Consider the following 109,625-nt stretch of genomic DNA (forward strand, 5'->3'; position numbering starts at 1 on the left):
GAATCCGCGTCCCCTGCATCGGCAGGCGGACTCCCAACCACTGCGCCACCAGGGAAGCCCGATGTCAAGAGATTCTTAAGTCTCACAGGGATATCACTTCTTCTAGAAGCCCTCATACACAAGGTTAGGTATCCCTCCTCTGTGCCCCCAAATCACCTGTCCTCCAAGCCAATAGGATCTGGCATGTAGTGGTATAACATAAATCACTGTTGGACTGGAGTAGAAATAGCACATGTTGCTCCCACATTGATGGGCGGCAGGATGACCCCTCCATAAATGATGCTGCCATGAAGAAACAGCCTTCATCTGTGAGGCTCCAGTGCTCCACCCCCCAGCCTGCAGGTGACTGACAAATCCTGTGCTTTAGATTCTCAGATTCCCCCAGAGTCATTTCCACAAGATGAGTCATTGCCCTCTTCAGTCGTAGTCCAAATCCTTCTCCAGGATTTGAATTTAGTTGATATAAATCAGAGCTGGATCCTCAGTAGGTTAAATACTACCACCAATAGTAATAATTATTATTATTACAGCTAATACTTGTTGAGCTCTCTTTATGGTCCAAACTTTGTGTTAAGCATTGTTTACATAGTATCACAATCTTTCCAACACTACTTTGTGGATAGTTAATTGTTATTTTCCCCAACTTCACTGACAGGAAACTGAGGCAAAGAGAGGTTAGACTTGCTATTTCAGATAAAACAGTCTGGCTCCATGCAGTCCTATTCTCATTCTCTGTCTCTGTCTTTGTCTCTGTCTCTCTCTCTCTCCTGCTCCTTTCTTCCACCTCCCCCCCTTACTACCTCTTCTGACTTTACTGAGATATATTTTGCATATCATACAATTCACCCATTTCAAGTGGACAATCAATGATTTTTAGTAAATTTACCATGTTGCGGAAGCATCACCATAAAGCACAAAGCAGGTAGAACATTTCTATCATCCCCAAAATATCCCTCATATTCACCGTTAGTCCCCATCTCCCATACCCCACACTGCCCCAGGCAACCATCAATCTTTCTCTCTATATAGATTTGCCTTTACTAGACATTTCATATAAATGGCATCAACACACTATATACCATACAATATATTGTCTCTTGTGTCTAGCTTCTTCTATTTAATATGATGATTTTCAGGTTTGTCCATGTCACAACTTGTGTCAGTAGTTTGTGCCTCCTTTTCTGCTTTCTGTGGTATATTTTATTGTATGGACATACCACATTGTGTCTATCCATTGATGGACATTTAGGTTGCTTCCAATCTCTGGCTATTGTGAATAAAATTGTTAAGAACAATTGTGTGCAAATCTTTCTGTGGACAAATCTTTTCATTTCTCTTGGGGAAATACCTAGGAGTGGAATTCGTGGATTGTATGGCAAGTATATGTTAAAACTTTTAAGAAACGGCCAAATTATTTTCCAAAGTGGCAGCACTATTTTACAATCCCAGTAGCATATATGAGGACTCCCATTTCTGACATCCTCACCAATATTTGTTGTCTTTTTTTTTTTGTATAACCATTCAAGTGGGTATAAAATGGTATCTCATTGTGGTTTTAATTTGCATTTCTCTGATGACTAATGGCATTGGCCATGTTGTCATGTGCTTATTTGTCACTGGTGTATCTTTTTTGGTAAAATTTCTATTCAAATATTTTGTCCATTTTTAAAATGAGTTTTTTGCCTTATTAATGAGGTGTATGAGTGTATATTCTCAATACAAATTCTTTATCAGATAATACGATTTGCAAATATTGTCTCCCAGTCTACTGTTTGTCTTTTCATTTTCTTTATGCTATATTTTTAAGTGCAAACATTTTAAATTTTGATGGGGTGAGGTCCAATGTATGTTTTTGTTCTTACATAGACTGTGTCTTGTAAGAAATCTTTGCCTAACCTGAGGTCTTGAAGATTTTCTCCAATTTTTTTGTTTTCTAAAAGTTTAATTGTTTTAGCTCTGACATTTAAGTCTATGATCCATTTTGAGTTCATTTTTATGTATGGTATAAGGTAAACGTCTAAGTTCATCTTTTTTTTTTTTTTTTTGCTGCGTTGGGTCTTCGTTGCTGTGCGCAGGCTTTTTCTAGTTGTGGTGAGTGGAGGCTACTCTTCATTGCATTGCATGGGCTTCTCATTGCGGTGGCTTCTCTTGTTGCAGAGCACGGGCTCTAGGCACACGGGCTTCAATAGTTGCAGCACTCGGGTCCTAGAGCGCACGGGTTTCAGCTGTGGCACACGGGCTTAGCTGCTCCGCAGCACGTAGCATCTTCCTGGACCAGGGGTTGAACCTGTGTCCCCTGTATTGGCAGGTGGATTCTTAACCACTGTGCCACTAGGGAAGCCCTAAGTTCATCTTTTTTCCATGTGGATATCCAGTTGTCCCAGCACCATTTGTTAGAAAGGCTATCCTTTCTCCAATGAATTGCCTTAGCACCCTTGTCAAAAATCAATGGAACATAAATATAAAAAATTATTTCTGGACTCTCAATTATGTTCCATTGATCTTTATGTCTATCCTTCTACCAATATCACACTCTGTTGACTGTAGCTTTATAGAGTAAGTTTTGAAATTGGGAAATGAAAGTCCTCCAACTTTGCTCTTTTATTAAAATTGTTTTGGCTATTCTAAGTCTTTTGTATTTCCATACAAATTTCAGAGGCAGTTTATCAGTTTCTGCAAAAAAATCCTATCCGGCCCTGTGCTCTTAAAAGGATATTTTCAGGCCACCAACCTTGCCACCCACAACTCCTCAAGGCTGAGAACGCTGACTCCAGGAAATCACATAATCTAATCACTCCACCAAAATGTCTTCACTTGTCTCCAAAAAGCTCACTCATTCATCAGAAACAAATACAATCAAAATAAAATATGATAAACACACTCTCTTGCTATAGAAAACATCCCTTGGTGAAGCTTCTAACCCATTCCTCAATCCCCAGATAACTTTAGGTTACTAATCTCTTAGAGCACATAATGGAAGTACCACTAGGCAAAGACCACGTGAATCTCTTTTAAGGGTCAATGACTGCTAAGAGCACAAACCTTTTCTGCAGAATGTATTGCTCATGACACACACCTGAATCTGCAAAGGTTTTTTTTGGCAGTGATTTAGATGTTTGATGATAATAATAACTAACAGTTATGAAGCACCCTCTAGGTGCCAGACTTTATGTACTTAACTCATTTAATCCCCACAACGACTCTCTCAGGTAGGTACCATTTTTATACCATGTACAGATGAGGAAACTGAGGCACAGAGATTTTAAGTCAACTTACTCAAGTTCACACAACTAGGAAACTAGGCAGAGATGGGATACAGACCCAGGAAGTCTGGCATCAGAGCCTGAACTCCTAACTTCTACACTAGAGCTGTTGATAATAGAGACAAGAAAATATAAAGCCAGACTTTCCAGAACCGAGACTCGTTTTATTCATTTGTTCCTTCTCATGAGGGCCTACTATGTGGCAGGCCTTTTTGAGACACTGGTGACATAGGTTGAACTGTGATATTTCCCTTAAAGAAACAAACCAGAAAATGAATGAGTCCATATGGTGTGGTGAGTGACACATGTGGTAATGCAAGCACAGGTAAGGACACCTAAATTAGCTTACTAAGGGAGTGGGAGAGGGTTTCCTAGAAGAGGCGATGATAGTATAAGCTTTCAGGGATGAAAGAGTGAGGCAAACTAAAGAAAAAAAAATGCAGGAGCAAAGACTTGCATGAGAGAGCATGGCGCCTGGGGGAAATTTGCATAGTTTCAGAGAGTTGGGCGAGTTTACCATGTGGTAGAAAACAAGACTGGAACAATGATCATGAGCTTTATATAATTTAGTGGTTACAGAAGAGCATTAAAATATGTGCTCCTCATCGCAAAATAACAAATACAGCAAAGATAGATGAAATGATGTGTAGAACAGAAACCCGAGGGCCATGAAACTAAAGCTTTGGTCTATGCTTAAGATATGTAGACTGAATATGCATTAGGAAAAAAATCCAGCCATTGCATGTACTCGATGACTTCCCATCATCCTGTACAGAAAGAGCCTCTTCCCTAGAGAAAATAAGATTGACTAGGACATCTTTAGAGGTGATTGCCCAGAACACAGCAATTCCTCATTCTCAGGGAACTTCCCTCCCACTACCACCCCCTCCTCTTTTATGGAGACAGGTCCCCCAAAGCCCTGTATATACTATAATGTTTCCCATCTCCTCTGACCACTGTTGGATGGACCAGGGATGGGCACCTGCACTGTGCTGAGCCAGTCAGATGCCAAATTTTCCTGTAATTTAACTTTAGAATTGAAAGACTGCTAGTTAATCTTGCAGAACCCTGGAACTGTAACTGGTGGCCGTGGTTGGGGGGGGGGTTACATTCACATTATGGACTGGAGATGGAGAGAACACTGGTCTGGCAAAGAGTAAGAGGAATGAAACAATGAAACTTTAGCAGGCTGAGGGTGTCTGTTTCTAATGGCCTTCCAATTCCTGTTTGTCTAGACCCAGGTGTCCTACCCTTGGGTTTCATGAAATACCCAATCCTTTTAACAAATTGCCCTCCTTTTAGTTTACTCTAGCTAAGATAGTTTCTGCTCCTCACTGATAAAGAATCTTGATTTTATTAATGATTTAAAACCCAAGAGATAAAAAACCCAAAGGTTTTTGCTCTGGATCTATTAGATGAGAAATAAAGATAAGAATGACAGTTTACCTCTTATTAGAAATATTGAAAGTCAGAAGACAATGGAATAATCTCTTTAAAAACTAGGGAAAAAATTGTCAACCTAAAATTATATACCCAGTGAAAATACTAATCAAAATTTAAAGTAAAATAAAAACATTTTAGTCCTAAAATCCTGAAATGCCAATACTGCCTGCACCTAACACCATGAGGGCAAGCCTGACCGTCCAGTTCAATTTTAGGTAGGTAGGACTCCAGTCTCCCAACAGTGAAAAAAGTGGATCTCATAAGCTGGTTGTTAGCCAAGTCATTCTAATCTACCTAGACAAATATATATATATATATATATATATGTGTGTGTGTGTGTGTGTGTGTGTGTGTGTGTGTGTGTGTGTGTGTGTGTGTGTGTGTGTGTATACACATATATATATAATTTGTTCAAGAAAATAGTTTCATCAAACCCAATCAAAGTGTTAGGTGGAGAATTTTAAACAGGCTCAAAGCTAATGACCTAATTATTCACCTTTTAGAATAAAAAACTTCATAAGGAAACAGAGGTAATGAAGAAAATTAATCTTCCTGAGGCTCCTTCTCTCCTGAATTCTGTGGCAGCTTTTCTAGGCCCCATTCTACACCCCAATTCCATACTCCTCTCCCCCTGTCCCCATAACATACTAATACCAACACAAAACTTTCTACTTCATCCAGTATTTCTCCCAATCCTTTAAAATTTGTGTATTGTTGATAACTATCATTAGTACTAATCTGAATGTATATAAAACTTGATTTTTTTCACTGCACTTCTATTTTTGACATTCTTTTATTAATAGTCAAACGTGCATACAAAGCACGTTCAAGTATCTCATTTGATTCTCCCAACCACCTGTGTAACAAATAAGCAGGTAGAGAAACCAAGACTCAGTTTTGCCCAAGGTAGCCTGGCCAGTAGAATGTGGAGATTGGGGACTAGGTCCTTAAGCCCATTTCCTGAGCTTGTGTCACCACAATACACAGTACATTGTGATCTTATAAGTCCCACTGTGGGTGCTAAAGACTGCCTTTAACATAACAACTCAGGAAAGATGTATTCAGAATCCTTGTGTCTTTAAAAACGTCACTGAGCACCTAATTACTGTCAGCCCTCCATATCTATGGGTTCTGCATCTGTGGACACTGAGGGCCAATAGGGACTTGAGCGTCCCAGAGTTTGGCATCCTGTGGGGGTTACCGGGGGGAGGGGTGGCTAGAACACGCCCCCACACAGATACAGAGGTGTGACTGTATAGGTAAGCTTGTGATAGTAAGAGTGAAATTTTTAGAAATAAAACAGGGTGCTGGTTTTTGAGATTACATACTAATCTGTTTGCTTTCACTAAAAAGTTCCACCAAAAAAATAGGGCAAACCAATAGCAAAATAAAGAGAATTTAACATATAACACTGACGTACCAGCCCCTGGATTAAAATTGCCACCATCCACCCAAGGCTGATAAGACCACCCTTCTAAGGGGAGGCTAATGGGAACCTTTATCCCATTCTGCAGTCATTGCTTCCTTATCTGTCTTGCTGACTTGAGTTTCCTGATCTCATTTCATATTCACAAAGGAGAATGAAAAACTAGAAATGACAAAGTAGAATGACCAAACAGATATTATCTCCATTTTACATCCTAGGAAACTGAGGCTCAAACTCAAGAAGTTACATAGTCACATGGTTTTTGGTTACATAGCTACATAGTTACAAAGTTACATAGTTTTTTGGTGGAGCCAGGATTTAAACCAATTAATTACAAATGCTCACTTCATTATACAGCACTGTTTCCAGCCCACAATAAAGCATAGTTAGTCCCATTACATTTCCGCTCACTGTGAGCTGGGTACTGGAATTCAATTAATTTGGCTTTATGTTGCTAAGTTATAGGAACATAATTTTATACCATTATTAAATAAATGTCTCTATAATTCTTTGCAAACATAAGGCTGCCTACATGGACATCCTAGAAACATATCAAGTTCTATTTTTTTTTTTTTTTTTTTCTTTTTGCGGTATGCGGGCCTCTCACTGTTGTGGCCTCTCCCGTTGCGGAGCACAGGCTCCGGACGCGCAGGCCCAGCGGCCATGGCTCACGGGCCCAGCCGCTCCGCGGCATATGGGATCCTCCCAGACCGGGGCACGAACCCGTATCCCCTGCATCGGCAGGCGGACTCTCAACCACTGCGCCACCAGGGAGGCCCTCAAGTTCTATTTTCAGTTCATCAATGTAACTGCTTCAATATTTTTCCCAATTAATGAAAATTAAACTTTTTCCCAATGAAAAACATTTCCCAATTTTCCCTATTAATGAAAACTTTAAATAAAGTCAAACAATCAAAATATGGAAATATAGGATGTCTTTACACAGCATGGAATAATTTGAGTATTTTGTATTTTTCATAGAAGAATTTACATGAATTCCTTATATTTATGAAACACTTTAACTTCATTCTTCACTGCTCCTTTGAGGTTATAACTACCTAGAGAACGAGATTGGGCAGACTATTCCACTTTACTGTTGAAACCAACAGGCATGGAGAAGACAAGTGATGTATTTAGTATTTTTGAGGTTTGGGGCGGAACTAAAGCAGAAATCATACCCATTTACTCATCTGCTGGCTGTCACTGGCTGCCTTTAACAAATTATTAACCTTTTATCTTGGAGAATCCCACTCCCACAGCCCCCAGCACAAGACACTTGATGATCAATTTTTGAGCCTGTTTTCTTGCTATAATTTATTTTTCTTTAATGTGTTACTTCCTCTTATATATTGCTATATATTGGCTCAGACAGTCTGAAATACTTACTTCTGAGGAACTGGGGAACTACTGGTTCATTTCATCCAGTATTATTACAGTGTGGAAATATGTTCCAGTTTTGCTTTACACACCATGAAAGTTGACTTAAAAATAAAAAATAAAAAGATTCAAGGATATCTTAGATTGTGTCCAAGATAGAACATAGAGAATCTGATAATTTAATAAATGCAGTTGGATAATAATAAAGAAACCTGAAAATGTGAGAGAAAGTCAAGATCAGAGAGTATATTTTGGAGGATTTTTCACCACCTTAATTTTTCTTGAAAGCACAAATGAAATCCAGAGTGTCCAGATAATTTCAATACATGAAGTAGAGAACAGGGTTCACATGTCTAGGGCATCAAGAATCAAGATGGAACAAACCTACACACCTTCGACAAGTATTTCCTGTGAGGTCCTATCCTTCTCACAGACTCAATATTACAAGCCAGACATCAATCTGTCACAGTCTGTCAGTGTTCAAAAATGTACATGAAAAGGAGCTAATGTAATGGACTATTACTTGGGAGATAGTGACATCTTCTGGTGGTTTATAGACTAAATTTTTTTTATGCCAGACATTTTTTACCCCAGAAGCCAGCCACTGTTTTATGTTTTTATTTTATTTTTCAGGATCTTTGTTCCCTGGCCACGGATTGAACCCGAACCCTGGCAGTGAAATCAGAGTCCTAACCACTGGACTGCCAGGGGATCCACCAGCCACTGTTTTAAAGTAGGTTTATTAAACTCACACGTGTGTATTCTTAAATTTCTGAAATGTTCAATGAAGCATAAATTACTTAAAAAATAACAATATTCCTCACTCATTTTATTCCTTGTGTTGGTGTCATCCCTGGCTTACTCAGCCAACATTAATTCCACTTTTCCTGGTCATCAAGTCACTTGACCAGACTTTCCTTAATTCAAGCAATTTTCATGTAATCTCAGAATTCAAAAGGACCTTGGGAGTTATCTACCCTAATCCTCTCCCCAGTGTGTCCAGCTTAATTTGGGAAAATGTAATTCCTAACTAATCATTTGATAGCATCAAAAACAATTTTTAAAAGTCTCCCTGCAAGGTTAAGCTCAGGGCCCATCTCCTCTAAAGAAGTCTTCCCCACTCCCCTAGCCTAGGTTGGCCGTCCCTCCTATGTTAAGATTTATCACAGCATATACCACACTGTCCTGTAATTGTCAGCTTACTCAGCTACCTTTTATAACCACAGTGCAAATTCCTTAATGACATGGCCTACATCTCATTACTATTTGTGTCCCAAGAATCTCATAGCCTATAACCTATTTTTGGCTTGTTTTTTGAAGAATAAAGGTATTCAAATAATGCTAGGTGAGGCATCTGCTCTTCATTCAAGTGGATATTATTTTAGAGGCCTATGTCCATCATAAGCAAGGTGAGGATATCTATCGAGTACTTACAGTATGCCAGGAGCCTTGTCAGGTGCTTCACACACGTTTACTTTATTTAATCCTAATGAGTCTGTAAGACGTGATCCTCATTTTATAGCTGAGAAAACTTATCCTGGTCAGTTGGTGAAAGAGACAAGATTTAAACTCATTCATTCCATATACTTATTTACACTTTACCTTGTTCCACAATGAGAATTTCTAAGAACATAACACAGAACTTTTTTTTTTTTTTTTTTTTTTTTTTTTTTTTTCTTTTTGCGGTATGCGGGCCTCTCACTGTTGTGGCCTCTCCCGTTGCGGAGCACAGGCTCCGGACGCGCAGGCCCAGAGGCCATGGCTCACGGGCCCAGCCGCTCCGCGGCATATGGGATCCTCCCAGACCGGGGCACGAACCCGTATCCCCTGCATCGGCAGGCGGACTCTCAACCACTGCGCCACCAGGGAGGCCCACAACTTTTTTTTTAATGGAAATCAGAGCAAAGGAGAAATAAGAATTTTAAAAATCAGATAAAGCCAGAAGTACTGAACAATGCATACTATTGACGTCCTATATATTTGCTACAGGTGGACTGCAAATTTGCCTGAACCTCCAAGCTGTTAATATGTGATTTGTTCCATTATTCAGACTTTAAAAGATAAGGGCAAACTAGTTGCTTAGAAGCACATTTACTCCTGATCTGAAACCTGAAGTTTCTCCTGTGGGTCCTCAAAGAAACTATTTTATGTTAGAGTGAACCAGTGTCACCCTTGGCATGAATATGTTTCATAATACAGCCCAAAGCTAAGTGCAGTAACAGAAATTGATGTGTGGCCAAAACAATGCAACCCAGGCACAAAGGTCTCCACAGTGTGTTTAATTTCATTTAGAATTTCTAAAGAAATGGATGGATTACTCAATTTTTGGCCTCCTCCATAAAACTTTCTCAAAAATGAGATTTTGAATGTTGGGCAATAGAGAGTTAAATGTTGTTCTTTGACAAGTATCTGGGTACAGATATCATTGCTGATTAGAGGCAGGTCTGTATGATCACTGGAGCTGGGGATAAAGATGACATTCCCTTCTGACACTGGAGCAGTCTAAGGAGGATACCACTCACTGAGAGGCCTTTCCATCTCTCCACAAAAGTGATCTTAATAGCACCCACTGTTAGAGAAAGATTTTCTTAAAAACTATTTTGGATCTGTTCCAACTGAACAAATGTGTAAAGAAACCCATCCCACCTCCATACAGCATAAATGCTATAATTTTAGCCTGAAATTTCAAAAAAAATATGCCCCACACCAAACCCCAACTTTATCTGGCTCCAAAGTCCATGCACTCTATGCTCCTAATGCGCCCGTGGACAAGCCCCATATCTGACTTTTGTTTGATCACTGCATTTAGAAAGACTGGCAGGGACTCGGAAGGGAACTGCATGAATGCTGATTCCTACATGCAAACTCTGGACATTAGAGTCTCATTCTCATATGAAAGCCAAACACTGGGTTTCCTAGCAACCTAGGCCACCACAAAAAGAACATATATCCAAGATACAGGAAAAAAAAAAGATGAAAATTGGAACTGCTCAAATAGGTATAGAGTAGCTAAATCATATTTCCACTCAAGGCACATTTCAAAAGAACTTTTAGAAAGGAAAGTTTTAATATAGGCTATATATACACAATTCCCTATAGCTTTTGTTAGCAGCACATATATCCATCCTATGGCCCCATTTATTTTTTTTTGGACAACTTTTTATTTTTATTTTTATTTTTTTTTATTTTATTTTTTTTTTGCGGTATGCGGGCCTCTCACTGTTGTGGCCTCTCCCGTTGCGGAGCACAGGCTCCGGATGCGCAGGCTCAGCGGCCATGGCTCACGGGCCCAGCCGCTCCGCGGCATATGGGATCCTCCCGGACCGGGGCACGAACCCGTATCCCCTGCATCGGCAGGCGGACTCTCAACCACTGCGCCACCAGGGAGGCCCACAACTTTTTATTTTTTACTGAAGTAAAATTGGTTTATAACATATCAGTTTCAGGTGTAAAACTTAATAATTCAATTATTGTATGCACTAAAAAATAATTACAATAATAAGCCTAGTTAATATGTCACATTACAATTGACCACCTTCACCCATTTTGCCCAACTACCTCAATCCACTTCCCCTCTGATAACCACCAATCTGTTCTCTGTGAGTTTTGTTTTCTTTTTTCCTTTGTTTTTTAGGTTCCACATAAAAGTGAAATCATACTTGCATTTGTCTTTGTCTGACTTATTTCATATTGGTCCCATTTTTAAATGGCTTAATAGACTGAGGAGTCTTATCAGTGAAGGTAAGGTTAGGAGACAAAACCAGACATTTGAACAGGGAAATTTTAATGAAGTAATTGTCAACTAGTAGAAGTTACTAGTCCTTTTATGCCTTTAAAAGGCATAAAAAAGGACTCTAAGGAGTTCAGAAGTAGCAGTTGCAAAAAAAAAAAAAAAGAAAAGAAAAGTCAGCTACTACCTCTAGGCTAGGAGAAAGTAAAAAGAAAATTAAGGAACTAAAGACTAGGAGAGGCTCTCTTCCCCACTCCAACCCCTCAAGCTGAGCGCCTTCTTCGGCAAAGGCGTGGTTTCCACAGGTACATTCAGCCACCAGTGGTGAAGACATTTGTCAGAGGGCCAGAGTGGGAGACAGCTGCTTGAGGGAGTGGCCGAAAACAGCCCACTGGAGCTGCTCCCAAGTGGGAGAGTGTGACTGAGGCACAGCTGGGGTCCTGTGCTGGGGCTGCCGGGCTCCTGCAGTGAATAAAAATGGAGAACCAGAATCCAGAAGTGACTTCTTGCTGCTATTGCTTTGCAGTGCCACTTCAGGACCCTCTACCGACGAAGCCTAACATACTGCCAAGCTGGCAAGGGAGATGCGTTTACAGGATCCAGCTCGAGTATCACAAAGCAGGGCAGAGAAGGATGGATTTGGAGCTGGGAGACAATAAACTGATAACTGCCAGAGTTCACTCTTTCGGCGTCTGACCTTCCATATATACCTACATATCTAACACAGGAGCTACTGGCCACACGTGGCTATCAAGTACTCAAAATGTGACTAGCCTGAATTGATATGTCCTAAGTGTAAAATATACACTGGATCTCAAGACTAAGTACAAAAAAGAACGTAAAATATATCATTAAATTTTGTATCAAATCATGTTGAAAAGATATTTTGGCTCTATTAAGTTAAACAAAATATATTATTACAATTAATTTCATCCATTTTTACTTTTTAGTGTGGTTACTAGGAAATTTTAAATTACATATGTGTTCTGCACTCCAGGTAGTTAAGTCCTCTCTGAGTGGCTAGAGCAAGTTGGCTGCTTTGGATAGAAGTTTCTAATATCTAACAAGCTCCATTTTGGTGAAATGGCTTTTTCCACTATGCCACCCCCTCCTCACGGTTATATGCTTTAATTCTACTACATGTCTGGGTACTGCAAGCACTGCTAACCTGGCTCCCCCAACCATCTTATCTACAATTCAGAGAAGCAGCCCAGAGGCTGATTTCGACCATGAACATTTCTGTTCTATCATCTCCCTCTTCCTCTTCAATGCCGATTTTTCCAATGTAAATTTATTTATGGTACCAAATAAGTACTGAACACATAATACTTACTATATTAAACCATTTTGACAAAAGCAACTCCAGAATTCATACAATAAAGGATATAATGGTAGAAAGCATGGGACTGCAGATCAGAAAAAAAAAAAAAATCTAGCTTCTATTCCTGGCTCTAACTTTCTTGGGTTAGGGCATGTAAATCTCTGACCCTCTGTTTCTACATCCGCATGGTATTGAATTATTTCAGTTTTACTCAAACTATATCATGAAATCTTGTTAGGGATTGTAACCAGTTTTTTTTTTCTTTTTTTTAATTAGTAGGATATAATAAAAAAAAGAGTACACTATATGTATCAAAGATTTTCTGAAACTTTTGTTTCAGGTATAAATTTCATATACTGGGTTTGTAATGTAAGATATATTTCTTACTGAGTGTCACAGTTATAGCTTGAAAACCAGCAACATAAATAAGCTCTTAAAATCCTATATAGGGCTTCCCTGGTGGCTCAGTGGTTGAGAGTCCACCTGCCGATGCAGGGGACGCGGGTTCGTGCCCTGGTTCGGGAAGATCCCACATGCCGCAGAGCAGCTGGGCCCGTGAGCCATGGCCGCTGAGCCTGCGCGTCCGGAGCCTGTGCTCTGCAACGGGAGAGGCCACAACAGTGAGAGGCCCGCGTACCGCAAAAAAAAAAAAAAAAAATCCTATATAGTTTGAATTCTTAAAGATTTGTTTTGTTCTAAAATTATTTCAAGACCAGTAAATAACAAAGCATGGAATCACAACTTAATGTGGAAAGTTTCATCAAAGCCGAAATTTATTTGGTGCATACTCTGTGCTTGCTATCAAGTACTTTCACATATACCTTTTCCTTTAATATGTAAAAGCAACCATGTGAGCTATTTTACAGGTTAAAAAACAATAACAAAAACCTATTTCCTTAACTTATTCAAGTGAAAAGAGGGTTATAAGCGTTCCAAAATAAAAACAAAACAAAACAAACAAACCCCAGCCAAGTACATAGTCTATTTCCATTTCTTTTTATGCATCCTCTAAATATATCACACACTTTAGCATTAGGAGAATAAAGAACCAATTCAAATAAAAGGGCATCTTTCTTGTAATTTTTGTCTACAGGTGCTTTTTAACCTACCAACTTTCTACTCTAAGCACAAGGGACTTAAAATGCCATCAATATCTACAATAATTTTAAGGTGATCTATCTAGTACTTTGAAAATTTTGTTCACATAGAAATACAAGTCTAAAAATAGCACTATTTTTTAGAGGCAGTTTCACAACAGAAAAAGGCAATGGTAACAGTTCGAGTGATAGAAATGATTTAAACAAAGTACCTTCAAGAAAGTAAGAAAAAAGTGTAGAAAATCTTCTAAAAATGTAGCATCGTTACCTCAATGAGTGAACAAATTTCAAGATGTGAAAATTACCTAAGAATCACATATATTCTTTCAAATAATCTATTTTTATATTTAGAAGTTCAAATTATATAAACTGTTCTATTAAGTTTTCCTTCTAATTAGGAGTTCAACACTGACAAAGTTATTTTACAAAATAAAAAGCAATTTCCTAATGAACTGTGACTACTGAATTGTTACGAAGAAAAATTCTTCAATGTTAAGCAGTTTTATTCCTTATGTAAACTTTTCTCAAGATAGATATTGTATTACGAACGAGACAACAAATAATCAGGTTCATGTATGAATGTATTTGCCAGAAACATCTGCTCTTCGTACTGCTTTTCATTTCTTGGAAAAGTTTCTTTAGCATTCCTATCAGTCCTTCTCCTAAAACCATGTAACAAAATACAGCTCATACAGATACCAGATGTTAAGCTGACTTTTTATTTTTTAACATACCCTCTTACTGAATGCTGCCAGCAATATTATCAACTTACATTTTATAATCAAGTACTGTATGTTCAGTGTGTGTATACGTATTTTTTCAATGAATAAATGTAGTGTCAGCACACTAAACTTCATATGACTTATTTTAAATGATTGCTGGTTTCAGATAATTAAAAACCACAAACTCTATGGCTGCAATTATAATACATTTATAGTTCTCTGAAAGATCAGTTTAAAGTTATAACATAATGATGGAATATAAGTTAACGAAATACAAATGACATCTATAGCATACGATTCCATGGTTGACTAATTAGCAAATCAAAGAAAAATATCAGAGAAAGGCCTTGAAAAAGAAAGCATGTTTCCTGTTAGAATGTATTCTTTCTTTCCTAAAAATGGCTAATTATGGACATAAAAATGTTCCAACAAAGGGTCCTGAAATTCCTAGAGAAGATTTAAACTTCAGATGCAGTAACTGACGAAGTCAGACGTTATCATAACGTATCAAGCTGAAAATTAATCTGTTAGTAGCCAGAAGATACAAGTGCTCATTTTTAGAGAAGTAAAGTTTATTACATTTGAAACAATACAGCAGAAATCTCAAAAGTATACTCATTAAATATAGTTTAATTCTTACAAATCTCCTTTTGAAAATGCAATTCATATGTACTGCAACCTCAGAAGTTTGAATTCAAAATGAAATATGGGGGCAGTAGTCAGGGAAAGCACATCAGAGGGCTTTTGTCAAAGATCTGCACAGATCAGTACATACCTCTTCTGTCTGTGATGCAGTAGGAAAAAAAGTGATTCTAAACATATCCAAGTAAATGCAGAAAAAGACATTACTATTTGAGGCAGACCATGCTAAAATATAATTTACAATGATTAGTTTGCATTTATGATAGTTAATAATGCCTTAGTTTGAACCAATGAAATCAAGGTTTAGTTAAATTCTGCAGTATTTGCTCAGTCTTTTGCACTAAACATTAGTTCATCTGAGAAGTAATAAGATTGGAAAAGCAAATGATCCGATCCTTTTCATTAGGCTTATCATTTTCTCACTCAGTCACACTAAATGCAAACAAATCAATACAGCATCAAGATTTTTCACATAGTAAAAATGAAGACTAATGACTTGTGAAGGCAGACTGTGTACCATGTAGTATTTAACAGATGAAACTTGCAATTACCATCAACTCATTTTTTTAAATAACACCAAGATTTACAAGCCAAAATAAACATTTGATTTAAAAATTCTGCTATTCAAGATACTCAGGTGTCTTTTTTTCTCATTGAGATTGATATGGGTTGGGTCTTTTAAAAACCTGAAGAGGAGTTGGTAAGAGGAAAAAAATCCTCAAGGCTTTAAAAACCTCAGCTGTTAAAGAGTCCATACAACTACTATGCTGGCATGACAACAGGTTTTTTTTCTGTCACAAGACCATTCACTTTCCCACAGAAGTACTTCCCCCAAGCCAATTATATAGATGTAAATCAGCTTACCCATGATTAAAACTGAAGTGATCCTTCAAAAACAGGAGCATGACACCTCACCCAAAAAGATCTTTTAAGTCACTGCTAGCTGAACTGCTACTGGTCATAGTAGGTGGTGGCTGTGCAAAGTTCTGCGGGTTAAAGAAAGGATTAGTCTGCACACCGAAGGCAGGCTGTCCTATCATGCGCATCTGTGCTCCCATTACCGAACTGCCCACACCTGGAGACCCTTGAGCAGGCACAAACTGATTGAGCCACTGATTTGGTTTCTGTTGTGATAGCTGGTTCATGCTAACTTTGGGTTTCTGAGGGCCAAAGAGATTATTAAGAGCAGACATATCTGTGGGTCTTTGCTGAGTCAGCTTCGTACCAGCAGGAGGAACACTCACAGCACTGAAGTTTGGCAAAGTGGAAGGTGTTCCCAATGTCATCTTGGCCACTCCAGGTGTACTTGGACTGCTGAAGAAGTTCTGGTTTGTATTAACTGGCATGTTGAATCCTGAAGTCTGAAAGCCCATGTTGGCATTTAGGCCGTTTGTTAAATTTCTCTTTGTATTATCAGTTGGTGTAGAAAACATCATACCAAGGCCCGTGGAAGGAACAGAAGTGAAGGTACTTGAAGCAGAAATTTTAGGGGTACTAACAGAAAGACTGGTTAAAGATGACATATTATCCATCAATGTGTCTGTCAGGTCCTTAGTCTGAAAAATATGAGGAAATTACTTTATCTCCAAGAATTCCAAATTACTTAAAAATTAGTAAACATTTGATAAATTTTATTATAAAGGACAAGTTAAAATTAAGCTCAATAGTCTACACTAAGACAGCAAACCACAGCTCACAGGCCAAATCCAGCCTGCCACATATTTTTGTAAGGCTTTTTAAGGATGAACATTTGCAGTCAATCTGATGACAGGGAATACAACTCTGAACTCCAATTAAATGAAATGCTGTCTCCACCACTGCACCTCCACCAAAAAACAGAATTGCATTTTTCTCATTAGATCTGTATTACAGACAAGGATACTCTATTATTTTTGTATTTTGAATTTCATCAAAACTTTGTGGAAATTTATTTTCTCTATTTTAAGTACCTACAAAATACTTTATTTTTGCCTCTTGGCCCACAAAGATTTCTCCCAGAGGAAGAAATTTAATGATTAAGAGGCAACAACAACAACAACAAAATAATTTAAAGAAAGCTTTTAAGATAAAGTAATTTCTGAAATCAGTAATAGTGTAAACTTTCTATCAGCAGAGACCTTAATCACTGCTCTAACACCAGCACGTAGAACACTGCCTGGACCATAGCAGGAAATAAATACTGGTCAGGACATATAGGTAAGTATTCCTAGATCAAGTCACAAACATGACTATGACAAAAAAGCTAAAAATTGAAAATTATTTTGCTCAAAAATACATAAAAGCATGAATATAATATTCCTGGTCATTTCAAAGTGAGCAGCGTTGAATTAGTACCATAGACCTAATATTTTTTAAGAACCCTCCCATTAATCTAGCTTCCTCTTTGTTGGTAACAAGCACTATTACAAAACATTATATATTAGGCAGGCTATTGAGGAGTTGTTGGAAAATTCTTGATGCCCATACTTCTTAGAAATTACACATTAAAGTATTTTCTGAAATACATTTTTATAAAACACTAGTAGGTAGACTAAGTTCTATACTACCTTACTCCTTAAGAGTAGTATGCCTTATATATGGAATTTTAAAAAGTGGTACTGATGAACCTATTGGCAGGGCAGGAATAAAGATGCAGACGTAAAGAACAGACTTGCAGGGGCGGGGAGCTGGGATGAAGTGAGAGAGTAGCACTGATGTATACACACTACCAAATGTAAAATGGATGGCTACTGGGAAGCTGCTGCATAGCACAGGGAGATCAGCTCAGTGCTTTGTGACAACCTAGAGGGAGGGGATAGGGAGGGTGGGAGGGAGGCTCAAGAGGGAGGGGATATGGGGATATATGTATATGTATAACTGATTCACTTTGTTGTACAGCAGAAACTAACACAACATTGTAAAGCATTTATACTCCAATAAAGATGTGAAAAAAAAAGTGTAGTATGCTTGAATTATGCAAAAGAAATGAATTCTGACCTGCTTGACTGGAGCAACAGGTGTGTGCACCTGGGGTTTAAGAGGTTGCTGGCTTTTCAACTTCTGTGCCTGCTCCTGTTCTTTTGCCAATTTTTGTTTTTCTTCAAGTGTAAGTGATGCCTGAAAACAAAACAAAACCAAAAAAATCAACTGACAACTTTCATAATTCCATTTGTAAAACAGAAGATTTCTTTTCGGTATGTCTGACAATACCAAGTAGTTTACAAACTACTCCTGTATTGGTGATTGCCACAGCGTAAGTTATACTTTGAATTATGATAAGATTTAACTTTAGGTAGAAACTCACAGGATCCATGCTAAACTATTTCCAGTATGAAAATAATAACAAAATTATTATTTTAAAACCATTCATTAGAATCACCTTTTCCCAGACAATGAGAATATGATTAGGTGATATCATTTTTATAAAATTAGGAGATTCTAGCTCACTGTAAAAATATTTTAGAAACTCATCAAAAAGCTAAGTAAAAAGGAAACAACTTTTTTTTTTTTTTTTTTTTGCGGTACGCGGGCCTCTCACTGTTGTGGCCTCTCCCGTTGCGGAGCGCAGGCTCCGGATGCGCAGGCTCAGCAGCCATGGCTCACGGGCCCAGCCGCTCCGTGGCATGTGGGATCTTCCCAGACCGGGGCACGAACCCGTATCCCCTGCATCGGCAGGCGGACTCTCAACCACTGCGCCACCAGGGAAGCCCAACAACTTTTTTTTTAACGTGAACAATTTCTTTCACTGCTAATGTCTGCATCAAATTCAACATCTGTCTTTTTCTTATATCAACTTTGCCAACCTATAAGCTCGCAGTATGTACTCTTAGTTAATTTTGTAAACCACAATGTCTAGTAGTTCCTTGGCTCCACACATACAGGTACTCATATCTGTTGAATAAACAGAAGAAAACTGCCCTCAGCAGAAATTCAAAACTGACGTATTTTTTATATCGGATGCTAACCAACATTTCAATTGGAAAGTATCATTTTAAAGTTTGTTATTCAAAATCAGAATCAGAGAAGAGACACTGTAGAATTTATCAAGGGATGTGACCGGCAAAGTACAGTAGAAAGGACAAAGAAGTCAGGCAACCTAGAAATGTTACCAACATGGGAGACTGAATAATAAAGAAAGTTAAAAATCTTAAGCACGTTTATTCTCAACATGAGTCAGGTCATGCATGACCCACTGATAACTTTTAAATTTCATAAAGATAATTAAAGAATGTTTCTTATTAAGCTAAATAGTATTTCCCAACAAAAATCTGTGGTTTTAGAAGTTATATAATATAAATACGAGTACTAAAAGAACAGTAAAAACACTTACTCTTTTATGTTTATTCAGTAACCCATCCTCTTTATTTTCTGATTCACCACCAGTTAGAAGGTCTGCTCCAATGTTGTTAAAGACTTTGTCAATATGCTGAAATACAAAATGTCAACCAGCTGAATGACACGCAAGATTGTGATTTTACTGCTTAAAGATCAGAGGCCCCCGAAATGGAGCACACTATCATGCATTTTTTTTCAAAAATTATAACAATCTAAAAGCTTCTTACCTGAGACCCAACATGTGTAACTTTTGTCTCCTCAGAAGCATTCATTTGATTTCCTATATCCAAAGATCTGTAAGAGAGAGCTGAGTTATGACAAAGCAATAAAAAGAAATGTATGTTTTAAAAATACTTGTACTAAAAAGAGTTCATCCACATGGAATTTACTACAATCTAAACAAACTGCAACTTCATTCTTTAAGGAGAGTCATAATCTTTTTCGTTATTTACTACTTAATTAATGTCTACTTGCCCCCAAAACGAACATTTGTACACATGTCTTTTTTTTTAAAGCTCAGCATTTAAGATTTACTGGAGAAGTTAGTGTCATAAAATCAGGCAAGCATGGTTCTTACCATAGGAGAGTTTACAGCTCACTGAGAGACAAGATATGATACGGGAACTTAATGTGATTAAGTTCAGAATCTGTGATTCTTTTTTTTTTTTTTTTGAAATTTTTAATCTTTTTTTATTGTAGTAAAATGTACCATTTTAACTATTCTTTTTTTTTTTTGCTTTATAACAAATTTAATCAGTTATACATATACATATGTTCCCATATCCCCTCCCTTTTGCGTCTCCCTCCCACCCTCCCTATCCCACCCCTCCAGGCAGTCACAAAGCACGGAGCTGATCTCCCTGTGCTATGCGGCTGCTTCCCACTATCTATCTACCTTACGTTTGGTAGTGTATATATGTCCATGCCGCTCTTTCACTTTGTCACAGCTTACCCTTCCCCCTCCCCATATCCTCAAGTCCATTCTCTAGTAGGTCTGTGTCTTTATTCCTGTCTTACCCCTATGTTCTTCATGACATCTTTTTTTCTTAAATTCCATATATATGTGTCAGCATACAGTATTTGTCTTTCTCTTTCTGACTTACTTCACTCTGTATGACAGACTCTAGGTCCATCCACCTCATTACAAATAGCTCAATTTCATTTCTTTTTATGGCTGAGTAATATTCCATTGTATATATGTGCCACATCTTCTTTACCCATTCATCCCAGAATCTGTGATTCTAACAATAAATGCTATAATCACTGAATAAGTGATGTGGACAAGATCTATGTCTTGAAAAACAGGTAAGATATAGACAGGAAGGAGAAAAAGAGAAGGTTCATCTACACCTCAAGTATAAATAATAGAAAATTCCTCTCTGTTGTAATTTTTAAAGATCATTTTCCAGAGTTCCTAAGTTAATATAGTCAATCCATTAAACATAATAAATATATACATCACAGAATACTTAGTGCATACAAAGGGCTATTTCACATCATTCTATACCCTGTGTATTTATTTCCATAAAGCCTTCATCTTACACTGGAGCAGAACCTAAAAAGTTTCTTTTGGGGGACTTGGCTCATGATTGATATCAATTTTACTGATTTTCAGATGTCTTTGACTCAGGATTAAACTTTAACAGGCATCCTAAAATCATGTTTTGCCTCTGGAGCAAAGAATATAGTGGAGATTTGATCATAAAAACTGGCATTTTCCACTGAATAATTTTTACCCTTCCCCTCTTCCTTTGAATACTAATATTTTGCAAATAATTTAGAAAATCCTCCCTAAAAACAAACAAAAAAAGAGGTACAAGCTGTGGTACTACATATGGAATGAATTCTCTACAAATGTTTCTGGGGTTAGAGAAAAAAGAAGGAGAAATCAAAACACCAGGATTTCACAGATTTGAAAAATATTTTTAAGTGGTGCTCTTGGCAATCAGCACCCTGAGTTTACAATGCCAGTAGCTAATGCGACAAGAGATTTTCTTAGAAACAGAATTTTCTTTATGTAGAGAAAATGCTAGGGTTACATCCTATTATGCTTCTGTATTTCAGAAATGACATCAGATTTTCAACAACATTCTATTTAAACTCAGTTCAACTTAATATGTTGGAAAATTTTTATATGCTTTACATAGAGTCAAATTGAAATCCTTCAATTTTTCTAGTCCGTATTCTAGAAAATCAACCATGACATAACTTTAATGTCATTCCTGGACCATGTGCAATTCATATGCAACCTACTTACTTCTGCTGTTCTTGCATTATATGAAGTTGCTCCAGTTTAGTCTTATGTTCAGACTCCAATCTATTAAGCATCTCTTTTATGACGGAAATGAAGGAATTGAACTGGTGTAATAAGAAATTGATATGGTTATAATGTTTCAAGTTAGCCACAACGGTAATCTAATAAAATAATTCAACAAGTTATTCATAGTATTCTCTATTTTTATCAGAATATGACCCACTCATAGCACTGATGACATAAGAATAGTATATTTTAGCTCAATATATCATAGCAAGCTTTTACAGTATCTCTGTATGGTGGTGATATAGTTGATGAGACTTTTAAGTTCCAGAAAACATGTTCTCAATAAGTTTTACACCCTGAGTTGCCAAACAGCTATTATTCAGCAGTCTTATATAAATTCAACTCCAGTAGTTATTACATATTGATTTTTCTAGACTAATCCAAAAATGACTATCTAAATTTGTGCATATCTGAAAACAATCTGCTTAATAATGCATAAAAAATTACTCTTTATTCAGATCATTATAAAAATGACGTTTGGGGCTTCCCTAGTGTCGCAGTGGTTGAGAGTCCGCCTGCCAATGCAGGGGACACATCGGTTCGTGCCCTGGTCCAGGAAGATCCCACATGCCGTGAGGGAGCTGGGCCCGTGAGCCATGGCCGCAGAGCCTGCGCGTCCGGAGCCTATGCTCTGCAACGGGAGAGGCCACAACAGTGAGAGGCCCGCGTACCGCAAAAAAAAGAAAAAAAAGAAGAAAAAAATGACGTTTGGCTAAAATAAGCCTGTTTTCTAAAAAGTTAGTAGAAATATTAAATATACATAATCTAACTTCCAAATAATTAAAATTCATAAAGTATATCTAATTTAAAGTTAAACATAGTTTAAGCTTTGGTTAAACTTTAAATAATTTTTAATTAATTAATTTGTTTGTTTTTGGCTGCATTGGGTCTTCGTTGCTGCACACGGGCTTTCTCTAGTTGCGGTGAGCAGGGCCTACTCTTCATTGCAGTGCACAGTCCTCTCATTGTGGTGGCTTCTCTTGTTGCGGAGCACGGGCTCTAGGTGCGCAGGCTTTGGTAGTTGTGGCTCGCGGGCTCTAGAGCGCAGGCTCAGTAGTTGTGGCTCACGGGCTTAGTTGCTCCCCGGCATGTGGGATCTTCCCAGGCCAGGGCTCAAACTTGTGTCCCCTGCATTTGGCAGGTGGATTCTTAACCACTGCACCACCAGGGAAGTCCCTAGTTAAATAATTTTTATGGTACTTTAGGATCATCATAAACAAGTTATTTTAATAATACCACATATTACAGGAAGACTCTAGAAACTGCTTTCTTCCCCTCCCCAAATCTTACAACTACGTCTTTGGGCTGGGTGCTTATAAATACACTATTTTATTAATCCTCACAACTCTTCAAAGTAAATTTATTAATATTTCTATTTTATAAATGAGGGAACTCAGGCTCAGCAAGAGAGAAAGCAACTTACTCAGAAATACTAAATAACTTATATGGCAGAATTAGAATTCATACTAAGTCTGTCTCCAAAGCTTGTACTCTTTTCTACTACATTATGCTGTCTCTCAACCATGCTCTATCATCCATTTATCCTCTGTCTGACCATAAGAGTAACAAAAGGCATATTTCCTTAGCTGTTTACCATGACTGACTCTTTGCTGATTAGTTTTTTTAACTTTTTAACAAAATATAACATACACAGAGAAGTATACATATAAGTGCACATCTCAAAAAATTCACAAACTGAATTTAACCAGTAGCCAGAAAAAGAACAGAACATTGGCAGTACCCCAGAAGCTTCCTCGTGCCCCCTTCTAGTCATTTCCTACCCTCCCTCGCCATATGACAAAACACTATTCTGACTTCTAGCAGTGTAGTTTTAACTGTCTTTGTGTTTCATATAAATGGAATCATTCAGTAGATTCTCTTCTGTGTCTGGCTTCATTTGCTCAACATAATGTTTGTGAGATTCATCTATATTGTTGCGGCATTAACATAGTAGGCCTGCACTGCTATCCCTGGAAAAGCCTGCTTGCAAGTTTGGCCCTTGGCTGGTGTCCAGAAACTCAGATTTTGGGAGGTTCCCACCATTAACTGATAATAGTGGCTCACTGTGCCTAACTGGAATTTGAGTACCAGGCAGGGGGTGCTACTTGATCAGCCAGCCCCCAATAAAAATTCCAGGCACCGAGTCTCCAATGAGCTTCTCTGGCTGGCAATATTTCAGACACACTGTCACAAGTCATTACCCAGGAAATTAAGCACATTCTGTGTGACTCCACCAAAAGATGACTCTGGAAGCTTGAGCCTGGTTTCCCCCAGACTTTGCCCCATGAACCTTCTCCCTTCACTGATTGTGCTTTATATTCTTTCACCATAACAAATCATAGCTGTGAGTACAACCATTGGCTGAGGCCTGAGTCCTCCTGGTGAATCACTGAATCTGGGGGTGGACATAGGAACCGTCCCCCAACACAAGTTGTGATTGTGTTTGGATCGCTGCATGGTATTTGCTCTTTTTTAATCAAATGCTAAAAATGTATTTTCCTAAGTTACTTTATCTTTTTCACATAATGTATAATATACTTAGATTATTTTAAATCAGAACTGACAGAAGAGGGCAGTCTTGAATTAGGAACCCTGTCCATGAAATGAATAGGAAAGCAGACCACATCCATGCTAACTATTGTAAAATACCAGATGATATGAATCTAAATATTTCTGCTGATGAAAATAGGTCCCCCCAAAAAATCAACCATAAAGCTGAAGAAAACTAACACACTTCAAATGTAATTATATATCCTAAAATAAGCATTTGAGAATATTTTAGAACACCCTAAATCATATATATGAGAACTAAGAACAGAAATGACCAAAAGTTGAAGACTATCTTAGGCATGTTATCATTCTATTTTTCCCCAATATTCATCCTCCCTTTTTGCCAATCCTAATTTCAACCCTGCCATCCAAGATATGAAGAAATTATCAAGACAAAAACTGAAACCTAAGGACACAAACCTTCAGGGGCTTACCCCACCACTTCAAATGAAATTTTGGATCTGATTAATTTTACAAATTTCTCTAATTTGAAAACTCCATTCACTCAGCACTCTCCCCTATGCCAAAAGCTCTCTTGCTTAACTCTCAGCTTTCTGCTTCCTTCATTGCTCTAATTCACTTTTAGTCCTGAATTCCAAACCTTGCCAGCCTATCCATTTCCGACACTCTCAGTTAAACAGTAACCCTTCCCCATCTTTTCCATTATACATCATTAAACATTAGTTTTATGGTGAGCAAAATGCCTTGTCATTACTCTGTACCTCAAATTTTCTCTCAATTCAATAAAAATTTTTGTTTCTGGCACTGTACTAAGTACTGGGGATGTAATGAAGAATAAGCTATAACAACCAGCCTTCTGGGAAAGTCAGACACACAAGTATATAGCTATGACAACTACAGTGATAGAGGTATGCAGAGGTAATTCTATAATAACCTTTGAGTACATAGTCCCTTTGCTCAAACATTTACCACATCTTGAAAGTTCAAATACCTAAATGAGATGAGCATTTAAAGTCTGCCTATTGTAGGGCTTTCACTCTCGTGGCCCAGGTTCAGTCTCTGGTGGGGGAACTGAGATCCTGCAAGCTGCATGGCATGGCCAAAATAAAATAAAATAAAATAAAATAAAATGAAAGTCTACCTATTCTAGTCTCAATTTATCTTAATATCATCACTCCCTGATTATATTATAAGTATCTCTCAAACTGTATTATTCATTCCCTGTGGCAGATAGACTCTAAAATGGTCCCAATTACCTCCTCATTCTGCTACTCTGTCTTTGTGTAATCCCCTACCTTCAAACATGGGCAGGACCTGTGACTTGCTTGTAACCAACAGAATATGGCAAGGGTAATGGGATGGCATTTCCTTGACTACATTCTTAGAGACTATAACTTCCATCTTTCTAGCAGACTCTTTCTGGCTTTGATGAAACCAGATGATGCCGTGTTGGAGGCCCATGAAACAAGAAATTCAGAGGCAACCAGCTAACAGAAAGCAACAAAGTGAGGCCTTCGGTTCAAGAGTCTGAAAGGAATTTAATCCTGCCAATGACCATTGAGTGAGCTTAGAAACAGATCCTCCCCCAGCTGAGCATTCAGATGAGACCTCAGTCTTTGACTGCAGCATTGTAAGGAACTCTGAGCAGAGCATCATGCCCTGGCTTGGCTGACCCACAGAAACTGTGAGATAATAAATCTATGTTGTTTTAAACCTGCAAGTTGTGGTGATTTGTGAGGTAGCAATAAATAATGAATACACAGCCCAGACATATTTTTTTCCCTTTGTTCATGTCAATTTCACAGTCCCAAATTTGAAGTAGTCCCCAATCCTACACATCTTTCAAAATTCTGCTCATTTACTATCTCCCAATTAGGCCTCCAATAATCCATCCTTCCAACTCACATACTGCTTACTTTGAACCCACAAACTTTCTTCATTCATCTCTTTGGCATATTTTTCCTTGTTTTACCAATTTATATGTAATATATTTATACATTCAATGCCAAGAAAACAGTAAGCTGAATAAATTGAATAAAGCACAAAACTACTCCTACCTGATTGAGATTAAGATTGTTTTCAATACTCAGGGGAATCAGATGAGGCAATACTTTTCCAGCCAACTGCTCTTTGGTGATTCCCAACTTCTTATGAGTAAAAGTACATTTGTAAATACCTGACAGAAAAGAGTAAGACAAATGTTATAATTCAGTACCACAAATCAATAGAAATCAGAAAAACTGTGTATCTATATTAAATCTCTTGATAATCAGTATAGTTACAAATTTTTCCTTATCAATGCTTAGAAGAAGGATGCTCTTATATATGAATCAGAATGATTTCAGTGTTACTGTCAGTTTAGATTTAACATACCATGACACATTTATCCTGTATTCTTTTGGTTTTAAGAACACATTTAATGATAGTATAAAATTAAAAGTCTATCAGAACTAGATACCGTTCTTACAGTGCAGCAGTAAGGCTACAGAATGTCTCTCTATTCTGAAGACATCTAAATATATATTTCAGACATCTCATTCAAACTTGAGACATCTATTTAAAGTGTCTAAGTATAGGTCCTATACCTTTATTCACTTCTTTAACGAATCAGACTCAACATCTCTGAACTTTAATAATTTAAGTCAACTCCACACAGTCCTTCCCTGTACACAGTCCTTCCCTGTTGTCTTACCTATTTACTCAACTTTCAGGACCCTGCTTGATACACCTATTGCACAAAGCCTTCATTTGGTAAACTGAGCACGTTTGCTCCTCATTCTCTGAATGCTTTTGTGTTATAAGTGTTTTGTATAGAATCCAAAGCTTTAGAACACACCATCTCCTGTTATTCTGCTGTTAATGCACACTTCACTTACATACTCAAAGAATAACTTTGAGGGCCCATTAAATGCTTATTTGCAGGGCACTATGCTCATTACTTTCCCTTCAGTTGGTCTCACTGATTCTCACAGAACTCCTAAAATGATATTATTTTTATCCTCATTTGATAGATGAAGAAACTTTTCAAAGTCACTCCAGGAACTGGCATAGCCAGGACTGGGGTTAGGGCTCTTTCCACTACGTCAAACTCCTTCTTAAGAAGACTAATTTCTTTGAGCTCAAAAGTTTCATACCATATCACAAAAGTTCTACGTCTACAGAGGTCCACAACAGATTACTTACTGACCATTTCTACAAATATTTACTGAGGGCTTTCTATAAATCAGGCACTACAGTAGGTAATAAAGATACATGGCTGAATAACATAGTTTTTCTTCAAAACTAACAAAGAACTTCAAGTTTAGTAACTTGTTAATGTTTCTGTGATTCCACAGCTAGGTCTATCTCTATTAGTGCAGCAGACCCTGAACATTTTCAGATTGGGCTTTAACTATTTATAGGCAATTTCAGAGTTTTTTTTACAGAGTGATTTATAATTATGCTGATAGAATAGAATGTGCTGTAAGGCCAATAATGCTTCATCGGCACATCACTTAGCAGTGAGAAATATTTGTACAGACTTAAACATATCTAAATTAAAAACCAGTTCTACCAGTTATCAGCTGTATAACCTTCAATAACTTACCTCACCCATCTGAGCCTCAGTTTCCTTACCGTAAAACAGAAATAACAGTACCTATCTCATTGGATTTTGAAGAGGACAAAATAAGGTAATGCAGAGAAAAGACTCAGCACAGTGCCTCTTACAAATCAGGTACCAAATAAACAACAGGTATTACTATTAAGACTGGTATCATTTTTGTGTATGGTGTTAGGGAGTGATCTAAACTCATACTTTAACATGTACCTGTCCAGTTTTCCCAGCACCACTTATTGAAGAGGCTCAGACCTACTAGAGAATGGACTTGAGGATATGGGGAGGGGGAAGGGTAAGCTGTGACAAAGCGAGAGAGAGGCATGGACATATATACACTACCAAACGTAAGGTAGATAGCTAGTGGGAAGCAGCCGCATAGCATAGGGAGATCAGCTCGGTGCTTTGTGACCACCTGGAGGGGTGGGATAGGGAAGGTGGGAGGGAGGGAGAAGCAAGAGGGAAGAGATATGGGAACATATGTGTGTGTATAACTGATTCACTATGTTATAAAGCAGAAGCTAACACACCATTGTGAAGCAATTATACTCCAATAAAGATGTAAAAAAAAAAAAGACTGGTATCAGCATTTCACATAGTTTTGTTTGCCTCTCTTATTTAGTACCATTTTATAGAGAAAACTACATGCTATCATGATATATGTGAAGCCAGGATTCCCAAATATCTTACTCCTTTATAAATGTCAAGTCCTACCACTTTTGCTAAAATTAACACAAAGAAAAGTTGTATCATGGCATTTACCCCATCATTCTTCAGTTACTGAATGCTATATACATGAAAAGAGTACAAAATGGTTTTATAGATTGAAAAGTTTACTTGCATAACTGTAAGACAATAAAGTAGCATCAAATGACATTAAGTTTTCAGCTACCTAAAATTCCCATGAGGACCGCAGGTTCCTTGGATGGAATTTGTTGTAAGAACGGCAGAATATCATCAAGTACAAACCACTTATCCAAGTATTCCAAAATCTTTCCTAAGCACACTAATGAATTTACACGTACCTATTAAAAGAGGTAAACTGAATTAGTCATTTAAAGTCTTTGCAATCTAGACCAAAATATTTTAAGTATGAGTATAATCTTCATATAGGTATATGTTAAAACCTCAAGAATAAAAGTAGGTTTAAAAGCTCTCGTCCTTTATCAATATAGAAAATTCACATATTTATAAATTCTCCTGACTTGTTTCAGAAAGAACCTTTGATTGCTTTGCCAGGATACTAGGTAGCTAAAGGTAAGGAATGATTTTAATTTTATATCTTTTTAAATAAAGTAATTAGGATTTGAAAAGCTTTATTACATGTTTGTTTGCTAAGAATATTTCCTTGGGGTCATTTGAATTATAAAAAAGGACTTGGGCTTCCCTGGTGGCGCAGTGGTTGAGAGTCCGCCTGCCGATGCAGGGGACAAGGGTTCGTGCCCCGTCCAGGAGGATCCCACATGCCGCGGAGCGGCTGGGCCCTGTGAGCCATGGCCGCTGAGCTTGCGCGTCTGGAGCCTCTGCTCTGCAGAGGCCACAACTGTGAGAGGCCCGCGTACCGCAAAAAAAAAAAAAAAAAAAAAGGACTAAATTTTCCCACCAAGTGATTTAATTTTACTGGGCTTCCAGTATTTTTCTCTAATTCAGGTTCAAGTCATTCTTAAACTAAATGTTTTAACAACATGTGAAAAGTATATTTGTCCTACATAAAGTTTTGTATTTCTAAATATATCTTTAATACAGTTACTAAAACCTGATATTTAGGAGCTCTTTTATCACAATTCTATCAATTGTGATATCTATATTCTCTTGACTATTTTGATAAATATTTCACACCCGACTTTTTTAGCTAGAATTTGTTAAGATAGAATACTTTTAGTCAGGATCATAATATCAATAAAACTATATATATATATATATATTTTTTTTAAGTAAACTAAGAAAAGCAGAAAACAATTAGTTGGTAAAAAAAACAAAAAACACCACATTTCTGCAAGAAAGATGGAAAAAAAAAACTGTGGCTTAAAGCAGAAAAGGGTTAAGAAAAAAATTACTCAAATTTTCTACTGAAGCACTCAAAGTTAGGGGATGGGAGTAATGTCAGGGATGGAATACTGTAAAATTATATATCAGGGAAAACTACGTATTGCTCACTTTCATAGTACTATATATAGTCTACTTATAGCCATGACAAAATATATGAACAAACTATAAAAAGGTTATTAAACAATAAGAAAATTATTTAAGCCAATGAGGCGTGAAAGAAAAACAAAAATTAATATGCGATTACTTACAGCAAGGGAAGACGTTTGTAGACATGCATTTTTAATTCTTGGTATCAAGGCATTTTTCATGGATGGGTACTCTATAAGATTTGCAAAGGTTGGAATGATGTTTAGACAGAGTTCCTATTAAGAAAATAAATCGGATCAATCTTAGAGAAAGGCTCTCTCACATACTAAAAAATATTTTGCATTTGCATGGCTAATTTGTCACATAGCTTGAAATAAACTTTTATGTATGGTATATCATTTGATCTTTTCAACAACTGTTTGAAAGAAAAATACTTATTATCAATTTTGAATTTTACAGATGAGGAAACAGGCTCAGAAGACCTTGCTCAAATTCATGCTAGGTCATATAACTAGCATATATACCAAAATTCCCTGATCGCATTCCCAGTTTCTTTCCCTGATAACACAATTAATTCTTCATTCATTTTTAGAAATAGGAACATCTAAAAAAAAAGTAACATCTAAGTTTTGCTACCTTTCACAACAAGGGAAAAATCAAGAACAAAGTCACGTAAAACTATTCCTCTTAAATAAGGAATTTCTTAGCTGTTACATATATCCATATGATGGATATAATACAAACATTTTAAAATATATTTTCAAAGACTGTTTAACAATATCAAGGATAAAATGCAATAAGATACTATCATATAATCCCATTTTTAAAATCTGTCTACAGGCTTAGGGAAAAAAACTGGAAGGATATATCTGGGAATATTAACTGTGGGCATCTCTGACAGGGGATTTTAATTTCCTTTATATTTTTTTTTTTTTTTTCTTTTTGCGGTATGCGGGCCTCTCACTGTTGTGGCCTCTCCCGTTGCGGAGCACAGGCTCCGGATGCGCAGGCCCAGCGGCCATGGCTCACGGGCCCAGCCGCTCCGCGGCATATGGGATCCTCCCGGACCGGGGCACGAACCCGTATCCCCTGCATCGGCAGGCGGACTCTCAACCACTGCGCCACCAGGGAGGCCCTCCTTTATATTTTTAACTATTTCTAAATTCTGAAACTAAAGCCAATATAAATGACAGAAACAGGAAAAGTTATTTAAAACATTCTTGTTAACTTAATGCCATGCCATAGTGTAAATGACTGGAACTGGGAACTTCAAGGATAACAGAAGAAAGGGGGGATGATGGAGGATTAAATGAGATAAAAAAAAAGAACAGGAAATGGCTTGAGAAATAACTGGCTGAAGAACCTAATCTCAGATACCTTATAAGGCAGAATGATCCTTGTAGGAAAGCAAAAAAGAGATTACTGAAGAAAATGGGGGTATAAATGTATATCAGGGAAGGAGTTATTGACGATATTTGGTAAACTTAAAGACATTCATTTATGGTTAGCAGATAGAAATGAATCATCCACTAAAAATCTGTTATCAGTATACTGGCAAGTATTTTATTTGCTTTAACTTATCCCCAGACTTCCAAAAGGCAGATAGAAAGAAAAGAGTTAATATTAATATCTATTCAGAAGTATAATAATTAAGTAGGTGATATAACTTGAGGATAATAAATACAAACTACATTTAAGGGACTATTTTCCACAGATGGTAGAGAATGAGCAAGGATGAGCAGTCAGTGAGATACTGTGCTCCTGTTACCAGAGGGGAACAGGGAAGTTCAGCCCTTAATTGATATCAGAGTGACAGAGAGAGAGAGACTGATGCACACATGCACTACGCCATATAATCCAGCAGTAGGTTACAGAGAGGGAAATCTTAAATTATGTCTAAATCGCTTGGCTAGAGGAGGGGAGAACCATAGGAGGAGACAGAGTAAAGAAACTAAGAACAGGAGATTGAAAAAAACAAAACAGAACAAAAGGAAGTACAATTAGCATATTCTCAGGAACTTCTGCCTATTATTTTCTACTTTCTCTATAACTGGTGGTGGGGAGGGGAGAATGAAAACATATTCTACGTTTATTTAAAGATAAATAATTTAAAAAACTGGTTCTCATATAAATTTCTATTAATGCCTCTAATGACCCTAACTTTTGTTAACGACCTTCTACTTTTCCAAATGCTTTTCTAAACTCTCTTTAGCCTCTTAAATAGTTCTAATCAAACTTCAATTTAAAAATACCATTCCAAAAATGAATCTCAGAAGTTACCTCCTAGTCTTCTAACTTGCATGAAGCTTGAGGAAAAGATTTTTGTTTCTTGCTCTTGCTCTCTCTCCCAAAGCTTAGATAGGCTTTATCAGACCCTTACCAAGCAATGTTGATACTAGTTAATTGGACTGGTGACTAAACACATATTGAATGATATCAGAAATGCTAGTTTCTAAAACTTGGCAAAGTGCACAACTCAATTTGAATTATGTATTAACTATTTTAATAAAATACTTGCTGGTAACTTATTGGCCAAACTAACCCCCTTAGGATCACTTGATCCTCCCTCTCCTCCCTAATTTCACTGAATATAAAACCAGGTTGACTACACAGGGCCTCTGGGAATGTTTCAAGAAGCTATAATTCACAATTCCTTTGGAAAGCACTTAAAAGTAATAGTAAGTACCTTCCCCAAACATTCCACGTCATTTGGACAAAGGCAGCAAGAGATGACGTTATAAGGAAAATTTTTAACATCAACTTCACAACTTGGAATAAAAGAAAACTTAGATAAGGACTGAAATGAGTCAAACAAGTGACCTTATATGTGTGGTATTAGGTTCACATTTAAAAAAAAAAAAAAAAGCTTTGGTCAATAACTTATAAAAAGTAAAATTCTGGGCTTCCCTGGTGGCGCAGTGGTTGAGAGTCCACCTGCCGATGCAGGGGACACGGATTCGTGCCCCGGTCCAGGAAGATCCCACATGCCACGGAGCGGCTGGGCCCGTGAGCCATGGCCGCTGGGCCTGCGCATCCGGAGCCTGTGCTCCGCAACGGAAGAGGCCACAGCGGTGAGAGGCCCGCATGCCACAAAAAAAAAAGAAAGTAAAATTCTTTGCTTTTCTTTACTAGAATCTTTGCACTGGTGAAGAGACCATAAACTTTTAAATATGACACCTTTTATGCAGTGAGATGTTCTTAACATAAGTATTTATTTTCCAAAGTGAGGAAAAAAAGCTCAAACTAAATTATACTTTTAATAGCAATCCAAAAATTTTTTTCCAGATAACCCAACCAATATTTTAGTAGCAAAATTACAGAACTAAAAGTTTGGCAAAGTATGTGATGTTTGGGCTTCCCTGGTGGCGCAGTGGTTGAGAATCCGCCTGCCAATGCAGGGGACACGGGTTCGAGCCCTGGTCCGGGAAGATCCCGCATGCCACGGAGCAACTAAGCCCATGAGCCATAACTACTGAGCCTGCGCTCTAGAGCCCGTGAGCCACAACTGCTGAGCCCACGAGCCACAACTACTGAAGCCCACGCGCCTAGAGCCCGTGCTCTGCAACAAGAGAAGCCACCACAATGAGAAGCCACCACAATGAGAAGCCCGCGCACTGAAGCGAAGAGTAGCCCCTGCTCACCACAACTAGAGAAAAGCCCGCATACAGCAACGAAGACCCAACACAGCCAAAAATAAAATAAATAAATTTTAAAAAAAAGTATGTGATGTTTTAACAGCACTTTTGTAACACAAAAGCCTGACTATAAATGCATTAGGGATGGTCACACTAAATTACTATCTGCTTTTCTACCTACCTGCTATACAAATTAACTTCAATGCAAAAGGAACAACATTTCTGAATAGAAGACTGAGTTATCAAACATGAAAGAAAATTATAAGTATGAGAAGTACCTACTTAACACTTTCATAAGAAAAAGGCACATACATCTTTGTCATTTTCATTCATATATTAATTACTCATTTAGGAAGAAGGTATACAGCAATCCAAACTACAACAAATCAAACCTTCTATAATAGTACATTACTGATAAGCAACACATCATTTTACTTTATTTTTTTATTTTTATTTTTGCGATATGTGGGCCTCTCACTGTTGCGGCCTCTCCCGTTGCGGAGCACACGCTCTGGACGCGCAGGCTCAGCGGCCATGGCTCACGGGCCCAGCCGCTCCGCGGCATGTGGGATCTTCCCGGACTGGGGCACGAACCCGTGTTCCCTGCATCAGCAGGCAGATTCTCAACCACTGCGCCACCAGGGAAGCCCTCATTTTACTTTATTAATACAGGTATTCATCAATTGATTCTTCAAATTAGTTAGGAGTGAACACACTAGTAGTAGTATACGTCATGCAATTCAATGGATTAATATATACTATTGAGCTTTATATTAAAAAAATTATGACAAACTTAAAATGTACTTTACTTCTTTCTTTTGCTTTAAGAATCAAAATCATCATTAAAGGAAAAAAAATTGAATATTATACCTGGATCTGAATGGAAGGAGCCTCTAGGGCTCTGTAAACCATTGGCAAGACACTGTTCTTTATCTCATCAGGAGGAGTTTTGGTTAGTAGCAAATCCATTTTTTGGAGGAAAATTAACAAAATCTGTGTAGAGAAGGCGAACAATGTATTGAAGTCTAGAATCTTTATGACACTTTATACATGCCAAAATTTAAAGTAGCTTCAAAAGAATAAGTTATGTATTTTGACACTCACCATGTTGCTAGCCTGAAGGCATGGAAGACAAAAACATATAAATCAAGTCGCTTATGTTTCTAGAAGCACTATATTTAACATCTGCTCTCAGTTTAAACATTTAAATAAAGACTAATTTCCTAACTCTCACATATCTTCAGTAATACATCACTCACCCACAAGTACCAACTATCTGCAAAGCTCCCAGGTAAAAAAATAAAAGCCTGAGGGCAGCAAAGTCAGATGTCCCAAAGAAGTAAATTCTATCACTAGGCTTCTATAAAGTTCAAGAGAAGAAAAGGTACAGAAATGAAAAGGACTGTCAGGAAAAATTCTAGAAACATTTTCAATTGTCCCTGATCATTTGTTTGCCACCACATACGTAAGTAATAAGGAACAAACTATCCCTTCTATCCATGCAGAATACTTAGTTTTGTCAAGGCTCAGTTAAAATTTTTCAGAAGGGATTTTTAGCTAGACTACTACTACTACTACTACTACTACTACGAAGGGAAAAAAAATACAAAGAATTAAGACAAATAAAAGCTCAGATGATAGGTTCCTTAGGATCCTATCTGATGCATAGCTTAGTGAACATGGGACTCCACTCCTTTCCCTCCTGACACCTTGACCATGTTTGGAGAACTCTGCTTCGAAGCCTACAGCTCTCTCACCTGCCCTTTCCTTAAGCAGGGGAACTCCTGTCTTACTACCACAGACTTCCTTCTGTTCCCCTCCCTTCAATGGAAGGACCACAAACAGTCTGTCATAAAACCATTAAATCAGGTAATCAATGGTTTACCAATAAGCTCTTGCCATGTAGTAGCAGAAACTTAACAATATTTACCATGTGCCAGAAAATTTCATTTAATTTCAACAACCCTTTTCACATTTCAGAAATGAGCAAAATAGAAACTTTAAGAGAGTAATGATTTGTCCAAGGAGATGAAGAAGGCGAGATTCTAACCCAGGTATGTGACCTTACTGCTCTCTTAAATCCAAGTCTACCTTGAATCTGGCAAATAAATATTTTAATAGGGTCTATATCAGAGACTAATTAAATTTTCCCTTAACAATACACACACACACATATTATTTCCATGGTGCTGGAAGCATTTCTCCTCTTCTGGTGAAACTATTTATTAGCAATAAAATAAAGAGAAACAACTTGCATAAACCATCTACAAATTAAAGACTCTTAATAACAAAACAAAAAAACAGAAATACTTAAAAGTGCAGGAGAAAAATAAATATTTATTTTCCTAAACCTGTAACTTTCAATAAGGCAATGGGAACAATATAACACATGCAAAATCTCATTACAATTTGTTTTCTGAGACAGTAACTTGTGGAGAGCTACAGACATTTATTTGCAAAGTTCAATTATAATTTTAGGAATGGTTCACTTCAAACATATGCAAAATAGCTTCTGACTAATGGAAAAGAAAGTCTCTCACACTTACCTCAATTTTGAAAAAGTCAAATATCCTTTCCTTTTCTTTTCAATGATAGTTATCATTGACTAAGACCACTGAATAAACAGGAAAAAAATATCTACATACATACCTGGATTGGCTCCTGCTGTTTAAAGACAGGGCCAAGTTCAGGTAGAATTAACTTGACATATTCTTCTTTGGTACATTCTTCAGCAATGAGTAGAACATTGGGCAAAACAAAAGGTACCATGTCAGGGTTTACAAATTCTGAAGTCAAACAAGGCAAAATTCTCTGCACAATGACACGCTGAAAGGCAAAAAATGTTTTCATAAAACTAATCTTTATATCAGGTCTTTAGTATTAACATTGAAGTTAAGAGTCTAAAATCTCCAATTCCTTTGGGTAAGGTTACTATATAATTTATAGTTGAAACTGGGACACTTTTGAGAGTAAAATAAGGTGCTATTGCTAATTATGCCAGGACAAAAGACATAACTTGGGAACATCATAGATAAAGGGGGACATATGATTACCCTTCCTTTAGGAAATCTTCCCCAATTAGTCTTCACTAATATAGTTCTCCTCTTAATTTCTTCATTACTTATGATTCATACCACACATTGTTAATTGTTGTTTCATGCACATTAACCCTATCTACACTTACTGTAAAGCCCTTGAAAGCAAGGACAATATTTTGTTCCCCATTTATTCTCCACAGCATCTAAGTAAAGGGCTAGACAAACAGTGCATAACCAATGAATATCTGATAGATTAAACACTGGAGATATTTCTGCAAAGGAATTACTAGTTTTCCAGCCAGTGGCTTCTTTAGCAATCACTAATATTTTTAGACCATATTATCCTCACGATTTAATAAGCCAGAAAGGGAGAGTAAAAGAATTGGAGAGACTAGTATCAATACAGCAGTATAACTGCTAGTGAGGCAGTGATTTCCACAATGACAGTTTACGGACTTCTCTTCTGATGTTTAATGTCCAAGTGCTGCCTTTGCATAGGTGGTATCCTTCCAATTTTTTACCCTATTTAATAATTTTTGGACCACACAAAAAAGGTCCACTAAACTTTTGTGACTTCAGTCTGTAGCCTTTTATAGTCATTTATGTACCCCTGGCAAAAGTTACATTTTTTTTTTGGAAGGGTTATTATAGTAAGTCAAAGTAAATTTTAAATTCTATACTCCTGACTATAATAACAAACTGATCAACAACAAACCTTGGGCAGTTTTGACAGAACCTTTGGCAGTCCTTTGAAAAACTGTGATTTCTGAAGGTTATCTCTTTGGAATAAGGTATCAAAATACTGCAGTGTTACTGCACCAACATCATCAAAGAAGGGAATCTAAAAACAGAGAAACAGAATTATTCTGATAAGTATTAAAGTATTTCTCATATCTGAAACTGACACATTATGATGAAAAAATATTCAGAAACATTTAGCGAAATGCTAAAGACCACTTAATAAAAATTCTAATTATAAAGAATAAGAAAGTAATAAATTATTTTTCTTTTCAAGGTCAGTTTTTCAGAATCAGTACCTGTGAGTTAGCTGCACAGTAACATTTTCTTTACATAACTAGTAAAATATTAAAAGATTAAGTAAAATATCTTGAGGGCATAAACAGTACCATTCATTAAAATCCATTGGTTATATGAGTGAATTTGAGGGCTATGAATTCTTGGGGTGTCTAGAACTTCTGCATGCCTAACTGTAACTATTAGGTCTCTTTATGTGAAATCTTAAACTTCATATCAGAGCACTTACCTGCATAAATTGTTTAACTCTTTAAGATTAAAAGAAGATGAATATTTAATACATTCAAGAATACAGATGTTATCTGGGGACTATATCTGATTAAATCTTCAGATGCATTTAATCAACTTTAACTCATTTTTTGTCCCTCCATCTAAGGCAGGAATTCACATGCACTCACCTTTGTCATTTGATCTGCATCTGGTCTTACAGTTGGAGTTACGTTTAACAGTAGTTTTACATGCTCACGGACTTCCTCAGGTATATTTGTAAGTGAACTAGATCCTAAACGACTCAGCTTCAAAAGAGTAATAATGTTAAATATGAATATAAAACATTCAAAAGATACACATTTATACTGTCAATAGTCCATTTAAGAAAACTTTTTGAGGGACTCCCCTGGTGGTGCAGTGGTTAAGAATCTGCCTACCAATGCAGGGGACACGGGTTCAAGCCCTGGTCCAGAAAGATCTCACATGCCACAGAGCAACTAAGCCCGTGCACCACAACTACTGAGCCTGCGCTCTAGAGCCCACGAGCCACAACTACTGAGCCCGAGTGCCACAACTACTGAAGCCCATGCACCTAGAGCCCGAGCTCTGCAACAAGAGAAGCCACCACAATGAGAAGCCCATGCACCACAACAAAGAGTAGCCCCCGCTCACTGCAACTAGAGAAAACCCACGCGCAGCAACGAAGACCCAATGCAGCCAAAAATAAATAACAAATAAATAAATAAAAAAGAAAACTTTTTGAAATTTACTAAAAAATATATTTTTAGATTGAACAAATGGCTAATTCTACTGTTGCAAGATAATTAAAACACATCTTTAATACCTGAAATTGTCTCTATTCCTAAAACAAAACACCCAGTATTTTAGACCATATTTCAATTTTCACTCTAGTAAATAAATGCCATGATTAAAGTTGTAGTAACAAATATTACCTAAGAATTACTTTTGTTAAGTTGACTTTATGAAAACTTAAAATATGAGACACTCATCTCAGTTTAGAGAATTTTCTGAACATATTTTGGAAAAAACTAAACACTTAATACATTTTTAATGCAAGCAAATGTTTAAAGGCAAATACCTGATCCAACTGTCTACTGAAACTCTTGTAAATATCTTGCTTGTTAACTTCAAATACAGCTTTCCCTTTATTAAATACAGCATACATGACAGTTCCTAAAGAGTACATATCACTGGCTGTTTCACAGCTCACAGAAAGTATGTATTCAGGAGCTAAATATTCAGGATTTGGAAGACACAATGATGGTAAATTTGGGTCCCATTCTTTACATGGAAACTTAGGCTATAAAAAAACAGAAAAAGGATTACATAGATTAAATAGTTAAATTAAAGCAAACCACTGTTAAGTAGTAACAATTTAGTTTTAAATTCATACTCAGTCATGCAAGTAAAAATGTCACCATCACTTTCAATTCTAAATTTCCCCAAATCCCAAAACTAGAAAGTGCATGAAACAAGTTAAGAGATAAGAATAAGAACTCTTATAACTTTGAGATTATTGGCGCTCTCTCCCAGCAGACAAATTATCACTACACTATACAATACATTATGAATATGGAAAGGTCTGGCCTATGTTTTCTGATACACAGGCTTCGAATTTATGAGTTCAAATAGATTATTGTTTGAAACCTTGTTCTTTCACCAACTAGCTATGTGATTTAGTTAACAGGTTCAAAGGGATATTGTAAGATAAACAAATGGATGGAAAACAGAGCCAGCACAGTGCCTGACACATAGTATGTACTCAACCAATACTAATTCTTTCTGCTTCCCTTAAAAATGTTTACTTAAATTAGAAATATATTTTAGGTCAAAGCATGGTCGTTAAAGGTAACAATTACATTGTAAAAATTTGAAATATTGCAGTGTTTTCCCAAGTATAAATAGGCAGGTTTCATAATCACTAAGTAACAGGTGCTTTTTAACCAGAAAGACTGGGTTTAAATCCTAGCTCTACCACTTACCACTTGCCTAAACTTAGGCAAATTATTTTATTCTATGAGTCTAGCTTACTCATCTGTATTATTCCCATACCTCACTGAGTCGTTGTGAGGATAATAAGTAAATACACAAAAAGTGTTCAGAAAAGCGCTTCAATAAACGTTACCCATTATTATCACTGCTATTGTTATCATGCTCTCTAACGAAGATTCTGTGATCCAATAAGCTGGGGAAACACTGCTAGAGATTCACAATGTTTGTTTGTGTATCTGACACTCTGAGGGAAAAAAATCTACTTAACCCAATAGTGCTCAAATTTGCTTAACTCTAGTACTTTCTTCTCAAGTAACATTACTGAGGAATTAATGAGCTAAATATTCATAGGTACAATGAACACTAGAAATTTTCTATAAAGCTATACATTTAAACATACCATTGTACCACATAGCCTGTTTCTACACATTTATCAGGCTTATAAATTCTCTAATCTATTCCAGATGCAATCACAAATTTCCAGAGCTTTAAAAAATGAGAAGAATAAAACCTTCATTACCTCTTGTTCAGAAGGATTGGTCGATGATATACAAAAATCAAAGCCCATTATTTTCCAGGCTCCACTTTTATTCAAAATTATATTTTCAGGTGTAACATTTCCATGAACCATTTTCACACTGCTATGCAAAAATGACAATCCTTCAGAAACCTGTAAATGGAAATAAAAGACATTTTTAATAAAAACTCCTTTCAATTACAATAAATGTCTTATAATAATCAAATTTGCTGCTTCTCCCAATAAAAATTTTTTACACATCAGGTAACAATTAAATTTCATAAATGCAAAAGTGTAGATATTCTCAGTTGCCAGAGCATTCTAAGCATTCGCAAGAAAAACCCAATTGTAAAAACAGAGGACAACTATTTATTAAGTTCCTTTCTATATGCATAAAAGCAAAAGAAAAGACACTAATAAAAGCAGTTTGCTACCCAAATTTATTCAGTTCCTGAGTTTGAAAAGTGAGAGAATCTTTGGTTTCTTAAAGACAGTAAATATCAAGAAATACCTTTGTCAATTTGATTCTAATTCTTAATATTTTTATATACTTATACTTCATATTGAAATTAAGTTTTTCTGTATAGCACTGTGCTCAGTTTTCAAACATTAACTGATGTTCACTCATTCTCACACTGGATTAATATTTGGTAATTTTATATTTGTGCCTGAGATTACCATAGAATTTGTTAAAAGTGAAAACTGGATTTGAAAGGGCCAACCGTACCAAGTATGCCAGTTCCTCAAAAACTTAAAAATAGAATTACCATAGAATCCAGCAATTCCACTTCTGGGTATATCCCAAGAAGAACTGAAAGCAGGGTCCTGAAGAGATATTTGTTCACCCATGTTCATAGCAGTATTACGATAAGCAAGAGGTGAAAGCAACCCAAGTGTCCATCAATGAATGAATGAATAAACATAATGTGGTAAATACATACAACAGAATATTATTCAGCCTTCAAATAGGAAAGAAATTCTGACACACGCTACCACATGGATGAACCTAAAGGATATTATGCTAACTGAAATAAACCAGTCACAAAAAGAAAAATACTGCATGATTCCACTTATATGAGTAGTCAAATTAATAGAGACAGAAAGTAGAATGATGGTTGCCAGGGGCTGGAAGGCATGAGAGGTGGGGTGTGGGGAGTTATTGTTTAATGGGTACAGCTTAAATTTTGCAAGAGTTCTGGAGATGGATGGAAGTGATGGTTGCACAAGAATGTGAATGTACTTAAACTGTACACTTAAAAATGGCTAAGATGGCAAATTTTATGTTATGTGTATTTTACCAAAATTAGAAAATATATACTGTTAAGAGAATAAGATAAGCCACAGACTAAGAGAGAATATTTTTAAGTCGTGTATCTGACAAAGAACTTGTGTCCACAATATATAAAGAAATCTCAAAACTCAATAACAGAAAACAAACAACCCATTTAAACAATAAGCAAAAGATCTGAACAGACATGTCAACAAAAAAGACACTCAGATGGCAAGGAAGCATATAAAAAGGTGTTCAACATCATTATTCATTAAGGAAATGCAAATTAAAACTCCAGTGAGATACCACTGCACACATATTAGAATGGCTACAATTGAGGGAATTCCCTGGCGGTCCAGTGGTTAGGACTCCATGCTTTCACTGCCGAGGGCCTGGGTTCAATCCCTGGTCAGGGAACTAAGATCCCACGAAAAAAAAGAATGGTTACAATTGAAAGGGCCAACCATACCAAATTTTGCAAAGATGTGAAAAAAATGTAACTTTTATACACTGCAATGGGAATGTAAAATGGTACTATCATTTGGAAAACAGTTTTTCAGTTTCCTAAAAAATGAAATATACACATACCATTTGATCCAGCCATTCCACTCCTAGGTAATTAACCAAGAGAAATGAAAGCATATGTCCATACAAAAACTTATATATGAATGTTCATAGCAGCTCTATTTGCAATAGCCCAAAATTGGAAACAACCCAAATGACCATCAACAGGTGAATGGATGAGCAAACTATGATATACTACTCAGTAATAAAAGAAGTATTGATATGCACAACTATATGAGTGAATACCAAAATAATCAGATTGATTGAAAGAAGCCAGGCCAGAAAAAGAGTACATACTGTATGATTTCATTTACAAAATTCTAAAAATACAAACTGATTTAGTGACAGAAAGTAGTCAGTGGCTTCCTGGGGTGAGAGACAGAAGACAGCAAGGAGCAGGAGGGGAGGACCACAATGGGTATGAGGAAACTTTGGAAGGTCCATATGTAAATTGTTTTGATTGTAGTGACGGTTCCACCTACAAACTTAAAAAACTGTATATTTTATTTTATTTATTTATTTATTATTTTTTTTTTTTTTGCTGTACGCGGGCCTCTCACTGCTGTGGCCTCTCCCGTTGTGGAGCACAGGCTCCGGACACACAGGCTCCGCGGCCATGGCTCGCGGGCCCAGCCGCTCCGCGGCATGTGGGATCTTCCGGGATAGGGGCACGAACCCGTGTCCCCTGCATCGGCAGGCGGACTCTCAACCACTGCGCCACCAGGGAAGCCCTGTATATTTTAAACATGTGAAGTTTATTGTATGCCAATTAATTATACCTTAACAATACTGTTAAAAATAATGAATAAAATGATCTCTGGCCCCCCAAAACAAAGAATTTACTGTATAAATTCACTCTATAAAGCCGAAGATATTTTGGTAAGCAGGGGAAGGAAAATCAGAAAAAGTGGAGGGACTTACGGATGCACTGTGAAGGTTTAAAATTGAAAAACATTAAAAAGGAACCACCACATCCACCAGTCAACAAGTGCTGTTCTCCAAAGGTTACTAACGTTATGTTTCATACATTAAAAAGATAATTTAAGCCTAACAATAAACTGTAGAAAAATTCTAGAACATAGAAATAATTTTTAAATGACTGAAAAGATCTAAAGGTTTACATAAAGCAGTTTATACAGCTAAATTTGAAATGGCTAAAAACAATTCTGAAGGAAAATATTCCATCCACATGATGAATAAAAATACATACCTGAAGCAAACCATATTTAGTTTCTACATCATAAAGTTTATAATCCTTAATGTCTGGAGATACAGGGGAAGGTAGATTTTCCCAGTTACCCAGAACATTGGCTAAGCTGGCAAAAACTGGTTCCGTACAAAATGCCAAGCAATCCCTGTTTTAAAAAAGAAAAATATTAGTGGTCTTATTTAACTATCAAAAAGAAGATGGACAATTTTAGATTTATTTTCAGCATTCATATAACACACTTAGGCCAACAAAGCAAAGTCAGGAAGCTTTGTATATGAATTACGCTGGATAAATCATTTAGTCTTTTAAGTGTTATGACAGCTGTGATACATTTTTTAAATTTAAAAAGTCAGGAAATAAACGTTATATCAACTGTGATTTTGAATGATTGATATTCTTTATGGAAAACCAATGAATTAATTTAACATACTGTTACATTATACCGATAACATTACCCTTATTTCTAAGGCTCTAAATCTCAGAATATGCTCAAAGGAACCTGTAGATTTCCCACAGACACCTCTGGAGCAATGAGTCAGGAAGAGGGACAGGGCATAGCTCCAGCTCCCACAGGACAGTTACGTTTTTTTTTCACTGCTAAGAGCAAACACCTGGGTGAGGGAGGGGTCCTGAGTTACGTCCCTTGGGACCTTTGTGAGCTGTTGGAACCCTGGGAGGGCACATCATTTTTGCATCTCTAGGACTGTCTTTTGCTCCTGGAAACAATGTGAAAACCCTTTTGTTCTTGCTTTGGGAAACATGGCATCCTGTGGTGTCTTCTAGGGCAGGGGTCCCCAACCCTCAGGCCGTAGTGGTCCGCCGCCTGTTAGGAACCAGGCCGCACAGCAGGCGGTGAGCAGCGGGCCAGGGAGTGAAGCTTCATCTGCTGATCCCCATCGCTCACATTACCTCCTGAACCATCCCCCACCCCCGTCCATGGAAAAACTGTCTTCCACGAAACCAGTCCCTGGTGCCAAAAAGGTTGGGGACCACTGTCCTAGGGTACTTTGCAAGCCCTGATGTCCACTTGTCCTACACAGCACATTGCCAGGACAGGCATGCCATGTGTGTGCTTGGTGCGGGGGGCGGGGGGTATTCCTGTTTCTGGGTGGGTGAGTAGGAGTGACCGTGGAGCCCATGTGCAGAGGATCAGCAGGGCTCCCCCAGGTTGCTGAGGGGCAGGACATGCCAGGAGATGTGACATCCTGGCCAGAGCACGGCCACATGGACACACCTGGAGCTAGGGGAGCTCCCTGGCAGGAGGTCCATGTGGAAGATCTCAGGACCGGGCAGCCAGGTCCAGATGCCAGTGGGAGTGACTAGCCTGATGACTACTTCAATCTCAGAGCACCTTTGCTTTTATCTATTTTATGTATCATTTTTAAAGGTGTCACAAGTTTCCAATTTTTAAAATTATTGTTTGATTTTTTTTTTTCGGCTGTGCCGCACGGCTTGCAGGATCTTAGTTCCCCAACCAGGGATCGAGCCGGGGCCCTCAGCATTAGAAACATTCAATAAGGCTTCAATAAGCCTTATAGAGTAATGACCAAGAGCTCAAGCTCTGAAGACAAATACCCAACTTCAAGTCCCAGCATCTCTATTCCTTGTTGGTGACTTTGGACACTTTGAGCCTCACTTTGCCCATTTGTAAACTCGTGATAAAAGACCACCTTGAAAGGTTACTGTAAAGATCAAATGAGCAAATGCATACAAAATACATAGCATGTTGACTAAAATGTAAGCTCAATAAATGTTTACAATTGCTATTGTAATTACCAACTGTCTGAGGTTCAAGTCCTAACATTTTGGACTTTGGCTTAGGCTCTGGCAATGAAGAACTACAAGGCAGTGCAGTAACAAAGCTATACCAAGCCTCTACACCTGGACAGTAACTGTTTAATGGCAAATATGCCTTTTGCTGTTCTGTCAGTAATACTTGAGTTACTTTTCTTTCACTTTGAACCCATTTTTCAAATGAAGCATATGCAGAAGTTCAATATGTATGAGCGGTAAAGACAGAGCTGCTTAGGTTGAAGAAGAAAGTTACACTGTCCTCCCTGCTCAGTTATCAATAAAGATGATGATCTTGATCTTGTTCTTGACTCCCACACTAAGCTCGTTAACACAGTGGACACAGACTTTCATTTGCTGAACTGCACTGGAGGAAAACTGCTCAAAACCCCCTTAGTCTTCTCTACAGTTTCCAATGATTCCCAGGACTCGTTTATTTTAGCAACTCTTATTTTTTTCCTTTTCTGTCTTGTCCCCAAAATCATCCTTGGTCATATCAATATTCATAAGATTATTCTTCAAGCTTGAAGGCCTTATTATCTTTCATGAATATTTATTTCCATCATCATTACAAACAGTTACACACCAGAAGGGCTAAATCCTCTCTCAAGGACCACCTCCCCCAACCACAGCTGTTTACTAGCCATTCATCTCCTACCCTTTTACTACCACCACCTAACCTAGCTTCCCAGTATCTTTATTCAACAAATGTGAAGTATTCAGTTCTGACTACACTTTATTCCTGTCTTTCTCCCTACTACCTCAACAATAAACTATTGCCCTTACTACCCTTTACTGGGCAAACCCTTATTAACCCTGTAGGTGCCATCACAGGTTTCTTTTACTCTCTTGCTTATGTCGTAAGCTGAAGGAAAAAATAGAAAACCCAAGTCTCTGTAGACTCATAGCCTAAAGATACATAGTATACTTTATTTAACCTTGCTCTTTTTATTTTTCAAGAACATACCTTCATAGCCCTCTTATATTAACTCCTCATTCCATTAACTCCTTATTCCTTTACCTACCACTCATCTATTATCCACGTTCTATCTTGAAAAAGTAAAGTTCATCGAACATGAATGATCTCATTTCCCTACACTTTACTTCAGTATATTAGTGATTTGCAACTATCCTCCTGAAATTTCCTTTGAGTTCCTCCTATGGGACTTTATTCACATAATGATGTCTTCTCTGCTGGGTTCCTTTCTAGCTTCCAAACTGCCATCCTACTGAAATTACTGAGTATCACTAACAACCTCTCACTAGTCAAATGCAATGGATTCTTCTCAGTCCTTATTTCCTTTTTATTCGGTGGTCCCCAGTGTTAAGAGAGTCCTTTCTTCCCTCCTTTGGCTTCCATAACATGTTGCCAATTTTTCTCCTGTCATACGACGTGATCCTTCCAATTTCTCTTGCTGGCTCTTCTTTCCCCTCTACACTTCAAGTTCTGTCCTCACTACTCTGCTCTTTTGACTCATGCTCTTGAAATTCATTTTTTTTCGTGGTTTTAATTACTGCCTATATTTTACTCACCCCCATATACATCACCACCTCTGAACTTTCACCTGGATTACTTTTCTTTTTACTTATTTATTAAAAAAATTTTTTTTGATGTAGACCACTTTTAAAGTCTTTATTGAATTTGCTACAATATTGCTTCTGTTTTGTTTTGTTTTTTTGGCCCTGAGGCATGTGGGATCTTAGCTCCCCAACCAGGGTTTGAACCCGCACCCCCAGCACTGGAAGGCAAAGTCTTAACCACTGGACTGCCAGGGAAGTCCCTGGATTATTTTCTATAGCACATTCTTTTGGATGATTCCAGTGTCACCTCCACATTACTAAGTCATTAAAAACCAGAGGTTATTTTTTTCCTTCCCTAAAGGGTTCCTATTTCTATCAGTGCTACTGCAATTTTTACAACCTATCAATGAAAATGCCTTAAAGTAATCTTTGAATTATCTCTCTTCATGAACGCCAATAAAGCCCCAGTCCTATAATATTTAAATCACTATAAAAGAAGCTGAAGGGACAGAGAAAGATATAAAACACTGGCCTTTCTCCCTTCAAGAGACTTAAAATGTAATGATGAAATACAAGTTAGGGACTTCCCTGGTGGCACAGTGGTTAAAAATCCACCTGCCAATGCAAGAGACACAGGTTCGATCCCTGCTCCGGGAAGATCCCACATGCAGCGGAACAACAAAGTCCGTGCGCCACAACTACTGAGCTTGTGCTCTAGAGCCCGCGAGCCACAACTACTGAGCCCACGTGCCACAACTACTGAAGCCCACGCACCCAGAGCCAGTGCTCCGCAACAAGAGAAGCCGCCGCAATGAGAAGGCTGCACACCGCAACGAAGAGTAGCCCCCGCTTGCCGCAACTAGAGAAAGCCCACATGCAGCAACGAAGACCCAGCGCAGCCAAAAATAAGTTAATTAATTAATTAATTTTTAAAAAAATCCTACTTTATCCTCAGTCGGCTAAATATTGAGTTACCATATGATCCAGCAAGTTGGCTCCTAGGTTGTACACCCAAGGGAAATGAAAACACATGTCCACACAAAAACTTGTACACAAATGTTCACAGCAGCAGTATTCATAAAAAGCAAAAAGGAGAAACAACTCAAATGCCCATCAACTGATGAACAGGTAAACAAAATATGCTGTATTCATACAATGGAATATTAAAAAAAAAAGAAAAAGAAATACAAGTTAAAATAACAAAGGTGGGTAGGTTCTGATAGGTGACACTGTAACTACTGATAGAAAACACTCTAGAGGAAATAGCACAAACAAGCATGGAGTCAGGAAAGCTCAGGACAAGTGTGACCAACAAAACTTAGTCCACTTTGAGATAGAGGGTTCATAATAGTGAGTGTTATGTAAGAAGACAACAACTATAGTCTTCTTCTGGGTTTATTTACACAAAGAAGGGCAGTAAAATATTATCATGATAAGAGACATAAAATAAGTATATTTCTGGGTAGGCACAGCATAGGCTCAGGAATCAGGGTGCCATAACTATGTGGCTTATGTAGTAGCAGCTCCAATCCTCAGTTCTTCTATATAGTTGCTGAGAATTAATGAGTTAAACAAATATAAAAAATTTAGTACAGTTTTTCACATGGTAAATATTAGATTTTTTTCTTTTAGGTTTTAAGAAAAGATCTTGTGCCTTTAGGGGAAGTGAGTAAGTGACAGTGGGTTACTGAAGATTCTAAAGTAAGAACTATGTAGAAATCCAAAATATAAAATAGATAAAAGCCAAACTGTCCTGGTTGAAGGGAGATGGGAAGCCTGGGCCCCTGCCAGCTAGGTTCCTCCCACTGCCTCTTCTTTCCCTATCCTTAAAATCCTAGGGTTCACAGAATGCATTGGCAAACCATTTGGTTAAGATCTGATTTAAAAGAGGGGAATACAGTCTGTAAGTAGGAAGGAAGGAATAAATTAGGGGTTATGAGTAATGTGGAAAAGATTTATATAGCTGGGTATCTAAAGGAGTTATTAATTAAAAGCACCAAGGCTTGAGGATCCAGTTAAGATTACACAACATAAATTCTGTTTTCTTGTCATTCTCAGCAACAGTTCCCAAGTTCACCTTGAGAAAAAGAGATAGTAGAGTAACTGAGGACTATGGACTGATATACTGGACATAGTAAAAGGTTAAACGTCTAGAACAGTACTACCTGGAATACACATAAAAATAGCCTCTGAATATTGAATCAATGAAAAGGGGGCAATGAATTCTAGCAAATTAACAAGAAAAATTACTTTCAGGCAGCGACTGTATTCTATACTTCTCTCGCATCTTCCATTTGGACTGCTGTAGTCTTGAACATAGAGTAAACAAATACAGACTCATGGCAAATGTGAAGAAAACTTTTATTAATGTTTCAAAAAGAGACATATACATAGAATATGCAAATAAATTTCAAAGAAGTAACTAATCCATAAGAACTCAACACTCAGTTGATAAGAACTTTTCACTGACAGTATACTGTATAGATAGATTTCAAACATAAAGTTTGTTTTTAAAAAACTATTTGTTTAGGAAGTCTCTTATGTACGTTTTCATAAAAATTTACCTGGATTCTTCTAAAGGATGCTGGACAGTAAGAAGTCGAGGGTGTCGTAGTCGAGTTAACTGTTGGACTCCTCGTTTTAGAGAATCGATGATTTGATCCTTTTCAAATTTTTGATATTTGTCAATCAGCTTTTTATCAAAGACAAAAACAGCTACTTCCTAATGAAAGAAATGTGTAACTAATTAATCAAGAATATATAAAAGCAATAAAATTTTATTTGAGTGTCACAACAGTCTACAAATAGAAATAACTAAAAACTAATGGTGCATTTTAGCACCATTGTAATACTTTTCTGATATTAAAAAGTTGGTTTCTTCATAATTACTAAATTTAAATATTTTTAGAGTTATGAGACTAAGAACCCTCATCTAAGGAGAACATCGGAAAATTTCCATCTTTGAACTCTGGTATCAGAGATACACACAAACTGTGTGTAATGTGTTGTCCCCTATGTAGTAATCTCTTATTTTATTGGAATTCAAATAAAAGTTAAAATGTTAAAAAATTCAAAATGCTTTTCATAGTGATAACCCTGGATTATACTACAAAATCTTGAAATGCTTTTTAAAAGAAACATCTTATATGTCAGGGAGTGCTTATTTATACAAAAACTCAATTTGTAAGCATCTTTTACATATGAATAACCCATACTCTTTCTCTCTCTCCTCTTGTTAAGGGCAGTAACTGGGAATGGTTACCAGCACGGTAAACTGCTCCCCTATCATCTCTCTGAGATCAGTCACAGCTTATTTTATACTACTAAAAGCACACAACCTCCTTAACCACCTTCTCTCTTTCATTCTCTCTCAGTTGCACAAAGAAAACAGTTCCCATCCAGTTACCTAATCTTAACAAATCAGTCAAAAAATAGCCATATTGATAGGTGATATAACTGTGTAATACATCAGTGATGCTGTTAGCTCTCCATCATAAATGCAAAGAAAACTGATAAAGTTGGAAGTAAAATTAGCAAAGAATCAATGCTAGCCCTCCAAAATTCTATGGAAGATTCTGAATGACTCTTTCAGAGCTCTATGTCTCTTTCAAATGCTTTTAATTAAACCTACTACTACTCAACTATCTTTGAGTTGATACCAAGACAGTATCTTTCCATTTTATTGCTGTTCTCTTCTAATTATTTTTGCTACATTATGATTATTGCCTTCACAAATTAGCCTGGCAACCTATTTACACAACGGAGATTCACTGCAGAAACCCAAATCAGTAAATTCCTCAAAACACAACTTGTTTTAAGTTGGAGCCTCCTTATACATATATAGATGAGTTAAGGATTTTAGAGGATTGAGCCTCTGAAAAGTTATAACGTAAAGGGACTATTTTAGTAACTCAAACTGAACACCCTATTCCCCAAGCATCTGTATACTTTTTAGGAATTATTCCACTCCTCACAGCAACCCATGAGACAAGTTATTATCCTCACTTCACAGATGAGGACACTGTGGAAAAGATAAACATACTATCTAAGATCTCACAATTGGTAAGATGAAGAATCAAGATTCAAACCCAGTCAGTCCAGCTCTAGGGGTCACTTTCTTAGCCAATACACCATTCTGTCTCCCCAGAAATAACAGGGCCAATAAATAAGATCCTGGTAAAACATGATATATGCCTTCAGTAAAACTATTTGAGTGAGAGCTTTAAATAGCACTCATATATATATTGCCTTCACAAGTTAACCTGGCATATACATACACACACACACACACACACACACACACACACACAAACACAAAATATTAGCTCTTTTGATCATTTTGAGACAGGACAAACAGGAGCTAAGAGCATTATGTAATATTAATTTGAACTAAAAACAAATGACCTACAAGTTCAAGTTCCCATCTCATTCATGAATACAATTTTATCTTAGTAAGTGTTCCAACATATTTTATAAATGCATCTAATAAATGTTTATTTTTTCAAGATGTTTTAAGTCTTTAAAAAAAGATTACATGAAGTAACTTCTGAGCTCCTACAGATTCACCACTCTAAAGGCAGAACACTACAGTTCATAAAGAAAAAGAAAAACACAACTCTCTCTGACATTCATTTATTGTTTTAGGTCAAAAATGAAAGATTCCTACATAGATCAGAACAGGTTATCAACTATCTTTAAAATATTTTCTTTGTTCGGGGCTTCCCTGGTGGTGCAGTGGTTGAGAGTCCGCCTGCCAATGCAGGGGACGCGGGTTCGTGCCCCGGTCCGGGAAGATCCCACATGCCGCGGAGTGGCTAGGCCCGTGAGCCATGGCCGCTGAGCCTGTGCGTCCCAAGCCTGTGGTCCGCAATGGGAGAGGCCACAACAGTGAGAGGCCCACTTACCGCAAAAAAAAAAAAAAAACTTTCTTTGTTCGGATCAGTTAATTAAAATTAAACAATGTCAAAAAAGTAATGACTAATTAACTAACCTTTAGGCCTCATGCTGACTCCCTAAAAGAAAACTCTTAGCCTGCACCTTGAAACCTTTCAACAGAATAGACCATCATCTAATTTCTAAATTTGTCTTTCCTCTTACTTCACTATACTACCCCCTCTGCTAACACATATCATTTGTATAAAAATCCTATCTGTCTATACCTATATGTATATTACAAACTTCTTGAAGAAAGAAACCATGCCATAAGTGTCTCTGTACCCACCACAGGATCTTCACCTAAAAGATACTCAGATGTTCATTGCCTACTGATGGTCAATAAAGATAAGCAACTACTAGAAGCATTTCATTATCATGTTGAATTAAAACCGTTTTCAACTTTTCATTACGAAAATTTTCAAATATACAAAAAAAATGAGGTAGTGCAATCATCCAATATATCTTCCACTTAAGATTCAACAACTGTTAATGCTAATTAAAATGTGAGGCTCTTTTTGCAAAATTATAAATAATACCAAATATAAAATAATGTAAGCAACATTTGGCACTCTATTGTTTTATTCACTTAATATTTTTTTAAATACATTGGCAAAGAAAGTTACCCATAAATAAAAAGTATTTTTTCTCAATAGCCTATCTTTAAACAAAAAAGGCTATGAAATAAATTATCTTTTCTAAAAATTAATATTTGTCATAATGGAGGCTGTCTTTTGATATAGACCTAATTTATAGTTTTTAAAAGCTACTTTGCTTACTATAACTACAAAGTTGAACTCTCACTGAAAACAAGATAATTTAAGTAATAAAATCTGAGTTAGTATACACCAATGTGTCTAGGATTCCCTAATAACAATCATGAACTCCACTAACCTATTCCTCAGAGCCACCAGAGATGGTTTTTGAAACATAAACATTCCCTGAAATCCTTTATTTTATGGGCCTTTCAGGACTGGCTGGTGGTAACTCCAAGCATCATGTTCTTCATTTTTTTGTGTGATTTTGGAACAATGTTCCTTTCTCAAAACAATAAAACAAAATCTAAGTTTTTATTTAGATTAAGTTAAAAATAAGTTGAGATGACTGAGAGATAACAAGATATACTCCTTAAAATTACTAGATAGTCTATGATCATTTTTGATCTAAGCAACTTGACTAGCACATTCACCTTTGCACAATGGTTTCCTTTACGTTAAAGCTGTATTTTAGAATTTAACTATTTATAATAATTTAATTATGCCTCTGTCTACACAATATTAGCAAGCTTTACCCCATGAACACTGGCATCTAGAATAACATAATGTAAATTCTGTAATAAGGAAGGGACTGTGTCCAAGCCTACATGCAGTAGAGTGGATAAATATGAATAGGTAAATTTTTACTGCATAATTTTAAAAAATCGATCAATCTTTATTATCCTCATATGAATAGCAATTTAACTGGGGGTGTTACAAAGCTTATGAAGCAGGGCAAAAGAAATAGGCCAACAAGTATGACTTTTAAGGCAAAATATGACTGAAGTTGCCTTATTTTTTTAAAAAGGAACTACTCCATAACTGGATAAAAAAGATCGTAATAAAAGTCTTCTAGTGAAGACTCCTAATAAATGTTAAATCCATTTGAAGAGTAGTCACCTGGCAACACAGAATCTTGTGTCAAGATAAACAGAAATGCTTAATAAATAAATGCATGAATAGCCTGAGAACCAGGCAAAATTTTATATATAAACATACACACATGCGCACATGTTTTTTAAAACATTTTCCCCCCAAATAAATCTCTTGGCTTGACATAGGAGAGTTGAAAGAGATTTCAAAATGTTGAGCTATTCTTCTACTTGAAAAGAAGTAAAAGTTATATATACAGGTGAGACAGAAACTATTTATGTAGTGCTTTTATTACAAATTATTTAAATATATTAGCAGCCTCTATAGTTATAGTATTCCTATCTAACAGATACGGTGATGGTATTTCAATTTTAAAGGACATATATATGAAGCAAACATTTCTCACTTATACATGCAGTTTGACCAAAAAAATTTCCCTTTAATGACTTGTTTAAATAAAGTCTAATTAAAAATTAGAAAAGCTAATGAAATCCATTGCAGGGCATTTGTCTCAGAAATCTCTCTTAAATATTCTTTAAAAAGGAAATAAGGATACGTTTGACAAGAGTGTCTATGTTTATAAAACCATTTTAGTCCTAAATATGCTACTCTGTAGAAAGACTAAGTCAGTTTCAAAGCTATAAGAGAAATACAGCAGCATAAACTCTAAGCCCAGCAACTATCTACTAGACATTACAAAAGTTCAAGAGGTAGGGGAGCAGGAAATATTTCACTGAATTTTCAAAAATTAAATAGCCCTTTTTAGTTCAAAAGACTAACTATGGAAAGGTTTGGGCAGAGATATGGAGATCTATAACTGCTGGTGGATGTGTACATTGGCACAAACACTCTGGAAAGCTTTTTGGCACTGAACAGATACATACACTATTACCTAGCAATTCCATATCTAGGTAACATGTCATATATGCCAACGGCACACAACAATGTTCACAGCAGTACTCTATATATCAATGAAAAGAAAAATTGCTATATTCAACTACATAGATGTATTTCATGAAAATAAATTTAAGAAAAGGGAGCCGAACACAAAAGTACATGCCATGGTTCCACCTAAACAAAATTCAAAAACTGGCAAGATTATTCCTAAGTGTCAAAGGACAGGAGAGCAGTTACCCCCGGAGAGAAGGGGCGGGGTGGGGGTAGGGGGAGGTAATAAATGTGAAGAGACATGAATATTAGCAATGTTTTCTTGATATGGATGCTGGTTACACAGGTGTGTTCACTGTGAACATTCAAAAAGCTGCTCACTCATGATTTGTGCACTATTCCGTATGTGAGTTCTTAAAAATAAGTTTATATTTTAAAAATTAGACAACTTAAATTCCCTAAATGTCACCTTGAAATGTTTTATAGCATCTCTAGAAAGACATTCTAGAAAGAGTAATGGTTAAGAACTAAGAGCTGCTTCTAAATAAACACTCAAAAAGGAAACTAAATAGCACTTGAGCCTAAATAGTAGCTTCGAGTGTTAATAAGCTGTATTTAAAGATCTATCCATTTCAACATGTTTACATGTTGTATTTGGTTAAGTTTATCTAAATAATAACTTTAAAAAATCCTAACGGCTCATTTTATATATAAAACTGGCCTAAGAAATTTATTTTACTGCAAAAAATCAACTATACACTTGTCTTGAAGATTCTTAGAATTCTTAATTTCACTTTCATAAATTTTTCACTATGAGGTGTTTCTTCAATGAATGTCTTTCAAAAATAATAAAAAGCAACAGAAATTTATTTTTGGAACCATAAAGACAGAATAATAATACAGATGTCCAATCAGGTACAATGAAGGCACAAGTAACCAGGAGCAAGTAACTTTTTATTTACCAATTCTTTATCTTGCTGCATTCCAGGTTTCATAAATATGTACTTTTTCTCATCAGTTTTGTAGGTGCTATTATTACTACTCTTCTAAGAGGGCTTCAAACATTTAGGTTAAAAAGTTAAAAGTTGTGACTTCCCTGGTGGCGTAGTAGTTAAGAATCCGCCTGCCAATGCAGGGGACACGGGTTCAAGCCCTGGTCCAGGAAGATCCCACATGACGCGGAGCAACTAAGCCCATGTGCCACAACTACTGAGCCTGCGCTCTAGAGCCCGGGAGCCACAACTACTGAGCCCACGTGCCACACTACCAAAGCCCGTGCACCTAGAGCCCGTGCTCCGCCACAAGAGAAGCCACCGCAATGAGAAGCCTGCACACTACAAAGAAGAGTAGCCCCAGCTCATTGCAACTAGAGAAAGTCCATGTGCAGCAACAAAGACCCAACGCAGCCAAAAATAAATAAAAATAAATTTTAAAAAGTTAAAAGTTCTACATGATCTGAAAATTATAATTAATCGTGTACTAATGTGAACTTGAAATAACCCTAGGAAAAAATACACAGATAATCTTTAAAGGGGTATGCAAACCCTAAAAATAATAATACAAGGATTCTTTTAACTTGGAAATACTGTTATGTTTTTTTGTTGTTGTTGTTGTTGGGGTTTTTTTTGGACAATGTGAAATTATGATACTTCTTTTGAAGATCATGTAAAAAAAGTGAAATGGGGGAAAAGAACAAGATTTAAACTTTAAATGCAATGGTTTAAATATCATGGTATTTATTTCACTGCCATGTAACAACAGAAAACACTTTCATATTTTTAACTATTAAAACCAGGTATGAGAGCTTCCCTAGTGGTGCAGTGGTTAAGAATCCGCCTGCCAATGCAGGGGACACGGGTTCAAGCCCTGGTTGAGGAAGATCCCGCATGCCACAACTAAGCCCGCGCTCCCCAACTACTGAAGCCCGTGCGCCACAACTACTGAAGCCCATGTGACACAACTACTGAAGCCCACGCGCCTACAGCCCATGCTCCGCAACAAGAGAAGCCACCACAATGAGAAGCCCACACACTGCAATGAAGAGTAGCCCCACTCACAGCAACTAGAGAAAGCCGGCGCACAGCAACAAACACCCAACACAGACAAAAATAAATAAATAAATAAATTTATTTTTTAAAAAAACAGGTATGAGAATCTCCTAGCCCAAAGTCTCTTACCCGATGTCTACCTCAAAGTCAAATTTAAGATCATATATTCTACTATAAAACACAACTACAATCAAGTACACTGTATGCTAAATCAAATAAAGCTGAGAGGGTAAGAAAGATGCCTTCAGTTTCAATGTCCCTTTAAGGGGGAAGAAAAGGACTAGCAGAGTATCCTTTTCCATTATTTTTCTCCCAGTTTCTCTAAAATCAGCACTGCCCAACAGAACTTTCAGTGATGATAGAAAGTTCTATATCTGCACTGTCCAATATGGTAATATGAGCCACATGTGGCTATGGAGCATTTGAAATGTGACTAGTCCAATAAAGAAACTGAATTTAATCTTATTAAATTTTAATTAATTGAAAAAGCCATATATAGCTTATGGCTACCATACTGTATTAAGTACAGCTCTAGATTATCTATTTTCTCTGATTCCCTTTTAATAAAAATGAGGCTATTGAAAAAAGAAAAAAACTTTTCAATTAAGGGAGAAATTCAAATGAGGCTTCAGTGCCAAGAGACTTAGCTATTCCTTAAGGAATTAGCCAGCAGTCCAGACAGGATACTCAGAGTTCTGACCCTCTGAGGTTTGAAAGAGGCAAAAGAAAATTCAAAATCCACAGAGAACAATGATATATTCTAAAACTACCTTTTTCCTCAAAGCAATAAATTTGGGGGAAAAAAGGAATACAGTTAAAGTTTCATAAGAGAACTCAGTTCTGGAAGTCAGCAGTTGAGAAATGCTGTATTAATGTGTAATATCTAATCAACTATCTATTATTTGTGCCTGGTTCTCATGTTCTATTAGCAACAACAGAAGCTCCAACATTGGAGGATTTCAGCATATGAACTAATGATATAAACACAAACACCTAGAACTCTTTTGGTTAAGGACAAAGACACGACTATGTTATCACGTCCTTAATAAACAATGCAAAATTTAGTAAATTTGGTGTTATTTCATTTTCCCTTTATATAATTGATTATAAAAGCAATTTGTGCTGGTGTTGGAGGTTGGTCATTTATATAACTTCATGACCTCATTCATAACTTTTTAAGTAGTCAATACTCAAGAAACCATTTATTTTTTGGATGAGCTCTTGGTGAAAGAGAAAACAATGTTCAAAAATGACCAATCAATATTTAAGATCAACTTTGGACTTAAAGACTTCTAACCAAATGGCAATAAAAACAAGATTTACAGGTCGGGTACAAACCACATACCAGCAATCTATTACAGAACCAAGATTCTTCCTTCATAAAAGGATAACCAAAGCCAATTCCATCTATAATATACTTGTTTGGGAAATAAGCTGGTTTTGGAAAAGTCACAATGCATACTCACAATTGTACAATTTTGATAGTCATTGGAAAATATGTGTATTAAATCCCATGTCTTAAATTTGATATGTTTCACGTATAGGGAAAGTAAAAGTACTTTTGGAAACAGTGATTTTTCTTTTTTCTTTTTTGATTCTTCTTTTTAAAGAACATATTTCCACAAACGTTTTAAACCTGGAGATTTTTCAATTCTTTAACAATTCCAACAGAAAGTTGTCAGTAAAATTTAACACTAACAATCCTCCACATTTCTAAGAACAGTCTGTTGGTCTCTTAAGTCAAATAAAAATAAAAATAAAAATAAAACTCATTCAAACTACTCTTCACTAAAAGAACAGTTTTAAAATAATTTTTAAATCAATATACCCCCAAACATACTACTGATTATATGCCACAAATGTATCCCCTGATGGTAAAAACTATAGTGTTAACAAATATGAAAAAATATTATAGAAGTCTATTTTCTATAAGGCTATAGAATAAAAGAGGGAATAAGGATGCTTAAAAACAGAATGTTAGAAAAATTTAACTGAGTATTTTGTCATAACATATTGATAAAAATAAAAAGGAACAGAAAATTTTTATTCTAAAACACTTTGCTAAAAGGAGGAGATATGGGGATATATGTATATGTATAGCTGATTCACTTGGTTATAAAGCAGAAACTAACACACAGTTGTAAAGCAATTATACTCCAATAAAGATGTTAAAAAAATAATTTAAAAAACCACTTTGCTAAATATTAAAATCTAATACACTCATTTGTGCAACTGATATGTTTGTTATTAAGTAAACAAAATTAAAGTACAAGATGAGATGATATATCAAACAATGCATTTGTAACCAGGAGATTCAAGGGCATGTTTAAAAGCATTTGTTTTTCTATGACTTCATTAGATGAAATGACAACTAAAGAACCCATTACTTTTAGGATTTCTTAACATAAAAATGCATACATGCACATTATGGTACTTATTAGCATGTGTGTTCTTTCCAACTGGACTCTAAACTAAAACTTACCTGCTTTGTTGACTTTTTTGTGCCATTAAAAATCTTCCAAGCTAGCCCACTGCCACCACTGGCAATGTGTCGACCAACATCGAATTCCCTAGTGACAGGATTTCCCATCACAGCACTAGTGACATCAGCTGTTACTTTTGTAACAGTACTCTTCAACTTATTAAGCATGGACTCCATGGCTGCAATTCTGGGTAGTTATAGTTACCTAGAAACATGGGATAGGAGAGCACAGGTCATTTGTGTTTACTTCTTTAAGTATTTATTCATTATTTAGTCTGAAAGCTTAATATACCCCAAACAATGAGCAAAACAATCCTATAGAAACAAAAGCTATAGGTTAGTTTTGTCTTCAGAGAACCCAATATACTTAAATGCAAATTTAAGTCTAGGAACCGAACTGTGCTTCAACCTCAATTGTCACAGACCAATAAGAGAAAAGACATATTCACATTGACACTAACATGAATGTTGCTCAACTATATAACATGGTCCATATTATAAGACCCTTTAAGACTTAAAGTTATGTAGAGGGTCTGAATCTTCACAGTAAAAAAAAAAAACTATAAAAAACCTGAAAGGCTCTAATGTTATACTAAACAATAAATTTGTATTTCATAAAAGTTTTGTCCACTATTAAAATAATCACTGTTGAACTATGAAGTCACTTAAGAATATTTTCTAAACAAAAAGCTAAAGGACAATAACACATGAACAAGCAACAGGTAATAAAATATTTTTCAGATTTTACACATTTCTGGTGATGATGGAGGAACAAACACTGTATTTACGCTCCCTCCTCAACAACTGGAAACTGGACAAAATATATGAAACAAATGTTTTCAGATATTGAACAGGCAGCACAAGCCATGTGATCCCAGTGAGAAAGCAAACAAAGTGAATTCTAGGGTTGCCCCAGCTTTCTGCCTAGAGGCACACTGCAAACCATGGAGTAGACAAAGAATCCCAAGCATAGTCTAACTGAATTAAGGAGTTGAGGAAAGAAATTGGAATTCAATGATGCTGAGATGGCTGGGACTTCTGAGATAGAATTTCAAAGAGAAGGGGGAAGAAGAGGAAAAAAAATTTTTTTAAGGCAAAAAAAGAGAAGGGAACAGTGCTGAAAAAGAGCTCCAGAAATTTGCAGGGGTCCCCCTGATGCTTTGTTGAATACTAAGATTCACGTACATAGTGTGCAACTTCACCAGGTTGAAACAGAGCAGGACCCTATGGGGCCCTCTCAGGTACAAATACTTTCTGTGTACCCCCCCCCATTTCTTGTTTGTAGGAAATAGGCTTCATTCAGCCCCCTTGACCTTCCCTGAGTTCCAAAGGGCAAAATCAAACAATTGTTTATCAGGGAACGGAGGGAATGCAGAAACAAAAGAGGAGCAGTCAAGAAACAATAATGCAGCCTCGGGGCAGGGTCCTGGTCCTCAAAGAATATACATAACAATACCTTTGAGTTCTTCTACAGGAACTAAGAGCCCCCCCCACCCGCCCCCAGGTAGAGGATTATAACTTCACGTTGAGCATGAGATTCCTGGAACACTACCTTGTTACCTCACCATCAACCAAGCAGAAGAAAATCTGCACACAGTGGAAGATAAACTAGACTGATCCCCTCCCCAAATGATTCTCCCTTTAAAAGCTTTCATAATCAAGCAGAATCTTTGGAGTTGGGTTTTTGGACACCAGTCTGCCATATCCTCAAGTTGCTGGCCTCCTGAATAAAGCACCTTTCCATTCTTACCAGCACTTGCCTCTCAAGTATTGGCTTTCAAGCAGCAAACAGCCGAACCGGAGTTCAGTAAGAAGGTCAGGTAAGGAACAACTAGCGAGCTGTGAGCTGAATAGTTACAGAGTTCATACAGGGCTGCAAATCTTTTAATTTTTCAAGCTAGAGTGGAGAGACCTCACTGATCACTAAAGGCATTCAGTAGAAACCCCAGAAGGACTATGCCTTGGTACTTCGAATAAACCATTCTTAAAGTATCCTAAACCCGCCCTAACAAACTAAAAAGCTAGCCTCAAATGATCAAACTAATCATAGATTACTTAACTGCTTACCAGAATGAAACCCAATACTCATGAAATGGAGACAAAAATAATTTCAGATACTAAGCAATGTAACACTCGCAATGTTCAGTATGCAATCAATAATTATCAGACATGCCAAGAAGAAGAAAATGTGATCATAACCAAGACCAAAATCAGTCAATAAAAACAGACTCCAAAATGAGCTTATAGAATTAGCAGCAAAGACATAAAAAACTATCATATGTCCAAGTGAGACAGAAAGGAAGAGGTCAGGGGACAACAGTTAAAAGAATGACACAGCCATTGAGGATATGACAAAAACTGGTTAGGCCAAAGATGGCAGAAGATCTGACTTCCCGTAGACCTTGAGCCTCATTATATGCTCATTGTAATACATTAGAATGATAAATAGCACACCCACAGGTGCCATGACAGTTCTGAGGCTGACCATAAAAGGCCAAAAAGTGAGTGGTGGCCTAGTTCCTGGAAATCCCTGTCCATTTCCCCAAATAGTTGAAATAGTCCTCCCACTCATTAGCATAACTAGCCCATAAAAATTAACAACTTCATATCCCAGGGGCGCTCTCACTTTCTGAGACAGTCTGCATTCTGCCAATTTTAATGTTTATCTCTCTAAATAAACCTGCTTTCACTTCACTTTGGCTGGCTCTTGAATTCTTTCCATACAGGAAGCCAAGGACCCTCACTTGGCAGCCTATCCTGGGACTCACCAGAGACCTGAGACATGACTATTCTCTCGCTTCTCTCTTCTCCTGCAAAACAAGTATTTAGAGGAAAGCACGAACATAATAAAAGAAAATGGAATATTAAAAAAAAATCAAATGAACATTCTAGAGACAAAAATATCTCAAATAAAAAAACTCAGAGGATATAATTACCAGATTAGACAATGTAGGAAAAAAAGATCAGTGAAAACTGAAGATAGAGAAAAAGGCTGGGAAAAAAATAAATGAACAAAGTCTCAGTGACCTGTGGGACAATATCACAGTCAAACATATATAACTGAATCTCAAAAATGAGGGGAGGGCTTCCCTGGTGGTGCAGTGGTTGAGAGTCCGCCTGCCGATGCAGGGGACACGAGTTCGTGCCCCGGTCTGGGAAGATCCCACATGCCGCGGAGCGGCTGGGCCCGTGAGCCATGGCTGCTGAGCCTGCGCGTCCGGAGCCTGTGCTTCGCAACGGGAGAGGCCACAACAATGAGAGGCCCACATACCGCAAAAAAAAAAAAAAAAAAAAAAAAAAAAAAAAGAGGGGAAACGGGGAAAAATAATATTTGAAAAATAGCCAAAATTTTTCCAAATTTGATGAAAACTATATAGCACAAAGAAATTCAATAAACACAAAGCAGGATGAACACAAAGAAAAAAAAACCATGCCTAAATATGTCATATCAAATAGCTGAAAATCAGTGATTAAGAGAAAACTCTTAAAAGTAGCCAGAGAAAATAGGCAAATTATATACAGAGGAAAAAAGATAAGAATATTCCCCAAACTTCTCATCAGAAACTATACAAGGCCAGGGAACAACTGAATAAGGTCTCAAAAGAGCTGAAAGAAGCTGCTGACGTAGAATTCTACAAGCCATGAGGGAAAGAAAAAAAAAAACTTTCAAAAATAAATGTGAAATAAAGACTTTTTCATGAAAACCTGAGAGAATTTGTTGCCACCATATATTTACTATAAGAAATATTAAAGGAAGCCCTTCAAACAGAAGGCAAATGATACCAGACAGAAATCTGAATCTACAAAAGGAATGGAGGACTCTGAAAATAAAAATTATGCAGGTATATAAAAAAATTCTCATGTTATCTTTGAAAGACAGCTGATCATTTAAAGCAAAAATAACAAAAATGTATTGTGCTTATAATATATGTAGAAGTAAAAATATGATAAAACAAATCAAGGATAAGAGAGGGGAAATGGAGGGGGCTTCCCTGGTGGCGCAGTGGTTAAGAATCCGCCTGCCAATGCAGGGGACATGGGTTCGAGCCCTGGTCCGGGAAGATTCCACATGCCACAGAGCAACTGGGCCCGTATGCCACAACTACTGAGCCTGCGCTCTGGAGCCTGCAAGCCACAACTACTGAGCCCATGTGCCACAACTACTGTGCTCCGCAACAAGAGAAGCCACTGCAATGAGAAGCCCGCACACCACAACGAAGAGTAGCCCCTGCTCACCACAACTAGAGAAAGCCTGTGCACAGCAACGAAGACCCAATGCAGCCAAAAATAAATAAATAAACTTATTTAAAAAAAAGAGAGAGGGGGAAATGGAAGTATATTTTTGAAATATTCTTGTATGTGAGGTAGTATAACATTTCAAGGTAGACTGTGGCATATTAAAGACATATTATAAACCCTAGAGTAATAACTAAAATAATAAAGAGACAAAGCTAAAAAGCTAACAATGGAAATAAAATGGAATCCTAAAGTAAACTGAATTAATTTTAAAAAAGTAGGAAAAGAAAGGAACGAAGAACAAATGTGAAAAACAGAAAATAAATAGCAAGATAATAAATTTGAATCCAACCATATAAATAATTACATTAAATGTAAATGATTTAAAATTCCAGTTAAATGGCTGAGACTATCAAACTAGATTAGAAAAGCAAGACCCAACCATATGCTGTTTATAAGAAACCCACTTTAAACACACTTTACAAGATGATTTAAAACTAAAAAAATGTGAAAATATACAAGCTAGAGTGGCTATATTAAAACAGGCAGAACAGGCTTCAAGACAAAGAGGGACACTTCATAATGACAGAATTGTCAACTCTCAAGAAGACATAACAATCCTAAATGTGTACACACTAAATAAGAGAGTTTCAAAATAAATGCAGCAAAAACTGACAGAACTGAAAGAAGAAACAGACAAATCCACAAGTGTAGTTGGAGACTTCATGGGTCCTTTCTCAGTAGCAAATGCACAGATAGACCAAGTAGACAGAAAATCAATAAGGACGTAGAGACTTGAACAACACTAACAAATAACCTGACCTAAAACACTCCACTCTACAAAAGCAGAATGCGTTTTGTTTTCATATGTACATGGAATATTCACTAAGATAGACTATATGCTGGGCCATAAAACAAGTCTCAAAATACTTAAACCTACTAATACAAAATACGTTCACTGACCACAATGAAATTAAGCTAGAAGTCAGTGATAGATAAATATCTAGAAAAATGCAAATATCTGGATATTAAACAATACTTCTAAATACCCAAGGGCTAAAAAAGAAATCACAGAGAAAATTTTTAAATATTTTGAAGTGAATGAAAATGAAAAATCTGTGGTATGTAGGCAAAGCAGTGCCCCATAGGAAATTTATAGCTTTAAATGTTTATTAAAAAAAAAATCCAAAATCAATGGTATAAGCTTCTATCTTAGGAAGCTAGGAAAAAAAGAGAAAATTATACTCAAAATAAGTAGAAAGAAGGAAATAAAGAGTAGAAATCAGGTTTCCCTCGTGGTGCAGTGGTTAAGAATCCACCTGCCAATGCGGGGGACACGGGTTCGAGCCCTGGTCCAGGAGGATCCAACATGCCACGGAGCAACTGAGCTCGTGCACCACAACTACTGAACCTGCGCTCTAGAGCCTGTGAGCCACAACTACTGAAGCCCGTGTGCCACAACTACTGAAGCCCGCTTGCCTAGAGCCTATGCTCTGCAACAAAGAGAAGCCACTGCAATGAGAGGCCTGCACACCGCAATGAAGTGTAGCCCCGGTTGCCGCAACTAGAGAAAGCCCGTGTGCAGCAATGAAGACCAAATGCAGCCAAAAATAAGTAAATCTATTTTTAAAAAAAAAAGAGTAGAAATCAATGGAACGACTGAATTTAATGTAATTTAATACTCTATTAAATAGAAAAATCAATGAAGCCACACACTTTTTTTTTTAAAGATAAACCTCTAGCTACATTAAGAAAACTTTTAAAAACACAAATGACCAATATCAGAAATAGAAGAAATCCTACGGATGCTAATCCTATATAGAGCCTATAGATTCTAAATAAATCAGATATTATATTATGGATGATCTTATGCCAACCAATTAATTCAACAACTTGGATAAAGTGAAAAAATTCCTTGGAAGGTACAACTACTATAACTGAAGAGAAAGTCAGAATAATCCTATTTAAAAGAAATGCAGGGCTTCCCTGGTGGCGCAGTGGTTGAGAGTCCGCCTGCCGATGCAGGGGACGTGGGTTTGTGTCCCGGTCCGGGAGGATCCCGCGTGCCGCGGAGTGGCTGGGTCCGTGAGCCGTGGTTGCTGGGCCTGCGCGTCCGGAGCCTGTGCTCCGCAGCGGGAAAAGCCGCGGCAGTGAGAGGCCAGCGTACCGCAAAAAAAAAAAAAAAAAAAAGAAAAGAAAAGAAATGCAATTCATAACTGCAACTCTCACCATAAAGAAAACTCCAGGCTCGGAGGGGTTCACTGCTGAATATTATCAAACATTTAAGGAAGAAATAATTCCAGATCCATATAAGCTCTTCCAGAAAATAGAAGACAATAGAACACTTTCATGTTCTTTTTTTTTTTTTTTTTTTTTGCGGTACGCGGGCCTCTCACCGCTGTGGCCTCTCCCGTTGCGGAGCACAGGCTCCGGACGCGCAGGCCCAGCGGCCACGGCTCACAGGCCCAGCCGCTCCGCAGCATGCGGGATACTCCCGGACCGGGGCACGAACCCGTGTCCCCTGCATCGGCAGGCGGACTCCCAACCACTGCGCCACCAGGGAAGCCCGGCTTTCATGTTCTATAGTCAGTATCACCCTGATACCAACACCAAATAATGACACAAGAAAACTTCATATCAATATACATCATCAACAGGTAAAAATCCTTAACAAAACATTAGCACATCCAACAAATCCAACCCCACAACCAAGTGGAATTTATCTCAGGAATGCATTGATTTAACACTCAAAAACAAATCCACGTCATTCACCATATTAACTGAATATGGGTAATAGAAAATATATGATCATCTCAGAAAAGGCAGAAAAATTTTTTTGACAAAATTCAATACTCATTCACAATAAAAACTCTCAGCAAACTTAGAACAGAAATGAACTTCCTCAACCTGATAAATGGCACCTTTGAATACCTATAGCTAATATCACATTTAAAGATAAGAAATTAATCACTTTCTCCCTAAATTAGGGAACAAAGTAAGGATATCTACTTTTACCACTTCTATTCAGTATTCTAATGGAGGTCCTAGACAAAGCAAAAAAGAAAACAAAATAAAAGACATTCATACTGGGAGGAAGAAGTAAAATTCTTTATTCTCAACAACATGATCATGTGCAGAGAAAGTCAGAAGTAATCCACAAGAAAGCTACTGGAATTAATATGTGAGTTTAGCATGATGGCAGAATATAAAAACAATACTTTTTTTAAAAAAAGACTATTCTTATATTCTAGAAACAGACAACTGAACACTGAAATTTCAAAAATACCATTTTGAAGGGAGGAGTGGCCAAGATGGTGGAGTAGAAGGAACCTAAGCTTACCTCCTCTCTTGAGCACACCAAAATCACAACAATCTGCACAACCATTGTTGAAAAAGACTGAAACCTACCCCAAAAGATCCTCTACAACTAAAGACAGAACCATGAAACTGGTAAGAGGGGCAGACTCACGACATAATCAAATCTCATACCACCCTGGGGGAGCGACCCACAAACTGGAGAAAAATTATATTACCAAGGTTCTCCCACAGGAATGAGAGTTCTGAGCCCCACATCAGCTCCCCAGCCCAGGGCTCTGGCACTGGGAAGAGAATCCCCCAGAGCATCTGGCTTTGAAGGCGAGCAGGGTTCAACTGCAGGAGCTCCACAGGACTGAGGGAAACAGAGAATTCACTCTTAAAGGATGCACACAGGGACTTCCCTGGTGGCGCAGTGGTTAAGAATCTGCCTGCCAATGCAGGGGACATAGGTTCAATCCCTGGTCCAGGAAGATCCCACATGCCACAGAGCAACTAAGCCTGAGCACCACAACTACTGAGCCTGTGCTCTAGAGCCCGTGCACCGCAACTACTGAGCCCATGCGCTGCAACTACTGAAGCCTGCATGCTCTGGGGCCCACGTGCCGCAACTATTGAGCCTGCATGCTGCTACTACTGAAGCCCACATGCCTAGAACCCATGCTCTGCAACAAGAGAAGCCACCACAGTAAGAAGCCCGCGCACCGCAATAAAGAGTAGCCCCCACTCACTGCAACTAGAGAAGAAAAAAAAAAAAAGGCCGCTAAAAAATAAAAAAATTAAGGAACTAGAAAAAATTTGACTTGCAAAGAAAGTAAAAAATGTAAAGGACAAATATTGATGCAAACAAACACAATAAACAGCAAATTAAAAAAAAATACCATTTCAAGGACGTGAAGTACCTATGGATAAATTTGACAAGATACAAAGACTTGTACAATGAAAATAACAAAAATTTCTGTGAAAAATTGAAGATAACTTAAAAACTTGTACAGGAAATGGAAGACTCAATATTGTTAAGGTGTGTCAATTTTCCCCATCAATCTAGAGACTCAGTGCAGTCCAATCAGAATCCCAGAGGCTTCTGTAGAAAGAAACTGACAAGCTGTTAAAATGTTGCTCTGAGAACAGGTCCACTAGATTGTTTAAGGGTCCATGGCACAGAAAGAGGTTTAAAGTCCTATCACTCTTCAAACCTTCACTTGCCATGTGTATTCTTTCCAAAAATTGATTTACCTAAGAACAAGTCTGTGTCCTGCAAATTTTCCTTAACCAACTCTTTTTTCACAGTTTTCTCCCACTTGAACAAAGTAAAATATTTTTCTCAGCCATCCCAGTCTTGTTACAGGGTATTTCCCAGGGTATAAAAATCTTTGGCACGCATGCCAAACGGGAAAATGCAATTTGAGAATACATTAATCCTGAAAGTCTCTTAAGAGTAAAGCAAAAAGAAGTTTAGTAAGAAATTCTGAAGAGGGTTGTGCTTTATTTCTTAACAGCAAAACCCCATGCCTTATCTGTCACAGAATTACAATTAAGAAACAAGATAGTCGTCACAGGGCTGTATAGGAACAAGTTTATTTATTTCAATTAATAAGCAAAAACTCCAAGGTTTTGATAAAAGTAAAACATAATCATAATATACCACAATCTAGAAATCAGATACTTTGTAATTATCTAAACCCTTGACAAAAAAATTCAGATGCCATCAACTTAAAACACCAAAAGAAGTACAACGTCTTACCAAATTATTTAGAGAATACACAAGCAAAAGTATTTGGAAGGCCACTGGGCTAAGGCAGCACTAGTTTGTGTCCTATTTCTCAGTTAATTAAATTATATTCATATAATTTACTTTCTATTAAAGATTTGAACTATCTGTAAATAGAAATAAAAATTCACTTTCCTTTTTTAATTTAATGCTGCATTTCTGTAAGCAGTTAGAAAATGTTGCTACTGGCATTATGAAAACATTTATTGCCATGCCAAGTTGTTCTCTATGAACATCTGCTGCTGATTTTGATGGGGAGGTGGAAGAGACATAAAAACGTTATTTAAAAATCTACATATACTTTAACTCTGCCTGAGTAGCTACATATTACATGCCATGCACTTGCCATACACTGGAAATATAGATGTAAATGGAGACATGTCTGATCTTTAGGGACTCAGTCCAGTAGCAGACTCAGATCTGCAAAGATTCATAGCAATTAACTAGAGGTATGAATGTACCATGCTTTGGGAACATGAAGATTGGCTCAAAAATGAAGTGTTTTTTGTAAATCAATTATACTCCAATTAAAAAAAAAAAGTGTTTTTCAGGTAGGAGAAAAGGGAAGGAGCTTCCAGAAAGAAGGATTACTACGTGTCAAGACATGGAGGGAAGACTATACATGACGTGATTTGGAAACTAGAAATAGTTCAGTATGAAAACAAAGGATATTTTCAGAGTTAATAGTCAAATTTGAGATGCCTATCCATCACCCAGAGTCAACACTGGTGTACACAAGGTAGAAATAGACATGGAAATTAATCTGGTGAATTATTTAATATTTATTGAGCACCCACTATGTACCTGATACCACATAAGAAACTGGGGAAGAAAGAAGTAAAGGAAAAATAAGCCATAAAGAGCTTACCATCAAAGGTAAGAGACAGAGAAGTAAACCAACCACAGCATTATTATCCTACAGTAATAAAATGCTGCAGAATATACATACACAGATGCTATAGGAACAAAAAGAAGAGGAACAGACAGAAGAAAGTTTCCCCCAAACAGCAAAATCACAGATGTCTTTAAAGGGGAGGGGGAGTGAACTAGATAGAGAGAATGAGACAAGTGTAGGAGTAAAAACTAGCAGTTCAGATAAAAACTGGAGGAAAAGAGAGAAGTATGGCAAAGGAGACTTAGAAAAGCCAGGTTACCAAGGGCATTAAGTAGTAAGAAACCAAGCTATGATAAGCCACAGATAGGTTTCAGGCATGAGTAAAATAATTAATCACTCCATCATGCAAAGTGAAAGATATACTAGGGGTGGAAGTAGGGAATATGACAAGACTGAAGACAGTGTCAATTTGTACTTCAGGAATTTTATACATACATAATTCAGAATGTATATAGGCCAAAAAACAAAAACAAAAAAAAACAAAACAAAGGAAAGGACACTTGGAAATAGGGATAGAGAAGATAGGAAAGAGACAATAGGTGGAGAGGGTGTCTTAAAGGTGTTAGTTACATGGATATTTATTTTATAATTACATATTAAACTTCATTATGCATTTTAATGTATCATATATCAAATTTTAAACAAACTTTGAGAGGGAGAGGTTGCTGAATTAAGGAAATAGCAGTAAAGAAGGAGAGGAAAGGAAAAATTAAGAAAAGTTAGAACTAAGAGAACTTGGTGACCAACTAGATAATTAGATAATGGAAAGAGACAAAACTAGGAATCCCAGTCAAGTCTCTCATTTCAGAGTCTAGGCGGAGGATGAAGCCATTTACCAAGGCAAGGCTATAGGAGACAATTGCTTGTTTTGTGGGAGGAAAACCTCAATTTTGGACATGTTAAAGTTGAGTTGCCTGAATGACATTAATATGCATATATAGCTAGGAGGCTTTTAGATATGCAGGCCAAAAACTTAGAAAAAAATGTCTCAGCTGAAAATAAAAATGTGGGCACCATGAGCTTAAAGCAGTATAGTAGTTAAGACTACGGGCTTGAAAAAGGTTACCCAAGGAGACCAAAAAAGAATATGTATATCACGAGAGTAACAGAAGGCTACTTTGACGAATGAAGTGGAGGAAAAAAAAAAAAAAAAGAATAAGTATATCATGAGAGTAACAGAAGGCTAAGGACAAAATGAAATGAATGAGTTTATGAAATAAGATCTGAGCTTAAATGAGATTTTGAATCACTGGCAATAGCTTTTTGACATGTGAGAAACCTAGAGACCAAATATATTTTCTTAAAATGATAGCTTTTCAAATTTCACTTGATAAATGAATAAAGAAGTCTTATTTCTCTAAGACAAAATTACAAGTGATAGAAATGTTTATTCGTATAAGTGATTGTCCCTTGTACACCATTTAGTAGAATTCACTTGAAATTCAATATTCCCCTTGTAAATCCCAGCCAAAATAAGACTTGGGGCAGCTTCAGTATGATCCCAAGATTATATCTCCCTACCATCTGATTCAGCCATCACTTGGCTTTTACTAAAACCAGTAGATGAATCTGTTCATACTAGATTTTACATGCACCTGGCATAAGGTGAGTTGGGTATTCGGCACCTGATGGCAGGTGGCTGAAAGGAACTGGCAATTCTTTCAGTTCTGCCTACTCATAAACTCTAGATATAGCAGGATAAAATAAAACTGTGTGAATTTTCAAGTAGCAAAACTCCAAAAGTCCCTTTTTCTACTTCCCCAAGAATAAAATATTCTTTAGTAATTTGATTAGTAATTTGAACAATAAGTAGAATTAGCTTGCATTTTTTGTTGGAAACACTGTAATGCAAATAAAAAGGTTACTGTAATTACATCTGATAATGAAATTATGTTTAGTAACTGTTAGTTACAGAGACTAGACTTTCAATAAGTACAAAATAATACACATTGACTACAAAAAACAACACAAAAAAATACAAATGAATTCAAAATAGTTTTAGTCCTTAAAGAGGTACAAGGGTCTGAGAATTTTAAAATACCACTTATATAGTCATTTGTACAAATACTCATAAAATTTTATAATTTGAAATAAGAATTACATTAACACGACAAATAATTTTGACAAAATGCTTCGTAAAACTTGGTAAAAATTTTGTACCTATACTCCTATATGCAGTGCTTATCTGTTTATATCTAAGATGATCCTGAGATATACTTTTGAAATACATGTTTTTTTTCTTGTAGGGGGGCTTACAGATTACTAGAAGTTTTTAAAAGATACAGTTTTTAAAAAATGGTTAAAAACTTTCTTTGGCCTGTTCAGAAACCATTTAATTTTACTCAGGAAACAAAGATTGTACCAGCTCAATACAATCATTCTCTTTACAACTACAGAAGGTACCTAATTATTATAAGTTGAGCTAGAACAGATTACTTCAGGGGACACACCTGATTTAAGAAACAAACATAAAAAACTAAGAAAACTTAGCAACGTACAGCGAAGCACACATCCATTCAACAAACTACTGGGTACAGAAGAGGTGGAAAACACCATGATAAGGTGCAGTAGCAGAAACAAGAAGTAAAACATTGTTTCTATCATTAAGTTTGTATACAATAAGATTTTAAAAGCAGAATGAGAGGTTATAAGGCAACATATACTTAAATATCAAACTACTAATTTGAACAATAAGTAAAATTTGAGGAGAGATTACATCCAACTCTTTAGAAGGCACTTCCAGCCCATGAACTTAGTATAGCTTTTACTACAGGAAGTCAACCAGACACTTGGAAATTATTGAAATTAAAAAAAAAAAAAAGTAGCAACAGCACTGGGGTGGCAGTGTCTCACTATTCAGCTCCTCTAGCCAGAGAAAGAGGAAAAAGGAATAACTGGGTAGGAAATTAGACAAAATGGTCACTAAGGGCACTTCCCTAGTGCCCTTGATTTAAGAGCATATAAAATCTGAAACACAGCATAGTACAATGTATGAAAACTGAAACTCATAAAGCACTGAAGTGTTGTCTAAAACAATGGTTTTCAAACTCCAAAGCAATGATTTTCAAACTCTGGTGAACATCTAAAAACATCTAATAACATCTAAATGACTGGGTAACTTGTTAAAACATATAGATGTCTATGTACTATCTCAAACCTTTATAATCAGAATCCATAAATGTGCAGTCAAGGCATTTATAGTTTGAGCAGTTCCCCAGGTGATTCTGATGCACAGTGAATTATATAATTAAGCACACAATCTTCAGTGGCAACAAAACCTGGGTTCAAATGCCAGTTCTAATACAAGCACTATGACCACCAACTAGCCTCCCTAACACTAATTCCAATCTTTCTAAAGAGGGAATTGCCACCCATTCCTCAAGTGACTGTTGTGAGGATTAAAGATGATACACAGAAAATGTTTAGTACAATTCCTGGCACATTTAGTAAGCAGTCAATGAATTTTCATTTAAAAAACATTTATTAAGCACTTACACAGTATCAGATTAGGGAAATCTCATTAATTTATTAAGTATTAATAAGCATGGCAACTCTGCAATGGTGTCTTGAGAACATATAATTAGGGGAATCTATCGTAATCAGGAAAGTCTTCCCTGACGTGAGCTGAATGATGAGCAGGCATTAACTGAATGAAAAGGAAAGGAAGAGAGCATTTCCAGGCAAAGGATGCATCATAATCAAAAGCCATATACCTGAAGCAGAACAGAAAGAACAGAGTGACTAGGAGGAGGAAAGAATACCAGAAGGCGCCGTGGAGATGAGGTCGCCAAAGTAATTAAGAGGGACCTAAACAGCCTGTTTAAGATTTTAGTTGAGCTTAAAAACAGTGAAGAGTTTTAAACATGGAGATAATGTGATTAGATCTACATTTTGAAAAAGTCACTCAGTCTGGTGTGGAAAACTACAGAGGGAGCCACAGTAAATGCAGGTAGACCCTAATTAGGAGACCATAAGTACTTCAAATGAGAAACGATGGTGGCTGGAACTAGAGTACTAGTAGGAAGACCAGGAGTATACAGACTCAAGAGATATTCAAAGAGGCAAAATCAAGAGACTTCAAGAGAGACTGATATGAAGCCTGAGAGACAGGAAGTTGTCAAATCTCTACTGCTATAGAAAGGGATGGATGATGAAGCTAGTCACTTGAGTCAAACACAGTAAGAGGACCTCTTTTTCTTGGGGGATAAGTCATGAATTTCAAACATGTGAGTATGAGTAGTTATTCCCAAGTATGGGGTTGATTTTTACAGAAATATTCCAGTGTACGTAAGTACAATGTGCTTCTATTTATTTTATTGGGTGTTTATGGATCTTAGAGACAAAAGGTTTCTGCATGTGTGTTAAGTGGATCTGAACAGAATGAAGGTCCTTCCTTTAGGTTCCGTTCCTTTAGAGTCCCCCAAAAGTGTCTTTTATGACTACAGTTTAATAGTGTCTCAAGAATTCTATTTATACACTCCGCTGATAAATTATTTTAAAACTTTTTAAAAATTAATATTTAAACCAAAAAATAAGAAGCCAAACGAAAAAAGGCCTGCAAAGTCCAAAAGGAAGCTTCAATCACCTGACTTTCAAGCTGTTACCAGAACATGACCGGTTTTACAGTGACAGTCTGGTCTGGAGCATTAACCTTAAACTATATTAATTTTCCAGAATGGAGAGGCTTGCGAATGCGACTTAGAAAACTTCTTACTCATAGAATCCAATTTGTAAAAAAAAAAGTCATACAGATGATTACTGACTTTGATCTACAAAAATACTAGTTTGCAACTTACAATTGTAAGTCACTACTGACATAGTGTTTTTAAGTCGCTTGAGTCTGGAGTCTCAGGAAGACTGTTATGGGAGTTGATGTAACAATACTGGTCCCCTTCGTAACTGATCATAGGTATGTATTCAGTCGGATCCCAAGTTTTTGCAAGCCTCATGGGTCTCAACCTTCTTCCATCCTTTCTCTCCCGCTTAGAAAAACAGGAGTGGAGGAGCCTCGGAGCGGGTATTTAACAAAACACCTGCCCCACCCACCTCACAAACAATAACCTTCCATTCCAGAACTAAAGCTACTGTCAGAAAAGGACGCTGGGCGGTAGGGCCCTAGATGGTAACCCAGGTTATCAGAGGCGGACCTCAGAACCGAGGGGAGCTGTTTGTTCTCACCCAGTCCCAGAGAAGTGTCCAATTTCCCAAAAGGGAATCAAGATCTTCACCACGGAAACCCGAGCTCCCGAGCCGGAGCCGGGGGCTCTCCCTCCAGCAGATGGCTCCAGCCCGGGGTCTCCAGTCGCTTCCAGGCCTATTCGGGAGACTCGGGCCTCCCAGATCCTCTCCCCGGAGCTCGCCGCTCCCCCAGCCCGGCTTCGCGCGGGCGCCCACAGCCCCGCCAGCCCCGCCTGCAGCCGGCAGGCCCGTCACCAGGCAACAGTCGCCAGCCCCGGGGACCTTGGGAGGCCTACCCCGGGCGCGGGTCCTTCCCCATTCCTTCTCGCTGCCTGAGGAGCCCAAGCGAGAGCGCGGCCGTTGAAGGAGGTCGTTCCGTGCCCGTGAGGGGGTCACTCACCTCTTCCCCTTCTCCCCCGGGAGGGGCGGTACTGGGGCTCTTTTCTCCCGCCCCCCCCAAACGCCTCCTGGCTGCTCCTGCTCAGCACCGGTGCCTGGCCACTGCCGCCGGCTTACTCCATAGCCTCTCACACTCGCGCGGCCTCAAAGGCTGGAACCGGAGGAGGGAAGGGGGAGGGGAGGGGAGGGACTGGGGAGGAAGAGTAAGGGAGGTGGAAGAAGACCGAAAGACCAGCCAGTCCGGGCATGACGTCACTTCCGGCTTGTTCGGAAGGGGCGGGTCCGGGACGTCTTTGGCCTCCGCCTCCCGAGAACAGGGTGGGGGCGGGGTTACGGCCCGGGGGAGGAGCCCGGCGGACGAGCTTATGGCGGTTCTTTTGACTCCGCGGTTCCGTAGCCTTGGCAGCCAGAGCCAGCTTCTCGGCCCAGGGCGGAGAGTGTCGAGTTTCGTGAGCCCTAGAGATGTTTTCGGCCGGAAAAGGAGGACAGGTACACCTTCAGATCCTAGCCAAATGTGCACCGAAGGGGGTGGACGGCTGAGGGGAGCGGGCGCTTTGGACTTTGCGCCTCAGGCCTCTGGGGCCCGCACCTTTCCTGGACCCGCCCCTTTCCCGGCCCACCTGCTCTCTCAGTCCCGCTGAGGACGGGCACTGGGCCTTTTCAGAAGCTACTCTCCTTGGGGCGTCCTGGAAAGCGGTGCTTCTCAAACTTTAATATACACACAGATCATTTGGGAACTTTGTTAAAATGCAGTTTCGATTCAAGAGTAGTGTCTGATATTCTGAGTTTCTAATAAGTTCCCAGATGATGCCACTGCTGCTGGTCAGCGGGCTACACTTAGAACAAGGGGTTAAAAGTACTAGATGGCAAGTCCTTGAGCACGAGGACTATTTCTTTAACCTAGCCTACTTGTTCAATGACGCTTAGAGAGGCAGACGGAAAATACCCGTCTCCTCCGCTCATAGACTCCTAGCTTTATCCACCCCACCCTACCCTAACCCAGTCCCTACTCCCTCCTCAACCTCTCCCCGTTTCCACTCCTTGCCCTCCACGCCCTACTCCTGTCTATGCACTGTCCACAGTGTCTCAGGCCAATAGTTCAAGGACAGACAGACCGACAGCTTCTGTTACAGAAGGCATTTGAAGGTGATAGGCTTTTATTTCTGTCCTAAACATCAGACCATTATGTAAAGTTGGACATCCTGTTTCCAGTTATTCATAGTCAGAGGAAGAAAGAGCTTAAATTCTCAGATTCTAACAAAAACGAAAATCTGGAAACAACATTCTAGATGTTTCAACATATTCCCTTATCTTATTAAAAAATTTTTAATAAAAATTTACTGGGGTAGAGGGGAATGAGCAGTGATTGCTAACTATGGGTTTCTTTTTTTGTTAATTAATGTTTATTGAAGTATAGTTGCTTTCCAATGTTGTGTTAGTTTCTACTGTACAGCAAAATGAATCAGCTATACATATACATATATCCCCTCTTTTTTGGATTTCCTTCCCATTTAGGTCACCACAGTGCACTAAGTAGAGTTCCCTGTGCTATACACAGAGAGTATGCTATACAGTATACTCTCATTAGTTATCTATTTTATACATAGTATCAAGAGTGTATATGTGTGTATGGGTTTCTTTTTGAAGTGATAAAATGGTCTGGAGTTAGATAATAGAGATAGCTGCACAGCTTTGTGAATGTACCTAAAACCCATTGAATTGTATGCTTTAAAAGGGTGAATTTTGTGGAATATGAATTATATCTCAATTTTAAAATTTTACTGTCTACAATTAATTGAAAAAATTATATATGTACGTTATAAAAACTGGAAATATGTATTCTAAAAAGTGAGTATCCTTTCATTACACCCATTTCCTAAAGGTTACTTTGAGGTTTATCCTTCCAGACTTTTCTATTTACATATATTTGTATGTAGGTTGGAAATTCATTTTTACATAACTAGGATGATAGTATATAAATTGTTCTGCCCAACCTCATTGGTTTTTTGTTTTTACTACTTAATGAAATCCTTCCATGCTATAAATGTCATTCTTCCTAATGGCTGCTTAATATCCTATAATAAGGCTATTCCATAATTTACTTAACTATCCCCCAGGCACTGGACATTTTCATTGTTTTCAGATTTTCATTATTCCTCACAAACTTTTATTTTTCAAGAAGAACAGCTGGCAGATAAATTGATTAGTTTTTTCAGCTCCTTGTCCTAGATTTCTTTCATGCAATGCTTGTCATTGTTCAAAATGGCAAAAAGAAGAAAGGAAAAGCAGAGTCTGGTGAAGCCACATCTCTGTAATAATCAAGACTCCAATGTGTGTGTACATTCCTTTTAAATGTAGCCTGAAATAATATTCTTCAAGACTAAGTCTAGCTAGTTATTAAGCATGTAACATTAGGATGTATAAATTCACATAGTAGTATATTTCATATCAGTAAAGCAAGTTCCTAGGTTTACTCTGATTTTATTGGCAGATGAACATGTGCAAACTTAGTAAACATATTATAATTTACACAAGATGGAAAGAGAAGAAACTTAAGAAAGGCATTGTTAGCAGATATGCCATACAAAAGCATAAGGTTGCCAAAACAAAAAAACTTACATATTTTTGTGTAATCTAAATCTGTTAGAAACATATGTTTAATTTTTTTTTTTCAGGATGCTCTGGTCCTTTTCAAGCTACTCAGCAATGGGATGGTATTATTCACTCCCTTCAGACTCAAGTGGAAATAAAAAGAAGGAGGCATCATTTACGAACATACAAAGACTGTTTTACTGGTTCTGATGCTGTTGATGTAGTACTAAGTCATCTTATGCAAAATATGTGCCTGAGTAGTAATGATATCTCTCGTCTTAAAGGAGTTCGTCTTTGTCAAGTTCTAATGAACCATAAAGTATTTGAACCAGTAGGAATGAAGCTATTCAAAAATGAAAAGGAATTGGAATTTGAGGATTCAAACAATAGTCTCTACAGGTTTCTAGGGAATAAATCATCTTACATTTTTTGCAAAAGAAAAAAGGATTCTGAGACTGGGTTAAATGATGAAATAAAAGCAAAGGAATCTTTAAGGTTAGTGTTAACCAAGATACTGTAATATATTGTTTTTAGTTGCTGGCAGAACAGTCTTCATTGAGCAAACCTTGAATATTATGCTTTCTGTTTTTTTCAGAAGTCAATAAAAGAAATAGCCATGTAAAAATTAATCTTTTCTGCCTTTGCTCTAAAACTGTTATGGAGGACACGATCACATAAATATTTCAGAATTTGTACCAGGAAAAACTTTATCTTCTCTGATGAATTATATGCTTCCTAATTTTTGAAACATGACTTAGCCAAAGTAGATAAAGCCAAAGTTATGGAAACGAAACTAGAGCAAAAATTTTCTACTCTGCTACAGCAGCCATGATAACCTTAGAATTAACATATATTTTTTTCTATTTATTTACAATCCTAACATCCTCTTCTGGTGATATTCTGTTATTTAATACATTTAGTACTTGTATCTTTTATTGTAAGCTGCCTGACATCCTTTTTGGAAATAGGAAATGTATAAATAAGTTTTAATAAGTAAATTAAAATGCATATTTGAAATTTTGGTCCTGTATGTAGTGGAAAAATTCACATATTATTTCTTAACAGACCAGAAGGCAAAGTGATTTCAAATCCTCTAGCACAAGAGGTTGGTGAGGAAAGAATTGAGGAACTTATTGATACAATGAGTGGGACTCTGGCTTTACCTCCAAACATCACAGTTGACAAACCTGTTCTTCCACTTTCAAAAGAAGGTAATTTAAGTTTTCATTATTTTTTTCCGAACTTTGTAAGAAGAGCTGACTTTTTAAAATAGACCTTACTTTTTGGAACAGTTTTAGGTTCACAGAAAAATTGAACAGAAGGTACAGAGAGTTCCCATGTGCCCCCTGCCCCCCACACATACCCAGCCTCCCCCACTGTCAACATCCTGCACTGGAGTGGTTATTTGTTATAATCCATGGACCTACATTGATATATCATTATCACCCAAAGCCCACGATTTACATTAGTGTTCACTCTTGGTGGTGTATATTATGTGGGTTTTGACAATGTATGATGACTGTATCCACCATTATAGTATCATACAGAATAGTTTCACTGCCCTGAAAATGCTCTGTACTTCACCTGTTCCTCCTTCCCTCCCCGTTACCCCCCTGGCAACCACTGATCTTTTTACTGTCTCCAAGAACTGACTTTTCAAATACAATAGAAGTAGTGTGTTTGGCGTACTGACTCTCTACTCCTCTCCCCGTAAGAGTTTCCTTCTACATAGTGATTGCATCAGACAAGACAGGTGAGGCAATGTAGATCCAATAACATTTAGTTTATTTTTTTACAATGACCATGATCAGATTAACTGGAGGTGCTACAGTCCTTACTACCAGAAAAAAAAAACATGCAAACTCATTACCAGTCCTTATTATTTATAATGCAAGACCATCTTCTTGTGAGCATATCCTTTGCCCATTGTATAAACTCCTCCCAAACATCTCCCTACTCTTTGCCTTTCAGAACAAACTAGCTAGGCTACCTATTGCTCTAATTCTCTTTACCACTTACTTCATCTGCTTGTGGTTTTGTCCTTATAAGGCAACTTAACAGTTGAAAGAAGAGCCCCATACCCAGGGCAATTAGGAGGGATGCATACACAATTCACTAATGGTTACACGCTTTACTGCATGTGGTCAAACCATGATGGAAGTAAGACAAGCATGATTTGCACACTGGAGGAGCAAAGGTTATCAACAATAACTAGGATAAGTGTGATAAGGGAAATGCACGGTGCCCAAAGAAAGGGTGCAGAGTGAGAAAAGAAGAGGGATTAGAAGAAGACTCCGAGAAAGATGAATATTTAGAGGACAGGCTGAAGAAGAGGAGCCAACAAAAGTTCAGTTTTTACCTATTACAAATGAAAAAGAAAAACTTGTCTCATCATTTTCCCGTGAGGATATAGGGTACCTCTAGAAATTTCTAACTAATGATGGATATAATTGATCTGTAAAGATGCTCATAAAAGTAATTTTCATTTATTGGGCCTTCCTCTGGGCCAGGCAATTTGTTATGCATTTTATATTTATTGTCTGTAATTTAACAATAGCCCTGTAAAGTGAGGGGTAAAACTTCCATTTTATAGTTTGGGAAACTGAGACTCAGAAAGATAAATAAATAAATAAGACATGGTAGGGAAGGAAAGCTGGCGTTCTTATGTACTTTTTTAAACATTTAAATTTTTTTCTTTGTTATATATGCACATAATGTAAATCATTCAAATAGTCCTACAGGTTTTGTTACCAAAAAATAATAATTCCCTACCCTTCTCCTCTCACCCATTTCCCCCTCTCCAGAGGCAACCATTTACAATACGTATAAATTGTAATTCATGTGTGTTGTAAATGTATCTCACGTCTCAAAATGTCATGCTTATACTGCTACTTCATGCTTTTTCAGTTTTAGGGACATCTAGTAATTTTCTACAATGGAAAACAGGGTTTTAGGTCTCTTCCCTTTCTTGCATCTATCTCCCAAACTCTTTAAATGATACATATACTTTTATATGCTCTGATGAGTAACATATTTAACAAAAAGATGTTAGGTGAAAACAGGAATATCTTTAGTTTTAAGATTATTGTGTTTAGCCAGAGACTTTAAACAGTAAGTCACACAACAATAACTATTAAGTTTTGCTTTTTAAAAAAGGAGTTTTTTGTTTTCTGGTTTTTTTGGCCACACTGTGCATCTTGCAAGATCTTAGTTCCCCCACCAGGGATTGAACCCAGGCCACAGCAGTGAAAGCACCGAGTCCTAACCACTGGACCGCCAAGGAATTCCCTAAAAAAGGAGATTTTATGTTAAAACAAAAATCAGCAAAGACTTGGAACCACTGTTTTACTTTAGACTTAATTTAGTTTAGATTGTTTATTTTATAGACAAGGAAATGGAGACTCAGAGAAGTTAGATAATTTGCCAAGTTTCCACAGTTAACTAATGGCATCAAGATTCAGACCTAGATTTCCATACTTTTACCCAGTGTTTTATCATTATTGTTGCAACAAGGTGTTGTAAATTCTAAAATGGGTACAACTGAAGTTATGTTTAGTTGGTATGTTTGCTCTTTGTTGCAACTGAATGTGTCAGCTTTCAGAACAGAGAAACACAAAAAACTATTTTAGTTGTTCTCTCTAATAAAACATAGTTTTGAGAGAAGTAGTCTTTAATAAATTACTAATAGGAAATCTCTTTATGTTCAAAAGTCTTGAATCTGCTAGGGTAGGTTTTTTGTTTGTTTGATTTTTGTTCTGTAAAAAGGCTTGCAAAAGAGAATTAACTTTAAAATTGGCTGGTTGTTCTTGTATTTAATGAGTTAAAAAAAGTTAACTTTTTTGGAATTTACGTTTTCATACCAAAACTTTTTGGAGAAAGTGCATTTGGAAGTATCTCTAACCTCTAACAAATCAGGCATGAAAGGAGTTTTTGTTGTTGTTATTATCCACTGAAATCTGATACTGCTGTGATCCTCAAGCACAAAAACAACCCCCTCAGATATAAAACTATCTGGTTTTATAAGATTAAATAATTAGCTGGCCAACAAAAAAAATTAAGCCACTTTCTATTTGGAAAAATATGGCTGGTTAAAGGTATGCAGTTGGCAACACACCTATATACATTTCAGCCAAGAAATAAAAGTATGGAGTTTCTCTTTTTTTTTTGAGAAAGGTCATTTCTTAATTCCCACAGAACTGAGAAACCAATTTCATTTGAATTGAGTTGAAAAATCTGCCAGCAGTGGTAAAGCAATGCAGTCCCAGGACTGCAGGCTTTTTGCAAATTTGTATTTGTGTGACAAGTAGAGTTAAGGTGAACCACCTTTGCTGAGATTTATTTTTTACAGATGTTTCTTACTGATAATATAATGACTAATATTTTTGAAATACATGTGTGTTGTTTTAGAAATGTGAGGGGTTCTAAAGGTGCAGAACCTCTCCCTCACCTCACCTCTGTGGGGTAGGTCTCAGGGGAATGCCAATATCAGCTGGAGCAATTCCACTATTGATCTGTTTTACCTGACTTCCAGAAGAATATGTTTGTTCAAAGGTTTCCTCAGCTGAGACAAAGTTTGATTCCTACTGAACACACTGTACTTCTCCCACCAAAACATTTACACACTTAATGAAACTGCCTGTTTACTTGTCTTTATTTCCCACTGAAGTGTGAGGTACTTAGACAGGGACAGTCCTTACGTTGCTCACTGTTGTATCCCTGTTGAATGGCCCAGTGCTTAGCTGTTGGTAGGTTACATTTAGTGGATGAATGGCTCACAGCCTCCTCATTTTATAAATATTTTCTTTTTATTTATGCGTCTATACACATACACTCATATGTACATATATGTGCATGTGCATGCACGTGTGTGTGTGTGTGTGTGTGTAGGCTATGCTAAATGCTGCTTGGATCGTATGCTCTTCAAATGTAGAGTCTATCCCCTTGGATCCTCTTCATTCAGCACAGTGATCATTGAGTATGAAGTGCTCCATTAAGTTGACGGTGGTAGCTATATGTGTTGCCACAGTATCCTTCTTGAGTCTAATTTCCTCACACAGAGCTAGCTATTCTATTTATCAGCTCTGCACTTGGCTAGTATGTTCTAGACATGCACATTTCTCTGCTCCCTCACCTTCAGGTCTTTGCTCAAATATCATCTTCCCAATGATAATTCCCACACATCTTATTTAAAATTGCAATACTAACCCCCTAATGTAGTCTAATCTCCTTTTTTGCTTAATTTCTCTCCATAAAACTTACTATTAGTTGACATACCATATATTTCACTTTTTGTTTGTTTGTTTATTTATTGCCTGCCTCCCTCTCCCCACTAGAATATAAGCTCCATTAAGGCCAGGATTTTGCCTGCTTTGGTTACCACTATATCCCTGGAACCTAGAACAGTGCCTAATACAAAACAGGTCTCAATAGATATTTGTTGAGTAAATGAATGTTCTGTCTTGATGCTATTGCTAAGAATAGTCTTTTTTCCACTTTTGGATGTATTAAAAATATACCTATTCATACTTTTTGGTGACTTGATAAAATTTGCCTGCATCCATTTCATATGTGGCTATCCTTACCTCCTTACATAGGGTGTGGCTGCTGAAGGGCCACTATTTTTATATATGTATCTTTTTCTAGCACCTGGTTCAGAGCTGTGCCCAAAGGTTGGTATCGACAAATGTGGACTGACTGATTAGAGGCTACTTATGATCTCAAGCCTTTACTAAAAGATTGCTAATTTGATTTATTTGGGGCCAATAACTCAGAAGTAGTAAACTCAGATGACTTTAGGAGCCAGGCAGATTGGAAAGCAGGTGAGTACTTCATTTTCAAACGTTTAGGAAAAATTGTTGTTTTGCTTGAAATGTGGGGCCCTCTTGGCTATTTTTCCTTTTCCCACTTAAGGAAGAGATATAACTATAGGGAAATTAATTTCTACTGTAACAAAACCAACAGGACAATACCATGAAAATGGTAGCTGACACTCAACTTCACTGTTTGGGATACAGTAGGAAGTGGTCAGGTTTGTGTTGAGCTGGAAATGACATGCCAATGCAAATAGGGTAGCCACTAATTCATATCAGCTAACTTTGGTCAGGCATTAATTCAAGCCCAGTGTCATGAGATTTTAAGATTTTTTTTCTTATTTATTTATTTGTTTGTTTATTTTTGCTGTGTTGGGTCTTCATTGCTGCGCGTGGGCTTTCTCTAGTTGCGGCGAACGGGGGACTACTCTTCCTTGTGGTGCGCAGGCTTCTCATTGCGGTGGCTTCTCTTGTTGCGGAGCACAGGCGCTAGGTGCGCGGGCTTCAGTAGCTGTGGCACAGGGGCTCAGTAGTTGTGGTTCACAGGCTCTAGAGCACAGGCTTCAGTAGTTGTGGCGCACGGGTTTAGTTGCTCCACGGCATGTGGGATCTTCTCAGACCAGGGCTCGAACCCATGTCTACTGCATTGGCAGGTGGATTCTTAACCGCTGTGCCACCAGGGAAGCCCTCTTAAGATATTTTTAAAGAGAAGCTTGAAACCCAGAATTTTATATGAAATCTCCCTTTTTTTTTTTTTTTGTGGTACCTGGGCCTCTCACTGTTGTGGCCTCTCCCGTTGCGGAGCACAGGCTCTGGATGTGCCGGCTCAGCGGCCATGGCTCACGGGCCTAGCCGCTCTGCAGCATGTGGGATCCTCCCGGACCAGGGCACGAACCCGCATCCCCTGCATCAGGAGGCAGACTCTCAACCACTGCGCCACCAGGGAAGCCTGAAATCTCCCATTTTTATACAAGTTAATTCTATTCAAAATACTCTATAACCAAACAAATCATGACTATGGTCCAAATTTAATACGTAGGCTACTGGCAGTAAAGTTCCACAAGAGATTTACTGTAGCTGTTGCTTTTGTAATTTTGTTTCATTTGAAGGAAAAACAAAATATTAATGATGATCTGATAATTAGGATAATGAAAAACTTTATTAACTCTTAACATGAATGACCAGAAACCCAAGTTAAAATTAACCTAATACTGTATTTTTATTTAAAAGCAATTTAACTACAATTATCTCTGCTTTGAATAAAATTATAAATAATTAGTAATCTCATTCTCTCCAATCATCAAAATAATTTATAAGCAGGACCAGTAGGTTTTTTTTATATCTGGAATTAACCTATTGATCACCTTAAAAGCTAGATAATATCACTTTATAATTAACATAGCCAGAAAATAAAATCAATATGGCTCATAATCCTGATGTCTATTTAAAGGTCAATCTTGAAAAGAAAAATTGTAATTTAGCAAATTTAAATTATCCTAACAAATTAATCCATTATATTATTAGGTTTTCTGTTGTATTATTAGAAATGGAAGAATTCTATGATACTGGTTGAATATGTATATGTTATTTATTAGTATGACAGTTATATTATTTTTCTTTCTAAGCTGTGGAAGATGTTTGGAAACAACAAACATTGCTACATATTCTTCAACTGATTCACATTCCATTCTTAGAAAATATTTTGGAGTCTCCAGTTAAAACACAAAATCTCCAATTAAGTAAAGAGGAAGATCTTGTTATCTCAAACACTTGCCTCGACAGAGAGGTTATTCCAAGCTTTTGTCTACTTGAGTGAGTGACCATTTTTATTGTCAATGTATAACTAAAATGTTCTTTCACATATTTTGCCCTTGGTATTTTAAGGTGTGAGAACATATTCATATGTATGAGCAGACACCATCATTGATTTAAAAATTAATCACTGTGAATTCTCATTTGATCTAAAATAGAAAGACACTGGTTATGACCTGTGAGATTATTGGAAATCTTAGTGGTTTCATTCATATGAGTTCAGTCATGATTTGTCGGTCATTCTTTCCCTGCACCAGCCCTGAGTATTTTTTCAAAGTTCTGTTATTTCCATTTTATAACCATAAAGTAACAACCATCATGGTTTTTACCATTTTATTTATTCCTGCTTTAAGAGAATCCTCAGTCTAGTAGGGGAGACATTCATGAAACAAAACATTACAGTCCAATGAAATAAGCCCTATCATAAATCAGTTGCTAGGAACCATAAGTATAAGACCTTGTGTAATGTTGAGATTCCAGCAAAGAGAACTGATATGATGCTTTCTCCCACATGGGCCAAACAAGAAAAGAACATCAGACTCCAAACCTGAGAACCAGAAAGCTTAAGATCCTACAAAGAGCTTGATGATCAGAGACCTGTGAACCCACTTAGATCGTCAACCATTGTCCTGTTTGCACATGACATGTTTGCTCCTAATTCAACAGGCTGAGAAACACCCAGCAAATGAGTCTTCCCCAGCCCCTGAGTCAGGGAGAATATAGGGACACCAGCAAAGAAACAGGATTTCTTTAGATGCCCCTGCAGGAAACAGACAGCAGCCAGTCCGCCTTTATGAGCTTCCAAGTGGAAAGTGTAGGGTCTCTGCAAGAGAAATGCAATCCAACTATCATTAATTTTTTCATCTGCAACACTAGGAGCTAGAAGATAATAAGTCACACGTTAGGCAATATGTTCCATTCAACAGGGGTTGGTGTGGGTAGGGAGAAAAAAGGAAATGGAAGGGGAAAGAGAAGAGGAGGGAAGAAGGAAAGATATTTGAGGATCACCGAGAATTCATAGAATATATCACTCAGGAACCCCCTCCTAGGAAAATATTTGAGGAAAGATTTTAATCTGACTACAAAGAAATAACCAGAACCCCAAGATGGAGACAGATGAAGAGGAAAGGAAATATTGGTAGGCAATGACCTTTGGTCTGTGCGCTCTCACTATTTTCTCTTCTCCCTAATTTTGTACCCACATATGTGCATGCATACAAACACACATGTACACACAACATATTCAAAGTTGATCTGGTAAGACTGTGTGAGAATGTACAAAATATAAGTGTTAAATAAGATATCAAAAAAAGAAGGACATAGTATTAAGGGAAATTATAATAAATACTAACCTATCTCAGCAAAACCTGGGGGTGGGGAAGGTGGAGGAGAAGGGGGAATTAAAGGCCTCCAAAATCATCACTGAAGGGAGGGAGGAGTGAAAGGATCCTAAGTTGCTTATCTTATTGAGGTCGGGAGATAAAAAAGGGGAAAACAGTGTGCGGTGGGATAAACAGTGCATCTTAATGAGGGGAATATTTGGTATCTTATTTTCAAATAATGATAGAACCATATGCACCTAATCATCAGAGTGGGAAAGGGGAGAGGAAACACCAGTGGAATGGAACGGTACAGATGAACTCCTCTGAACAAAATTTAGCAAAGTTAGAAACAAAAAATGAAAAGGTGGCCCACAAATATTTTAATTCCTTGAAAGTAAAGGTACAGAAAGGTGTGGTGGTATTTGGTGAGGAGAATAGCTATTCCCTCTCATTTACTCCTTCAGTCATCCAGCAAAAATTATTAAAAAGATTCTCAAAACTAGTTTCTTCTTTAGATTTGGTTAATTATAAACTAGATTTTATTGTTTTATCAAACAATGTTTTAGGCAGTTAAATGGAAACGTTAACCATTGATTTATTTTACTTTGTTTTTTACCTCCAGGATTGATAACTGGCTTAATGCAGCAATTGAATGCTTGGAATATTTCCCAAGACCAGTTAATAGTTACTGTCAGCGAGCAGTTAGTTCAAAACAGAAATGAAGAGACAAGATTGAATACACAGAAGAAGTTACTCTTTGATATTATAATCAAGAGAGAGATTGCTTATTAACTGATGAGTATTTTGATATTCATTCAGGAATTATTGAACTTTTAGGTAAGAGATGTTTAAACTTCAGTTTTTTTGCATAATCTTTTTTAATAATACAAGTTGCAGAAGATTTTATGTATTATATGGGTATTACATTTTAATATTTTTCTTCTATGATGTCAAAGTACTTCATGGAGTCGTTTTTCAATTCACTTGGCCTGCCATGTAAATTGTACTATCAAATGTAATACTGTAGTATAGCAATTAGATCTAAGGTAATTCTATCACAGGGACATTCTAAGAAAACTTTTGATATAGTACTAGAGGATTAAAGAACTAAGGTATCTGGAAATATTGTATTAATTAGATGACCTTTTAGCAAAATAAAAATTGAGTGACACATCATGTCTCTTTTTTAGCTTTGTAGGTGGCCATATAATTTCATGTTAAAAACAAATTACTGTTTGACAATGCTGGATATAATTATGCAGTTGTTTGGCATATTATGTAGATAATTTCCTGTGTGTTTGAAATATTTCCTAATAAAAACTTTCAAGTGTGAAAAAGAATCTGCAAACCAAATACAGTATCATAGCATTTTAATTGACTGCTACATACTATAATCTCTGGGTGTTTTTTGTCCCTTGCTTTGTCTTCTTTGTAACCCATGTAACAGAAAATGAGAAAAGAACAGAAGCACTTGAAGCAACACAACTATATCTAAGATTGTTGTTGCCCAACGTTAGAGAAGAATTATGACGGCTACTCACTTTTATGGCGATTGCATCAGAACCCAATGCCTACAAATTACAAAAACAGGTGAAAAATTGCAATAACAGTTTTACAATCTTCTGCTATTTTTTTAATAAAAATAATTCAAGTTAATGTTACTCTTTCTGTTTACAGTTTGATAACAAAACGGTGGTCCTGAAAACTCTTGCCAAAGCAGTTTTGCAATCCAAATCATTATTAAGAGTACGGGCAGAACAACTAGTCTTCTTTCTACTGGAGTTCCACTCTGAGCTCTTAAAGGTATCTGGCATTTTGCCTGGGCACATTTATTACTAAGCTACTTGTGTCAGACAAAAGGCAAATCATTCACTTAATAAATAATTTACTGAGTACCTATAATGTGCAATCCCCACACCCACTAAAAGAAGAAAGCAGAATTAAAACAGTGTTGATATTTGCAAGTATATTGATTAATTTCTTCAACTTATTTCTCTGTGCCAGACACTGTTTTAGGTGCTTGGAATACATTAGCAAACAAAACACAAGAATGCAGGCCCTTGGGCTTCCCTGGTGGCGCAGTGGTTAAGAGTCCGCCTGCCGATGCAGGGGACACGGGTTCGTGCCCCAGTCCGGGAAGATCCCACATACCGCGGAGCGGCTGGGCCCGTGAGCCATGGCTGCTGAGCCTGCGCGTCTGGAGCCTGTGCTCCGCAGTGGGAGAGGCCACAACAGTGAGAGGCCCATGTACCGCAAAAAAAAAAAAAAAAAAGGGCTTCCCTGGTGGCGCAGTGGTTGAGAGTCCACCTGCCGATGCAGGGGACGCGGGTTCATGCCCTGGTCCGGGAAGATCCCACATGCCGCGGAGCGGCTGGGCCCGTGAGCCATGGCTGCTGAGCCTGCGCGTCTGGAGCCTGTGCTCCGCAGTGGGAGAGGCCACAACAGTGAGAGGCCCATGTACCGCAAAAAAAAAAAAAAAAAAGGGCTTCCCTGGTGGCGCAGTGGTTGAGAGTCCACCTGCCGATGCAGGGGACGCGGGTTCATGCCCTGGTCCGGGAAGATCCCACATGCCGCGGAGCAGCTGGGCCCGTGAGCCATGGCCGCTGAGCCTGCGCGTCCGGAGCCTGTGCGCCGCAATGGGAGAGGCCACAACAGTGAAAGGCCCGCATACCGCAAAAAAAAAAAAAAAAAAAGAATGCAGGCCCTTGGGGAGCTTATATCCAAGTGAGGGACAGAGACAGTAAAAAGAAATACAATAAATCATCATCCTATAGTTTGCTAGAAGGCAATAAATGCAATAGAAAAAAAAAGCAGTTTAAGGGGATTTGGGGGTGCCAGGGTGGGGGTTAGTAGGAGCTTACAGTATTAAACAGCATGGCCAAGGTTGGGCTCACTGAGAAAATGAGATTTGAGCAGAGACTGGAATGGGGAGGAGTGAACCAAATGGCCATGATGGTGGGGGTAAGTGGCTTGAGGCAGAGAAAATGGTTCCTAGAGCAGAGGCCTTGAAGGTGATGCATGCCTGGGTGCTGAGGAACAGCAAGGAAGTGGTGAGCAGGTGGGACAGTATTGTGAGGTGAGGGGAGAGATATGGGGGCCCATGTAGGCCATTGGAGAGACTTTGCTTCTTGGAATAAAATGGGGAATCATGAAAGGTTTTGATCACAGTGGTGGCCTCATTTGACCGATATTTACGAAAATAACTCAGGATTTTGTGTTGAAAACAGACTATAGAGGGGCAAAGATAGAAGCAGGAGAACCTTTTAGGAGGCTGTTGTAATAATCTGATTAAGAGATATGATGACTTGAAACAGAGGAGTAGCAAGTAAGTTAGTAAGACATTGTCAGATTGTTGATATATTTTGAAATGTCTTAGAAAACGATTATTTTTTAGCCTCACTAGTATATTTTAATACCAGACAGTGTTACTTTTAGTGGCATTATTTCTCCAAAGCCTCAATAAAGAATTGTTCCCTTCTTAATTTTTTTGTGTAAAGAATTTATCTCATGTCATTAGAAACATACGGGTTTGAATTTTGTAGCAGTTCTGTCAATATTAGCTGAAGTTACTTTTCCATTATTTTAGAGAAAAAGTTGGTACTAAGTGTATACAGTAGAAGCAGTCCCCCATTTATGAATTTTGAATGAAATGTATTCTAAAAGCTCATTTAAAAGTCAGTTGTTAAGACCCGTATATATGCTGTCTACAAGAGACCCACTTCAGAGCTAGGGACACATACAGACTGAAAGTGAGGGGATGGAAAAAGATACTCCATGCAAATGGAAATCAAAAGAAAGCTGGAGTAGCAATTCTCATACCACACAAAATAGACTTTGAAATAAAGACTATTACAAGAGACAAAGAAGGACACTACATAATGATCAAGGGATCAATCCAAGAAGAAGATATAACAATTGTAAATATTTATGCACCCAATGTAGCAGCACCTCAATACACAAAGCAAATGCTAACAGCCATAAAAGGGGAAATCAACAGTAACACAACCATAGTAGGGGATGTTAACACCCCACTTTCACCAATGGACATATCATCCAAAATGAGAATAAATAAGGAAACACAGCTTTAAATGATAAATTAAACAAAATGGACTTAATTGATATTTATAGGACATTCCATCCAAAAACAATAGAATACACTTTCTTCTCAAGTGCTCATGGAACATTCTCCAGGATAGGTCATATCTTGGGTCACAAATCCAGCCTTGGTAAATTTAACAAAATTGAAATAGTATCAAGTACCTTTTCCAACCACAACACAATGAGACTAGATATCAATTACAGGAAAAAAATCTGTAAAAAATACAAACACACGGAGGATAAACAATACACTACTAAATAACCAATATATCACTGAAGAAATCAAAGAGGAAATCAAAAATACCTAGAAACAAAGGACAATGAAAACATTGTGACCCAAAACCTCTGGGATGCAGCAATAGCCACTCTAAGAGGGAAGTTTATAGCAATACAATCCTACCTCAAGAAACAAGAAAAACTCAAACAACCTAACCTTACACTGAAAGCAATTAGAGAAAGAAGAACAAAAAAACCCCAAAGTCAGCAGAAGGAAAGAAATCATAAAGATCAGATTAGAAATAAATGAAAAAGAAATGAAAGAAACGATAACAAAGATCAGTAAAATTAAAGCTAGTTCTTTGAGAAGATAAACAAAATTGATAAACCATTAGCCAGACTCATCAAGAAAAAAAGGGAGAAGACTCAAATCAATAGAATTAGAAATGACAAAGGAGAAGTAACAACTGACTGCAGAAATACAAAGGATCATGAGAGATTACTACAAGCAACTCTATGCCAATAAAATGGACAACCTGGAAGAAATGGACAAATTCTTAGGAAACCACAACCTTCCGAGAGTGAACCAGGAAGAAGTAGAAAATATAAACAGACCAATCACAAGCACTGAAATTGAAACTGTGATTAAAAATCTTCCAACAGGGCCTCCCTGGTGGCGCAGTGGTTGAGAGTCCGCCTGCTGATGCAGGGGATACGGGTTCGTGCCCCGGTCTGGGAGGATCCCATATGCCGCGGAGCGGCTGGGCCCGTGAGCCATGGCCGCTGGGCCTGCGCGTCCGGAGCCTGTGCTCCGCAACGGGAGAGGCCACAACAGTGAGAGGCCCACATACCGCAAAAAGAAAAAAAAAAAAAAAAAAAAAAAAAAAAAATCTTCCAACAAACAAAAGTCCAGGATCAGATGGCTTCACAGGCAAATTCTATCAAACATTTAGAGAAGAGCTAACACCCATCCTTCTCAAACTCTTCCAAAACATTGGAGAGAAAGGAACACTCCCAAACTCATTCTATGAGGCCACCATCACCCTGATACCAAAACCAGACAAAGATGTCACAAAAAAAGAAAACTACAGGCCAATATCACTGATGAACATAGATGCAAAAATCCTCAACAAAATACTAGCAAACAGAATCCAACAGCACATAAAAAGGATCATCCACCATGATCAAGTGGGGTTTATCCCAGAAATGCAGGGATTCTTCAATATATGCAAATCAATCAATGTGATACACCGTATTAACAAACTGAAGGAGAAAAAACATATGATCATCTCAATAGATGCAGAAAAAAGCTTTCGACAAAATTCAACACCCATTTATGATGAAAACCCTCCAGAAAGTGGGCATAGAGGGAACTTACCTCAACATAATAAAAGCCATATATGACAAACCCACAGCCAACATCATTCTTAATGGTGAAAAACAAACCATTTCCACTGAGATCAGGAACAAGACAAGGTTGCCCACTCTCACCACTATTATTCAACATAGTTTTGGAAGTTTTAGCCACGGCAATCAGAGAAGAAAAAGAAATAAAAGGAATCCAAATCGGAAAAGAAGAAGTAAAGCTGTCACTGTTTGCAGATGACATGATACTATACATAGAGAATCCTAAAGATGCTACCAGAAAACAACTAGAGCTAATCAATGAATCTGGTAAAGTAGCAGGATACAAAATTAATGCACAGAAATCTCTTGCATTCATATACACTAATGATGAAAAATCTGAAAGAGAAATTAAGGAAACACTCCCATTTACCATTGCAACAAAAAGAATAAAATACCTGGGAATAAACCTACCTAAGGAGACAAAAGACCTGTATGCAGAAAAGTGTAAGACACTGTTGAAAGAAATTAAGGATGATACAAACAGATGGAGAGATATACCATGTTCTTGGATTGGAAGAATCAACATTGTGAAAATGACTATACTACCCAAAGCAATCTACAGATTCAATGCAATCCCTATCAAACTACCAATGGCATTTTTCACAGAACTAGAATAAAATGTTTCACAATTTGTTTGGAAACACAAAGACCCCAAATAGCCAAAGCAATCTTGAGAAAGAAAAATGGATCTGGAGGAATCAGGCTCCCAGACTTCAGACTATACTACAAAGCTAAGTAATCAAGACAGTATGATACTGGCACAAAAACAGAAATATAGATCCATGGAACAGGACAGAAAGCCCAGAGATAAACCCACACACATATGGTCAACTAATCTATGACAAAGGAGGCAAGAATATACAGTGGAGAAAGGACAGGCTCTTCAATAAGTGGTGTTGGGAAAACTGGACAGCTACATGTACAAGAATGAAATTAGAACACTCCCTAACACCATACACAAAAATAAACTCAAAATGGATTAAAGACCTAAGTGTAAGACCGGACACTATAAAACTCTTAGAGGAAAACGTAGGCAGAACACTATGACATAAGTCAAAGCAAGATCCTTTTTGACCCACCTGTTAGAGAAATGGAAATAAAAACAAAAATAAACAAATGGGACCTAATGAAACTTCAAAGCTTTTGCACAGCAAAGGAAACCATAAACAAGACGAAAAGACAGCCCTCAGAATGGGAGAAAATATTTGCCAACGAAGCAACTGACAAAGGGTTAATCTTCAAAATATACAAGCAGCTTATGCAGCTCAATATCAAAAAAAACAAACAACCCAATCCAAAAATGGGCAGAAGACCTAAATAGACATTTCTTCAAAGAAGTTATACAGATTGCCAACAGACCCATGAAAGGATGCTCAACATCACTAATCATTAGAGAAATGCAAATCAAAACTACAATGAGATATCATCTCACACCAGTCAGAATGGCCATCATCAAAAAATCTAGAAACAATAAATGCTGGAGAGGGTGTGGAGAAAAGGGAACACTCTTGCACTGCTGGTGGGAATGTAAACTGATACAGCCACTATGGAGGTTCCTTAAAAAACTAAAAATAGAACTACCACAGGACACAGCAATCCCACTACTAGGCATATACCCTGAGAAAACCATAATTCAAAAAGAGTCATGTACCACAGTATTCATTGCAGCTCTATTTACAATAGCCAGGATATGGAAGCAACCTGAGTGTCCATCAACAGATGAATGGATAAAGAAGATGTGGCACATATATACAATGGAATATTACTCAGCCATAAAAAGAAACGAAATTGAGTTATTTGTAGTGAGGTGGATGGACCTAGAGTCTGTCATACAGAATGAAGTAAGTCAGAAAGAGAAAAACAAATACCGTATGCTAACACATATACATGGAATCTTAAAAAAAAAAAGTTCTGAAGAACCTAGGGGCAGGACAGGGATTAATACGCAGACATAGATAATAGACTTGAGGATACGGGGAGGGGGAAGGGTAAGCTGGGATGAAGTGAGAGAGTGGCATGGACATATACACACTACCAAATGTAGAACAGAAGCTAGTGGGATGCAGCCGCATAGCACAGGGAGATCAGCTTGGTGCTTTGTGATCACCTAGAGGTGTGGGATAGGGAGGGTGGGAGGGCGATGCAAGAGGGAGGAGATACGGGGATGTATGTACACATATAGCTGATTCACTTTGTTATACAGTAGACACTAACACACCATTGTAAAGCAGTTATACTCCCATAAAGATGTTTAAAAAAAAAGTTAGTTATTCTGCACCTAGTTTTTCATCAAAAAATATAATAAATGGAGAATAGGGCCCAGGTTACATAAATGTTTAATTCTACAGTCACTAAACCAAAATTCATGTTTATAGCTTACTTGTGAAATGGGTCCCAGATTCCAACCAGGAATTTAGAATGAACATTTTCTCTACCCTCCTCTTCCTTACCACTTAGCCTCTCCACTTTCTTCTTTCTCACCCTGCCTCCTCCTCTAGGTAAATGAATTCTCCTCTTTCCTACATATGGTTGAGAAGTTAGAAAGGATTTTTTCATTTTTTACCTCCCCTCATGTCAGAACTAGCAGTGTCGTAAAGAAACATACTGGTTCAAATATTGTGGCAGGACACAAAGGGAGAAAAGGAACTTGATGTGGGCTGGAGGAAGTGGGGGTATGGGATTCAGGAAGCAGGGAGAAGGGGCTCCAATGACTGGTTTCTGGAGATTAGGGAATGAAGTATTTCAGGGAGATTGAGATGTGGGTATTTATAATAGGGGATCTTTAGCATGCCTAGCTTTTTCCTGTTACAGGGCTTTACCTGTGTTGTCTACTATATGTCTGGAACATTTTCTCGCAATTCTTTTTATGGCTCACTCCTTCACATCATTTCAGGCCTCTGTTCAAAATGATACCCTCTCAGTAAGACAAAAGCTTTCTCTTACTGAGATAGCTACCCATCTTCTTCATTCTAGCTTCTTATCCTGCTTTATGCTCTCCTAATGGCAGTTATCATTACCTGAAACTATATTATGTATTTGCTAATTTTTTAAAATTGTCTTTTCTCTCACATGAGAATGTAAATTCTGTGAGTTCAGACTAGATCTGCTTATTCATCACCTAGAACTGTCCTGGAACATAGAAATTATTTACTAAATTTTTGTTGAATGACAGGATGAATTAATGGGGATGGTTTCATGTTCATAAATTTTCAGGACAATAGAAGCTAATGGAAAGGTACCCTGGGGCTCAAGATGAAGGAGCTATGTGGCTATGAGGTTCAACATTGGTACGTCTAGGGGGTGACCTCTGTAACAATATTAGCTGAGGAATTATTTCCCCCAGATACATGTTATAATCTGGGATTTCTTTTGTATGACCAAAACTGGAAAAGGAATATTTATCCATTTTAAGAGAATGATATTATTATGTATTTTAGAGCTACTATTTACATATGGATCATGTAATTACAATGTAAGATTATTTAGACCAGTGCTGTTATGGAAGTACAAATAATTTTTATTATTATAAGAGAACATTGCACTAATGATTGGTTAATCTAGTTTCAGATATACTACATATGTGGGAGTAAAATATAGAATTTTAAGAATTCTAAAAAAGAATTTCAAGTATTTATACCCTTTATAATTCAGAGGCCTTCTGCTACCCGCCCCCTCTCCCCATCTGCAATCCTCTTCCCCTATGCATTGGTCAAAAATATTGAAGTTTTTTTTTTCTATATTGGATTACTTGCTAGAAAAAAATTCATATTAAAAATTTGAAAATATTTGTTTTTGTGTAGACACCGGTTACTTTATTGGATCTGGTTAGTAAGAAACTTAAGAAGCTTCTACATGGAGAAGATCCAGATGCTATATCAGGTATTGATTCAGTCTTATTCTTTCTTTATCATTAAGTGACTGTTATAGCCACATAAGTTGGAAAGGAGCCAAGTGTGAGTATGTAATAAATATATAATGCTATAAAAGGTGGTTACATTAAGGTTATTTTTTTAATATCTCCAGAGCAAGTTCTTCTCTAGTTGTTTTTGGAAGCTCTTTGTTTGATTACCTTTCTTCTAAAAAGGTAAACACTTACTATATCTCATTGCTGCTCCAGGTCTCACCTTCCCCTCACTTATTACCCACCTGCCTGCTTTCCTTGCTCCTGTGCACACTGTTTTTCTTTCTCCTGTTTTTCATTCTCTCTCTCTTTCCCTCCTCTTTTCTAGGAAATGACAATGTTTTTATAGAGAAGGAGCTTAAACCCTTCCCCCTACCCAGTTGAAAAGGCTTCATGATTCTTTTTACTCTATGTCTTTTGGCAATTGATCTGATTCCTTAATTTTTAATTTCTTTAAACCATAAAATATTTAAAATTCAAATTTCCTAAGATTGTCATGTGAGAGACAAAATAAAGTGATAGGTATAACTTTGGGTGCTAGGGCCAAATTGCCTGGGCAAATTATTTAACCTCTTTGTGCCTCACCTTCCTCATCTCCAAAATGAGAATAATAGTATCTACCTCGTAGTTGTTAAATATTTAGAATTTATATTAATAATATAATATTGGAGGCTTCCCTGGTGGCACAGTAGTTAAGGATCCACCTGCCAATGCAGGGGACGTGGGTGTGAGCCCTGGCCTGGGAAGATCCCATATGCCATGGATCAACTAAGCCCATGCGCCACAGCTACTGAGCCTGCACTCTAGAGCCTGCGAGCCGCAACTACTGAAGCCGTGCACCTAGAGCCCGTGCTCTGCAACAAGAGAAGCCACCGCAATGAGAAGCCCATGCACCACGACGAAGATTAGCCCCCGCTCGCCGCAACTAGAGAAAGCCCGCACGCAGCAACGAAGATCCAACTCAGACAAAAATAAATAAATAAATTTATATATAAAAAATAAACTCAAAATGAGAGGAGAAGAATACGGTGAATTTCATAATTTAAAAAATAATAGGGGGCTTCCCTGGTGGCACAGTGGTTGAGAGTTCGCCTGCCGATGCAGGGGGCAAGGGTTCATGCCCTGGTCTGGGAAGATCCCACATACCGCCGAGCGGCTAAGCCCGTGAGCCATGGCCGCTGAGCTTGTGCATCCAGAGCCTGTGCTCCACAACGGAAGAGGCCACAACAGTGAGAGGCCCGCGTACCGCAAAAAATAAATAAATAAATAAATAAATAAATAATAATATAACATAGTTATAAATCATAGATGCTATATTTAAATTGTATTCTTATTATTTAAATATTAAGTACTATTGATGTTTAATATTAATTGACACTAATATTAAACCCTACTCTGTGTCAGACTGTGCTGAGCACTAACATGAGTTTATGAAATTATTCTACACAATAACCTATTATGTAGGCATTATTATTACCCCATTCTATAGGTAAGAACTGAAACTTAGATTAAGTAACTTGACCAACTAGAAATGTAGGTAACATTTCTTCCTTAAAAAAAAAAAGTTTTCTAAGGCATTACTAATTTCTAGAAAAATATTCATAGAGTAGGGCATACATTTATTTGCCAGGATTATTTGGAATTTCTCAGCTAATAGATGCCATTTTCTCCCATTCCCTTCTTTGAACATAGGGTATATGGCCACAGGTCTGTTGCCACATGCATCCTGTCTGTTTGATGCTGTTAAACAGAAATACTAACGAAGTATTCTGAACCTAACATCTGGAATCTTTTTAGATTAATTAGATCTCATCTGACTAATTTCAAGATAAACTTCATTTGGCTGCCATACTATATTAGCTTTTCACATTCAATTTTTCATTAGTTTTGGCTTTGAGGAAAATTGAGGAATTGTAGGCATTTTAATATTTATTTCCATCCAACATTTATTCAACAATATGCTTTAAAGGGAGATAATGAATATAAGTGCTTTGCATTGTGCCGTGTGCTATAAGCACTTGGGAAGTGAAGAGTTATCTGATAATATTTTCCCCTAAATAGCTTAACTCTCATCTCTTCTTGAAGTTTATCCCGTATTCAGTAAAATTGTCAGATTGTATCAGTATACAACTTAATTGCATTTTTTAATTGCTTCTATGTTTTGTGTTGTATGCTCTTTTCTGCATGCTTGAATTGATTACTTGAAATTCATGTCTTGATTTAAAATGTTCCTGATATCAAATATTCATCCATCCATCCATTCAATTATTCACTAAACATTTTGAAGATCTACTCTGTGCCAGACTTTGTATAGCACCACAAAATACAAGATGTATAAGATAATGCCCCTGCTTGCAATAAGTTTATGTTCCATGTTAAAAGCAACTGGCACTTAGTAGTTACAGATATCAATACATAGTTGTTGAATAAATTAATTTAGTGAAAGAACTGATGTATGAGAGAGACAACCATTTATAAATCAATCATAATAAAATATAAGAGGGATATGTTCAAGCCAGAGGAGGTTATAGAAGACTAGAGGAGGAGGACTACCTGACCTAGTTTGAGGGCATCAGGCTAGGCTTGTGGAGGAGATGATACCTAGTAGGAGTCTTAAAGAATTAGATGCAAGCTAAACCAGAGGAGTGGAGAAGGGGGAGATACTCTGGACAGGAGGAACATTGTGAGCAAAAATAGGTACGGGCTAGAAATTACAGCTGAGCGGTGGCAGGAACTGAAACTAGAGAAATAGATGTCAGATCTTGAAGGGCCTCATTTAGCAGCCAAGGAATTCACTAGGTAGCTGGGGAGGCATTTTTTATTTTTTAAAAAGTGATATGGCTAGATTTATATTTTAGATAGTGCTTAGCAGCAGTTTGGAGAATCGGTTGGCCAGGGGGACTGGAAGCAGAGTTCTTAGTTAGGAGACTACTACAATGGTCCAAGTGAGAAATCATGTAGGCCTGTACTGTAGCAGAGACAAGAGGGGTGGAGAGGAGGGGACAGGTTTGAGAAATATTTAGGAGGTAAAATTGGCAACACTTGATTGCATCTGGGGGTCCGAGAGAAAGGGGACTCAGATAATTCTCAAGTTTTCAGGTGAGGTGACTGCCACCAATTCAGACAGAAAAACAGAGGAGAGGAACATGTGTAGGGAAATGATTGAATCTGTTTTGACCTTTTGATTTAAGATATATGTGGGACATTCTGGTTGATATTTTCAGCAGAGCAGCTGGATGTGCAATTTTGAAGTTCAGGGGAAAGATATTAACTAAAACTAAATATCTGGGAGTATGTGGAAATTGAGGTCATTTAGAGTATGTTGAGCAATATAAGAGGTCCAGGATAAAACATTAAAGGACACTAATCATCAAGGGGTGAGTAAAGAGGAACCTATGACTGAGACAGAGAAGGAATGTTAGAAGGGGAATGAGGTGAAGTCGTCCTCGTAAAGCCAAGGAAATGTAACATTTTAAAGAGGAGGATTGCATGTGGCAGCAGATCAGGACTACTCCGGACTCTCTGGAGCCAATTAGTGAGAGCTGATTTAGTAGCTTGAGAGGCAAAAGCCAGGCTTCAAGTGGGATGAAAAGGAATGAATGGGTGAGAGATTAAGAGTGGATCTATGATAAGAAGGGAATAGAGAAGCTGGGAATAACTGGGGCGATGCTAAATCAAGCCAGAGATTTGAGCATAATGACCCGCTGAGAGGACAAAAGAGATTACTGATGGAGCCAGGCCCTGGAGGAGGCAGGAGGAAATGTCTTCAAGGGCACAGGACCGAGGGTTTGCCTCGAACAGGGGAGGGGTATGAAGAGTAAAGTTGATAGTGTGTATGGATATAAATAAATGTGTAGGTCCAAGGTAGAAAGTTGAAGGAGATCATTAAATGATGAATCCATTTTCCTTGACAAAGTAGGAGGAGGAGACCCTATTGTCTGAGGAGTTGTAGGGGGACCATTGAAAAAGGGAATAGTTTGAAATAGGGAATGGGAAAAGCAGTTGAGAAAAGACAAATAAATGGACTGATGAGTAATTCTGAGGATCCAGATGAAGTAGATTATAAATTTTAGTGATGCCAATTTGGACAGTAATTTTCTCAGCAGCACTTATTTACTTGAATGTTCAAGTGTAAAAGGTGGATTCAAGCATTGATTAAGGGCTGAAATTTTGCTTTGTCAGGTGTTGCAGAAAGATTGGAGTGCAAGAAAATTGAGGACACAAATTAGTGAGAAAGTGGTTCAGATGACCAGATATGTGTCTGACTCTGGATGGGAAAAAAGAGATGATGAACAAAGAAAAATGGCACATCGCTCTGAGATTGACGAGAGTTGTGACAGAGCTAAAGGCAGTATGGCATAGTATAGGGATCCCAAACCCTGGGAGTGGGACAATCCCAGGTTCAGATCCTAGCTCAGCCATGTGGTCCAAGCTTCTGTTTCTTTATCGATAAGGCAGGGCTGATAATAATAATACCTACACACTTACACCTTAGAACATTGAAGATATAATGAGAAAAAGTACAAAAAGTTTGACACATGGTAAGCACTCATTGTAAGCTATTTTTTTTTTTAATAATTTTTTTTTTAAACCCACATTTGTTTATTTATTTATTTTTGGCTGTGTTGGTTCTTCATTTCTGTGCGAGGGCTTTCTCTAGTTGTGGCAAGCGGGGGTCACTCTTCATCACGGTGCGTGGGCCTCTCACTATCGAGGCCTCTTTTGTTGCTGGAGCACAGGCTCCAGACGCGCAGGCTCAGTCGCTGTGGCTCACGGGCCCAGTTGCTCTGCGGCATGTGGGATCTTCCCAGACCAGGGCTCGAACCCGTATCCCCTGCATTAGCAGGCAGATTCTCAACCACTGCACCACCAGGGAAGCCCATGTAAGCTATTTTTTAAATATATAAATTTATTTATTTTACTTTTGGCTGTGTTGGGTCTTCGTTGCTGTGCGCAGTCTCTCTCTAGTTGTGGTGAGCAGGGGCTACTTTTTGTTGCGGTGCGCGGGCTTCTCATTGCTGTGGCTCCTCTTGTTGCGGAGCACGGGCTCTAGGCGCCCGGGCTTCAGTAGTTGTGGCTCGCAGGTCCTAGAGCACAGGCTCAGTAGTTGTGGCTCGCGGGCTTCGTTGCTCCGCAGCATGTGGGATCTTCCCGGACCAGGGCTCGAATCCGTGTCCCCTGCATTGGCAGATGGATTCTTAACCACTGTGCCACCAGGGAAGTCCCGTAAGTTATTATTGTATTATTATTTGAAGGACAGTAGATTCTGAATAGAGAGTTAGGTGTAGGATTTTAAGTTTTCAGAGGCAGTGTAATTCCAGGTGTCACCATAGGTATGTTTAAGTGAAGCTGTGTTTATAGTGAAAATAGGCAAACCCCCTAATATTAATGGGCTTTAAGATTTCAAAGGTTACCCTGATTGAGAGTTGCTTTGGTGTGGAGGTTTGCTTTGCTCTGGAGGCTAAGGCGTCCCCATCTATAGATCAGCGTAGGGAGAGGCTTGGTTGATTGGTTGACTGCACATGCGAAGACAGCTCACAGAGCAGTGAAAAAACACTGCTCATGTTCATGAAATTCTTTGTCCATGTTTTGCATATGCTTCTGATAGGGCTCAGGACACATTACCCCAAAATATGGCACCTGACATATTGAATATTTTAAGCTGAAAGAGCTTGAGAAAATGCAGAAGCAGGAGGATCACTCTGACCTACTTCCCCCTTGTCCTTCCTCCCTGAAACTGGCTATAAAACCCTCATATGAGAGATGCCTCCTTATACCCAGAGGAAAGGAGTATCCTTATCTCCAAAGACAAAGGGAGGCCAAGAAGAATCTAAACAAACAGGGCTTGCTAAGTTTTCCCCAGTTTATTACAATTACGTCATTCTCCTTAACCTGTCACGTTTCTCAAGGAATGTGCACTCTTCAGCAAACTGGCATAAAAGTACATAGGTCCGGGGCTTTCCTGGTGGCGCAGTGGTTGAGAGTCCGCCTGCCGATGCAGGGCACATGGGTTCGTGCCCCGGTCCAGGAAGATCCCACATGCCACAGAGCGGCTAGGCCCGTGAGCCACGGCCGCTGAGCCTGCACGTCCGGAGCCTGTGCTCCGCAACGGGAGAGGCCACAACAGTGAGAGGCCCGTGTACCGCAAAAAAAAAAAAAAAAAAAAAAAGTACATAGGTCTGTTTCTTTGAGTCTTCATTTCCTTATGAAGGCTCTTATGTCACATAAAACTTACACTAAATACATTTGTATGCTTTTCTCCTGTTAATCTGTGTTTGTCAATTTACTTCTCAGACCCAGCCAAGGACCGTAAGAAGGTCAAGGAAAACTTTTTTCTCCCCTTCACCTCCAATTTGTTTGCCATTTCACTTAAATTCCTGTGTATTCCACTTGAAACTAGGGTAATAGTTCCTTGGTTTTCCTACTTCATGGATTTATTTTGGAAATCAAATAAAATAATGTTTGCAAAATATGACAGTGTATGTTTTGCTAAAGAATATTACTCTGAAGCAAAGAGAATATGAGCATAAGTAATGTTATCTACCACATTTTGGGGGGAAAAAGTCCAGGATAAGGCCAGTTTGGATAAGTACATTTTCATGTTTTTCTTTTTTCTTTTTGCGATACGCGGGCCTCTCACTGTTGTGGCCTCTCCCGTTGCAGAGCACAGGCTCCGGACGTGCAGGCTCAGCAGCCATGGCTCACGGGCCCAGCTGCTCTGCGGCATGTGGGATCTTCCCGGGCCAGGGCACGAACCCGTGTCCCCTGCATCGGCAGGCGGACTCTCAACCACTGTGCCACCAGGGAAGCCCCCATGTTTTTCTTTTTTTAACTTGCTTTTCCAATTGTACTTTTTTTTTTTTTTTTAGGTTTCACAATTTGCCAATGCTTGACATACAAGGAGTTTGAAAAACAAAAGGAAAGGACTAGCCAATATCCTCACCAGTTGGCTCTTGAGATTAATAGTAACCCCAGCATCTCTTTGCAACGAAAAAAGAAATTAATTAAGGAATTTCAAAAACACCATCCAGAAGCTTTGCATTAACATTTCTGGGAGAAGAAATTATAATTTGTCAATATAAAGAACTCCTCTGGTGGTTTTTCTCAAATTGCCATACTTACACTTCAGAGATAGGATAGCCTCTAAGCATTGTAAGTGTAATCATGCTTAAAATATGTGGGGACTTCCCTGGTGGCTCAGTGGTTAAGAATCTGCCTGCCAGTGCAGGGGACATGGGTTCGAGCCCTTGTCTGGGAAGATCCCACATCCTGCGGAGCAACTAAGCCCATGTGCCACAACTGCTGAGCCCGCATGCCACAACTACTGAAGCCCGTGCACCTAGAGCTCGTGCTCCGCAACAAGAGAAGCGACCTCAATGAGAAGCCCACGCACGGCAATGAAGAGTAGCCCCCGCTTGCCGCAACTAGAGAAAGCCTGCACACAGCAACGAAGACCCAACGCAGCCAAAAATAAATAAATAAATAAATTTAAAAAATATATGTTAAGGAAGATGGTCAAAAGGTACAAACTACCAGTCATATAAGAAAGAAATCCTGGGGATGTAATGTATAGCATAACAACTATAGTTAATAATACCTTATTTTTATATTTGAAAGTTGCTAAGAGAGTAGATCTTAAAAAAATGTTAAGGATTTTTTTAACTTTGAAAGGAAATGCAAGTTAAAATCATGTATGCTGATCCATTTAATTACTGTGCTGCTAAAATCACTTATTAAATGTGCACTATTATTAGGGATCTGGTACAGTTAATTTCCTTAGAATCTTTTTTTCCACAGAAAAAGAACATTTCATACATGAGTTCTCTGAAGAAAGCATGTATTTTCCTTAGTACATATTATTTTTAAGCTATACCTTTAGGCTACTGTAACTTAAATGCTGTGAATCATCTAAGTAGGGAAAGACGTATTAAGTAGAAGACTTTAAAAGCCACAAATTTAAAATTCATAAGTATTGAAAACCATGATTTTGCCTTCTCTAATTCTTTTTTAGTCCATTAAGTATTATATGGTTTTCTTCTTTCCTCCCTCCCTCTCTTTCTTCCTTTATTTTTAAACTGATTAGTTTACTTTATGGCATCATTCTCTCAATGTGACATAGGTTGAGGATTCAATCTCTGTTGAAAATTACCCAGAAATACATTCTTTTGTGGTCTTAGTGTATGCCTTGATCACAGGGAAGAGAAGCGTATATCATAAGTACTTGAAAACATACATATTGAACTAATGTCATCAGTTTTATCTTTTTGTATAAAAACTGTACCAGTTGGGTTGAACTTGAATACTTAGAGTCAAAGTTGTCAACTAAGAGTTTATGAAAAGGTTCAGGGTGCTGAAGTACAGTGCACTTTCTGAAATTGTATGCAATTTTTTGTGTATATGTGCTTATGGCATTTTTCTAGGAAGAGGATCCAGAGCTTTCACCAGATTCTCCAAGGGGATTGTGACCCAAGCACCTTAAGAACCACTGGGTTAGAGAATCAACACTATTTATTCTCTGTCTTCAGAGAATACACTAAAGGCCTTTATTGACGTATATTTATATATTTTCCAAATTTTGCTTTTACTTCCTGGATAAACTATTAGTCTAAATGTTCAGGTGTCATGTTAAAATAAGAGAATTAGCTAGATGAATTCTAAGTCCCTGCCCCTTTAAAAGAAAACAGAAAACAAAGTAGAACAGTTCTGACACTAGAAGATGTAACTGTCCTAATATGTATGGTTATTTTGAACTGGGGAGGATATCAGTATACCTCCAGTAGAACTGAGAGGGTGGTACTAGAAAGACAGGAAAATACTGGAAACATGCAGTCCAACCCTCTTTATTGGAGGGGGGTGTGGGGGAGAGTCTCCTCATTAGGAAAATCTCCATTTTAATGTTCCATGTGAATCAGGTGGGGAATTGCTATCACTATGAATGGCTGGTACTTTGAGAAATGTGTTAAAGATATTACTGTGTCCTTGGATCTGCTGCTCAGATTATTTATAACCTTCAGCAAATATCTTCCATCTGAGTCTCGGTTTTTTGTTTTTAATCTCTAGAATAAAAATATACATGCATAGATTTGTATGTATAAGATTGGACCAGAAATATCAAAGGTACTAGGGAGAGTGTGTGGTATGGTAGGTAACAAGGGTCTGAGCTCTGGGGTCACAGACCTGGATTTACTACCTGACCTATTTGGGTTCAGAAGGGAAAATGTTAGCAAGTGAGTGCCTTAGATTAAGGTAAAATCCAATTTAGAAATAGTAGAATTACTAGAAGTTGAGTTGTTCAGCAGTGCTTGAAATGTTTATTATTTAATTCGAATGACATATCCTATAACATTCCCTAATGGAGCTACTTTGATCAACATACACTATTGATACTATTCAATTAAACTTGTTTACAAAGTATCAATAAAATGACTTCTGAATTTTTTAAAAATTTAATTGGAATATAGTTGCTTTACAATACAGCCACTATGGAGAACAGTATGGAGATTCCTTACAAAACTAAAAATAGAACTACCATATGATCCAGCAATCCCACTACTGGGCATATACCCTGAGAAAATGGTAATTCAAAAAGATACGTGCACCTAATGTTCATGGCAGCACTATTTACAATAGCCAGGACATGGAAGCAGCCTAAGTGTCCATCAACAGATAAATGGATAAAAAAGATGTGGTGCATATATACAATGGAATATTACTCAGCTACTGAATGGTTTTTGAAGGTTCTGGAGCATTAATTCCTAAAGAGAAATTACTATCCTAGCAGTGCCGCTCCACCTAGTGACAGCTCCATACAGTTATTAGGCTTTAAAAAATTCCCAAGAGTATTGTCATTCAATTTGAGGCTAAACCTTTGTGAGGAAATTAAGGGCAATGTATTTTTTCCCTGTGTAAATAAAATCCATTTCCAATCATTGAAAAGCTTACCTCCTATTAGAATATTAGAAGGAACCTTTGTGAGGAAACCTTCGTGAGGAAATTAAGGGCAATGTATTTTTTCCCTGTGTAAATAAAATCCATTTCCAATCATTGAAAAGCTTACCTCCTATTAGAATATTCAGTAAATTATGTTCATGACAATTAGCATCCTGATTCAAGTGCTTAAGACTGCTTAAACTTCTTAGATTATTCACATTTTTTAGGTCCTATCCGGGTAAATAAAAGATTTTTTAACTCAAAGAAATAAATGTGAGATAAAACTTTTCTCTCATATAATTTATATACATAAACAATGTTCAAGACTGAAAGCCATTCTTGAGACCTTTTTTCTGTGCAATTGCTTATATGCTAAAAAGGTTTTTGAACATAAAAATCAAAAAGTTGCTGTTACAGATGAACCCTGTCACTTAACAACTCTGTGACCAGTGATACTATCAGGCAACTCTTTCGTCATGGGTGTAATAATTCAACATTTGATTTACACCATCACTTCACTTCTGGCTGGTGCCAGGCATATCATGCATAGTCACTCATAAACCAGGTATGAATTTTTTCTCTTTGGTCAGATGTGGGTTGAGGGAAAGGTAAATGGTGTAGTAAGAGTAAATGCTCTAAGTGTGCGCTCATGTGATTAACTTGCCCATCCTGAGTCCAATCTTGTATAGACCACTTCCACCTGACATGGCATGCCGCTGGGCAAGCCTAACCTGCACTGGGGAAGGGAAATGATGTCAGAGAGAACTGACAGCGGCATTTCTGGCTGTTCAATTTGCATGAAGATATGGCTGGATATGACAGCTAATGTTTTGACTAGAGGATCAGAGACTTGAAGACTATGAGATAAGAAACCTGGGAACCAGAAGCTTTAGAAAAGTATGTGGAGGGACATATCAGAATAGGCCCCAAGTGGGAGGCTATTTGTGTCCTGTGTGAAAGCTTATCAAAAGGCCTCTTCCAGGGGCTTCCCTGGTGGTGCAGTGGTTGAGAGTCCGCCTGCCGATGCAGGGGACGCGGGTTCGTGTCCCGGTCCGGGAGGATCCCACATGCCGTGGAGCGGCTGGGCCCGTGAGCCATGGCCGTTGAGCCTGCGTGTCTGGAGCCTCTGCTCCGCAACGGGAGAGGTCACAACAGTGAGAAGCCCGTGTACCGCAAAAAAAAAAAAAAAAAAAAAAGCCTCTTCTGTAGGGAAGGCTCTTAGGTAGACATGGCCTATCCTATACTGTGGATATTGATTAGCTTCTTTCCCCAGCCATCCTTGCTGAATTGTGTTACATTCTGGGAAAATTCCATCAGCTTAGTTTTTCAGTCTTTAGCAGTGTCCTTTCTGCTGTTCAACCCATAGATTAATCATAAGTAACCCTATTTTTAATTTCTTATCTTTGTTATAGCAACCTATTTTTGAAGTATAGTTGAATTACAATGTTGTGTTAATTACTGCTCTACAGCAAAGTGACTCAGTTACACATATATATTCTTTTTCATTATGGTTTATCACAGGATATTGAATATAGTTCCCTGTACAGCAACCTATTCTTGTTGCAATAGATGCAACTGCCTCACCAATCTCTTACAGAATGTTACTTATAAAATTTTTTAAATTTTATTCCATAAGCGGACTTTTTTTTTTTTTTTTTGGCCACACCACACAGCTTGCAGGATCTTAATTCCCGGCTTGAACCCAGGCCACTGCAGTGAAAGTACCGAGTCCTACCACTGGACTGCCAGGGAAGTCCCCCAAGGGGTCATTCTTGATTGTTGGACTCGGTGCCCCTTTGATGGTGTTAAGTATCCCTCAAACGTTTAATGCTTGGTTGTTTGTTTTTTCATTTATGAATTCTTATTTACCTGTCTGTGAATCTAAGTTCTAATTCTGGTGCCTTTTCTGGCAAGAGGAAGGTGTGCTATAAGCTCCCCAGGGCTCTGCTCTGTCGGAATTCTAATTAGGTCTGAGCTCTTGTCTTTAGCCAGAGGTCTGTGCCACAATCAACTGTTCCCTTAAAAGAAATTGTTTTTTTTACTCTGATGCTCGTAGTGGATATGACATTATTTCAGTTTCTATTGTTTCTCTCTCCAACCCTTACATTTCAACTCTCTCACTGCTGAGCCTCCATTCCAAAAAGGGAGTCGGGGGAATTCCCTGGCGGTCCAGTGGTTAGGACTCGATGCTCTCACTGCCGGGGCCCCAGGGTTGGATCACTGGTAGGGGAACTAAGATCTTGCAATCCAGGCAGCACAGCACCGCCGCCCCCCCCCCCAAAAAAAAAGGGAGTCGGGCTCAGTGTTTCCAATTCATTCTTTTACTGTCTAATCCATGATCTCCTCTATTTGTCCTGAATTAAAACGTCTCTGGAATTGCTCTTACATCTCTAGTAGTTTCCTCCTGCCCTGATCTGGGACATAGGTTTTCTTGTTTCTCTAACAACCTAATCCCATTTGTTTTCCACCTTTTAGGAAGTCTTCCACATTTGTTCATCAGTGGCACCCTTTTTATTTCCTAGAGTCCACTTAAGGATTTACTCTACTATCAAAATATAATATGGGGTGGCACAGTGGTTAAGAATCCGCCTGCCAATACGGGGGACACGGGTTCGAGCCCTGGTCCGGGAGGATCCCACATGCCACATGCCACGGAGCAACTAAGCCCATGCACCACAACTACTGAGCCTGCGCTCTAGATCCCAAGAGCCACAACTACTGAGCCCGTGTGCCATAACTACTGAAGCCCACACTCGTAGAGCCCATGCTCCACAAGAGAAGCCACCGCACCGCAATGAAGAGTAGCCCCCGCTCCCCACAACTAGAGAAAGTCCGCGTGCAGCAACAAAGACCCAACACAGCCAAAAATAAATAAATTTTAAAAAATGATTCTTTAAAAATATATATATATATAATATGAACTATTTCATGCACACAATAAAGATTCTAATATAATGAATACCCATGTGCCCACCAACCCAGCTTGAGAAATAATATATCACAAAAAGCACTGAAGTAAGTGTTCCCTGTGCATTCCTCCACTAGAAATTGTTTAAAGGGATTTTGGACAGGTAAAGTAGGTGAAAATGATCAGTTTGCCACATCAAGCCAATCACCACCGAATTAAAAAATTCAAAACCAAGATAGAAAATTGTTGGAGAGAATTATCCTATCTTGATTAGTCATTGATGTAAACCCTAATCCTCTACTGTCTTAAGGTGTATATTATGCACAGCCAATGCTAGAACACTGTTGCCATGCATGCAATTTGCAGCACAAGATTATAAACTCTAATGTGGCTAAGTTCTTGCTCAATACTTCTAGTGAATCTCAAATCAGGATCTTTTAACATCTTTCAAAAATAGAAAACTTTGTTATTATTTAGAGCTAATGTTAAATGTTCTCTTTGAAGTCAACTTACTGTATAATATTAAAACATTATCTCTAGCAATAAAGTTTCAAAATTAGGCAGGTGTTAAAACTGATGGGAGCTTCAAGGCTAGAGATAAACGATTAGCATCTATATTCATTAATTTCAGAAATGAATTTTTAGTGTCTCAAAAATGAGCACTAAGAGACCTACACCGTGGACAGAAATCAGTGTACTGTAGTAAGCATGTGACACACACATTATTCTCAGCAGGACATAATGGGAAACTTCAAGCTAGGGCATGTTTTGGAAATGCAGCTTTGAGGAATGCCCCAGTTCCTCATACGAAAAACATCTTGGTTGTTGATGATAGTATTCTGCCTGCAAGATGAGGTCCTGGTAAGTCAAGGAAAGCCCTTTAAATGGTGACTTACCTTTATACCTCTAACTGCATCACCCTGAAATTCTAGCACAGTTACACTGTATGGTTGCAAAAACTTCTTTTATGCCACCAGCAACTTTTTGGTACACTCTCCACAGATTATATGCTAGTACCTGGGTATCACACAAACACAGTCAATTTGCAACTCTGCAATGATAACAAGTAATGTAACTAGCCTAGGTCTAGGAAGGACTGACCAGGCCCTAACCTAAAACAGATCTTCTTTGATTAGGTCAAAAATGCATTTACTAC

General features: G+C 37.7%; 2 protein-coding genes across 3 annotated transcripts; one reads left to right on the plus strand and one right to left on the minus strand.

Annotated features, from left to right (window-relative positions):
• Positions 1-14,991: 14,991 nt before the first annotated feature.
• On the minus strand, positions 14,992-74,676 carry SCYL2 (SCY1 like pseudokinase 2). 2 transcript variants are annotated; one of them, XM_081248391.1, is made up of 18 exons: positions 74,475-74,676; positions 58,680-58,884; positions 49,266-49,423; positions 43,390-43,534; positions 40,349-40,498; positions 38,915-39,136; positions 38,004-38,120; positions 37,286-37,411; positions 36,182-36,358; positions 34,403-34,525; positions 30,059-30,172; positions 28,654-28,786; positions 26,224-26,342; positions 21,593-21,693; positions 19,563-19,629; positions 19,331-19,426; positions 17,998-18,117; positions 14,992-16,577 (listed from the first exon to the last, which is right to left on the minus strand). In XM_081248391.1, the coding sequence occupies exons 2-18, from the start codon at positions 58,854-58,856 to the stop codon at positions 15,933-15,935; spliced, it is 2,790 nt and encodes a 929-aa protein (XP_081104517.1). In that variant the 5' UTR covers positions 58,857-58,884; positions 74,475-74,676; the 3' UTR covers positions 14,992-15,932. The 2 variants fall into 2 exon arrangements, with proteins under 2 accessions (XP_081104517.1, XP_081104518.1); XM_081248392.1 differs by lacking the exon at positions 74,475-74,676 and adding an exon at positions 74,371-74,452.
• A 153-nt stretch (positions 74,677-74,829) lies between these two features.
• DEPDC4 (DEP domain containing 4) lies at positions 74,830-102,800 on the plus strand. Its single transcript, XM_081248705.1, is given in 12 exon segments — positions 74,830-74,962; positions 77,149-77,560; positions 78,131-78,276; positions 84,501-84,687; positions 86,632-86,680; positions 86,682-86,775; positions 86,778-86,846; positions 87,457-87,536; positions 87,540-87,599; positions 87,687-87,812; positions 95,531-95,609; positions 102,501-102,800. Coding segments are annotated over 12 exon segments (1,602 nt in total). The 5' UTR covers positions 74,830-74,838; the 3' UTR covers positions 102,677-102,800.
• The last annotated feature ends 6,825 nt before the right edge of the window (positions 102,801-109,625 follow it).

The sequence above is a fragment of the Mesoplodon bidens genome, assembly GCF_964165515.1.
Source record: "Mesoplodon bidens genome assembly, chromosome: 11".
Taxonomy (NCBI): Eukaryota; Metazoa; Chordata; class Mammalia; order Artiodactyla; family Ziphiidae; genus Mesoplodon; species Mesoplodon bidens.

Bases quoted from the DNA above. Each gene is read 5' to 3' on its own strand.
- SCYL2 (XM_081248391.1), bottom strand. From the start codon at position 58,856: ATGGAGTCCATGCTTAATAAGTTGAAGAGTACTGTTACAAAAGTAACA. The intron at 49,424-58,679 runs GTAAGTTTTAGT...TTCTTTCATTAG, and splicing joins CAAAAAAGTCAACAAAGCAG to GAAGTAGCTGTTTTTGTCTT. The intron at 19,630-21,592 runs GTAAGTAGGTTG...TCTCTCTTACAG, and splicing joins ATAATGCAAGAACAGCAGAA to ATCTTTGGATATAGGAAATC.